The 114,737-nt window shown below is 37.1% G+C and overlaps 14 protein-coding genes across 16 annotated transcripts in view; 6 read left to right on the top strand and 8 right to left on the bottom strand.

Moving 5' to 3' along the window:
- The window catches only part of LOC128612048 (uncharacterized), a 3,706-nt gene extending 382 nt beyond the window's left edge, over positions 1–3,324 (bottom strand). The window contains exons 1-3 of the mRNA XM_053631952.1: positions 3,282–3,324; positions 2,794–3,141; positions 1,102–1,455 (exon numbers count right to left, since the gene is read on the bottom strand). Of these exons, the coding sequence (XP_053487927.1) occupies positions 1,102–1,455; positions 2,794–3,141; positions 3,282–3,324 (745 nt within the window). The remainder of the gene's footprint in view (positions 1–1,101; positions 1,456–2,793; positions 3,142–3,281) is intronic.
- Positions 3,325–6,954: 3,630 nt separating this feature from the next.
- On the bottom strand, positions 6,955–11,920 carry LOC128611977 (immunoglobulin superfamily member 2-like). Its single transcript, XM_053631874.1, has 6 exons — positions 10,276–11,920; positions 9,393–9,734; positions 8,781–9,116; positions 8,359–8,478; positions 7,341–7,384; positions 6,955–7,222 (listed from the first exon to the last, which is right to left on the bottom strand). Exons 1-6 carry the CDS (start codon positions 10,346–10,348, stop codon positions 7,091–7,093), a joined length of 1,047 nt encoding a protein of 348 aa, XP_053487849.1. The 5' UTR covers positions 10,349–11,920; the 3' UTR covers positions 6,955–7,090.
- An 11,361-nt stretch (positions 11,921–23,281) lies between these two features.
- On the top strand, positions 23,282–26,533 carry LOC128612047 (uncharacterized). Its single transcript, XM_053631950.1, has 5 exons — positions 23,282–23,612; positions 24,289–24,624; positions 25,565–25,678; positions 26,013–26,056; positions 26,169–26,533. The coding sequence occupies exons 1-5, from the start codon at positions 23,282–23,284 to the stop codon at positions 26,298–26,300; spliced, it is 957 nt and encodes a 318-aa protein (XP_053487925.1). The 3' UTR covers positions 26,301–26,533.
- A 1,604-nt stretch (positions 26,534–28,137) lies between these two features.
- On the top strand, positions 28,138–33,699 carry LOC128611978 (immunoglobulin kappa light chain-like). Its single transcript, XM_053631875.1, has 6 exons — positions 28,138–29,300; positions 29,727–30,065; positions 31,222–31,557; positions 31,689–31,808; positions 32,281–32,324; positions 32,418–33,699. The coding sequence occupies exons 1-6, from the start codon at positions 29,255–29,257 to the stop codon at positions 32,544–32,546; spliced, it is 1,014 nt and encodes a 337-aa protein (XP_053487850.1). The 5' UTR covers positions 28,138–29,254; the 3' UTR covers positions 32,547–33,699.
- A 1,841-nt stretch (positions 33,700–35,540) lies between these two features.
- LOC128612046 (uncharacterized) lies at positions 35,541–38,421 on the top strand. Its single transcript, XM_053631949.1, has 5 exons — positions 35,541–35,593; positions 36,120–36,470; positions 37,307–37,642; positions 37,841–37,971; positions 38,290–38,421. The coding sequence occupies exons 1-5, from the start codon at positions 35,548–35,550 to the stop codon at positions 38,419–38,421; spliced, it is 996 nt and encodes a 331-aa protein (XP_053487924.1). The 5' UTR covers positions 35,541–35,547.
- A 3,716-nt stretch (positions 38,422–42,137) lies between these two features.
- LOC128611976 (uncharacterized) lies at positions 42,138–45,214 on the top strand. The gene is made up of 6 exons (XM_053631873.1): positions 42,138–42,233; positions 42,811–43,158; positions 43,913–44,248; positions 44,462–44,578; positions 44,771–44,802; positions 44,903–45,214. The coding sequence occupies exons 1-6, from the start codon at positions 42,146–42,148 to the stop codon at positions 45,032–45,034; spliced, it is 1,053 nt and encodes a 350-aa protein (XP_053487848.1). The 5' UTR covers positions 42,138–42,145; the 3' UTR covers positions 45,035–45,214.
- A 5,383-nt stretch (positions 45,215–50,597) lies between these two features.
- On the top strand, positions 50,598–53,928 carry LOC128612045 (uncharacterized). Its single transcript, XM_053631948.1, has 6 exons — positions 50,598–50,756; positions 51,342–51,689; positions 52,444–52,788; positions 52,919–53,035; positions 53,322–53,371; positions 53,647–53,928. Exons 1-6 carry the CDS (start codon positions 50,669–50,671, stop codon positions 53,779–53,781), a joined length of 1,083 nt encoding a protein of 360 aa, XP_053487923.1. The 5' UTR covers positions 50,598–50,668; the 3' UTR covers positions 53,782–53,928.
- A 1,480-nt stretch (positions 53,929–55,408) lies between these two features.
- On the top strand, positions 55,409–61,131 carry LOC128611975 (uncharacterized). Of its 2 annotated transcripts, XM_053631872.1 has the most exons (6): positions 55,409–55,622; positions 55,741–56,088; positions 58,775–59,128; positions 59,377–59,493; positions 60,232–60,275; positions 60,356–61,131. In XM_053631872.1, the coding sequence occupies exons 1-6, from the start codon at positions 55,556–55,558 to the stop codon at positions 60,479–60,481; spliced, it is 1,056 nt and encodes a 351-aa protein (XP_053487847.1). In that variant the 5' UTR covers positions 55,409–55,555; the 3' UTR covers positions 60,482–61,131. The 2 variants fall into 2 exon arrangements, with proteins under 2 accessions (XP_053487847.1, XP_053487846.1); XM_053631871.1 differs by having other exon boundaries at positions 55,409–56,088.
- Positions 61,132–63,667: 2,536 nt separating this feature from the next.
- LOC128611979 (uncharacterized) lies at positions 63,668–66,291 on the bottom strand. The gene is made up of 6 exons (XM_053631877.1): positions 65,959–66,291; positions 64,876–65,239; positions 64,597–64,713; positions 64,387–64,476; positions 64,268–64,302; positions 63,668–63,965 (listed from the first exon to the last, which is right to left on the bottom strand). Exons 1-6 carry the CDS (start codon positions 66,037–66,039, stop codon positions 63,849–63,851), a joined length of 804 nt encoding a protein of 267 aa, XP_053487852.1. The 5' UTR covers positions 66,040–66,291; the 3' UTR covers positions 63,668–63,848.
- A 1,513-nt stretch (positions 66,292–67,804) lies between these two features.
- On the bottom strand, positions 67,805–73,278 carry LOC128612043 (uncharacterized). The gene is made up of 7 exons (XM_053631947.1): positions 72,808–73,278; positions 72,174–72,554; positions 71,866–71,985; positions 71,646–71,732; positions 71,527–71,564; positions 71,122–71,226; positions 67,805–67,903 (listed from the first exon to the last, which is right to left on the bottom strand). Exons 1-7 carry the CDS (start codon positions 72,860–72,862, stop codon positions 67,805–67,807), a joined length of 885 nt encoding a protein of 294 aa, XP_053487922.1. The 5' UTR covers positions 72,863–73,278.
- Positions 73,279–90,959: 17,681 nt separating this feature from the next.
- On the bottom strand, positions 90,960–93,330 carry LOC128611980 (uncharacterized). Of its 2 annotated transcripts, XM_053631879.1 has the most exons (3): positions 93,133–93,330; positions 92,556–92,891; positions 90,960–92,064 (listed from the first exon to the last, which is right to left on the bottom strand). In XM_053631879.1, the coding sequence occupies exons 1-3, from the start codon at positions 93,320–93,322 to the stop codon at positions 91,925–91,927; spliced, it is 666 nt and encodes a 221-aa protein (XP_053487854.1). In that variant the 5' UTR covers positions 93,323–93,330; the 3' UTR covers positions 90,960–91,924. The 2 variants fall into 2 exon arrangements, with proteins under 2 accessions (XP_053487854.1, XP_053487853.1); XM_053631878.1 differs by having other exon boundaries at positions 91,924–92,891.
- Positions 93,331–95,621: 2,291 nt separating this feature from the next.
- Positions 95,622–99,823, bottom strand: LOC128612042 (uncharacterized). Its single transcript, XM_053631946.1, has 6 exons — positions 99,787–99,823; positions 98,806–99,153; positions 97,417–97,752; positions 97,224–97,337; positions 96,208–96,248; positions 95,622–96,096 (listed from the first exon to the last, which is right to left on the bottom strand). Exons 1-6 carry the CDS (start codon positions 99,821–99,823, stop codon positions 95,965–95,967), a joined length of 1,008 nt encoding a protein of 335 aa, XP_053487921.1. The 3' UTR covers positions 95,622–95,964.
- A 1,931-nt stretch (positions 99,824–101,754) lies between these two features.
- On the bottom strand, positions 101,755–105,144 carry LOC128611824 (uncharacterized). The gene is made up of 3 exons (XM_053631634.1): positions 105,102–105,144; positions 104,642–104,980; positions 101,755–102,283 (listed from the first exon to the last, which is right to left on the bottom strand). Exons 1-3 carry the CDS (start codon positions 105,142–105,144, stop codon positions 101,817–101,819), a joined length of 849 nt encoding a protein of 282 aa, XP_053487609.1. The 3' UTR covers positions 101,755–101,816.
- A 5,961-nt stretch (positions 105,145–111,105) lies between these two features.
- Positions 111,106–113,212, bottom strand: LOC128612041 (signal-regulatory protein beta-2-like). The gene is made up of 3 exons (XM_053631945.1): positions 113,209–113,212; positions 112,481–112,906; positions 111,106–111,464 (listed from the first exon to the last, which is right to left on the bottom strand). Exons 1-3 carry the CDS (start codon positions 113,210–113,212, stop codon positions 111,106–111,108), a joined length of 789 nt encoding a protein of 262 aa, XP_053487920.1.
- Between the last annotated feature and the right edge of the window lie 1,525 nt (positions 113,213–114,737).

Genomic DNA, 114,737 nt, shown 5'->3' with positions numbered 1-114,737 from the left:
ATGCTGTTGTTCTATTATTTCATATGGTACACTACATTATATTATAATTCCCTTATGTCATACCCTATGTAGGGAGCATAGAGCACAGTATATAGTGAAAGACAAACATATAGTATATACTGTAAGATGCATACATTGAAAATGAAAACAAAGTCAATATTTGGTGTGACAAAAAAATTAAAATAATAATAGTAGTCTCTGGTACAAAAAGTGGTCTCTAACATAATATGCTGCTTTCTTTAATGACATACAAACATTTTTCTGTAATATTTAATTTTGTGCTAGACAACTAATGTTGAGAACTCTAGCATGTTTTTGTACTGATTCCATAATGTAGAAGTCATCAAATAATCTAAAAATCTATAACAGAGTTTGTACTAAACAAAATAGGGTACCTAAAACTTTTGCACAGAACTGTATATATACTGTATGTACTGTATATATTGTATTGTGCAAAAGTCTTAGCTACCGTATTTGTTGTTTTTTTTATTTTATGATGTCTACATTATCGAGTCAGTACAAAAACATTTTTGATTTCTTTTTATTGGTTTTCCATCACAAAATTAAAAGATATTTCTGCAAAAATAAGAAGCGAGTGAGACAATCAAAGTCTCCAGAAGAACCGTGTCTGGTTCTGCAACACGCTCAATAACACTTACAGCTCATTTCCTTATAAACCTGCACTAATTCTACCTGAGACTAGTTTTTTTGTTGTTGTTGTTTTTTTTTTTTTTTTTTAAAGCAAAGGGTCGTCACACCAAATATTCACTTTGTTCTATTTATTTCAGTTTATTTCTTTTTATAGTATTTATATATATATATATATATATATATATATATATATATATATATATATATATATATATATATATATATATATATATATATTAGCAAAGCAAAATTGTTGCAGACTCACCTCTGGATTGTTCACAGTTCTTCATTTTACAGATTATAAATGCTTCAGCGAAGATCACAAACACACACACTGTCACCACTACTGCGAGGTAGATCACTTCAGGACCTAAAGAACCACTGAACATGTTAACATTTTGTTGACATTTAAAAAAAAAAATCCAGTTAATATTCACACTTTTTTTTTACCATATTCTGGAAACTTCTCCAACTGTACTCGTGTCCCGTTCCCAAAAATGATCTTCCCACACACGGCCACAGCGCAGTAGTAAGTTCCAGTATCATTGAGGCTGAGGATGTTCTTGGAGAAGTTGTACACACAGGTGTGTGTAGAAGAGCCGCTCTCACACTGATGGCTGCTGTTGTGATGAGTGTAAATGATTTGAGGATGGGATTGTGGTGGAGCAGCTCTGAACCAGAGCACTTGGAGTTCTGCTGATCTGCTCTCAGAGAGAACCGAGCACTGCAGAGTCACTGACGCTCCTGCAGGAACCGAGTCCGACACGCCGCTCTGGAACACTGACACTTTTACATCTCCATCACCTGTTCAGTGGAATATACACAGTGGAAGATCTTGGCTGTTTTCATGTAAGTTTACCAGTTAACAGTTTTATTGTCTGTGATCAATTTGAGAAAATGATAAATAAGTATCATGTTCTCAAACCGAAAAGACAAAAATACAATAAGAATCATGGCTATATGATTGCTTTTATGCTTAAAAAAAAAAAAAAACTCGATGTGGTATCAGCCCTCTGTTCCACTGTCTATCCAAACAACATTTTAAAACCTCCATAATGCTGATGCATCTAATATTAATCGTTTTGGGATTTATTAAATCAAGACAGTAAAATGCTGTGAAAAGAATTTATTTATTATCCTCTATTGCGCACATACAGTATCTGTGGTGGCCTACGAAACCCTTCACATGGTGGCACATGAACTGAATTAAAGTTATTTTCTTATTGCCCTTTGTTAGTCTTTAGTCTTTTTTTGTAAATGAAACATAGGTAGAATTCACAAAAGGTTTTAGACCAAAGATTAAAAAAAAACTACTGGTTCTCACACAGTGTGATCAACTGTAGTTACTGTATGTGTTTATTGTTGTACATGTTGGACCTCTTAGAACATCTACAGTGAAGGATATTTACATTTTTATTGATAAATCTAAAACTGTAACTATATTTGTATATTTGTAAAGCTGTCCATTGTTAAAGGCTCTATATAATCCATCCATCCATCCATCCATCCATCCTCTACCGCTTACTCCTTTTCAGGGTCACGGGGAACCTGGAGCCTATCCCAGGAAGCATCGGGCACTAGGAAAGGTTACACCCTGGACAGGGTGCCAGTCCATCACAGGGCACAATCACATACACACTCACACACCCATTCATACACTACGGACAATTTAGACACGCCAATCAGCCTGCCATGCATGTCTTTGGACTGGGGGAGGAAACCGGAGTACCCGGAGGAAACCCCAGCAGCACGGGGAGAACATGCAAACTCAGCACACACACACACATGGCCCCGGCGGGAATCGAACCCCGTGCTAACCACTAAGCAACCGTGCGGGCTCTATATAAATAAAATATAATTAAATTTAATTGATTTTATTTTCAATATGACCACAAATTGGTTCAGTTTACACTGCCAAGATTTTGTGTGTGTGTGTGTGTGTGTGTGTGTGTGTGTGTGTGTGTGTTTTATTACAAATTAATCACCATTATTACCAAAGAATGAAACAAAATGTTACAGAATAACAATCAAATAAAAATCCCTAAACCCTTCTGGAATGTATTAACTTATTATTTAAAACATCAATTAAATATAGCATTTTCAAAAAGTTTTGACTGGCAGGGTTTTAATTAAGTTAATTACCTGTTACAACCAAGAAAGTTCCACTGGATAATGTAACATCGTCCATGAAACATTTTTCACAGTAGTAAAGTCCTCCATGTTCTTTTTTTATATGTGGAATTGTCAGAGAAATGCTGTTATCATTCACCTCCATTATAAATCCTGATGTGTTGAACATGGGGGACATTTTGACATCGTTAAATGCTACTCTGTCTCCCACTTTTTGAGGCATTTCTCCAAATATTTGTTTGTACCAAAACACACTTTCAGATATTCGGATATTTCCAAAGGGGCATTTAAGAGTAACACGTTCTCCAGACTTCACTGAGAGAAATGATGGTCTGGAAAAATCCACAGATTGTGATGGAGCTAGAAAATAAATACAATTTGAGCATTGAAATAATAATAATAATAATAATAATAATAATAATAATAGAATAAATAATACGAATTACATTAACTATATATAATCTAATAATCTGTTTTATTAAAAACCCTTTTAAACTTACTTATTATGTTCAGCGATAAGACAAGTATCCACAGTGGTGTCATCTTCAGAAATGAAATAACACTCAGGTCGAGCTGCTGAAAGGTGGGCAGATGCCAATGCATCAAGTGTTTTGTTCTTGAGACTCTCATCTTATTGGCTGCTTAAGTCATGAGTTAAATTTCCGTTTCTATTTTTGTACCACAGTTTAGTTCACCGGAAGTCTGAGGTCAAACAGAGCAACATAAAACTATGAAAATTGTTAAGTATTTGTTTGATGTTTCTTTTAAATGTAAACTTACCTATGTGTGTCCAATGAGGTGTAATTAAATTAACAAAAAAATTAGAAACGTTTTAAGTTTGAAGGTCAGAGATTAACGTTTATGTTTACAGAGCCACACAGAGCACTCGAGTAATTGAGATTTCAGATGTAGCATGTGTCTATTTTTTTAGACCTAGACAAAAATTGTAAAATTTTAGAATTATTCCTCATCTTTTTCACTGGCTCTTTTTACGTGTGTATGCGAAAAACGTATATTTTTTTTAAATGCCTCTAGCATTGGTTGGTTTATTGGTTTATCTTCGTGCAGGGGTGCCAAAATGTAATATGTACTGTACAGCTCCTGAATCCAACCTTCAAACCGTACAAACCTCCCTGCAAACAGAGAGTTCAGATAAGTGTAACTTTATACAGTAGTTCTATTTGGTTGCCATGCTCATGTGAGAGGTTTCAAGTCGTTTCAAATCTATTCAAAACTGCTATTCGTGGGAATTTTAATTTTTTTTTAAACTGAGGAATAAAACCTACATTTTCAAACATTTCCGTATACAGACAGGGCCTTAGCAAGGTTTTAGACATCTTTAGGTAAACCGACTGTTTTTACCGCTGCTTTTTTTTAAACTGGCTCCTTACCACCATGATCTCTGACCTTCAAGGAAAGGTTACAAAGTAAATAAAATCGTTTACACATCATTTTGGCAGCATATCTTTATAGTAGTATAAAGTTGAAATTAGTGGTAAAACCTTTATTTTTGTCTTTTTCAGAAACAACCACATATGATGAGTTTTCCCAGACTGACACTCAATTACACAGGGCCCTCCAGTAATATTGGCACCCTTGTTAAATATGAGCAAAGAAGGCAGTGAAAAATTGTATATTGTTTAAGCTTTTGATCTTTTATTCAAAAAAATGCTCTGCTCTTATGGATATCAAACAATTGCAGACACAACGCAGGTTTATCAAAAAATTATTTTGTTAAATATATGTTTGCAACTATTATTGGCACCCTTTTAGTTAGTACTTTGTGCTACCTTCCTTTGCCAAGATAACAGCTCTGAGTCTTCTCCTATAATGCCTGTTGAGGTTGGAGAATACATGGCGAGGGATCTGAGACCGTTCCTCCATACAGAAGCTCTCCAGATCCTTCACATTTCAAGGTCCACACTGGCGGACTCTCCTCTTCAGTTCACCTCACAGGTTTTCTATGGGGTTCAGGTCAGGGGACTGGGAGGGTCATGGCAGGACCTTGATTTTGTGGTCAGTAAACCATTTTCGTGTTGATTTTGATGTATGTTTTGGATCATTGTCCTGCTGGAAGATCCAGCCATGGCCCATTTGAAGCTTTCTGGCAGAGGCAGTCAGGATTTCATTTAATATCTGTTGATATTTGATAGTCCATGAAGCCATGTATCCTAACAAAATGTCCAGGTCCTCTGGCAGAAAAACAGCCGCAAAACATTAAAGATCCACCTCCATATTTAACCGTGGTCATGAGGTACTTTTCCATATGGCTACCTCTCTGTGTGCGCCAAGACCACCTCTGGTATTTATTACCAAAAAGCTCTATTTTGGTTTCATCTGACCATAGACCCCGATCCCATTTGAAGTTCCAGTAGTGTCTGGCAAACTAAAGACACTCAAGTTTGTTTTTGGATGAGAGTAGAGGCTTTTTTCTTGAAACCCTTCCAAACAACTTGTGGTGATGTAGTTTTGGAGACTTTCTGACCCCAAGACACAACTAACTTCTGCAGTTCTCCAGCTGTGATCACTGGAGATTTTTTGTCCACTCAAACCGTCCTCTTCACAGTGCGTTGAGATGATATAGACACACGTCCAATTCAAGATCGATTCATAACATTTCCAGTTGACTGGAACTTCTTAATTATTGCCCTGATGGTGGAAATGGGCATTTTCAATGCTTGTGCTAGTTTCTTATAGACACTTCCCATTTTGTGAAGCTCAACAACCTTTTGCTGCACATCACAGCTACAGTATATTCCTCGCTCTTACCCATTGTTATGAATGATTAAGGGAATTTGGCCTATGTGTTACCTCATATTTATACCCCTGTGAAACAGGAAGTCATGGTTGAACAATTTCCTGTTCCTAGTCACCCAGGTGTACTAAAAATAAAAAAAAAAAATCAATGGGAATATACTTCAAATATATTTTTCTCATATGAATTCATAAAGATGCAAATAATTGATGCACACCTATATTTAACAAAAATATTTTTTTTGGATAAACTTGTGTTGTGATTGCAATCTATGAGATTTGAGTTTGGCATCTATTAGAGCAGAGTATTTTTGTGAATTTTGAAACAAAATATCAAAACGTAAAACAATGAAGACAATTTTTCACAGCCTTCTTTGCTCATATTTACCAAAGGTGCCAACATTAATGGAGGCTAAGTCACAATCTGTACAGTACATATAACATACTTCTATGTTTCCTCTATCTTTACCTTTTTTTCAAAAGTTCATGCTTGTATACTGTATACTCCACTAGTGTGAATATAGCTTAATATTTATTCTAGCATGTACTATAATGTACAGTATAGTGTAGAGCAGCTGAGTGATTACACAACTGGTGTTCCAAATGACTATTTGTCCCACTGACACTACATTTACAAAAACGTATACATGTAACAGGAGATTAAAAGATATTTTAAACACAGGTAAAGTGTCCTTGACCAGAACATAAGTGCATGTTTTGGAAGTTGCATCATCCAAATAATGCAGATGATGTGAAGAAGGAAAGTCTTTCTTTCTTTTTTTTTTAATGATATTGATTTACCAGGTCACTTTGAAAATACAACTCTTTTACATTAAGGTATAGCTTGCAATTAAATTATGAATCAAATCATTAGAAAATCATTAGAGAGGCTTAACATTATCATACCATTATCATGGAGCTAGTTGTCGTGGAAATACCGGAGAAGGACTTGAGACTACAATTCCCATCAGCCATTGCACCATGTCACATGCCCAGGCTCACTTGAGTCACGTTTTTGGTTAATCGGCACCACTATATACGTCACGTTTGTCTTGCGTTTGTCTAATGTTGTCTCATTCCTTTGTTTCTGGTTTTCTCTGCCTGGTTTTCATAATTCATGTTTTATGTGTTTAATCCTTTATGTTGACACCAGTTAACCACTTTTCTGTACTTTTAGTGTTACTCTGTTAAGGGTGAAATTGTCTGCAATATTTTCTGCAAGGAAACGTGTTTTATATATATATATATATATATATATATATATATATATATATATATATATATATATATATATATATACATACATTAGACGTTTCCCTAACAATTACCACATATTACTTAATTTCCATCAGTGTGACCACAAACGTCTTGTCTTTTGATACTTAAAGTCGATGCAAGGACACAAAAAAAGTTGTAATTATTTACAAATCGCTGTAGTATATAATATATAAAACATTTCAGGATGTGCTGTTACAGAAAAATAATAAATTTCAGTAGAAACAGCACACCCGAGTTGTTTTATTCCTTATTCACTATCGCTTTTCATGATTAAAATCTAAGTTACAGAAAGACCTCGTACATCAGAATATATAACATCTTGAGGTTGTTGTTTCTTCACTCTTCCTCGTTTGGCTCTCCTCTCATTGAAATGTAAGGCAGCGTAATTCAGCTCCGCATTGTCACAGTCCTGTAGGAATTGATTGAAAATTTGAAATGACAGATAGTTAAATCAGTATACTTTTAGCAGAAAAACTAAGTGTTTATCCGTTTATAAAGTAATGTGCTCACAAATGCTGAATATTTACCTGATTGAGGGTCTTGTCTGTCACGGAAGCTTGTTTGAGTCTCACTGTAGAGAACAATATATAGTTTTATGAATAGAACAGAGGACATCTCTATAGTGAGACAAACTTTTTATCTATAGTCAGACTTATGTGTGTGTAGCATTTTGTTGAACAAATGATGTGTGAGGAGTCGTTTATATCACATTTTTGGAAGGAGTCTCCAGTGTTAGGAGTCCCCAGGTAAAGATGTAAGTTTAAGTTTTCTGAAATGTGAAAGTCTTGTTGTTGTGGTATAAGAGGAATAAAACACTTCAGGACATGATGAGTTGGTAACTCCACAGTAACTCCACTATATACCTGATCAGTATATCTAATAAACTGGAACTTGGTGCATATATTTCCAGTTTGTTGGAAGCAGTGATCTGATAGCTAATAAACAAGGCATTTGTTGTATATAAAAGAAATATAGTCAAAAGTATGTGAACACCTAACCATCACACCCATATGTGATTATACCCCAAAAAGTTTGAAGCACTCAATTATATAGAATGTCTTTGCATGTTGTAGCATTATAATTTCCCTTTACTGTAACTGAGGGGTTCAAATCTGTTTCATAATCACAATCAAACTGTACATAAAGCCGGCACAATGAAGACATGGTTTGTCGAGGTTGGAGTGGAAGAACTTGAATGTTCTGCACTGAGCCCTGAACTCAACCCCACTGAACACCACTCGGATGGACTGGAATCTTCTTACTTGACATCAGTGCCTGACCTCACTAATGTTCTTGTACCTGAATGAGCACAATCCCCAACAGCCAAGCTCCAAAATCTTGTGGAAAACCTTCCAAGAACTTATTATAACAGCAAAAGGAGGACCAACTCAGTGTTAATGCCCATGGCTTTAAAATGGGCACATATGGGTGTAATTATCAGCTGTCCACATAATTTCAGCCCTAGTTAGTGTAATATTAAAGTACTTACAGTATATTTATATTTATAATATCATAACTTTAATAATATCCATAATTCAGACTTACCCCTGCGTTGTTCACAGTGTCTCCTTCCACAGGTTATGAGAAAGATCAAAGCAAAGATCACGATCACACACAGTCCCAACGCTACAGTGAGGTAGATCTCTACAGGATCCACAGATCTCTCTGTCACACAGTAAATATCACAATATCAATACTGCTACAACATGCAAACTTAAAAGAAGCTGTGACAATCTTAGCAATTATGTAAGCAGATATATATAAAAAATGTTTTAAAAAACAGAAAATAATTGAAAATAAGAGATCTGATATGTGTATGTTGTAAAAATAAATAAATAAATAAATAAATAAATAAATAAATAATCTTTGTAATTAGACACCATTGTGCCAGAATTTATTGGACATAATAGACATAAATTACTTAAAATAACTACTATATCCTCTGGTTTATGGATAAAACCACTTACCCAACTGTACTCGTGTCCCGTTCCCAAAAATGATTTTCCCGCACACGGCCACAGCGCAGTAGTAAGTTCCAGTATCACTGAGGCTGAGGATGTTCTTGGAGAAGTTGTACACACAGGTGTGTGTAGAAGAGCCGCTCTCACACTGATGGCTGCTGTCATGATGAGTGTAAATGATTTGAGGATGGGATTGTGGTGGAGCAGCTCTGAACCAGAGCACTTGGAGTTCTGCTGATCTGCTCTCAGAGAGAACCGAGCACTGCAGAGTCACTGACGCTCCTGCAGGAACCGAGTCCGACACGCCGCTCTGGAACACTGACACTTTTACATCTCCATCACCTGTTCAGTGGAATATACACAGTGTGAATTTGTTTCTTTTTATACTTAGAATTTTATACTACATATAGAATATGTAGTCTAGAAAGTACACGCTGTCAAATATAGCATTTTATAGCACATTTGAATTTTAAATGTTAATTGGTCAGAATGTGTTGATTCATTTTCTATAACAGCAGATCTGACAGTAGTTCTAGCTTTAGTGAAAATTACATATACAGTATATTATATTAATGTGCAACATAAAAATTCTCACCTAGCGCAAAACAAAATTCTTACCTTTCACTGATAAAAATGTTCCATTTCCAAACCTTGTTAAAAATTGTCTATAGGCACAGTAATACACGGCTTCATCTGATGGTTCCACGTTAGAAATCACCAAATGGCAGCTTGTTTTTTCTTTCTCGATGCTGAATCTAGGTGACTTGAACTCATCCTCATAATTAGTTTCATGTTGAACTGTGACCATTACACAAGGCTCGTGTCCGACTTTTTGTTTGTACCAAATGATGGCTCCAGACTTATCCTCTCCCAGTCTAAAGCAGTGCAGAGTCACGTTCTTACCAACACCAGCAGTGATCATTGGGTTCGGCTGACTGACATCGTTTGTCTGTGCAGAATCTAATATCAAGAGTTAAAGACAAAATGTACCACAACATTATTGTTCCAGTAATTTATATTAGACTGGAATAATATTGTGACTAACATGAGATAATATTAGCATTAAATCTTACTGACATTAGCATGCTAAATGTAATTTTTAGTGTATCCAGGGGCTAAAGGTCACACAGAAGATGTGTAAAATGTGTTTAGTGCAAATATCTTTGATATCATTTTAGATCTTAGAGAAAACATTCAGAAAAATAAAGCTATTTTAACTATTTTGTGTGTTTCACCAGTGTTAAAAAATACTTACTAATAATCTCAGAATTTGGATTCTGTCAATTTGATCGTTACATTAAATTTTGCAGTGTAGGTCTTTTTCATCTATAAATCTAGATTTTACAGTGGTACTTTAGAGTTTTGCTAGCTAGATTCCCAAAATTTCTAATAAAATGGCTGTTCAAACCAGATACAACCTTATAATATCATGTCTGTGTGAGTAATCCGTATTACAGCAAAATCCTTATGATTCAAAACATAATGAATCATCCACACTTACCGATTTTATTAAAAAGCATCACTGTAATCCACATCGGCATCATCATCACCAGTCTGAGGTCTGTGTATAACATGTCTCCTCTTGCCACAAACTCCTCTTGGCCAAACTGAGAACATCGCACCTTGTGCTAAAGATTTATGACATGAAACACTGACATCACAGACATCCAGTGTTTTTTTTTTTCTTACATAGAGTCTAGACTAGAAAACTAACAGTAGGAAACAGACCGTGGCCCCTCCTCACATGTTTGAACATTTTCCTTCAAATAGGAACTTGAACTTCTTCAGAAATGACATTAAAAAAAAGGGCCTATGAAATGAGATGTAAAACCACCTTTCTACACCTTTGTTTTCACGTCAGGTTATTGAGCAACCCAATGCTCATCCTTTTTATTTATTTTTTAACTCCTTTTGACCAATATTCAAGCAAATCTGCTGTTGTTGTTGTTGTTGTTTCAGATTAATGCACCTAATAAACTGTTAAGTCATTTAATTGAGTTATATAAAGACAAGTTGAATACGATAATAAAATAATTTAATAAAATAATATGTAAATGAACAATTCTATTGACTAAACTGACATGGTTAAGATCGCATTTTTATACTTTATAAAGACTTCAGAAGGTGATTTTGCAATTTGCAAAAAAAAAGTTATTGATCATTAATTAAAGAAAAACCAGAATATAGAGCAGGAGATAAAAAAATAAATAAAACAGGGAAAGTATGGCAAATATGTAAAAAAAAAAAAAAAAAAAAGATTAAAAAAAAACATTCTTCCTTTTGTAAGCCAATTTAGACACTTTTAAAAGTGTCTGCTGAAATAAATGTAAATGAAATATATTGATTATAAAGGGACGTCATATCTGTACATGGCTAGATAATTAATGAACTATATACAGTGCACTCGTGCAGGATGTCTTATATATTTTCAGTTGCAGGTACAATTCACTGCGTAATTAAACATTAAACGTTATTGACCTAGAGGTCAACCTGAGGCCCATAAGCTTCTGCACTCATCAAGATCCTACTGCTGCCATTCTGCCACGCTCAAGCTCATGCTCCATCCTACACTCCTAGAAAAAAGGTTTAAATATAAAATCCTTAAAGGGTTCTACAGTAGATGGCCAAAAGTATTTGGACATCTGACCATCAAACCTATTTGTATTTCTTTAACATCCGATTCCAAGACCATGGGCATTCAGCCACGAGAGAGACTGTGGACTGATGTGGGTCTAGTGTGTAATCAGCATTAAAATTCACACCAGAGTCTTAATGGTCCCCCAAAGTTGGTGGCTGGGCAGGGGGGTCTTGGGCCCAAAAAAAAAAAAATTCACACCAGAGGTGTTTGATGGGCTTTGTGCAGACCAATAGAGTTCACCAACCTTGGCCTTTTTGACCTCTCTTTGTGCACAGGGGCATTGTGACATTGTCATGCTGGAGCAGGTTTGGTCTCCTTAGTTCCAGTGAAGGGAAATTATAATGCTACAGCATACAAAGACATTCTAGACACTTCTAGCTTTGTGGCAGCAGTTTGGGTAAGAGCTACATATGAAATGGATGTGATGGTCAGCTATCCACATACATGATCATCACATATGCATGTGCTTGTTGAACATCACTTTCTAGATTTATTCCCCTTTGCTGTTATAATAACCTCCACTCTTCTGGGAAGTTTTTCTTCTAGATTTTGGAGTGTGGCTTGTGATCATTCAGGTATCAGAGCATTAGTGAGATCAGGCACTGATGCTGGGTGAGGAGGGCTGGGGTGCAGTCAGCATTCCAGTTCATCCCAAAGGTGTTCAGTGGGGTTGAGGTCAGGGTTCTGTGCAGGACACTCCAGTTCTTCCACTCTAACCATGGCAAACCATGGAGTGTTCATGGAGCGTTGTGCACTGGGGATTTGTCATGCTGGAACAAGTTTGTGCCTTTTAGTCCCAATGAAGAGGAATTGTAGTTCTACAGCGTACAAAGATACTATACAATTGTGTGCTTACAACTTTGTGGCAACAGTTTTGTTGAAGAACCACATATGGGTTTGATGGTCAGGTGTCCACATCCTTTTGACCATATGGCATAAATGTATGACTGAGTATTTTCCTATCAGTAAGAGTTCCTAGTAGAACACCTTTTATGAAGAGAAGAACCATTACTATGCTAAAGAACCCTTGGAAACCCCTTAAACTTCAAGCCTCTACAAGCTCATTCTTCATTGACTGATTGCTATGACCAGTAACCAAAGAATTAGAAATATTCCTAATTTTCTGACGTATGGTCATGAATATATGTAAGATGTTTAATCCGTGTCGATATGGGTGGAGGTTTATGTAGGGCGTAATGCGGCTCCTCCTTTACCACTGTGTGACACTAACCAATCACATTCTCTCTCTCTCTCTCTCTCTCTCTCTCTCTCTCTCTCTCTCTCTCTCTTCTCCACCCCTATCTAAGCTATACTATGATCTTGAAGATTCAAATCTGAGATATAAAAATGGCGGGTTATAAAATACAACACGTGCCGGTTTTCTGGAAATGAGTTTTAATGAATCATGAATCATAGAAAGGAAATAAAAAGAATTATTTGCTCAAGTGAATGTGACTGTGTTTCATACACAAATATATTACTATCTGTTTTTCTCTACAGGTAAAATACATGCATGCATACAGCTTTTATTACAATTATTAGCAAACTGGTCTTTATTTCCGTATGTAAAATAAGTGTGTGTGTGTGTGTGTGTGTGTGTGTGTGTGTGTGTGTGTGTGTGTAAGTGAGCGGTTAAGGTGTGTGTGTGTGTGTGGTTTTGTAGCTCTGTTTGTCTCTTTGCCCCTTCACACACTGCAGCTCTGAGAGTTTCATCTCTGCAGGCCGCTCTGACCACCGAGTCGCTTTTCTCAGAAACACCATCAGTTTCTCACCTCTCAAACTTTCCACAGGATGTGTGGCTATATTTGTTTCTCTCAGGCCACACCATTGTTGTTTTTTTCTTTTTCAGACACGATGCAAAATTAGAAACATCTCTAGACTTCATATAGATGTGTAATATTATAACACCTCTCATTTAAATCCCCAGATTTCACCCTGCACTTTAATCTGATCTAAACACACAACAGCATGTTCGCTTATTGTATTGTGTAACCCGTCAGATATAATGTTATTTACACAGTCAGTTACTCAGCTTTAGATCATCCTGATGATGTTCATGAGATCACTGTGGTATATTTACACATTATGTAGCTGTGTGTGGTGTGTGTGTGGGTGTGGGTGTGTGTGTGTGTGGGGGAGGGGGATGGTGTACAGTATATGAACCAAATTTTATTGTTAAGAAAGGTACAGTATTTCTAATGAGCAACAGTAGAAGTAATTGTCCATTCATTCTGTGCACTTACACCACAGCTCTTGTGAATTCTCAGAAGGTGTTGATTAGTAGATGTGTTTTCTATAACAGCAGCTCTGACATTATCATGTCTATAGTAACAACTTATACAGGGACTTTTATGACCAGATGCTCCACACAAACGGATTTAAAAGTGATGGGTAATCATTGTATGTGTGTGTGTGTGTGTGTGTGTGTGTGTGTGTTGGGCCGAGATCCAGCAGCAGCTCAACAGCCTGAACAGAACTTCCTGAGAAGAGGCTTGTGGGTGGAGCTTCTTATAATCCACCAGATCAAAAAACACAGAGCACAAAGGTCATTCTTCATCTGTCACGATCTCATCACACATCTGTAGGTGGCATTTCTCAGGAACACTTGTCATTGTGACCTCTTCTTTATTTATGTTTTGCAATAAATGGTTAATGGGAGAACTGGGATGATGTTAAAGTTGGAAATTTGCTGTGGTATAAGAAGAATTAAAAACTTTGGGATGTACACTTCAGTGTGGTAACATTAACTCGTCTGTGTGTGTGTGTGTGTGTGTGTGTGTGTGTGTGTGAGTAGATTGTGGAAGGCAATAATGTTTGTTTAGTTTTTGATGATTTGATTGGTCCTCTCTGCAGTATAAAGCACTCTGCTCGGGTAAACAGGAAGGTACATCGAGTGAAAACCACACTGAATGTTCCACACTGCTCTCAGCTTTAACTTTCCAGACCAGACCTGTGCGTGCATTCTGCATCTGCTGAGGAGCCGTGATGGTTAACAAGCTTCTTATATGACCAAGAGCGAAAAGTCCCCCATGTGCCTTGACGTGTATACAGCCAAGGTTATTGGATAGGGGAAAATAATGATCTTTACCATTTTTATACAAAAAATATATCTACATAAATTCGAAAAAATATATAATAAAAATAAATTCCAAAAATAAAAATGAAACATTGGTTTACGTATTCTACACCAAGACCATGATCCAAAACAAGGCAAAATAAACAGTAAAGAATATGTAAAAAAAAAAAAAAAAAAAAAAAAAAAAAAAAAAATGAGGATAAGAAAGATGTTATTAAAGGCAAAAGGTGGACATATCAGATATTAGAGAATATTTACGTGTATCACATTCTAAAAAGGGAAATATTTAGAATTTTGGGGGGAAGTGGGGGGGTTCACTTGTTTTACCCCCCCCCCCCCCAAATTTAGTCACCTGCCAATTCCCACCCACCTTCCAGCAGCCATAATCAGTCGTAGTGCTGAGAGCCAGTGTTAACATTAAATACACCGCTGATGTCCAACATGTCTGTTCATGTGTAAGTGAAAAACTGGAGATGAAGGTTCTCAACCCCTTCACCGTGTCGGGCCGAGCTCCAGCAGCAGCTCAACACAACCTGCCCTGAACTTCCTGAGAAGAGGCTTGTGGGCGGAGCTACTTATAATCCACCAAAAAACCACCGGGCATGAAGATCATTCTTCATCTGTCCTGATCGCATCAAACATTTGCAGGTGCAGTTCCTGAGGAACCCATTTCCTTATGTCCTCTATCTTTTCTTTATTTATGTTTTGCAAAAAATGATTAATAGGAGAACTGGACTGATGTTGACATTGGAAATTTGCTGTGGTATAAGAGGAATAAAACACTATGGGACATGCTGTCATAGGAAAATAATCAACTTCAGGGTGGTAACAGTAACTCTGCTTTAACTCTGTGTTCCGTACTGAGCTGTATTTCTTCTTGTCTTAAACTTCTTTCCACATTGTTATCTATATGTACAGAGCACATGTGTTGTCTTGTACTGTAGTCCTGGCATGACAGTTCATCTTAATGAAACACTGAAAATGCAGTTTCTTATGCAAATAAAAATGAACTTGTCTTGACATGACTTTTTTTTAATCCTGTTATGAGGTAACATATTTTTTAAAGATTTGTATTCTTCTTCAGTTATCTTCTTTTACTCTAACTCTTCAGTTCTCACATTCTTTAATAACCCTTTGCATGTCAGAGTTTTACTCTATGAGACGTGTCATACCAAACTGGCTCCATCTAGTGACACTATTTGTTTTCTGTTAGTTGTTATGTTTTACAGCCAGAGACCACTTTCAGTATTGATAAACTGCAGGGTGGCATTACTGCTGCATCTGCCGCTACTGCTGTGACCTGAAATTGTTCTCTTCTTGCAATTTAAAAACATCTAAGGCATTTATGTCATTCTGGGCCTTTTCTCCCACTTTGTCCAAGTTTAGACTGGTTTGAAGATGATTTAAGCAATTTGTTGAAGATTGGACCACATTTGGAGGAGGCGATACAGCTTCACCTCTGTTGGCCGGCTTCGCTGTCAGATTTGTAGGCCCATTACGGGCAGGCCATTCAGAGTATTCAACACTGTTTTGATAAAATTTTGTGAGGCTTACTCAGAAAATGACATGTGCCAAATTTGGTGATGATGGGACAAAATTTGTAGTAGGAATGGCTGGGAAAAAACAGTTTTTGACTAAATTCAAGACGGTGGAAAATCTAATTAGGTAGAAATTGACATCATATAGTGTGTGTTGAACTCATCCAGACCGCGGGATGAGTGTATATTTAAATCATCATTCATTTATGTAAACATCTGTTTGTTAGCAGTTGTAGGAGGTTGTGAGTTTAAATCAAATGTAACTTAATCCAACTTTAAATCCAAGTGATTGCCTTGTCCGAGAAGGATACATGCCGTGCTGCCTTCAAATCTCACCATTTCTCTGGAGCATGGAAATGTCACCCAGAAGGCCAAGAATACATAAGATTCTGTCTTATAATTGTAAAACACTGCGTGACTTTATTTATTTATTTATTTATTTATTTGACATTTTTAGTACCTTTAAATTAATATCTGTTATTCATTAAGTTATTTACTCATTCACTTAATTAATGATCAGAAATTTTACTGAGGTGCATAAACACTGTATTTGAGGCTGACTGATGTTCTGTGGTTAATGTTGCTATGGTAACCAAGGTGTATTGTGTCACAAGAGTTTCAACACCACGGACAGCGACAAACTTTCACTACTGATTGGGCTTCTCTCTGATCTCTCTCATTTCTCCTTTCAATCTCTCTCACACATTTTACACTTTGTCCCCCAATGTCACTATAAACACCAACTACTACTGAGTATCAGTGTGTAGCACCACACATTAATATTCAAATATTTTAGGATCAAGAACTAATAGACAAAATGTAACAGCTCAGATTTAGCAGAAAAAATATATCATCTGATCATTTAAAACAAAGGTCAAGAAATGAAGTGAATAAAATATCTTTGGGGGGAAAAAATGCAAAATCCTGACTCAGCTGTAAAGCAGTCCAAGTAGTGTAAAGGCTGTGTGACAAACCGCACACTACATAGTGTGTATGTTTGGGTCACTCTGACTGTTTTCTGTTGTTGAGTTTCCACAACTCACACACACAATTTGTATACAAACATGATATCATGGGTCATTTTGACCAGTATACGTTCATGTACAAAGAGAGCTGCACAAAACCCAAAATAAACATGTATCTGATATAAATTGATCTTTTCACTGATGCCATTGTTTTGACTGGGTCTTAGTGCACCTGCTCAGGGGGTAAAAAGTGTTTTCACCAAGTTTCTTTCTTCAATAACAGACTTTCAGACACAGGTGCTCGACAATCAGCACCAAAAGACTTACAGTCTAACAATTCAGAGCTCCGCGTTTGGATAGTAAACTCAAAGAAGAGGTTTTAAAACTTCAGATGAAGAGAATACAGGGGATAAGTCTACCACCGCCTCCCTATTAAAGGTGGAAATGATGGGACACAGCAACCATCCTCAGCAGGACCATTAAAATCTAAAGACGGTAATGTCGAATGGTATCCTTGTATTGGTAACGGTCTTCCCTGTATAAACGAGTCTCATCAGAATGTCTGTTTTTTATTTTTTTTTTTTTAATGTTAAATAATGTGCATCAAATGTTCTTGTATTACTTCTTTTGACATAATGGATGTAGTTTTGTTTTTTTTTTTTTTTTGTTTTCTTAACGAAACACAAGGGTTACATTAGAGACTGGAAACGCTGAACACACTTCACAGTAGGTCAAAGTTGGTGGGTGTCATTTGTGGTCGGACTTTCCTTAAGAGCTATTGTTAGTCTTCCTGTATAAGCACAGGAATGTGTCAAAGAGTATGTAATAATGGATGTAATAATACACATTAATGTGAACCTACATAAAAGTGGCATTAATTCAATAGATCAAGTCTTTCTCAAACTAATGACTGTTTGACATTTAAGTGCTGAGCGCACCAGTTCACTTTAAACAAGGCACATAAAACAAATATTGCGTCACTAGATGGAGCCAGTGCGGTGTGACAGGACTCATAGTATAAAGGTTGTAAAACGTTAAAGAGTGAGAACTGAAGACTTAGTATGAAAAAAAGAAAAGAAGAAGAAGAAGAATGGGAAATGGTCTGCACTTATATAGCGCTTTTTTTAACCTTAGCGGTTCCAAAGCACTTCACACTGGTTCTCATTCACACACACACGCTCACATACCAATGGTAGTAGAGCTGCCATGCAAGGCGCTTATAATTGGGAGCAACTTAGGGTTCAGTGTCTTTCCCAAGGACACTTTGGCATGTGGAGTCATGTGGAGTCATTTGGAGTCATGTGCAGTCATGTGGAGTCATGTGGAGTCATTTTTGCCGGGAATCGAACTGTCAACCCTACGATTAGTGGACAACCCACTAAAGAAAAAACCTCAATGGTGTGGCCTGAGACAAACAAAAAAGAAGAATATAGCACTTACAAAAATCTTTCATATAAAAAATATATATATTTTACCCATATTTTTAGTGTATTTTACCCACATAAACCTCATGTTGAGGGAGATAAATTAGGGGACTGTTTTGGGTTACTCTGGGTTTGGTCTGTGGTTACAGGGCAGTGCTGTGGCTAAGTCAGGTGAGCTGAACTGTCATAGCTTCAGGACTACAGTACAAGACAATACATGTGTTCCTGTACATATAGAAAACATTGTGAAAACAGTGTGACGAGTTTAAGACAAGAAGAACTACAGCTTAATACAGTACACAGTCATTAAGCAGAGTTACTCTGACTACCCTGTAGTTGATTATTTTCCTGTAACAGCATGTACCAAGGTATTTTATTCCTCTTATAACCAAGCAAATGTCCAACATTAACAAAGTTAATGGTAGTCCAGTTCTCCTATTAACAGTTATTGCAAAACACAAATAAGCAAGAGATGGAAGTCACAAGGACAGATGTTGTTGAGAAATTAGTTTATGACTGAGCAGCTTATGAGAGAAAAAAGTGAAAAGTCTTTGATCTGGTGGATTTTAAGAAGCTCCGCCCCCAAGCCTCTTCTCAGGAAGTTCAGTGCAAATTGTGTTGAGCTGCTGCTGGAGCTCGGCCTGTCATGCAGAATGGGTGAGGACTGTTAGTGTCTGGTTTTAACTTACCCATGAATAGGCACGTTGGGCATCAGGAGTGTGTTTAATATTAACACCACCTTTCAGCACGACAACTGATTATGGCTGCTGTGAATCCAGTGTTTGGATTCTGTCTTGGACACTGTTGTAGTATTTTTTGCTGTTTATTGCTTATATATATATATATATATATATATATATATATATATATATACATTTGCACTCCCCTGTATACACAAGCTGCCATCCGTGTGATTTTTCTATCACCTCACTGCAGCTTTTCACAGCTCTTGGTCTCATAAGAAGCTTGTTAACCATCACGGCTCCTCAGCAGATGCAGAATGCACGCACAGGTCTGGCCTGGAAAGTTAAAGCTGAGAGTGGTGTGGAACATTCAGTGTGGTTTTAACTCACTGTACCTTCCTGTTTACGCGAGCAGAGCGCTTTATACTGCAGAGCAAACCAATATATAAACAAACTTTATTGCCTAATTGCAGCCTTTATAAACTTCATGTCTCTTAATAAATGCTAAATAAACTCCTCCTTACAGTAAACATTGTTATATTTTAATCTGTTTACGTCCAGCATTCACCATGCAAGTCCTTGTGTAAGTTGTTAATATTGAAATTATAACATATTAGAACATGCGCATTAAGGTAAACCTAAATCAAGAGTTCAACAGCACTGTGGAATACACATACAACTAAACAATGTGTATATAGACAAGCTGAAGTACAAACTTTTAATGAGCACCATTAGGAGGATCTAAATCTGAGTAACTGACTGTGTACATAACATTATATCTGACGGGTTACACAATAAGCGAACACGCTGTTGTGTGTTTAGAGCAGATTAAAGTGCAGGGTGAAATCTGGGGATTTAAATGAGAGGTGTTATAATATTACACATCTATATGAAGTCTAGAGATGTTTCTAATTTTACATCGTGTCTGAAAAAGAAAAAAACAACAATGGTGTGGCCTGAGAGAAATAAATATAGCCACACATCCTGTGGAAAGTTTGAGAGGTGAGAAACTGATGGTGTTTCTGAGAAAAGCGACTCGGCGGTCAGAGCGGCCTGCAGAGATGAAACTCTCAGAGCTGCAGTGTGTGAAGGGGCAAAGAGATAAACAAAGCTGCAAAACCACACACACCCCTTAGCCGCTCACTTACACACACACACACACACACACACACACACACACACTCACACACACACACACACTCACTCACACACACACACACACACACACACACACTTGAATACACACCCTACATACTGAAATAAAGACCAGTTTGCTAATAATCTTATGAAAGCAAATGTAAAATATTCTGTGTTCCATGCAGTATTATATGTATATTTAACCTGCATGCATTTAGATTAATTAGCCTAATTTTATTCAGGTAAACATTAAGAAATAATATATTTATTTGTGTGAAAAAATCACAAGCGACTTCTTTTTTGTTGTTGTTGGTAATTTCCCTTCTGCAAACATGATTCAGTAAAGCTCATTTCAAGAAATGCTTGAAACCTGCATCACATTTGCTGTATCTCATGACACATCATTGTAATATTATTGTCTTTGATATAATGGTGTTAGTTAGACGAGGTCGAAGAGAGCATGAGAGAGAGATAGAGAGAGAGAGAGAGAGAGAGAGAGAGAGAGAGAGAGAGAGAGAATATGAATGTGATTGGTTAGCGTCACACAGTGGTGAAGGAGGAGCCGCATTAAGGCCTGAATAAAACTCCTCCCATATCGACACAGACATCTTACATATATTCATGATCATAATTCAGAAAAAGAGTAAATTGATTTTCATAAAGATTAAATCTTTCATGTTTACCTTAATTATATATTCATATTATGATTATTTAAATATATTTTAATGTAGGTTACAGGAAATACATACTTAGTGTAACTCTTAATATATAGATAATAATCATTATATAACTTATTATGAAAAATGTATTTTTGTTCTGTAATCTGTAACTATCTTTACTGCTGTTGGGCTTATATTATCAAATACATTATTAGCAAATACAGTTTCTTAAATTAAATTAAATTATCCTTGGATATCTTAAACCCTAAATCCCTGAAGGGGTTCATTATCTTCATCAATGCGCCACTGATCTTCATAATGTTATAATCCAACTGTGCTTCTTCATAAAATCCACTAATAACTATTTATTCTTACTGATATTTTGTAAAAGGTCTTATCCTGCCACCACTGCACTTCATCCGTAGCTAACTTCATCTTCATTTGGGCCTGCACTGGGTATCATTGTTTATTTTGTATATCAAGTTCCAGTTAATATGAAATACGAGTCCATGTTTAGTGATAAGAACATTAGTACACTAGATATCACTGGAATCATTGTAGTGTTGGAGAAGGAGAGAGGCCGGTCATAGTCATCAACCACTCAAGGAAGAGGGAGCTTGTATGGGGATTGTAGTTAAAGGGTTCTTCATTGTGAATATTAATGGCTCGTCCTAATCTTCCTTAAAATAGTTTCTAATGGGAAGTCTTTCTAACAGAAAAAAAAAAAAAAAAAAAAAAAAACACTCAGCTGTATATTTCTACAATATATGGCATATATAATATAGCAGTAATAGGGTCTTGATGGGTACAGAAGATTATGGGCTTCAGGTTGAGTTCAAGGTCATATACAATATTGCCAAAAGTATGTGGACACTTGACCATCACATCCATACTGTATGTGGGCCTTCTTCAAAGTATTACCACAAAGTTGGAAGCACACAGTTGTATAGAATGTCTTTGTATGCTATACTAAAAGACCCAAACATGTTCTAGTATGATAATGTTCCTGTGTACAAAGCAAGCTCCATGAAGACATGGTGTGTGAAGGTTGGAGTGGAACTCAAGTGTCCTTCACAGAGCCCTGACCTCAACCCCACTGAACACCTTTGAGATGAACTGGAATACAGACTGCACCTCAGACCTCCTCACACGACATCAGTGCCTGACCTCACTAATGTGGAAATGTTGTGACCAGGTTTTAAGCTGCTTATTCTAATCATTTTAACTGAATTAATTAGGGGCGGTGATGGCTTGGCGGTTAAGGCTTTGGGTTACTGATTGGAAGTTCGGGGGTTCAAGCCCCAGCGCTGCCAAGCTGATACTGTTGGCCCATGAGCAAGGCCCTAAACCCTCTCTGCTCCAGGGGAGCTGTATCATGGCTGACCCTGCACTCTGACCTCAACGTCCTGACATGCTGGAATATACGGAAAAATGAATTTCACTGTGTTGCAATGTACAGTATATGTGTTCAATAACGACTCATTATTATCATTAATTGTTTTACTTTTATATATTTCTATTTTGTAATTAAATATGCATGTTACCAACTGCAAACTATTTGTTCAACTATTATTCACTGTTACTAAAATAGTTTTTCAAAGTATAAAATACTTATAGATCTAACCATAATATTAATTTTAATCACTTAGCATCATTCAGTGTGATCATGAATACAATATCATTGTCAATATCCTGTATCATTGTACAGTCAGAAAAACAAAGTATGATAGAACTTGTATTACAAAAGTTCAGTTGAAATTTTATAGTATTATTGATGGAATTGCCAGTTTATGGGTGGAATGATCTAAAGAAAACAGTTTACGAAACAGATTTGCTTGCATATGGCCACAAGGTTAAAAAAACAAAAAACAAAAATCATTTGCTCAATAACTTCACATGAAGAAAAAAATCAAAAAGAGGCTGTGCACATAATTTCCTCCTTTTTGATTTGCTGTCATTTTGAAGGGTTTTAATTCCAAGAATAGTTCAGAAAGGTGTGAGGAGGGGCCTCAGTCAGGTACCTACTGCTAGATTACTAGTCTAGATCTTATGTGAAAAATTATCTGTGATGTCAGAATTTTCCATGATAAATCTTCACCTCAAAGTGTGATGTGATCAGTTCAGTTCCACCATCTGTCAGTGTAGCAAGAGGAGACATGTTATACACAGACCTCAGACTGAAGATGATGACAATGATGTGGATTACAGCGGTGCTTTTTAATCAATTTGGTAAGTATACATGGTTTTGATAGTTTCTAATCATATGCATGATATTCTCAAATCTTTGATAAATCTAAGTGCACTTAGGACACTAATGACAATCTCTGTGTATTATTGATAGAACAGACATGTTTGTTCTCCAACTCTTAACAGCAGATTCTACACAGATGAACAGCATCAATCATCCGAACACAATAATCACTGCTGATGTCGGTGATAACGTGACTCTGCACTGCTTTAGACTGCGAGAGGAAAATACCGATTCTATTATCTGGTACAAACAAAAGGTCGGACACAAGCCTTGTGTAATAGTTGCAGTTCAACATGAAACCTATTACGAAAATGAGTTCAAGCCACCAAAATTCAGCATCGAGAAAGAAAAAAGAAACGGCCATTTAAAAATTGTTAATGTGGAACCCTCGGATGAAGCCGTGTATTACTGTGGATATATAAATTTCTTAACGAGGTTTACAAATGGAACATTTTTATCAGTGAAAGGTAAGAATTTTAAAGTAAACAGCTAGCTTTATTAACTGTAATAATTGACAGTGTTCTACCTACAGTATATAGAGTATTTTGCTGTTATAAAAAATTATTGCATTGGTGCATTCAGATGTTCAATCAAAGAATGCGTTTGATACAACTGATGTGCCCTGTCATAAAATTTTGACTCAAATATAATTAAAAAGAATGAAATTTAGTCAACTCTTTTCCTTGTTTCATAAGGTTCTGAATGTTACATTGTGAGAAATTATATGTTGATAAGTTCTCTATTTGTAAGACTTATTTGAGCTTTTTTTTTTATATATGTTTATCATTTTTATGGCTTATAAACATTATGTATTAAAAGGCTATTAAGTGGTGTAACAGAAAAGCGTTCCCCCTATCATTGGGATCGTGTGTTCATGATATGCTTGTTCTCACCCTCCCTCGCTGGCAGGTGTTTGACAGGGAAAAGATGGAGTAGTTACCAAATTGCAAGAAAAATGTTCTTATCGGTGCCATAGATTGGAATGCTGTGGTCGGTTCCTCCCAGAGAGTCAATGACACTTTTAATTTAATTTGCCAACGATATTACCAAGAAACTACAAAATCCTGTGTATTTCATGTATTATAAAGGTTTCTATAAGGTTATGTATAAAAAGAATCACACTGTCTATATTACACTGAACAGGTAAACCAGATTTAAGCGTCTCAGTGTTCCAGAGCAGCGTGTCAGACTCGGTTCCTGCAGGAGCGTCAGTGACTCTGCAGTGCTCGGTTCTCTCTGAGAGCAGATCAGCAGAACTCCAAGTGCTCTGGTTCAGAGCTGCTCCACCACAATCCCATCCTCAAATCATTTACACTCATCACAACAGCAGCCATCAGTGTGAGAGCGGCTCTTCTACACACACCTGTGTGTACAACTTCTCCAAGAACATCCTCAGCCTCAGTGATACTGGAACTTATTACTGCGCTGTGGCCGTGTGTGGGAAGATCATTTTTGGGAACGGGACACGAGTACAACTGGGTAAGAATAGGATGTTTTATTGATAAACCAGAGTATGTATTCATTATTTTCTTTATTAGTATATTTGTATCCTTGTATCCCAAAATATTTATATTTTTCACTAATCATTATTCTTACTCATTTTCAATCATCTTAAATATTAGTTGCTTTAGTGTAGAATAAATCACTGATCCATTATTTGAGCTAATGAGAGTGTGAAATAGGTTCATGGTCAGAGATGTATGATGGATGTGGCCGTAAAATTCCCAGATCTTGAATCAAGAGCAAAATTAAACTAAACTAAAGAAAATTGCCAGAAAATTGCCCTTTAAATAAAGGAAAACGCTGCTACCAAACAGTATTCAGTCTCTCCAGGATTTTGAGATTTTGCCATCGCAGAAATTAATGCAAAATCAAGCAAACTCCACAATATTCAGAGGAGTTTGCAATTGAAAAAAAAAATGAATACTGCAGATGTAACGTCTGTACAACGGCCATTCAGCCAAAGCCCTCTTCGATTCACGTGCGTCAAGCATGAGTACAGCTAAAAGGGTTTATCATTTACCAACAAACATCACTGAGAAAGAGCGTTCAAAACAATTTTGTGCGATTACAATTTCACCAATTCAAAAATGTAAAAAATTACAAAAAAGCTCTGCAAGTTGCATCACAAATCGCAAAGCCACAGAAAATCCAAGAATTTTTGGCCACAACAATTTAAAAAAAAAAATCAGCAAAATCCTGTATGGACAAAGAATTTATAAATTGTACCTTAGGAACATATTTTCCTTGGGACAAACATTTAATCGAAAATATATGTGTAATGTCTAATTTCTCAGCAGTTGCTAGTTGTAAATGGTTCCAACATTGATAAGATTGGAAATTGTGTGTGTGTTGTTTTGTTTTGTTTTGTTGTTTTTCTACATGTTGGATTAATATTGTGATATTTACTGTGTGACAGAGAGATCTGTGGATCCTGTAGTGATCTGCCTCGCTGTAGCTTTGGGAGTGTGTGTGGTCGTGATCTTTGCTCAAGCCAAAAGCTGTAAAGAAAGAAACTGTGGACAACGCAGCGGTAAGTCTGCAATAAGGTTATTATTAACGCAATAAACAGGGTATTTCCATTATATACCACTTTATTAGTTACCTCTATATCCAACACATTGACAATACGCAACAAGTTTATTAGAAATACCGATCTGGTACCCTACAAACTGATATAGATTCAATCACAACCATTTTTAATCTGTTTCTGTGGCCTGTCTGTGTAAACTGGTACTACAGAAACAATTATGTGGTTAAAGATGTAGTTAGACAAAATTAATCAGCACCTTCAGACAATAGGAAGTGAATAGAGCTGCTCTGTGAGTCAATCATTCAATTAAAAACTGCATTTTCTTTCTCTACAGTGAGACTCAAACGAGGTTCTGTGACAGACAAGACCTTCAGTCAGGTAAACATCAAGAATATGTGAATACATTACGTTATCATTGGACAAGTAGTTAGTTTTAAAGGTTTGTACTTGAAATCTAATAATTCTATATTCTAATAATTTCATATCCCAGGACTGTGACAGTGTGGAGCTGAATTACGCTGCCTTACATTTCAATGAGAGGAGAGCCAAAAGAGGAAGAGTGAAGAAACAACAACCTCAAGATGTTATATATTCTGATGTGCGAGGTTTTTCTGTAACTTAAATTTGATCTCTAATCTGATTCAGTGTCATTAGTTCTGTTATCAGTTTTCATTTGTACTGTAGATGTGTTTTTATTAATGATTGTTCAGGTTGAATTTAAACTGAAAGCTGAATTGTCTAGAAGTCTCAAAATCGCTGGAACACTGATACACTGGTTCTGTCAAGGAGTGACGTGAGAAAGCAGATTAATACATTGTTAAGTGTGTGACAAAATAAAAAATCAGAAAATTACCCCCCCCCATATCCTGGTAATATGAATATTAGTATCACAATATAAGAAACAGACTATATGCCTGTTGAACATCACATTTTTAAACCCTGGGGATTAATATGTAGTTAGTTCCCCTTTGCTGCAGTAGGGGTCTATAAATTCTCCTCTAGATTTTGGATCGTGGCTGTGGGGATTTGTGTTCATTCAGCTACAAGAAGATTAGTGAGGTCAGGCACTGATTTTAAGTGAGAAGACCTGAGGCGCTTTCGGTGTTAAAGTTCATCCCAAAGTGTTCCGTGGGGTTGAGGTCAGGGCTCTGTGAAGGACACTTGAGTTCTTCCACTCCAAACTTGGCACACCATGTCTTCATACAATTTCTTTACAATTGTGTGCTTCCAATTTTGTGGCATATTGGTGTGATGGTCAGATGTCTACATGCTTTTGGCCATATATATGTATGACCATGAGGTCAACCTGAAGCACATACGGTTCCACACCCGGGGGGGGGGGGGGGCTAAATTTTAGGGGGCCCTAAATTCAAAGATATCTACTTTTTTTTTTAATGGATTTCTATGAAAAAGCATTTGCCCTGATTTCTTCTGTTTTTGTATATTTGTCACACTTAATTGTTTCACCCCTTCAAGCTAAATTTAAAATTAGACAAAGATAACTGGAACATTCAACACCATTTGGCCTTGTGTGAAAAAGTAATTATTCCCTAGCTTATGGTTCAGTTAGATTAGCACACCCAGGCTTGATTAGTGCCAACCCTGTTGGATCTAAACATCAACCTTTCCAGCAATGAGAAGTAGCACACCATGCTGCGATCAGAAGAAATCCTGGAAGAGATTAGAAAGTTGGTTATTGATATATTTCAGTTTGGAAAGGGTTAAAAAAAAAACATTTCTAAGGCTCTGGGACTCCAGTGTATCAAAATATGAGCCATTATTTCCAAATGTAGGGCACACGGTGGCTCAGTGGTTAGCACGTTCGCCTGTGCGGAGTTTGCATGTTCTCCCCGTGCTACGGGGGTTTCTTCCAGGTACTCCGGTTTCCTCCCCCAGTCCAAAGACATGCTGATGGTAGGCTGGTAGGCATGTCAAAAGTGTCCATAGTTTATAAATGGGTGTGAGTGTCCAGGGTGTATGTGCCCTGCCTTGTGCCTGATGCTCCCTGGGATAGGCTCCAGGTTCCCCACGACCCTGTAGGATAAACGGTGTAGAAAATGTATAGATGGATCTCCAAATGAAGAAAACTTAGAACAGTGGTGCATCTTCCCAGTTGTCATACTGTAAGTCTACCAAAATTCATCCAACAGCGTATTGATGGCTCATCCAAGTGGTCACAAAAGAACCCAGATGAAGATCTAAGGAACTTTAGGCCTCACTCACCTCAGTAGGACATCATTCATAATTTTACCATTACAAAGAGACTGGGCAAAAATGGTACTGATTGGAGAGTTGCAAGGGGAAAACAACTGCTAACCAAAATTAACATAAAGGCTCATTTCACATTTGTCCAAGAATACATCATTGACCTGCAAGCCTTTAGGGCTAATGTTCTGATGAGTCAATAGTAGAGCATTTTAGATGACATGTACGCTGTTAAATCTGGCAGAAACAATAAAAGCATCATGCCAACAGTCAAACATGGTGGTGGAAGTGTGATGGTGCAGGGAGCCTTTTCTGATTCAGGGTCAATGGTGAGGTGTCATAATTGACAGAACAATGAATTCAGTGCTTTACCAGAAAATCCTGAAGGACAATGTCCAGTCATCAGTCCGTGATCAGAAGTTTAAGAGCAACTGGGTTATGCAGTAAGACAACAATCTGGAGCTCAAGAGCAGGTCCACATCTGAATGGCCCTGAACAAAATGAAGGTTTTGGAGTGGCCTAGTCAAAATCTTGACTTAAACCTCAATTAGATTCTCTGGCATCATCTTAAACTATTGAAAGCCCTCCCATGTGGCAGAATTAAAGCAATACAGTAAAGAAGGTTGGGCCAAAACACCTCCACAATTATGTGAAAGACTGATCTCCAGTTATTGGAAGCATTTCGTTGCAGTTGTTGCTGCTAAATGTGACACAAAAAATTATTAAGATGTGGGGAGAGGGGTGCGCAGTTAGTTCTTCACATGTGATATCGGTGGTGTATAACCTTTTTCCTTCAATAAATGAAATGATCTTTAAAAATGTTTTTTTTTTTGTTTGTTTGTTTTCCTCATGTTTTCCTTGCTTTATGCGTCATTTTCTATGATGACCTGAAACTATTTAGTGTAATAAATGTGCGAGCGCAGATAAGATTTTATAATATTATTCAGCGAATTTCCAGTTTATTAAGTTCAACGATCTAAAAAAACTTAAAACCACAACCATCTCGGTACATATTTCTTGCTAGAAAATAATAGATCTGCTTAAAACCTGCTTTTAAATACTGTTTAGCATTAGCATCTTATATAAAAATAGATATTTTCTCAAGAGACTGAAAGAAATCAAAGAGTTGTGCACGTCATTTCCGCCTTTTGGTGTTTAATAGAATTTAGTTGTTGTTTTTTTACTTTCTAAAGGTTCAGGAACGTGTGAGGAGGAGGGACAGTGTCAGTTATCTACTCTTGCTAGCTTTCTAGTCTAGACTGTGTGTGGAACATTCTGTGATGTCAGAGTTACCCGTCATAAATCTTTGCCACGAAGTGAGATGTGCTCAATTTGATCATCTGACAGTGCAACACAGACCTCTGACTGAAGATGATGACACTGGTGTGGATTACAGTGATTATGTTTAATAAAATTGGTAAGTGTGGATGCTTTTCTAGGTTTCAGATCTTATGCACGTTGCTGTAATAAGGATTCTGACATGAATACCTATATATATCATTGTGTAGGTTGCAAAAATGTGTTTGGAAATGTCTAAGGTTTTATAGTATTATGCACCGAAGTGCCGGTTTATTTGGTTATTATTTCTTGCTAGAAAAAAAATCAGACTTGCTTGAAAGCTAGTTGTAAACACTGTTGAGATGTCTTCCTAAATATTGGTATATATATATATATATATATATATATATATATATATATATATATATATATATATATATATATATATATATATATTTGGAGCTAAACATATTTTTATTACCCCATTGACAATCGCGGTGTATTATAGGTCAAATAAAGTTTTGGTACATTTGTTCATGTTTCATTCTTTAACACTTGATATTAGATTATGCAGAGACAAATGATGTCAATCAACCAAATCCAATAATCACCGCTAATGTTGGTGATAACGTGACTCTACACTGCTTTCGAATGCGACTGGACTCTGGAGCTATCGTTTGGTACAAGCAAAAAGTAGGACACAAGCCTCGTGTAATGGTCACAGTTCAGCACAGACCCAGTTACGAAGATGAGTTCAAGTCACCAAGATTCAGCATCGAGAATGAAAAGACAAGCTGCCATTTAAAAATTTCTCATGTGGAACCATCAGATGAAGCCATGTATTACTGTGGATTTATATTATTTTCAACATCATTTGGAAAAGGAACATTTTTATCAGTGAAAGGTAAGAATTTTACATGTACACAGCTAGTTTAATTCATTTAAATAATTGTCATTGTCATTTAAATAAATGCTAAATTCATGATCAATTAATGGAATCATTAATTAGCGTTTTCATACATTTCAAATATCAAAATGCTTCAGATTATTGCTGATGTGTTGATGCTACTGAAACCAAATAGTTTAAAAAATAAATAAATTTGAAACCAAATGTACATAGTCGGCTCTTGTCCTCTGGGTTCTATGTAATTAAATGTTGCACTACTTGAGAAATTTTATATATGTTGATGCATTCTCCATTTGTGTGAGTTTGAATTTACAAGCTCCTTATAGGAAGCTTTAGTATATCACCAATTATATGGTTATAAAATTTTCTTCTCCTTATTCTTCTTCTTGTTCTTCTACAAATAATTATTAATATAGAGCAACGGAAATATTACTACAGTGAACATAATAGAATGCACACGTTAATATAAATCTGTCATTTGAAGCTGCGCAACTGTCAGGGCTGCTGTTACACACTAAATAACCAAAAGTATTCAGACACCTGGCTATCACACCAATATGTGGCTCTTCCCCAAACTATTGGCGCAAAGTTGGAAGTACACATTTGTATAGAATGTCTTTGTATACTGTAGCATTACAGTTTCTCTTCATTGGAGCTAAGAAGACCAAACCTGTGCACAATGAAAGCTCCATGAAGACATTGTGTGCCAAGGTTGGGGTAGAAGAACTCAAGTGTGCTGCACAGAGCCCTGATCTCAACCGCACTGAACACCTTTATGATGAACTAGAACACCGACTGAAGCCCAGGCCTCCTCGTCCAACATCAGTGCCTGACCTTACTAATGCTCTTGTGGTTGAATGATCACAAATCCCCACAGCCACGCTCCAAAATCTAGTACAAAACCTTCCCAGAAGAGTATTGCAGCATATGGGCACTAACTCCATATGAAGATGGGTGTTTTTATGTGATGGGTGTCATTTTGTATAATATCATAATATATTATAATTGTAAAGATATTTGTAAAAATACTGTATAATATGCTATAATTGACACCATGTTCTTTCTGGACTGCAAAATGTATATATTATAAATTATTTCCCAAATATGAAAGAAACCAACTAAGATCTTCCACTGTGTATATTCCACTGAACAGGTGATGGAGATGTAAAATTGTCAGTGTTCCAGAGCGGCATGTCGGACTCGGTTCCTGCAGGAGCGTCAGTGACTCTTCAGTGCTCGGTTCTCTCTGAGAGCAGATCAGCAGAACTCCAAGTGCTCTGGTTCAGAGCTGCTCCACCACAATCCCATCCTCAAATCATTTACACTCATCACAACAGCAGCCATCAGTGTGAGAGCGGCTCTTCTACACACACCTGTGTGTACAACTTCTCCAAGAACATCCTCAGCCTCAATGATACTGGAACTTACTACTGCGCTGTGTCCGTGTGTGGGAAGATCATTTTTGGGAATGGGTCACAAATACAGTTGGGTAAGAAGTATAATGCTTTACTCTCAAATCATTATTCTTGCTAATTTAAATGACCTAAAGAAATAAATTGATTTATCATAGAAGTAAACACTGAGCCTATATTTAATATTGTGATATTTACTGTGTGACAGAGAGATCTGTGGATCCTGTAGTGATCTACCTCGCTGTAGCTTTGGGAGTGTGTGTGGTCGTGATCTTTGCTTTGACCTTTCTCATAACCTGTGAATGGAGAAACTGTGAACAAACCAGTGGTAAGTCTGCATTATGTCTTTTAATAGAGTTATTATATTGTTTTAATGCCATGGTAATATTATATAATTTCTGCTGTTATATACAATGAGTCACCAGTTAATTAGTTATTAGATCACTTCCACTCCACTTCCACTTCCACTCAAAAATAGCTATATATATATATATATATATATATATATATATATATATATATATATATATATATATATATATATATATTAAATACACCGATCTGGTATGAAGCAGTGTTACTGTTACCTTCACAAAATTTGTTATTTTCCAATATACTCGTGACCTGAACTGCTTTATTCCTCTTATACTACAGCAATTTGGCAATTATATTTTTCATTTATTAAATAAAAATTTATTTTTTTTTCATTGTTGTTTTCATGAAGTGGAACATTCTTGAAATAAGTTAGTTCTTGTTATTTATAGGCGCTGTAAAGAGTTGTTGTATTTTCTTTTGTACAGTGAGAATAAAACAAGGTTCAGTGACAGACAATACCCTTAATCAGGTAAATATTCAGCATATGTTGAGTACATGACATTATAAATGGACAAGCAATTAGTTAATTCAATTCTAATCATTTCAGAATTCATTCCTACAGGACTGTGACAATGAGCTGAATTACGCTGCCTTACATTTCAATGAGAGGAGAGCCAAACGAGGAAGAGTGAAGAAACAACAACCTCAAGACGTTATATATTCTGATGTGCGAGGTCGTTCTATAACGTAGATTTGATCTCTAATCTGATTGAGTGTCATTAGTTCTGTTATCAGGTTTCATTTTCAGTGTAGATATGTTTTTATTCATGATTGTTCAGACTGAATTTAAACTAAAAGCTGGACGATCTAGAAGTCTCAACATCCCAATGAATAAAATGAGAACGCAGTTTTAGACATTGTTAAGCGTGTGGAAATGTTTTTTAAAAACGTATAACATTACCCTGCCTTTCATGCTATGTTATGAATATTTGTATTAAAATTGTAGAAATCTGTGCATCCATCGTAAGGCTAGTCAATTCTAAAGTCTTAAAACATCCTTGTAGTTTTATTTTCTTTTTTTGCTTTTGTATTGCCTGGCTTAAAAACAGTGAACGCCACTCGTGGTCACCTCAGACTCAGGGTGAGAAGGTTGGTGAGCTTATATTTTTGACCACGCCACCACATGATATTAAAAGGCAAAGACAAAACAGAAAGCACAACCAAAACTTGGCAGCTTTTTAGTGGCTTTGTCTGGATTCACACATGTCACACATACTGTATTGAGTCAGCTCACTGGGGGATATACAGAGAGAGAAAACAGCTTGATAATATGCATTCTCAGATCAGCGACTGGTGTGCCACATTCATTTACTGACTCCCTCAAACTCCTACTGTTGATCCCTGCTGAGCCACGCCCCTTCCATTACATACTGTAAACGGAAAGAATCTGCCATAGTATGTAAGGAATAAAATACTTGTTGCTGTGATGTTAAATTAAAATAATCAATGATGTAGTAGTGTGTTGCAGCCTGACACAAAGTAGCATTATTGTTACCACCCTGACATTGATTTTTTTTTTCCTATCACAGCATGTCCTGAAGTGTTTACTTTCTTGTATACCACAGCAATTTGTCAAACATTACAGTTATTTAATTGTACAAAATACTTTAGCCATTTAAAGGTAAGACATTTAGGGTCACACATATAAAAAATGAAGTAATATTTGGTAAAGGTAAAGGATTCTCTGCATTCTCTAACTGCAAATACACAAAATGTGGTTAACTAGCATCCGTGATAATTGCACGAAGACTTTCAAGACATTTGGATGATTTAGCTAAAATATATTTTTTTTATCAATAATTTACTTCCGTTCTTTAATTTACGTAAGAAGGTTGTACTTTCAAAGTGACCTTGTCAGTCAAAATCATAACACCACTCTAAACAAAATCATTTAAAAAGAACAAGAATGAAAGACTTTTTCTTTTCCCCTTGATCAGTAAGATATTTGGATGACGCAACTTCCTGTCAAAAAATTTTCCGAATATTTCATCGGGGTGAACGTGTTTAGGTAATAACGTTGAGTGAATATTGTGGGAGATACAAAATGTACACAATTTATAATAGATGACTCATGGGAAACGATATTTCAGGCATTCACGCATTAATGCAGAAATAATACAATTTCTTAAGTATGTCGATGGTTATATTTAAGAGAGAAATAGAGAGAGACCAGACAGCAATAAGATTAGAGACCTGGAGAGTGAGCAGTGCACACACCATACAGTATTAACTTTATTTAACATTATTTTAAAATCATATTTAAACGTAGATGTGCAGTAAAGTAGCTGATATTTTAGCTATGTCTGAGTGTGTTTGCGGTTATGAAATAAAACCTATAATATTCTCATAGACTAATAATAAATGCCAACAGATTAGACCATAGAGAGGAGAGGAAAGAAGAGAACAGGAACAAAAATAATAAAAGACAAGAAAGGGGAGGACTGTGGAAGTGAAGATAAAGGTAAGACAGACAGATGGCTTATCACATATATATAGAGAGATTTGCATATACTATACATAGATACAGTATATAGGATACTACTGTTTCCCCAAATTTCATATATATTTGTGATGATGGTCTGGGAAAACCCATCAGATTTTTCAGTGTCTAAAAAACTATTAAAAAGTCAGGTTTTGCATCCATTTGTTCCTCCTATAAGTTTGTGGACGCTTGACCATAACATCCATATGTGGTTCTTCTTCAAACCGTTGCCAAAATGTTTGAAGTACACAATTGTATAGAATGCTTTTGTATGCTGTAGGATGACAATTTCCCTTCACAGAACCCAAGCGGTCCCTGTTCCATCATGACAGTGCCTCTGTGCACAAAGCGAGCTCCATGAAGACATTGAGTGTTAAGGTTGGAGTGGAAGAACTCGAGCGACCTGCACAGACACTTGACCTCAACACCACTGAACACTTTTGGGATAAACTAGAATGCCGACTGCACCCCAGACCTCCTCAACCAAAATCAGTACCTGACCTCACTAATGCTCTTATGTCTGAAGGGAAAAATCCTCACAGTCAAGCTCCATAATCTAGTGGAAAGCCTTCTCAGAAGAAGTGAGGTTGTTATAAGAGCAAAGGGGCGAATTCATCTGGAATGGGATGTTCAACAAGCACATATGGGTGTGATGGTGAGGTGTCCACATACTTTTGGCCATATAGTGTAGTTTGACACCTCAATTTTCAGATACTGCAAACACATATATTTTATTTACTTTTTAATGTTTCTTTGGAGTTCTGCAATGATGTTACATGTTGGTTCATGTAGGTAACTAACAGAGTGGTAAAAACAATCTACAAAAAGGCCCTATTTGTAGACATGTATTTTTGAAAATGTAGTTTTAACCCTTCAGCTTAAAAATAAAATACCCACAAACAGCGTATATACAAACAGGAAGCACATTTGTTACACAAACCTATAGTTTTCAGAACTATATATAGCAAAAAAAAAAAAAAAATCCCAGGCTAACCATACACACATTTAGTGATAGTGCGTGTACTGTGTTTTTGTTTATCAACAATAATTTCTTTTTGGGGGGCAAAGCTCTTGGACTCCTCATACAGAGGTTTGAGGTCAGGGGGCTGAGCCTCCAAATGTCAAACTCTCAGAAACGCCCCTCATGCTCAGTTTGACTATAAGACAGTTTGTTGAAAGGACATGCTCATGCACAGAGCTGGGGTTTAAGATGCTGATGCTGATGTGGATTACAGTGGTGATTTTTAGTCATACAGGTGAGTGATCATGGGTTTGTACATCATTTATATTGAAAAAAAAAACCCCAAAAAAAACACCACAGCACTACTGCTTAAATAATCTGAAAAATTTACTTACATGGTTAGTCTAGGTGTGTGTGTGTGTGTGTATATATATATATATATATATATATATATATATATATATATATATATATACATATAGTATTCCCTCATTTATAAGTCACTTTGGATAAAAGTGCACTGAGTGCAGATCTTTTTTCTTGTTAATATATACACCAATTGTATATGTTTTCTTAAGAATTAGAATCCAATCATTTACATTATTGCCATTATTATTGACACGGCAGGCATAGGTACATTTCTATTCAGTTACTTAAATTTTGAATGCAATATTTACTCAACTATCTGATTCCAGTCTAAATAAAATAGTTCTAGAGGCTAAATGTATAGCCAGAGAAGCCATACAGCATTTTAATGATATAATTAAAAGTTTTGTGGTATTTCTGCATGACATTTTTTGTTCTGTGATGCCTAACATTAGATTCTGCCCAAATGAACATCGTCAATCAGCCAAACCCAGTGATCACTGCAGCTTCTGGAGATAACGTGACTCTACATTGCCTTCGAATGAAAGATGGAACCACTGAAGCCATCACTTGGTACAAACAAGCATTAGGACACGAGCCTCGTGCAATGGTCACAGTTTATAAACTAGCACAGAAGCACATTTTTGAAGATCAGTTCAACTCGCCGAGGTTTTCTGTGGAGAATTTAAAAGAAAGCTGCAACTTGAAAATTACTAACGTGGAACCATCAGATGAAGCCGTGTATTACTGTGGATTAAAAAAGCTTATAATAGTGTTTGGAAAAGGAACTTTTTTATCAGTAAGAGGTAAGAATTTGTGTTTCATTCTCTCTTAATAATGCGCATTTTTTATTTAGTAATGTTATGATTTTCATCTTAAATAAGTTAATGTGTTCTAAATTTCCTCATTGTCTTACATGCATTGTCTTTACTTAAAATGCATTATTATATTAGCATTAATTTAAAAAAAAAAAAAAACAAACAAACTAACTAACATTTCACATATTCTACACGTATTAAATATGTTTTTCCTATTTTTAATCTGGTCATGTTGTGCAAGCGGTCTCTCTTTTTTATATTGCTATAAATAATGAATTTTAATCATACTAACAATTTTAAAAAGCAATGCAATTGTTAAATACGTCAATAACCATCTAAAATGTCAAAAATGCGAAAAATATAATAAAATTAGAATCATTAAAATAATCTAAACATAATTTAAAAGTGAAGCAAATAACAAAAGCCAGTTAAAAGTCTGAAACGTGTATTTTTGAACTCTTGTTTGTTGTTGTTGTTGTTGTTGTTGTTGTTGTTGTTGTTGTTGTTTTAATCATACATTGATAGATGATATAGATATGATAGATGATAGATCCTGAGATCTATCATTAATATGTTCCAGATCTTTGGTGGATAAAAACCTAAGATCTGGAACACAACCCCAGTGCTTTTAAGCTTTCTATGTGGAGTATGAATAAGGATATCATTAGATGATCTTAAGTTTATCAAGTATTCAGAGATGTATGAAGGTACTGTTGCATTATGAAATTTAATGTTTATGTTTAACTGACTGCATGTGATTTATAAACTACATACTGCTATAAAACGAGACAAAGATCTTCCACTGTGTATATTCCACTGAACAGGTGATGGAGATGTAAAAGTGTCAGTGTTCCAGAGCGGCGTGTCGGACTCGGTTCCTGCAGGAGCGTCAGTGACTCTGCAGTGCTCGGTTCTCTCTGAGAGCAGATCAGCAGAATTCCAAGTGCTCTGGTTCAGAGCTGCTCCACCACAATCCCATCCTCAAATCATTTACACTCATCACAACAGCAGCCGTCAGTGTGAGAGCGGCTCTTCTACACACCCCTGTGTGTACAACTTCTCCAAGAACATCCTCAGCCTCAATGATACTGGAACTTACTACTGCGCTGTGGCCGTGTGTGGGAAGATCATTTTTGGGAACGGGACACGAGTACAATTGAGTAGGAGAACATTTACTCAAAGATTTAATGAAGGATATGATGTTACTTTAGTTCTATGTTCTTATCGCTATGTTTCTAAGTATTTATAACACTGCTATGATCATATTGTTATTATTTTCTAATATATCGGCATGAAATTGTGTGATATACTGTATAAAGTACATCTTCAGCATTATAATTATTATTTTTGTGCTACAGAAGAATCTGTGGATCCTGTAGTGATCTTCCTCGCTGTAGCTTTGGGAGTGTGTGTGATTGTGATCTCTGTTCAAGTTGTTTTATTCTGTAAATGGAGGAACCGTGAACAACACACACGTAAGTGTTCAATAGCATTGCAAAATCATTTCAAAATATATTTGGTGTTGAATGAACACATTGGGTTTTCTAGAATTATATTATAATATGATACGGTCAGATCTCTTCACGTGATGAGACCAGCTCTCTGTAAAAGGAAATAAATGATAAACGATGTTAAATGTTCTAAATGAAGTAAATGTTAAATGATTTTTCACCAGAGAGACAAAGCACTGGACAAACAAACACTCAGGTACTGGAAATGACTCAGAATTATAATCATAATATTTATTTCCCTTATTTTGTATTTTTAGTTTTATGATTTATTTCTAATTTCATATTCATTCCCACAGGACCGTGACTCTGTGGAGCTGAATTATGCTGCCTTACATTTTAATGAAAAGAAAAGCAAAGGAGGAAGAAAAAGCAGAGAACGACCTCAAGACAGCGTGTACTCTGAAGTCAGATCTCTCGCCACGACTTAAATTATACGTCTTCAATCGTTTATTTTGTTTACTAGAATTTTATTTGTTTTCGAGTCTGATCAGGAATAAAGTTTCTACTGGTGGTCTGCTCATCTCATTTTTATCTCAAACACTGACATCAAACAAGCTGTGATATTAACTGTTACTAATTAAGAAAGGAGTGATGAAATGACAAAAAAATAGGACTGAAGATTGAACATCAGAATGGGATGCTTAAGCAAAAAAGCTGTGCTCTCAAGAAAGTGCTCTAGTTTTGTTTCTACACTGTAAAACCGGATAAGTTCATTTAACTCAAAAAATTTGAGGAAACTAATTAGTTGATAAATTAATTTCTTTAAGCCAAATACACGTAAATATAAGAAGTTTGAGTTCAATTGTTGTTATATCTAAGTGTATTTGGCTTAAAGAAATTGATTTATCAACTTAAAAATGTTGAGGTAATTAGTTTCCTCGAATGTTTTGAGATTAAGGAAATTATCCGGTTTTACAATGTATGCTTTCATAATAAAATATATTACATGAGCTATGTTCATGCGTGAAACTACGAAACTCTCCAACTATGCATGAGATAAATGAGCACTATGAAAGGGCACGGAGTTCACACATCAGTGTGTTCTCTTAAAGAGTTTTTCTTTTGACTTTGTGCTTTTTATAGATTTCTGCTCTGATGCAATGTACAGTACGCGATAGTGGTTTTTCTTTTGTACCATTTCCTGTTGTGTACGTTTACATTTTCTCTTTGTGATCAGACTGGTCACTCCCTCTGACATGCGCTTAGGTTTTATCTGAAACCTGTCTCTAATGCAGATCACCACATATGACTTCCTCAATATACAGTTTGCTCTGATCTATCCCGCTTGGGATAAGGGCTCATTCACCTAGGGCGGTCGCCTCCGCAAAGGCTTTGTCCAATGGGGTATCCTTACAGGATGTGTGTGCTGCTGCAGGGTGGTCTACACCACACACATTCATTCCTTATTACAGCCTGGATATTCATTCCACCCGGGGCTCGAGTGTCTTGCAGTAACCCTCGGGCTTGGGTCTTTTTGAACAGGCCGTACCCTCGGTATGATGGAGTGGGTATTCTCATTCCCATAGTGTTATGCTAAACGCAACGTCGAAGTTCCCTTTGAAAGGGAACATCTGGGTTACGCATGAAACCCTGTTCCTTGAGAAGGGAATGAGACATTGCGTAGCTTTGTCATACCAGGGCAGGCCTGTGAATTGTGTCTTCGCTTCAGATAATAGAGGCTGATGGTGTGGTTCACAGGTGCCATATTTATATCACGTAACGTGCTTAATTGCCACGTCACCGGATCATGGCAGGTCTATAAAGGCATAATTTTACACAAGCTTCAGATGCCGGTCGCACGCGAGAGGCACTCCCCATAGTATTATACTAAACGCAAAGTCTCGTTCCCTTCTCAGGGAACAGGGTTACCTGCGTAACCCAGACGTTCTCTTAAAGAGTTTTTCTTTTGACTTTGTGCTTTTTATAGATTTCTGCTCTGATGCAATGTACAGTATGTGATAGTGGTTTTTCTTTTGTACCATTTCCTGTTGTGTACGTTTACATTTTCGCTTTGTGGTCAGACTGGTCACTCCCTCTGACATACAGATCACTACATATGACTTCCTCAATATACAGTTTGCTCTGATCTATCCCGCTTCAGCATGTTCAACACAGTAAGGGTGTAACACAATAACACTATCTGTGTTTGTATCTGTATGTGCTTAGTGCTCCAAATATCTAAATCTGTATTCGGATTTAAGCATAGTTGGTATAGCCTGGACAGAAAGGGTGTGTACATATAAATATGAACAAAAAAAATTATGTTTAAAAATCAAAACTGATCAGAAAAAGTATTGTATTTGGACAATTTATTTTTAAAAAAATACAAGTGAAAGTTATTTAACAATCAGTGCAATTAATTAATTATGTTTTTTTATTCATTATAATTTTAGAATCTCATGCAAATTGTCAGTATAAAATACATAGGCTATCAGTTGGGAAGATTTCACGCAACAAATAGCAATCAAGGTGATGATGAAGGATCTTATTAAAGTTTTCCCTGTTCATGGAACCACAAGTAATTTTCCCAGACAGGTGCACCATGCCAGATCAGATAATAATACAGAAGGTAAGAGAGAAGCCAGCAGTCATTTGAAAAGAGTTGCAGGACAACCTGAAAGCAGCAATTACAACAGTTACATAGAGAACAATAAGCACTCGAACTTACACTTAGCTCCTCTGCTAAAAAAAAATAAATAAATAAAAATTAATTAATTAAATAAATAAATAAAAAACATTCACAGAGATGCACATCTGAAAGCATTTAGACACTTCTGAACTTTTTGGAACAATATAGCCTACTCTGATCAGAAAATATATTTAGAAAATATGATAACTACATAAAACACAAATAGAGCTCTTTGGTAACATTTCAACTTGTCAAGTTTGGAGAACATCACGATATGGAGCTGCTTCTCTGCAACTGGTACTAGGAGCGATGTACTGGGACATGTTAGACAAACTGAATTGTGGCAGATGGTGAAAGTTTCAACAAGACAACGTCAAACATACAGCCAAAATAACTCACGAAGGCCCTGAATGGCCTAGCCAGTCTCCTGACTTGAATACCATTAAAAAAGCTTTAAAATTGTGAGTTTATCAGTGGGATCCTCATTACCTTGGAGAATTGAAGACAACCTGCCAGGAGGAATGGACCAAAACTGAACCACAATGCTGCAAAATGCTAATTACATCTCACAGGCAGATGTCTCCAGGCTGCAACTGCCAACAACAGCTTTGTAACAAAATATTATCCATCCATACACTTTCCATACTGCTTATCCTACACAGGGTCATGAGGGAGCCTGGGGCCTATCCCAGGGGATTCGGTGCATGAGGCGGGGGACACCCTGGATGGGGTGCCAACCAATCGCAAGGTACAATCGCACACACATTTACACACAACAAACAATTTGGACATGCTACTCAGTCTATAATGCATGTCTTTGGACTTTGGGAGGAAACCAGAGTACCCGGAGGAAATCCTGAAGCACAGGGAGAACATGCAAACACCATGCACACAGGGCAGAAGCAGGAATCCACAACCTTGGAGGTGCGAGGCAACCATGCTAACTGCTAAGCCACAGTGGCAGTGGCAGTATTATAGCATCGTACTGCATAACTACTGTAACACTAATATTGTATTGTATTTAATAAATCTGTTGTATGTAATATGATATTATAATAATATAATGAACTGATTCGATTTTGGAATTGATTCAAACCGAGCCAAGGTCATAGCAAGGTCAAATGTCAGAATAGTTTTTCTTAAGTAGATTCCTTCCTGCATACTTTTCAGGCATACAAATTAGTAACTAGAAGAACTAGACCAGTTGACATCAAGTTCCAGGTGTTTTTGTTTTGTTTTAATTCCTGTATAATAGAGCTAACATTAATATACTGTCTATTAACCAGCACCTATGACGACAAAAAAATCTACGATCCAGTTAGCACAATTAGCTAGCTACTTTAGAAAAGCTACAGTATTGTACAACAGTGTGACATAAGTGATAATGTTGACTTTATGAAGGACACCTAGTGCCATTTTCATTACAGTGACTTATGGGAGGAGAAACTCACAGGAAGTTTGTGATGTCAGAACCTCACATCATAAAACTTTGACTTGAATTGAGATGTGCTCAGTTGGACCTTATGACAGCTTATCAAGAGGAAATGCAGCACACAGACCTCAAGATGATAATGGTCATGTGGATTAAAGTGGTGCTGTTTAATACATTTGGTAAGTGCAAATGTTTTGTAATATTTTCTGTTTTCTAATCATGTACAGAATTTCATACTAAGGATGAAAAACAAGTAAACAAATACAGAGAAAGTCCGGAAAGTCAGGAACCAATGAGAATAAAACTGGGTATAATTAATTTTGTATTTATTATTTACAACATATGCGTTACATGTTCATCCTTATGCTCTGCCCATTTTCTCAGCTGTTGTATTGTGTTTTTTGAGGATTTTGCTGAACATATTGGGCTCAACATATTTGCTTGACATATTCCTATTGGTTCCTGACTGACTTTTCAGACACTCTGTAGAATTACTAACAACATTTCAATGACTTACATGTCTAGTTCAAATCATCTGGAGATTTATATCATTTTATCTTCAACCGTTGTATTCTTATACAGTTGGGATTTTGAATCTTTTTTTTTTTTTTTTTTTTTAATGTATAGCCAAAGAAACCATACATAAATTCCCTTTCTACTTGATGCTTTGAACAAAATATTCATGAATTAATTAATCAATTAACTTATTTATTTGTTTGTTTGTTTGTTTGTTTGTTTGTTTGTTCCTCTCAATAGATCCTGCACAAACAAACAGCGTCCATCAGCCGAACCCGGTGATCACTGCTACTGCTGGTGATAACGTGACTCTACAGTGCTTTCTGCTGGGAGAACAAAATACTGAACCCATCGTCTGGTACAAGCAAGCAGGAGGACACGAACCTTCTTTAGTGGCTGTGGTACAGAAAGCACAGGATCCCATTTACAAAGATGAATTCAATCCTCCAAGGTTCAGAATCGAGAAAGGAAGCAAGAACTGTCATTTGAGAATAATCAACGTGAACCCATCAGATGAGGCCATGTATTATTGTGGCTTAATTCCATTTTACACAGTATTTGCAAAAGGAACATTTTTATCAGTGAAAGGTAAGCATTTATGATTTAAAAATATTTAGAATTATAATTAAATTTGCGGTCCATACATATTCCTTAACCTTTTAATTTTGAAAAATGTAGCAATATGTAAATGAAATAATTGTTTGTAATTATTCTTATAAAGAAGTGCTAATGTAATTATGTACGATTAGTTAAATTTGTGTGTAAGGTGTGTGATATGCAGTGTACAATAATTTAGGAACCACGTTGTGCAATTTGCAGCACATCTTTTGGCAGTGGATTAGTTTATTAATAATTTTACACTATTATACACTATTATGGCAGAATTTGTTTGCCGGGTCGCTAACAGTTGCCAAAAAAAAAAAAAGAAACGTATGTATGTGTTAAGCCTCATTTTGATCTTAACTGAATCATTTCGCTATTATTTTATTTTACTGCTGCTGTTATAGAAAATTATTATCAACAGCTTCTGATCATATAATATTCTATATAAGACGTTATAAGTGTTTCAAACTAAAGGTAGTTATCTGGTACAAGCATAAAACAAATTGAAGATCTTAGCTAACACTTTACTTAAACCCTACATCATAAATCTGGTATAATAATGTCTTAAACATGTCTTGCCATGTGCTTTTTATGACTGAGTTAGCAGAGCATCAAGCATTGTTACGAAGATCAGGACATATCCCATAATTTATGAAGGTAATTTTAAAGGTCTTATATCACTGGCCTGTAGGGTTTATGTCAAGCCTCAGTCTTCCACTGTGTATATTCCACTGAACAGGTGATGGAGATGTAAAATTGTCAGTGTTCCAGAGCGGCATGTCGGACTCGGTTCCTGCAGGAGCGTCAGTGACTCTGCAGTGCTCGGTTCTCTCTGAGAGCAGATCAGCAGAACTCCAAGTGCTCTGGTTCAGAGCTGCTCCACCACAATCCCATCCTCAAATCATTTACACTCATCACAACAGCAGCCATCAGTGTGAGAGCGGCTCTTCTACACACACCTGTGTGTACAGCTTCTCCAAGAACATCCTCAGCCTCAATGATACTGGAACTTACTACTGTGCTGTGGCCGTGTGTGGGAAGATCATTTTTGGGAACGGGACACGAGTACAATTGAGTAGGAGAACATTTACTCAAAGATTTAATGAAGGATATGATGTTACTTTAGTTCTATGTTCTTATCGCTATGCTTGTAGATATTTATAATACTGCTATGATCATATTGTTATTATTTTCTAATATATCTGCATGAAATTGTGTGATATACTGTATAAAGTATATCTTCATCATTATTCTTATTATTATTATCATTATTATTTTTGTGCTACAGAAGAATCTGTGGATCCTGTAGTGATCTTCCTCGCTGTAGCTTTGGGAGTGTGTGTGATTGTGATCTCTGTTCAAGTTGTTTTATTCTGTAAATGGAGGAACCGTGAACAACACACACGTAAGTGTTCAATAGCATTGCAAAATCATTTCAAAATATATTTGGCGTTGAATGAACACATTGGGTTTTCTAGAATTATATTATACGGTCAGATCTCTTCACGTGATGAGACCAGCACTCTGTAAAAGGAAATAAATGATAAACGATGTTAAATGTTCTAAATGAAGTAAATGTTAAATGATTTTTCACCAGAGAGACAAAGCGCTGGACAAACAAACACTCAGGTACTGAAAATGACTCAGAATTATAATCATCATGATTATTTCCCTTATTTTGTATTTTTATTTTTATGATTTATTTCTAATTTCATATTCATTCCCACAGGACCGTGACTCTGTGGAGCTGAATTATGCTGCCTTACATTTTAATGAAAAGAAAAGCAAAGGAGGAAGAAAAAGCAGAGAACGACCTCAAGACAGCGTGTATTCTGAAGTCAGATCTCTCGCCATGACTTAAATTATACGTCTTCAATTGTTTATTTTGTTCACTAGAATTTTATTTGTTTTCGAGTCTGATCAGGAATAAAGTTTCTACTGGTGGTCTGCTCATCTCATTTTAATCTCAAACACTGACATCAAACAAGCTGTGATATTAACTGTTACTAATTAAGAAAGGAGTGATGAAATGACAAAAAAAATAGGACTGAAGATTGAACATCAGAATGGGATGTTTAAGCAAAAAAGCTGTGCTCTCAAGAAAGTGCTCTAATTTTGTTTCTACACTGTAAAACCGGATAAGTTCATTTAACTCAAAAAAGTCGAGGACACTGATTAGTTGATAAAGGGATTTCTTTAAGCCAAATACACTTAAATATAACAAGTTTGAGTTCAATCGTTGTTATATCTAAGTGTATTTGGCTTAAAGAAATTGATTTATCAACTTAAAATGTTGAGGTAATTAGTTTCCTCAATTTTTTTTTTTCTAAATGAAATTATCCGGTTTTACAGTGTATGCTTTCATAATAAAATATATTACATGAGCTATGTTCATGCGTGAAACTACGAAACTCTCCAACTATGCATGAGATAAATGAGCACTATGAAAGGGCACGGAGTTCACACATCAGTGTGTTCCCTTTCAAAGGGAACTTAGACGTTGCGTTTAGCATAACACTATGGGAAGTGCCTCTCACGCACGACCGGTAACTGAAGTTTGTGTAAAATCATGCCTATTTATAGGCCTGCCATGATCAGGTGACGTGGCAATTAAGCGTGTCGCGTGATATAAATATGGCACCTGTGAACCCCGCCGTCCGCCTTTATTATCTTCAGCGAAAGACTGCATGTCAGTTGGTTGTGTAAAGAAACAAAAATACGCTTCATTTCCTCGCTATCTTTTCTCAAAATCTCAGAACTTTTCTATCCCTTTAAAAAAATAGAGAAGAAAAAAATAGGAATGAGCAAGAGGGAGAAATATGAGTGAGAGATTTCAGGGTGTGTTACGGCTTGCTCCTGTTTCATCACGGGGAATAGTGCACACTTTCTGGGTGAAGTGTCTAGGGGTGTCGCATGCAATGGAAACTACTGCCAAATGTGTCTCCATGGGTTCTGTCTACCGTAGAAAAGGGTTACCGGGTCCAGTTTATAGCTCAACCCCCCCGGTTCAGAGGTGTGCTCACCACAGTGGTCAGCACAGACCCGAGCCCGACGTTAGCGCAGGAAGTAAGATCCCTCTTCTACAAAGGGGCCATAGAACATGTACCCTGTTCCCTGAGGGAGGGAGGTTTTTACAGACATTATTTCCTGGTCCGCAAAAAATAGGAGTATGCGGCCAATTTTAGATCTGCGTCATCTGAACTGTACTCTTCGGACATACAGGTTCAAGATGCTGACGCCCAAACTTATTGTTCCACAGATTCAGTTTGAGGACTGCTTTGTGACGATAGATCTAAAAGGTGCATGTTTCCACATAGAAATATTGCTAGCTTTATCCCCTCGCACCTTCACAAAGTGCATGTATGTCACTGGCTCCATTGTCACTCCAGGGCATCCGTGTACTAAACTACCGAGACAACTGGTTGATTCTAGCACGATCCAGAGAACTGGCGGTTCAACATCAAGATGTTGTTCTCGCCCACATGAAGAGCTTGGGGCTCAGGTTGAACCTCAGAAAAGTATGCTTTCTCCTGTGCAGTGGACAACTTTTCTAGAGGTTATAAGGATTCTACTACGATGAGGGCATTTCTATCCCCAACATGCGTAGGGTCAATCCTATCAACACTGAGCAAGATAAAGCTGGATCTTGGGAAACTATTGATGCTTATGGGCCTATTGCACAGGAGACCATTCAGTGGTGGCTGATAAGTTGGGGGTTTTGTCCAAGGACGGAAGGACGAGGGTGAAACCTCTGAGAATTATCAGTGTCATGTGGGGATGCCTATGTGCTCTGAGAATTTCAGTGTCCCCAGTTTCTAGACTTGGGTCACACTCTAGGGGTGTCTCCTTAGCGCAAGACGGTAATGACAGACACCTCCCTCACTGGCTGGAACGCGGTCTTAGACAGCTGTCCAGCTCGTGGTCTCTGGTGCGGCCCTCATCTGGAGCGGCATATAAATTGCCTAGAAATGTGGGCCATGTTTCTAGCACTGAAATTCCTTCTTCCTCAATTGAGAGGTCACCATGTGTTTACAGACAACACACCGGTGGTCTCATATATTGACCACCAGGGAGGATTATGTCCGTGCCCCCTGTTCAGGCAGGCACCACTAATTCTTCTCTGGGCAGAAGGAAAGTTTGTCAGTGAGTGCAATGTACATTCTGGGAATATGGAGGCAGACATCCTGTTGAGGCAGGGGCTGAGGCCCAGGAATTGGTGGCTCCATCCACAAGTGGTGGAGTCCATATGGTGAGGTTTTTAGCAAAGCAGGACTGCTGTGTTCGCCTCCGAGGAGACAACACATGGCTCGCTGTGGTTCGCCCTCACTCCTCCCACACAATTAGGGCTGGACGCCATGGTGCACATGTGGCCGAGGTCACATCTGTACAGTTTTCCCCCCATCGCTCTGCTCCCACAAGTTCTAGCGGGAGTTCGCCAAAACAGTCTATGTCTGCTGCTAGTAGCACCTTATTGGCCAGCTCGAATATGGTTCTCAGAGATAATATCCCTGCCAGATGGCACTCCTTGGGAGATTCCTATCCACAGGGATCCACTGTAGACCCAGTGAACTGCGCAATATCTACAGTCCTGGTATTCTTACAAGAACATTTCTCAGCAGGGTGGGCTCCTTCTACAATCAGGGTTTACGTAGTCGCCATTTCGACCAACCATGTCCCTGTTAATGGAGCCTCTGTGGGGCAACTTCCTCTAAGTTCGAGGTTTATGCATGGTGTCAGGTGACTGAGGCCCATTTGCGGGCCGCGCATACTTTCCTGGGGCCTTTCTGTGGTCCTAGAAGGTCTGTCAGGTGCCCCATTTGAGCCCTTAGTGTGGATCTATTGTCTCAAGCCGGAGAGCTGATTTATCACCCTCGGCCAGAACTATGGAAACTGTTTACCTGGCCCCTGAGGGACACAAGCTCATAGATTCTAGTCTCACAACTGAGGTTGTAGAGACCATGTTAAATGCTAGAGCACCATCCACAAGGAAATTGTATGCACTCAAGTGGCAGCTTTTTGTCCTGTGGTGTGAGGAACGTCAGCTAGACCCAGTGAACTGCGCAATAGCTACAGTCCTGGAGTTCTTACAAGAACGTTTCTCAATGGGGTGGGCTCCTTTTACAATCAGGGTCTATGTGGCTGCCATTTCGGCCAGCCATGCCCCTGTTGATGGAGCCTCTGTGGGGCAACATCCTCTAACTTCGAGGTTCATGCGTGGTGTAAGGCAGCTGAGGCCCATCTGCAGGCCACGCATACCTTCCTGGGACCTTTCTGTGGTCCTGGAAGGTCTGTCAAGGCCCCATTTGAGCCATTAGAGTCAGCCTCTGAGAAGCTTCTGACACTAAAGGTAGCTCTTCTGCTGGCCTTGATATCTCTCAAGCGAGCAGGAGATCTACAAGCTCTCTCTGTTGCCCCTTCCTGCCTTGAATTTGACCCTGGATTATCCAAGGCCTTCCTGTATCCTATGCCGGATTATATTCCTAAAGTGCCTACATCGGCTGCCCACCGTGTGGTGTTGCAGGCTTTCTGCCGTCCTCCATTCCCCACACCGGAACAAGAGAGAATGCACTTACTGTGTCCAGTAAAGGCTCCCTGTACTTACGTCCACCGGCCAGTGGCGTAAGTTGGAGCAGCTGCTGGTCTGCTTTGGCAGCGACAGTAGAGGTGATGCTGTGTCAAAGCAGCGCATCTCTAATTGGATAGTGGAAGCAATCTCTATTGCTTATGAGGCGCGCGGTCTCGCTATGCCTCTGGGCATAAGGGCTCATTCCACTAGGGCGGTCGCCTCCGCGAAGGCTTTGTCCAAAGTGGTACCCTTACAGAATGTGTGTGCTGCTGCAGGGTGGTCTATGCCACACACATTCATTCCTTATTACAGCCTGGATATTCATTCCACCCTGGGCTCAAGTGTCTTGCAGTGACCCTCGGGCTTGGGTCTTTTTGAACAGGCCGTACCCTCGGTATGATGGAGTGGGTATTCTCGTTCCCATAGTGTTATGCTAAACGCAACGTCGAAGTTCCCTTTGAAAGGGAACATCTGGGTTACGCATGTAACCCTGTTCCTTGAGAAGGGAACGAGACATTGCGTAGCTTTGTCATACCAGGGCAGGCCTGTGAATTGTGTCTTCGCTTCAGATAATAGAGGCTGATGGCGTGGTTCACAGGTGCCATATTTATATCACGTAACGTGCTTAATTGCCACGTCATCGGATCATGGCAGGTCTATAAAGGCATGATTTTACACAAGCTTCAGATAGTGGTTTTTCTTTTGTACCATTTCCTGTTGTGTACGTTTACATTTTCTCTTTGTGGTCAGACCGGTCACTTCCTCTGACATGAGCTTAGGTTTTATCTGAAACCTGTCTCTAATGCAGATCACCACATATGACTTCCTCAATATACAGTTTGCTCTGATCTATCCCGCTTCGGCATGTTCAACACAGTAAGGGTGTAACACAATAACACTATCTGTGTTTGTATCTGTATGTGCTTAATGCTCCAAATACCTAAATATGTATTCGGATTTAAGCATAGTTGGTATAACCTGCACAGAAAGGGTGTGTACGTATAAATATGAACAAAAAAAGTATGTTTAAAAATCAAAACTGATCAGAAAAAGTATTGTATTTGGACAATTTATTTAAAAAAAAAAAATACAAGTGAAAGTTATTTAACAATCAGTGCAATTAATTAATTATGTTTTTTTATTCATTATAATTTTAGAATCTCATGCAAATTGTCAGTATAAAATACACAGGCTATTAGTTGGGAAGATTTCACGCAACAAGTAGCAATCAAGGTGATGATGAAGGATCTTACTAAAGTTTTCCCTGTTCATGGAACCACAAGTAATTTTCCCAGACAGGTGCACCATGCCAGATCAGATAATAATACGGAAGGTAAGAGAGAAGCCACCAGTCATTTGAAAAGAGTTGCAGGACAACCTGAAAGCAGCAATTACAACAGTTACATAGAGAACAATAAGTGCTCCTATGCTAAAAATAAATAAATAAATAAATAAATAAATAAATAAATAAATAAATAATAAAAAACGATGCACAGAGTTGCACATCTAAAAGCATTTAGACACTTCAGAAATTTTTGGAACAATATAGCCTACTCTGATCAGAAAATATATTTAGAAAATATGATAACTACATAAAACACAAATAGAGCTCTTTGGTAACATTTCAGCTTGTCAAGTTTGGAGAGTTTCCTGTATAATAGAGTTACCATTAATATGCTGTCTATTAACCAGCACCTATGACGACTAAAAAATCTAAGATCCAGTTAGCACAGTTAGCTAGCTACTTTAGAAAAGCTACAGTATTGTACAACAGTGTGACATAAGTGATAATGTTGACTTTATGAAGGACACCTAGTGCCATTTTCATTACAGTGACTTATGGGAGGAGAAACTCACAGGAAGTTTGTGATGTCAGAACCTCACATCATAAAACTTTGACTTGAATTGAGATGTGCTCAGTTGGACGCTATGAAAGCTTATCAAGAGGAAATGCAGCACACAGACCTCAAGATGATAATGGTCATGTGGATTAATGTGGTGCTGTTTAATAAATTTGGTAAGTGCAAATGTTTTGTAATATTTTCTGTTTTCTAATCATGTACAGAATTTCATACTAAGCATGAAAAACAAGTAACCAAATACAGAGAAAGTCCGGAAAGTCAGATACCAATGCGAATAAAACTGCATATAATTAATTTTGTATTTATTATTTACAACATATGCGTTGCATGTTCATCCTTACGCTCTGCCCATTTTCACAGCTGCTGTATTGTGTTTTTTGAGGATTTTGCTTAACATTTTGGGCTCAACATATTTGCTTGACATATTCCTATTGGTTCCTGACTGACTTTTCAGACACTCTGTAGAATTACTAACAACATTTCAATGACTTACATGTCTAGTTCAAATCATCTGGAGATTTCTATCATTTTATCTTCAACCATTGAATTCTTATACAGTTGGGATTTTGAATCTTTTTTTAATGTATAGCCAAAGAAACCATACAGAAATTCCCTTTGTACTTGATTAAGAAAGTAAAAATATTTGTATACCATTTTGTACAATATATTCATAAATGAATTCATCAGTTAACTTATTTATTTGTTTGTTTGTTTGTTTGTTTGTTCATTCCTCTCATTAGTTCCTGCACAAACAAACAGTGTCCATCAGGCGAACCCGGTGATCACTGCTACTGCTGGTGATAACGTGACTCTACAGTGCTTTCTGCTGGGAGAACAAAATACTGAACCCATCGTCTGGTACAAGCAAGCAGGAGGACACGAACCTTCTTTAGTGGCTGTGGTACAGAAAGCACAGGATCCCATTTACAAAGATGAAGTCAATTCTCCAAGGTTCAGAATCGAGAAAGGAAGCAAGAACTGTCATTTGAAGATAATCAACGTGAACCCATCAGATGAGGCCATGTATTACTGTGGCTTGATTACATTTTACACAGTATTTGCAAAAGGAACATTTTTATCAGTGAAAGGTAAGCATTTATGATTTAAAAATATTTAGAATTATAATTAAATTGCGGTCCATACGTATTCCTTAACCTCTGAATTTTGAAAAATGTAGCAATATGTAAATGAAATAATTGTTTGTAATTATTGTTATAAAGAAGTGCTAATGTAATTATGTACGATTAGTTAAATCTGTGTGTAAGGTGTGTGATATGCAGTGTACAATAATTTAGGAACCACGTTGTGCAATTTGCAGCACATCTTTTGGCAGTGGATTAGTTTATTAATAATTTTACACTATTATACACTATTATGGCAGAATTTGTTTGCCGGGTCGCTAACAGTTGCCAGAAAAAAAAAGAGAGCGACGTATGTATGTGTTAAGCCTCATTTTGATCTTAACTGAATCATTTCGCTATTATTTTATTTTACTGCTGCTGTTATAGAAAATTATTATCAACAGCTTCTGATCATATAATATTCTATATAAGACGGTATAAGTGTTTCAAACTAAAGGTAGTTATCTGGTACAAGCATAAAACAAATTGAAGATCTTAGCTAACACTTTACTTAAACCCTACATCATAAGTCTGGTATAATAATGTCTTAAACATGTCTTGCCATGTGCTTTTTATGACTGAGTTAGCAGAGCATCAAGCATTATTACGGAGATCATGACATATCCCATAAACTGTAAGGGTAATTTAAAGGTCTTATATCACTGGCCTGTAGGGTTTATGTCAAGCTTCAGTCTTCCACTGTGTATATTGCACTGAACAGGTGATGGAGATGTAAAAGTGTCAGTGTCCCAGAGCGGCGTGTCGGACTTGGTTCCTGCAGGAGCGTCAGTGACTCTGCAGTGCTCGGTTCTCTCTGAGAGCAGATCAGCAGAACTCCAAGTGCTCTGGTTCAGAGCTGCTCCACCACAATCCCATCCTCAAATCATTTACACTCATCACAACAGCAGCCATCAGTGTGAGAGCGGCTCTTCTATACACACCTGTGTGTACAGCTTCTCCAAGAACATCCTCAGCCTCAATGATACTGGAACTTACTACTGCGCTGTGGCCATGTGTGGGAAGATCATTTTTGGGAACGGGACACGAGTACAACTGGAGAACTTTGGTTGGTGAACAATTTGTGGATATTACTAGGGTTACCTTTTATAGGTACAGAAAACGAAAAAAAAATCATATATTATGACATGTTCATATGCAGAAGTAACCTGAAGTTTTTGTTTGTTTGTTTTCCAAAGAAACATCCTTTAATCCTGCCGTGATCTGTCTGGGAACAGCTTTATTAATATGCGGGATTCTGATCTCTGTTCAAGCTGTTTTACTCTGTAAAATGAAAAACTGCCAACAATTCAGAGGTAAGTGTTTAATATAACAGTGTAAATTTATCTTCAGTAGTGCATAAAAATGGCGACTGGGAAACCTGTGCCAACATGAGCAGACAAAAAAACAACATCCTACATTAAAAAAAAAGTTATTTACAATTCAGATTCAGTTAACATAATTTTTAGATTTGGTTTGTCTAAAAGTCCAAATCATGTTAAAAAACAATAAGGAAAATGTTAGCAGTGTCAGATCTTAGCGCATAATGTCTTTATAGAAGAAAATCTTCATTACACATTCTCTTTTTTTTTTTTCTTCCAGAGAGATTTCAGCATGGTTCTGCGATAAACACTGAGACGACGAACACTCAGGTACTTCTTTCCTTCTGCAGGAGATGACTCAGGATTATATTCATAATTCCAATTCCAATTTAAATTCAGTATAAAATCAGACACGTGTAAATAGATCTGTTTAAACCTTATACTTAATTTGTTACTTATTGTAGCTTCAGTAATTTCATAATAATGTGCATTACCATCATTCATTTGAATTGATCTCCTAGTCTTGAAAAGTGCCATGTAAATAAATATCTATGTATTTATTTACATTTTATTATTTAGTTCTGATTTTATGTTCATTTCCACAGGACCATGATGCTGTAGAACTGAATTACGCTGCCTTACATTTTAATGAAAGGAAAACTAAAAGAGTGAGAGAACATCGAGGTCGACCTCAAGACAGCGTGTACTCTGAAGTGAAATCTTCCAGCATTACTCACTAATTATACTTTAATATTATTCTTTTACTGAAATTGTTAGTCAACAACATCTTTTTGTTCATCACTCCAGTACAGATCTGATCTGGAGGCTTGTGTTGGCTCAAGCCCTTACCAAGAAACTTTTATTTATTTATTATATCGTACCAAATTGACACTCATTATTTGTAGCTTTGATTGCTTGTAATAAAACCTTTACAATTTTCTCAAGACTGTCCTGTCACATGTGTCTGAACACATTTATTTTCTATAATAATCATCTTAGTGCGACAATTATTGTGTTAAATCTGTGTTTAAGGTGAAGAAATGTCACACTGGTGCCAAGCAGGATCTTAGAAAAGTGTTACATCAGACATTTTTCTTGTCCATGCTCTTCTGTTTGCTTTATATCTCGAGTAAATCTTGCACGTATGGGTGTTTTCTTTGCATCTGTAAGTGGGAGGAGTCTGTGGTTTAATCATGAGAAGAAGGAAGTCTTAAGTAAACTACTTTCCGCTTTCAGACTAGACCCAAGCACAACATGCAAAAAAAAAAGAAACCACAAGAAGCTGTACAAGTCTACTATACAAGTCCACGTACAGTCAGAGCTGCTGTCATAGAAAATTAATCAACACCTTCTGACCATTCAAAAATAATTATTACTATTTAACAATGAAAATGATATGAAAAGCATTTAAATTGTATTTTAAATATGTCTTGAATGTATAAGATAAGGACTAGTGTCCATTCTATGGTGTCCTACCACTCTGGATTCACTGCAACCCTGACCAGGACAGAGCACTTACTGATGAATGAATGAATATACTGTACATTTTTCAGATCTAATATACACCATATGGTCAAAGGTATGTGGACAACAGACCATCACACCAAGATGTGGTTCTTTTAGAATGTCTTTGTATGCTTTAGCATTAAAATTTCCCTTCACAGGAACTAAGAGGCCCAAACCTTTTCAACCATGATAATACCCCTGTGCACAAATCGAGCTCCATGAAGACATGGTGTGTTAAGGTTGGAGTGGAAGAACTCGAGGGTCCTGCACAGAACCCTGACCCCAACCCCATTGAACACCTTTGGGATGAACTGGAACGCCGACTGCACCCCAGACGTCCTCGCCCAACATCAGTGCCTGACCTCACTAATGCTCTTGTACCTGAATGATCACAAATCCCCACAGCCATGTTCCAAACTCTAGTGGAAAGCCGTCTAGAAGAGTAGTGGAGGCTTTTATAACAGCAAAGGATGGAGCAGGTCCATGTTAATGCTCATGGTTTTGGAATGGGATATTCAAGGACAGATTGAGATGTGATGCTCATGTTTTCACAAACTTAAGTTGAACTGAAGTGAAGTGAAATTGTAACAATTCAAAATGGATGTTTTTAAACTGATTTCTTTGTATTTTAAGCTTTCTTTAAACTTTTCTACATTATAATTTACCCCAATTTACTTCCATATATATAATTTTATTTGAACAATCTAAATATATATATATTAAAAAATCTCATTTTAAGCACATATCTTTATTTCCAGTTAAAGACAAAAGACAAAGGTTCTGAATAAAGTATCAATACTTCTACCTGAACAGGTTTTGTAGGGTTTTTTTGTGCTTTTTTTCCACCACAGACTTCTGGTGGTCAAACTGTGTTCCAAAAATAGAAACATGCAGATGGAAAGGAAATATAAAGAGAACTTGTGACTTGTAACTCAGCCAATCAGATGGAAGTTTCCAGTACAAAATACTTGTTGCTTCCGTCATTTGTTTTCTTTCTAACAGCTCTACATGAGTACCATTGAGGTTCTGAAGATGGCTCCGATCTGGACAATTATTTTATTTCTCAGCAGAATATGTATGTTTTAAGGACATTGTATTTAAAAAGTCTACAGATATGATTGTTACTCCGAATGAAATTTTATTCACTGTTTATTTCTCTTGTTTTATTATATATAATTTTATTTATTTTCTAGCTCCAGCTCTATCTGTGGATTTTTCCAGGCCATCATTCCTCTCAGTGAAGTCTGGAGAACATGTTACTCTTAAATGCCCATTTGGAGACATTCGTATGGCTGAAAGTGTGGTCTGGTACAAACTTGTATTTGGAGAGATGCCGCAAAAAGTGGGAGAAATATTAGCATATAAGGATGTTAAAATTTGGCCGGAGTTCAAGACTTCAGGATTTATAATGTTGGTGACTGATAACGGCATTTCTCTAACAATTCCACACATAAAAAAAGATGATGGAGGACTTTACTACTGTGAAAAATGTAACTTGGATGATGTTTCATTATCCAATGGAACATTCTTGGCTGTAACAGGTAAATAACTAAATCAAGTTTGTGTATATGTATATTTAACCCATTTATGCTTATTTTACAATTTTTTCTTCGCATCACAAAGAAATCAAATCAACACATCACATCACAAATCAAACTCAGTCAAAAAATTTGTAGCTACAGCAATATTCTTGTTATATATATGATTGTACTTCAAGTTCTTTGATCCAAATAGCTATTTTGTGAATTGTACATAAGTTTATTTACCAGAAAGAAATTGTGAATATTAGTGTATGTTAGTGGAGAAAATAAGAACCTTTATAGAATTCTATTGTCTTGTTTCAGCAATCTGGAATGATTTAATATTAATTAAAATTAGCTTTAAAATGTTGGATAGCCAGACTTGGTATAAAGTGGCCTGATAACAAATTTAGGGTTGGGAAAAAAAAAAAAAAGGATTCTGCGACAAATTATTATTGAACTTTAGGTAGAAAAGTTTATTTAAATTTAATGAGTAAATATCTTTTACATGCCTTAAATTAATAATAATAATAATAATAATAATAATTTATGTATAGTGGAGAGCTTTAGTGTCATGTTGACCAAATTTATTAACTCCGTTGCCCCCTTAAAAACAAAAACTGTCTCTGAGATAGTTAAAGCTGCCCCTTGGAGAAATAGTACCTCCACTGTCAGACTAAAAAGAGACTGCAGAAGAGCAGAAAAGCAATGGAAGCACACAAAGCTTTTATCTATAAAAACAACTCGGAAAATATTTAATAATGAAATGATGTCTGCAAGAAAATCTTACTTTTCAGGTTTAATTAACAGCCACAAAGACAACCCCAGATTCCTCTTCTCCACCATAGATAGATTGCTGCTAAACCCCTCACCTGAAATATCATCAGACCTTTTCACAACTGAAAAGTGCAATGAGTTTGCAGACTTCTTCAGCGATAAAATTACTATCATAAGGCAAAACATCGTCAGCACTTGTCTTGCTGGTACATTTTCTAACTCTGCACCTATTGTTGTTAAATGTAATCTATCTTCTTTCTCAGTGGTCAGCCCTAACATGCTTGGCCTGGTTAAAACAGTATGAATTCTTCTAGCTGCTCTCTCGACCAGCAAAAAGAATAGCATATAGAAGAATGGCTCTCTGGACCCATTACCCACCAGCTTTCTTAAGTTGGTTTTAAATTCATTATTACCAGACATCCTGCGCATTATTAACCTGTCCCTCCACCAAGGAATGTTTCTGCACACCTTTAAGACAGCTATTGTTAGGCCTCTGTGTTAGGCCATTAGTGTAATTGATCTCCTTCCCATCAGTATGCAGATGACACACAACTCTATCTCTTGCACCAGATGCCCACAAGTCGATTAGCACACTTGTACTCTGCATAGAGACCATAAACTTGTGGATGTCACAGAACTTTCTGCAGCTAAATAAAGATAAGACAGAGGTACTTATTATCGGAAATGATGCACAGATAAAGTAAATTAAGCCATATCTAGACTCCTCGTCTCTCAAGGCTAATGACTGCGTTAAGAATTTACAGATCGTGTTTGTCATGATCCGTTAAAAAACATATTAGCAATGTTTGTTAAACAGCATATTATCACCTTTGTAACATTTCTAAAGTAGGTGGTATTCTCTCCCCCAGAGAAAGCGAGAAACTCAAACATGCATTTGTTACATCAAGACTCGACCACTGCAATAGTGTTTTGGTCGGCTTACCAAAGAGCTCCAATAAACACTTACAAAGAGTTCAGAATGCAGTACTTAGATCAGGTCACTGGCTACCTGTGTCTTACAGAATTGATTTTAAAATACTGTTATTAATTTTCAAATGTCTTCATGGTGGTGCTCCTACATACCTTTGCAATATGATCACTAAATATACTCCGGCTACATCACTTGGGTCATCGAACAGCAACCTGCTGGTTTTACCCAAAACACGGCTGAAAGTGGCGAGTCGGCCTTTAGTCACTACGGGCCTAAACTGTGGAGCTCTCTCCCTGACCTACAGTAACCTACAGTATGTGCAGTTGATTCAATTAGCACTTTTAAAAAGTATCTTAATGCACATTTGTTCACTGGGGCCTTTCCTGAAACCAGATCATTTTCCATACTTGATTTTATTTGTATTCTTTTATTTATTTTATTTTATTTCTTACTATTGATTTTATTTTCCTGTATCTACTGTATATCCTCTGTAAAGCACTTTGTAAACATTGTTTTAAAAAGTGCTATATAAATACAGCTTCACACATTTACTTACTTATAAAGTACTTTTTAATTCATCTGAAATAGCTGTAGTGTGAAGTAACAAACAGAAGTTAAGAAACAAATAGTAATCAAAAAATAAACCAATCAAAGACAAAATTAAAAAATAATAAAATAAATAATAGCATTTACAGAAAGAAAAATAATAATAATATAAAATATTAGCAATATATAATAAAATAATATATAATAAAAAGATTGTGTGTAAATGTAAATGTCATAATTAAAACCACATAAAAGTAATGTAAAAAAAAACACTTATTTATTATTTAGGTTTATTTAACCTTATTTATTGTAATAAAATAGGAGGAACCTGTTATTTATAATCACAATGCTACACCTGGCATTCGTTCTGAAGTCAAATTTTAGGTATTGGTACAAACGCTAACTAGTACAAGTTTATAAAGACTATTACACTATGTGTATTACACTGAACAGGTGATGGAGATGTAAAAGTCTCAGTGTTCCAGAGCGGCGTGTCGGACTCGGTTCCTGCAGGAGCGTCAGTGACTCTGCAGTGCTCGGTTCTCTCTGAGAGCAGATCAGCAGAACTCCAAGTGCTCTGGTTCAGAGCTGCTCCACCACAATCCCATCCTCAAATCATTTACACTCATCACAACAGCAGCCATCAGTGTGAGAGCGGCTCTTCTACACACACCTGTGTGTACAACTTCTCCAAGAACATCCTCAGCCTCAATGATACTGGAACTTACTACTGCGCTGTGGCCGTGTGTGGGAAGATCATTTTTGGGAACGGGACACGAGTACAGTTGGAGAACGTTTCAGATTTGGGTTGGTAAAGTGCCTGAATATTATTTGGATTTCAACAAAAACAAATTTGTCAATTGTAATTGTTCTCTTTTGTTATGTATTTGTTAAAAAACAATAAAAAATAAAAAGTTAAAATGATCAATGGTTGTAAAAATTTAAAGCATTGCTCAGAATGTTATTTTTATGTCTACATTAATAGCTGTTAGATTATTCGCACTGTATATATTCATTATTATGTAATAATAATGTTATTAATAATGTCCCTTCAGTAAGATCTTTAGGTCCTGAAGTGATCTACCTCGCAGTAGTGGTGGCAGTGTGTGTGGTTGTGATCTTCACTCAAGTGTTTATAATCTGTAAAATGAGAAGCCGTGAACAATCCAGAGGTGAGTCTGCAACATACAGAAGTGCAAACAATATTGCTAATTATATTAATTCTTACATATTGCTTCTATGTACTGTATATTTGGCTTCATATACTGTATGTTCCCTAGATAGGGTATAACATAAATTAATTATAATATCATGTAATGGGGTTGGAGATGAATGCAAATGAAGTTAAAAGCTTTATTCAAAGAGTGGCAGGCAGACAAATCCAAACAATGGGCAAAAAACAAGCGAGGGGTCATGTGATCAGCCAACGGGCATAAACAGGGCATAGACGAGAATCAGAAACATGAGGACAAGACAGGATAACAACCATGAAACACAGAAGAAAGATCAAGGCTTGGTACGAGTCTGGTGGGAAACATAGAAACACGCAATACTTTGCAATGAACAAAGACACACAAGGGGTTTAAATACTAAACGTAACCAAAGAGGATAACACAAAAAAAGCTGAGACGTTAGGAAATAACCAATAACACAACATTGGCAGAAAGAGGACAGAAACCAAAACAAAACACAAGTGTAAACACAAACAAACACAGTCAATGACAACCCGGAAGTGCATGCTATCTGACTCTGAATACATAAATGTTATGAAACTTCCTCAAATATTCACACAGTCGTGAGACCCACATAAAAGATTATGACTTAGTAAAGATCTACCGAGAAGAACACTGTGACTAAAAATGTGACCAAACACAAAAAATGTATGTGTTAATATATTTTTCTCTCTACAGCGAGACCTCAACAGTATTCTGCCGTAGAGAAAACAGCCAATCAGGTAAATAATCTTAAATTGTGCCTACATGCTTTTATTCTTAAAAACACTTCTAGATTTCACTTTTATGTTCACTCCTACAGGGCCGTGATGCAGCGGAGCTGAGTTATGCTGCTTTACATTTCAATAAGAAGAACACCAAAAGAGTGACAAGAAAGAGAGAAAAACCTGAAGACTGTGTTTATACTGAAGTCTCGTCTGCTACCTAGATAATACTTCTAATTTAATTTGTTTAATTTATTAATGAGGTTTACTTTTCAGGAGGAAAATTTATTATGTCTCTTTGGTCAGCGTTCTCATGTCTTGTGATGGTTAATCATGATATTGATTAAAGATGTGAGGGTAAAAATCTAAAATAATTATCAAAAAATCAAACTGTGTCGTTTTTTCTGTGTAATCCTGTGAGTAAAGTTCAGCACATCCACCAAAAATTCTCTTCATGTCTTGTCAATACTAAAACTATGCAGATTGTTATAAAGACCTAAAATCTAAGTTGAGCTAAACTGATTTTCAGACGATTATGCAAAACAGTCAGTAATGGTAAATGGTCTGCACTTATATAGTGCTTTTTTAACCGTAGCGGTTCCAAAGTGCTTTACACTGGTCCTCGTTCACTCATTCACACACACGCTCACACACCAATGGTAGCAGAGCTAACTTGCCATTGGGAGCAACTTGGGGTTTAGTGTCTTGCCCAAAGACATTTCGGCATGTGGAGTCACGTGGGCCGGGAATCGAACCGCCAACCCTACAATTAGTGGACAACCCACTCTACCACCTGAACCACAACTGCCCAGTAACTGTACACCTACAAAGTGAACTATAATGAGCTTTTATTGGTCACATATACAGTAGAGCACAGCGAAATTGTTTTCTTCGCATACCTCAGCATGTCAGTAAACTGGGGTCAGAGCGCAGGTCAGCCATGATAAGGCGCCCCTGGAGCAGAGAGGGTAAGGGCCTTGCTCAAGGGCCCAACAGTGAACAGGCTTGAATCCCCGACCTTCCGATCAGTAACCCAGAGCCTTAACCGCCAAGCCACTACTGCCCCTGACAACTACAGTATGCAGTAGGTGGACCTGATAAAATGGCCAGTGAAAGCAGATGATAATGATTGTGTACATACATTTACATTTATGGCATTTGCTTATCCAGAGCGACTTACATTAATCTCATTTATACGACTGAGCAGTTAAGGATTAAGGGCCTTGCCCAAGGGCCCAACAGTGATAGTTTAGCAGTGCTGGTGCTTGAACTCCTTTTGATCAGTAACCCAGAGCCTTTAACCACTGAGATACCACTGCCCACATGAGGGTGAACATGTGGTATAGGGACAATATTCTCATTTCCTGGTCTTGTGGCTAAGTACTGTTTGTATAAAACAAATCAATGTTTTAGTTTTGCATATATATTTTGGATGTCTTTATATTCTAAGTATTTATATACACCGATCAGCCATAACATTAAAATCACTGAGAGGTGAAGTGAATAACATTGATTATCTCATTACAGTGACATCTGTCAAGGGGTGGGATATATTTATTAGGCAGCAAGTGAAATGTCCGTTCTTGAAGTTGATGTGTTGGAAGCAGGAAAAATGGGCAAGTGTAAGGATCTGAGCGACTTTGACAAGGGCTAAATTGCGATGGCTAGATGACTGGGTCAGAGCATCTCCAAAATGGCAGGTCTTGTGGTGTGTTCCCAGTATGCACTGGTTAATACCTACCAAAAGTGGTCCAAGGAAGGACAACTGGTGAACTGGCGACAAGGTCATGTCCAAGGCTGATTGATGTGCATGGTGAGTAAAGGCTAGCCAATCCGGTCTGGTCCCACAGAAGAGCTACTGTAGCAACTGCTGGCTATGATTGAAAGATGTCAGAACACACAATGCATTGCAGCTTGCTGCATATGGGGCTTCATAGCCACAGACCAGTCAGACTGCACATGCTGACCCCTGTCCACTGCCTACACTGGACATGAGCATCAGAACTGGACCATGGATGGTCTGATGAATCACATTTTCTTTTACGACATGTTGACGGCCTGGTGTACGTCCCTAACCTGGGGAAAATGGCACCAGGATGCACTATGGAAAGAAAGCAGTAGCTCAAGGTGTTGACTCGGCCTCCAAACTACCCAGATCTCGATCCGATAGAGCATCTATAGAATGTCTTGGACAAACAAGTCCGATCCATGGAAGCCCCACCTTGCAGCTTACAGGACTTTCAGGATTTGCTGTTAAGATACCACAGCACACCTTCAGAGGTCTTGTGGAGTCCATGCCTCATTGCGTCAGAGCTGTTTTGTTAGATACAAGATGTACCTACAAAATATTAATCAGGTGGTTTTAATGTTATGGATGATTTTGAGAAAACTGTATGAACAATTTTGGTTAAACTTCAAAAAATTTACATATAGAATTTACATAGGAAAACACAGATAAACTTGAAAAGACTACTCTGAATCACTCTAACGAAACACTTACAGCACACACCATACTATATTTGTGTTACAGTTACAACTAACACTAACACTAACAGTGTCAACAGTCTCACAGTAAACACCACCACATATGTCATCTCACGTTTAACAAAGCACTCGTGTACGCGAGTTGTATTACAGTCTGCGAGTGGAAAGTAATTTTTTTTATGTCTACATACAAAAAATGTCAAATTTGAAGAACATTTGTTGTTTTATTTTTCCTTATTGATTGCTAGTAGTGGGTAAACTTTAACAACATGTAGAAAAAACACATATTCAAAAATATATATCCATCTATCAATGTTCTACTGCTTACTCCTTTTCCAGGGTCACAGGGAGCCTGAGGCCTATCCCAGGGAGCATCGGGCACAAGACGGGGTACACCCTGGACAGTGTGCCAGTCCATCGCAGGGCACAATCACATACACACTCATTCATACACTACAGACAATTTGGACATACATCAGCCTACCATGCATGTCTTTGGACTCAGGGAGGAAACCGGAGTACCCGGAGGAAACATGCAAACTCCACACACACGGCCCCGGCGGGACTCGAATCCCCGACCCTGGAGGTGTGAGGCGAACGTGCTAACCACTAAGCCACCATGCGATATTTAAGAACATTTTTCTGTTGTTGTACAAACAGGACACTGGATATAAATTTTAATAATCTACTTAAAAAATTATTTAAATTTGAAATGTATGATGACAGTCTATTAGATACCGCAGCTCTGTAACTTAGAGTTAATCTAAGATGTGCTTCTTTCCATCCATCTACAGAAACAGACATATGAATACAAAATGTTCCAGACAATTTTATCTGCAGTAACTTATAACTAAAGCATTGCTGTAAAAGTAGCACATTTATGCATTTATTTTATCAATCTTTAACATTTTTTTAAACTTAATTATAGTACATTAATGAAGGTCAACACAGGTGAAGTGAAAAAGTCTTCTTTTTTTTTTAATCACAATGATGTTCATTGTTAATTGAGGTTAAATATTGCACACTTAAAAAAAAACATGACGTGCTTTAAACATGTGTAGAAGTAAAAAATCATTGATTATTAATGTTAGATACAAACATACAGTTTTATTTCACATCAGAGTACACACAATCCTCCGATAAACCAGTTTTTCTTTTTTCAGCTTTGGCTTTCCTGTTGGCGAATTGCAAAGCTGCGTAGTTCAGTGTTTCAGCATCAGACTCCTGAAAATTAAATTAAATTAAATTAAATTAAAATTTATGCAAAGCTGAGTATATCGACTGTATGAATTGCATGAAAACGACTATATGTAGCAGTATATTATTTAACATCATATTAATAATATACAGTAGACGTGAACAGTGACCAGAAGGGAGACTCATGCATGACTGAAGTAAACTTTGTCATATCTACCCAAAAAAAAAAGCTGAATTACTCATACAGTATAATATATATATATATATATATATATATATATATATATATATATATTTTTTTTTTTTTTTTTTTTTTTTTACACACGTACCCTCATTCCTGGAGAATCCTCCATAGAAGCGTTCACTATTAATACAGAAACATACTCACTCAGTCATTTTAAGAATTGTGGAATAAAGGTAATTATTATCTGATCACAAAAGCACTTACTTTTATCATGTTTTCTTCTCCTCAGTATGAAATAAATGAGACAGAAAATCAGAAGTGCGCAGAAACCCAAAGCCGTTCCCAAACCGAGCACTGTCGAGTAGAGATCTGATCATATCTGATTCTGTGAATTCACTATATTATTTTTACATTAGTACAATTGATGTTCTAGGTGAATTGTACTTTATGAATTAATTATGAATTACATCTTACCTGTTTTCTCGTGTGTGTTCATGTTAGTGCTGTTTCCATGCAGTGTTGGTTCACACACCACTGAATTATCACACAGAGCTGGTTTAGATGTTTCTGATGCAATAGTAACATGATCACCTATAAACATTTATCATAATTCACTCACTAAATGTAAAGTCTGAATGTCATTGTTGTTAAAGTGACCTAACACACTTAACATTTCACTACTTCACATCCTAACCGTAATAAAAAGCCAAACATTACTGCATTTAACCAGATTAAATTGATTAGAACTCCTACCTTTAATTTTTAAATAAGTCCCATCTGCAAACACGCGTGCACAGTAGTACGTGGCTTCATCAGACATCGTGGTGTTTGAAATGGTCATATTGAAGCAGTTTCCATGTTTTTTTATTCGGAAACGAGGATTTTGGAATTCACTGTAAAATGTTTCTCCAGCAGTTTTAAAGAATCTGACTATAATCTGAGGCTGTTTTTTGTTTTGTTGCTTAAACCAGATAATTTCTTCGTCTACTGTTCTGAAAAGACAGCATTGCAGAGTGGCCGAGTTGCCGATATCCACACTGAGCTTTTTATCGGACTGATAAACACCTGGCTCTGGGGATTGTGCAGTAACCCAGAGTCTACCAGACTGGCCTAAATATGGGAAAAAAAATGCATTCATTAGGTAAAGAATGCAATTCAGATATTATTATTATTATTATTATTATTATTATTATTATTATTATTATTATTATTATACATAAAGAATTCTTTAAAAAACACTTTAAAGCTGAGGTTCTCAAACTTTTTGCACCCAGGCACCCCTTTAACTTTAAAATAAATCACACAGACCCCCTCAGCAGAGATTTATTTTTAATTAACCTAATCCAGTTATTCAAATACTGTATAAGGCTCATTATTTACATATGTACAATAATATTTTGGCTATGTATTGAAGCTATAGTACTTTTTATTCCTATGGTTAGGAAACATTAATGGAAACATTGGGTCCAAGTTGATATTATTAGACCAACTTGTTTTGATTTTTTTGAGTTTTGGTTGATCCAAAATCAAATTTAAGTGAGGAGTCAAACAGGTTAATAACTATACGAATACGTATAATACATTTCTTAATGTTGGGTTGTGATTTCCACCACTTTAACCAATAAATAAATAAATACATACATGCATACATACATACATACACAGCACACTTTGAAAACCACTGCCTTAAAGGAATAATATTGGAGTTACTAATACATACAGAGTAATAGGCTCCATAGATTTTTCAAAAACTTTTCATTAGAAATGTTTAAATAAAAAATACCTCACAAGATGCAAATAAATGAAACATAATAACAACTGTACATATTACTTACACATGGTGCTGATGATCAGTACTAAATTCCAGGAACCAGTCATTTTTAATTTCTTAGAAATTTTACAGTGTTTGTATCTCATTTAAGAAGAGAATATGAATGCGTTTGAAGCACAGTTCGAATTTATATTTATACCCTATAGGCGGTCTTTACTAACCACGCCCCAGAATTTGACACTAGCCCTAAAAAAAAAATATGATGTATCAAGCAAGCATATCATATTCTCATCCACCTACATCTCCCCCACATTTTTCTGTATCTGTGCTTTGGTGTTACACAGAGATATCAAAAATGATAGAATGGAAAATGTGGTTTACTTGAATTGCTATGTGAGCCAACACCCACATCTCATTGTAACGGCTATTTTAATCTGAGTAAAATCTTGCCTAAATACTAATGGCTATCTGGGCCAAAGAAGGTTGTATAGCATTTGAATTTCAGCATTTGACAGGGGCTATTTTTATCGTAGGACCCTACAGTAGAGTTCAAAATACAGTGGAGCGAGATGAAGCTTAGTTCACCAATAAAAGACATGAGATATTTTCCATCCATTTTATCTCATTTATCCTACAAAGGGTTGCAGGGGAGTCTGGAGTCAATCTCACCACAGGGCTCAATCGCACACACACTCATACACCAAGGATAATTAATATACACCAATCAGCCTACAACTCATGTATTTGGACTGGGGGAGGAAACCAGAGTACCCGAGGGAAGCCCCTGAGGCACTGGGAGAACATGCAAACTCCGCACACACAGGGAGGAGGTGGGAATGGAACCCCAACCTTGGAGGTGCAACGAAAACATGCTAACCACTAAGCCCCCATGCACCCCTCCCCCCACCAGAGATATTTTTAAAACAATAAAAGCTGATGTTTGAGGAATAGTTCTGAAATACTGATAATTCATCCATCCATTCATCTTATATACTGCTTATCCTTCCTTCAGGGTCACGGGAACCTGGAGCCTATTCCAGGGAGCATGGGGCACAAGGCAGGGTACACCGTGGATAAGGTGCCAATCCATCGCAAGGCACAATACTGATCATTTTTATTTTATTTTATTTTATTAGACATTGATTATTATTTTGCAATGACTTATATGAGAAATATTATGCATTAATATTAAGTAATTATTAATACAGTCAAGAACACAGTTCTCTCCTATCTTAATTTATGTTCTCTCTTCTCCAAGAGGTTGCAGGTGTCACTGTAGGGGTCACTGTTTTTAACCTGAAAATTGCTCATTTGTTTATAATCAGTATTGAATGCCATGCTTCGTCATTTCTAAACTGTCCTATGTTGTATTTATTACATTTATAGCTTTACTTGTAATAAGAACCCCCATTTAGTCAAACCTGCTAAAACTAGGCCAACACAATACAAACTACGGGGCACTATGTTAATTAAAGATAGAAAGCCATCAGGTTGATCTTCCCCACTCCATCACAACCATCCATCCACTGCTGGAAACCCATCACAGGCCAGGTTTTATGATAACAGCAGTGGTTAGTACCCCTGGTAACATTATACGGGCATGAGGTGTGGGTATTCTGGGCATATTCATCCCAAAGGAAAAACCAATCCTTAGATGAGCTCTAGCATATCTGCAGAGACGTCACACACATTCTATGTTTGGTCTCTCCAACTGCCCATTTGTACTCTAGACTCAATGGCTTGGGTGTGAGTCTGATAATGACGCACAGATGCATCATAAAGGCCCTCCAGACTTGTGAATTGAACTGGGTACCTGTATCCAAGACAATGTCCTATGGAAGACCAACCTGACAGAATATGTGGTGGAACAGAGCCTCATCAGTATGATCTACCACTACCAGAATGATGGTGTTACCTTCTAACTATCAGTGATCCAATGAATCCAATGAGACTCGAGCCCAGGGCCATTGGAGTACTGGAAGGGGCTCCAAAGTCACTGCTGGTAGATATCTGGAGGAGATATCTTAAACAGGATGAGAAATCTTTGCACATCAGAGTGGAGACTGGGCCACCAGCAGCCGTCATCTAATAACTGTTCAGTTCCAGTGAGTAACAGCAGCCTGTGGCTATGGATACATATGGTCAAGTGATAAGCTAGGGTATACACCATCATAGATGTTGTGACACTTGGACTGGTGTCATCTGCTACTGCTTCAGAGATCTCTTGAGGATTAGAGCAACCAATGTGGTTAATGTCTATAATAGGTGGTGGTGGTGATCTACAGGTGCTTGATTATGGTCTCATGACAGAGTGTGTGCATTTCTGCTCTCAGTGCAAGGCCTTTAGAAATGAGTGATTGAGAATGGAATAATGAACAGGGTCCACCTATACCTGATGCATGGGTTATGATGATCCATGTAGATAACTAAGAGGTGGAGGGCCCCGAAAAGCCAGTGACACCTTTCCTTGAGGACCAGCATAATTGCAAGGAGCTCTCAGTTGCCCACGTCATAATGGGGTGTAGCTTAACCAGAGACCCTCGTCTCTGTGAGTACATAGCTCCTACTCATATATCCAAAATGAAGGGCAGAGATGAACAAAAACAGGTGTTCAGTTATACACCTGAATGCAGTCCCAGGGTCAGTCATGCAACATGTATAGTAACTTCATCTCAGCTCTTTAAGAGGCCATGCTACACCACCGGCAGCCAGCAGAAGGCAGCAGTGCTCACACAGTGAGAGCACACATTCCAGAGAGCTCATTTACCCAGAATCCTCCACGCTGATTAACTTGGATTGCATGCACCTGACAGGCAGGATATTTAAGGCCGGCATATGATGGCACTGTTTGTTGCACCTTTGTAGAGTGGTGACGTATGGTAAAACAGGACTTTGTTTGGGCATGAGCTAAGAAGAGCTAGAAATAACAATCAAAATGGGAAGAAACTGAGGAGAGGGGAAATGATTAAAGAAAGAAGGGATAAGTGAGAATTGCAGATAAGCCAGAATTGGAAAGATGCAAAAACTAAAAGATAAACAAAAAATATTTCTGGTCATGTATAAAGTGAAAACTACTCTCCTTGAAGAGTTCCAAGTTTTGGAAGAGTATTCCCCTTTTGATCCTATATTTGATCCTATATATTTGATTAATAAAGATTTCTTTGTTTGAGAGCACCATTTAGGCATCTCCTTTGTCTGGGTTTTCCTGCCTTTTTCTGACATTGATTTATAAACTCGGCAAAAAAAAAAAGAAGCGTCCCTTTTTCAGGAGACGGTATTTGAAAGATAACTTTGTAAAATCCAATTAAGCTTTTTGAGATCTTTATTGGAAAGGGGTTAAATGACATTTTTCCTGCTTGTTCAGTGAACCATAAATGATTATTGCACATTCACCTGTGGAACAGTCCTTAAGACACGAACAGTTTACAGGCGGGAGGTGATTAAGGTCACAGTTAGAATAACTTGGGACAGAAGAAAACATTAGAAGAAAGATGTCTAGGGTTCCTGCTCACCTGTGTGAACATGCCATAGACCTGCTGCAGGGAGGCATGAGGACTGCAGATGTGTTCAGAGCAATAAACTGCAATGTCTGTAATGTAAGGCGCCTAAAACAGTGCTACAGGGAGACAGGAAGGACATCTGATCGTCCTCACGGTGGAAAATTACATGTAACCGTGCCCCCCCCCCCCCCCCCCCCCCCCCCCATCCTGGACGTGATCAAGCACTTGTAAATGCCCTGGTGGAAGAGTGAGAGAATACAGTCCATGAGGATGAGATGTACTGTAGTACTTAACACAGCTGGAGAACACCAGATACTGACTGTTCCTTCTGATATCGACCTCCACTTTATTCAGGGACTCACTATTCCATTTCTGTTCTCAGTTGTTGAATGTTTTTATGTTAATACAAATATTTACACACGTTAAGGAATTTGCTGGAAATAAAAGCTGTTGTCGGAGAGGAAATTTCTCTTTTTTTTTGCTGAGTTTAGGTGTGCCTGCCCCATCTGTAGCCTTTCCACCTAGTGGCACTGTTACAGCACATGCCATGAACCACAGAGATCCATGGTTGTAGCCCTGCTTGGGGCACTAATCACTCTTACGCTCTTCCTGCAACCTTATTATTCACTTTTATATAACCAATTTCCCTTTTCACTCATTTGCATGGTTTCTCACTCTGCAATTGGGTCCACAATGAACCATCCTGTTACATGTTTGGTTAGCTGATGTTAAATAAGTTGTGTTATCATGTCTCCCTAATTAACTCTGAGGATCAGGTCTCTTTGGGCAGCTAGCAAGTTCAAACCTTCTGCAACAAAGACAGACTTTTCTTTGCAATCTTCTGACACCTTAGATGGATTTAGTGTTTATAAAAACCTCTTGTTTTCATTTTTGCTTGACATGCTTAAATGTGAGGTGATGGTACACTGTAACCTAAAGTTGAAGCACTATGAGAAGGAAAAACACTTCTAAACATGATGGCAAAATGGCCCTGTGTACACTAAGCTTATTGTGTAGGGTGAAAACTTTTATTTGATTATCTACGTAACATATGGCTGTATCTGATGACGAACAGTGTTAATAATTTCACAGTCCAATATAAAAATGTCTGATGTATAATTTACTTATAGCAAGAAAGCAAAAATTACTATGTATTTATTTATTTATTTATTGCCTCTAATTGCGAAAGCAGAAATGACATTTAATACTCCTCACTGTATTCTCTGGTTTCTCATTCATACCAGTAAACCTGCCTGACTTTCTAAAATAAGCCATTTACATGACTCAAGCCATGACATGGATGAATCGAACAGTCCCCGCCCCTAGTTAATCCATCCATCCATCTTCTACCGCTTACTCCTTTTCAGGGTCACGGGGGAACCTGGAGCTTATCCCAGGGAGCATCAGGCACAAGGTGGGGTACACCCTAGACAGGGTGCCAGTCCCCTTGTTAATTTCAATGTCGAAGTTTTTGACGTACATTTAAAACCCTAACCCACACCCTTTAAAAAAAAAAAAAAACACTAATAATGGACCATTACTTTTTTTCATTGTTAGTCATTTTGTTTAAACAGAAATGAGAAATTTTCTGAATAAAATTTAAGACCATGTTTGTGAATTTTTTTTTTTTTTTTTTAATCAAATAAGAAAAACTTAAACTATTCATTTTAATGCTTTTGTAGTTGTGGCATTATCTCATGATGAATAATGCTGAATGTTTAATTTTACATCAGAGTACACACATTCATCTGAGCCAGTTTTTCTTTTCTCAGCTTTGGCGTTCCTCTTGGGGAATTGCAAAGCGGCGTAATTCTCTGTTTCAGCATCAGATTCCTGAAAAGAACAGAAATGCGAAAACATCAGTCCGGTTTAAACTGATAACCATACAGAACGGGTAACTGCACGACAGAATAAGTGCAGCATTCAAATAAAAGCTTGAGATTTTTGTGTGCATCAAACTGACTGTATAGATTATTTTATAGAATTTACTTCACATATAAGGGAAATCAGGAGTAAGCCTAACTAGTGGAATGTACTGAAAAACAGGATTATCCGTACAGTGAATAATTCACATGTCACTTACTTAATGCAGCCTAAAGGACAAAGCATTTACTTATCTGAACACACACACACCTGCCCCTTTCTTGGAGAACTTTCTATAGAAGTGTCCACTATTAATATGAGGAAGAAAAAAAACATATTAGTCATTTTGATAATGGTCTTAAGTTAATTATCTGAGGAATAGCACTTACTTTTATCACATTTTCTTCTCAGTATGCAACAAGTAAGACAGAAATTCAGAAGTACACACAAGCCCAAAGCCGTTCCCAAAGCGAACACTGTCAGATACAAATAAATATAAAACATTATTTCATATAACTCCATTTTTTACTGAACATAATGAAACTAGAATTAGTGCAGATGATTTTCTGGGCAAATTATGATTTAGAAGTTAAGTAGAAGAAATCTTACCTGTTTTCTCGTGTGTGCTACTGTTAGTGTTGTTTCCATGTAGTGTGATATTTTTGAAGTACTCTGAATTATCACACAGAACTGGTTTAGATGTTTCTGATGCAATAGTAACATGATCACCTATGAAGATATCACCTAATGAACATTTTTATCATGAATCGCTTACATTCTGTTGTTTAAGAAAACACAGTTAGCTTTTCACTACTTCGTTATTATTTGTCTTCCAGGTTGAACATGTTAATGGTAATAAGGGGAAAAAATTACTACATTTAAACCTGTAGATTAATCAATTTTAGTGGAAATCCTACTTTTAATTTTTAAATAAGTTCCATCTGCAAACACAGGGTTGGGTCTCGTCAGTGCACAGTAGTACATGGCTTCATCAGACTGAATGATGTCTAAAATGATCATATTGAAGCAGTTTGAAGATCTTTCTATTTGGAAACGAGACTGCTGGAATCCATTGTAAAATGTTTCTTTAGCATCTTTATATACCGTGACTATACCCTGAGGTTTTTCTCTGTTTGGTTGCTTAAACCAGTCTATTATTTGGATTTGTTCTCCAGAAACACAACACTGCAGAGTAGCCGAGTCTCCGATATTCACACTGAGCTCTTTATCAGGCTGACGAACTGGTGCCTCTGTGAGGGATTGTGCAGTAACCCAGCATCTACCAGGTTGGACTGTATCTTTAAAAAAATAAATAAATAAATGTGTTAATTGGGTAATGAATACAATTTAGATATTACTATGCACAGAGTTGTTAAATACAACCTTTAAAAAAAAAAATTTAAAGTTAAAGCTACTTCTATATTAAGCTCTCAAATAAGTGCTTTAAGTTAAAGGCTATATATATTTTATTAAAACTGTCTGGTAATTAGAAATCATTCCATATTCGCAATAACCAAGATGAAAAATGATGGGATTGCTCATATTACTTACACACGGTCATGAAGATCAAAATTAAAATCCAGAAAGTGCTCATTTTTTTTTTCATTTCTTGGAGATTCCAGAGTGTTTTTGTATCTCATTTAACAACAGTATATGAATGTGCTTGAACCATGGTTTGAATTTATACTTGTACTATAGGCGGTCTCTACTGACCACGGCCCCTAATGAGATGGGATTGGCTGTAATACTTCACAAAAAGACATGAAATACTAGCACGTGGTATTCTGATGTATCTTTCACCTATCTCACCTTTTTTTTGTTCCATTTGGTGGTGTTTTGGTGTTGCACAGAGATGAGATCATGACATGAAAGATTTTATGACAGAATGGAAAATGTGGTTTTATGTCTACACTCAGGTGTGCCTACACTAACATCTCTTTGTTCATTTTAACTTCCTTGTTCATTCAACTGGCCCAGAGAGTAATGGTCATCTGGGCCAACGGTGCATGTCATACATTGACATTTCATCATTGTGCCTTTAATACACTAGGCCTGACAGTAGTGTTCAAACTACAGGGGATAATGATCATGTATTTCAGTTTATTAAGGATATATCAATCATTTTATTATTAATGCATGCAGCAAATTTGTATCAAATGCTTATACTTTATATACACTGTATTTTTATATATAGCAGTTCTGATAATTAGTGTCTGCATTTGTACATACATTACATAGCATACATATGTACATACACAATATCCCTAAAGCATTGCCTCTTATTTTTAGTATGACAGTCATCACATGAAACTCAGTACATCAGTCATGTGATTTGTGAGCTAAACACTGGGGTCAAAAATAAATGTGTAAATACATGAGTATTATAGTTTATTACTGTAAGTACTGTGATAGTCACTGCATTGTAATAAAGTAAACTTGTATATGTTATTTTAACTTTTTTATTTCAAAGTTTGTACTTCTCTCATACTGACTGAGATTAAGCTAATTAACCACAGGAGAAGAAAAAATCATAAAATTCATAGCTCTTTTTCCCCCCAATATAGTTCTAGAGATGTCCATATCAATATTATCGGACTTTCCCATGTTGGAAAACTCAGTTACAGCTTTATCTCTGACTCTTACACACACTGACACTGGACACTGCTTCCATAAATGTAAAATAAAATCCGGAAGGTCTATCTTTTTAATTTTTGAGCGCATGAAATTGAATGCATCCCAAAAGTCCACCTTAAACAGTGCAGTTGAACTCACTGAAGTTATAAAGTCACGGCCTGCTCTGTAACCTGAAACTGAGCAGTTATTTAATGGGCTGATCTTCTATTATAAAGTCAATAAGTGAAGTGTGAATGTCAAAACATATAGTAAAGGTCAAACACACACAGGACTGTATAATTATCATTAAATTACAGTACATTGCAATAAAGTAAACGTTCTTGTACAATTTAACTAAATCCTTTGCACACCTAGATTTCTCTATCGGAGATGGACGCTGCCCCCTAGTGGTTAAAACTATTCTATATTGAAATATTAATTTGTGTGACTAGTTGATTGGTAGAAACTGTAGAAGGTTGTGAGTTTAAATGTAATTAAACTTAATCCAACTTTCAGAACTCTGATCTGGTGAACTGAACTATGGGATCGCTTTGACCGAGTAGCATACATGCTCTGCTGCCTTCAAATCTCATCATTTCTCAGGAGCGTGCAAATGTCACCCACAAAAGCTGTTGAAGTAAGATTCTGCCTTCTGGTTGGACTCTAAAAACATCAGCATGTAGTCTAAAGACTGTGTCCCAATCCACTTACTAAATAGTGTTGTAAAATAGTATACCCTGTATAGTAACATGGATTTTGCATACTATTTACTGTGCTGGTTTGTGGTTTGGAACGGAGCAGAAGTAAGTATTGATTACATAAAACAAAAAGAAGCATTGCTTTATATTATATAAATCATATTAAGTCAGTGATCATGGACTAATCCCTATATATCATTGTTTTAATGTGCTTTAATTATATGCATGTAATTATATGAAGGTTGACGTTAAAGCTGCAGTACCAAATCAACAATTTGGTCAATTCTTTAGGTTAAAAATGAAGAAAAATCAATTATTGAGCAAGGTCATAAAAAAAAAAAGCAGTGTTCAAGTGTCGCCTTACCTTACCCCGATTAGCAATGGCAAGCTTATTTGAGCTGTCAGGTCAAATTTTCCGGGAAATGTCAGTTTGACATCTTGTCTTTCTGTGGTAACCTCACGTCCGTAAACAGAAGGAAGGCCCGGCTACTACAGTTTATCACGTATGTGGGTGCTGACGATGGTGGAGTGTTTGTAGCTTGTTCTTACAGCAGTTGCTTAGAATTTAAAGTTGTCATCTAGAAGGCTGATTTTAAACACAATCATCGTTGACCTCTGGGGAATTAGCTGTTGTCAAAATCAAGACGCCTCAAACTGCGGAGAGCCTGCAATCAAAAAGGGAACGTGACAGAGCCTGCGCTAAAATGAGAAATATCAGCATGGTATTGAGAGGTGGCGAAAACTCTGAGGTCGGAAGGGATTGAAGACTAACACTTTTATTTCTGCTGAACAGGTAAGACATTTCAGTGGCTCAATAGGTAGCTAGCTAACATTAGCGCACTTGTTAGCTTGATCCAGCTACGTATTGAGTTTCCTAATGTTGTTTTATTGTTTTGTTGTGCTATGGTCTATGGTCAGTGTGGTAAGTTGCACTTCTTTTCTGCTAGCTATGAGAGAGAGAGTGATAGACCTCTACTTCAAAAAAAAAACCCCAGCATATCTACTGCCACCTTGTGTCAAGTATTAGAGCTAATATACAACTCATACGTATACCTCAAACCATCAGATTCATCCACACAGAGGAGCTGTGCCGAAGTACAACCCACATAAATAAATAAATAAATAAATAAATAAATAAATAACTCTGCAAGCAATTTTATGTTTCAAACAGAGATGGCGAGAGAGAGGCAAAGGTTCAGTACTGCAGCTTTAAAATGACTCCTGACATGTATTAATGTATTAATATTGTATGAGGTTTACTTTCAGTTACTTGACATGTTGGAGAGGAACATAAACACAGAAAATGTTAGTATTACAGGATGCAAAAGGAATTGTTTTTAGGTGTATTTTTCTGGCACCATGGACAGCCACAAAATCCTGACCAGTAAATTAAATATGTCGTATAAAGGCATTCTGACTTTCAATTTAGTGTACAGGAATGTAGTTTGGAAACTTCAAAATGCAAACATTAATCAAAATAAAATATGAACCGCTGTCCTTCATAAGCATCCTGTATTATTAATGTTGTAGTATCTAAATCACCTATCTATGACCTTGGATGTAGAGAATAATTCACAAAAAGAAAACACAAGGCACACTGAACTTTTAATGAGCATTAAACAACTTCATAGAATTGTGTATATATTTTTATTTATTAAACATTGAAATCTCTTTTCTTCTTCAAGAAGCTCTCCAGTCAGGACCATGAGCTGACACCGTGAAAACAGATCGAACAGTATACCAAATACAGAAAAAAAAACAAAGAACAAGGAAACAGCTCTTTTCCCAGCAGTGTCCAGGGCAGGAAATGTCTCATCTCTTAACTATCTACAGTGCAGCAAATTTAGCATCTGGAAAAGATTCTGTAAGGTCATAAAGGTCAATTCTGGAAACAGACCACAGGACAACCTTCCTTCTACCTCAGATGATCTCCATATCCACTCCAGAAAGCAATGATGTGGCTCAAAAGTAATTGGACAATTGACTCCTATGCAGTTTCATGGCCAGGCATGGCCTGTTTCCTCATTATTTCATGCCATATTAAGGAGATTAAAGGTCTGGAGTTTATTCCATGTGTTGACTTTGCATTTACTAGATGGTCCTGGGAACTCTCAATATGCAGTCCAAAGAGATGTCGATTCAGTTGAAGGAGGCCATCATTAGGCTGAAAAAACAAAACAGACCTTTCAGAGAGATGGCAGAAACTTTAGGAGTCGCCAAATCAATTATTTGGTACATCCTTAAAAAGAAGGAATACACTGGTGAGCACAGCAACACCAAAAGCCCTGCAAGACCATGGAAGACAACTACAGTGATTGAATACAGAATTTTTTTTGTTGAAGAAAAACCCCTTCACAGCATCTAGCCAGGTCAAGAACACTCTAGAGGATGAATGTGTACCCTTCTTTTTAAGTCTACAGTTAAGACACACCTTCATGAATGTACAGTATCTCACAAGTGAGTACACCCCTCACATTTTTGGAAATATTTGATGATATCTTTTCATGTGACAACACTGAAGAAATGACACTTTGCTACAATGTAAAGTAGTGAGTGTACAGCTTGTGTAACAGTGTAAATTTGCTGTCCCCTCAAAATAACTCAACACACAGCCATTAATGTCTAAACCGCTGGCAACAAAAGTGAGTACACCCCTAAGTGAAAACGTCCAAATTGGGCCCAATTAGCCATTTTCCCTCCCCGGTGTCATGTGACTGGTTAGTGTTACAAGGTCTCAGGTGTGAATGGGGAGCAGGTGTGTTAAAATTGGTGTCATCGCTCTCACACTCCCTCATACTGGTCACTGGAAGTTCAACATGGCACCTCATGGCAAAGAACTCTCTGAGGATCTGAAAAAAAGAATTGTTGCTCTACATAAAGATGGCCTAGGCTATAAGAAGATTGCCAAGACCCTGACACTGAGCTGCAGCACGGTGGCCAAGACCATACAGCGGTTTAACAGGACAGGTTCCACTCAAAACAGGCCTCGCCATGGTCGACCAAAGAAGTTGAGTGTACATGCTCAGCGTCATGTCCAGAGGTTGTCTTTGGGAAATAGACGTATGAGTGCTGCCAGCATTGCTGCGGAGGTTGAAGGGGTGGGGGGTCAGCCTGTCAGTGCTCAGACCATATGCCGCACACTGCATCAAATTGGTCTGCATGGCGGTCATCCCAGAAGGAAGCCTCTTCTAAAGATGATGTGCAAAAAAGCCCGCAAACAGTTTGCTGAAGGCAAGCAGACTAAGGACATGGATTACTGGAACCATGTCCTGTGGTCTGATGAGACCAAGATAAACTTATTTGGTTCAGATGGTGTCAAGCGTGTGTGGCGGCAACCAGGTGAGAAGTACAAAGACAAGTGTGTCTTGCCTACAGTCAAGCATGGTGGTGGGAGTGTCATGGTCTGGGGCAGCATGAGTGCTGCCGGCACTGGGGAGCTACAGTTCATTGAGGGAACCATGAATGCCAACATGTACTGTGACATACTGAAGCAGAGCATGATCAGTATGCAGTATTCCAGCATGATGACACCCCAAACACACCTCCAAGACGACCACTGCCTTGCTAAAGAAGCTGAGGGTGAAGGTGATGGACTGGCCAAGCATGTCTCCAGACCTAAACCCTATTGAGCATCTGTGGGGCATCCTCAAACGGAAGGTGGAGGAGCATGAGGTCTCTAACATCCACCAGCTCCGTGATGTTATCATGGAGGAGTGGAAGAGGACTCCAGTGGAGTGGAAGAGGACTCCAGCAACCTGTGAAGCTCTGGTGAACTCCATGCCCAAGAGGGTTAAGGCGGTGCTGGAAAATAATGGTGGCCACACAAAATATTGACACTTTTTGGGCCCAATTTGTACATTTTCACTTAGGGGTGTGCTCACTTATGTTGAAGCGGTTTAGACATTAATGGCTGTGTGTTGTTATTTTGAGGGGACAGCAAATTTACACTGTTACACAAGCTGTACACTCACTACTTTATACTGTAGCAAAGTGTCATTTCTTCAGTGTTGTCACATGAAAAGATATAATCAAATATTTACAAAAATGTGAGGGGTGTACTCACTTTTGTGAGATACTGTATATGGAGTAATTTCACATGGGCTGCATCCGAAATCAGGTACTGTGTCAGTATGTACTGAATTCCATGCAGTACTTACTGCACTGCCCTTGAAACAGTATGCACTAATCAGTATGTGTGTCGTATGAATACAATCCCGGACATACTACATCCACCATGTTCTCATTTTCATGTGACCTTCAATGTCATCATGAACAGAATTTTAAAGGGACCACCAGATTAAAACAACCATGCTAACGGCAAAATGCACATCAGGAAAGTTAACTGAATTAGTAATGTAAAGTGGGCGGGGTTAACAGGCGGAGGTAAATTCACACCAGTCCCGTTGCATTATGGGATTTTTGACTCGCGTAGTGTCCATCAGTTGCACACTGCAAAGTACGCGATTTTGGACACAGACATAGACTCAATCACTCTGCAGTAACACTGAACACAGCGTTTCTTCTGATCCAGTGAACAAACAGTGTGTTGCAAAAGACAGAATGTGATTAACACTTAAATGGTTAAAATCAACAGTTACATCATCCTGACTATAAAGGCACTGAATGAGAACAAAATCATTGTTCATTATATAAAATTGTGACATGTACAAACAGAGAAAAGGGTCAATAGATTAATAAATGATTGATTATGATGAAGTGAAATGAGGGAATTATAAACTCAGCATTAACCTAAATGTAGGGTTTAGATGTGTAGCAGTCAGTGATGGAAGGAAGAGTCTTCTCTCTCTCACACACACACACACACACACACACACACACGCACACACACACTTTTTCTAGAGGATATAGAACCATAGAATATTGTAATGCACAGGTATGATGGTGATAAATCATTTGTACATATATTATAGCAGATAATATAATTACAGTTAAAATGATTGGCTTTAGTATTTTTGAGTATCAGTTTTGTTTTAATTATAGAGGCTACAGATGCAGAATGCACATCAGTTGGTTAAAACTGTTGTTGGCTGTCAGTTGTGGTCAGTCTTTACATGAGCTATTGTTAGTCTTCCTGTATAAGTGTGGCAAGTACGTGTCAGAGGGTATTTGTGGAAAAAATGTGTGACTGCAAAGAACAGGATGTTGTAATATATGTCAAACCTAAGTGTTTAACGTTCAGTAAACCAGTTCATGCCATGCCAAGATCTACTGTTAAACAATCAGCATTATCTATTCATTGAACAAAAACTTTCATGAAACTCAGGGTACACATTAAGTGTTCAGGAGGGGTGTACTCTAAAGCATTAAAAATGTGTAACAGAGAAAGTAAAACGCATACACAAATCTGACATTTTGCAAAACATTTTCATTTATACATGGAAGATATTCTAAAATATTGTTTATACCTATATACACTATGGCCAAAAGTTTGTGGACACACCCAGATGTGACCTCAATGCCAGTGAACACCCCAGGCCTCTTTGCCTGACATGAGTGCCTGATCTTACTAAAGCTCTTGTGGCTAAATGGACAAATCCTCACTCCTTACAGCCACACTCCAAAATCTAGTGGAAAGTCTTCAAGAAGAGTGGAGTTTATTATAACCGCAAAGGGAGGGGGGTGTATTTTGCATGTATACGCACTACTGGTCAAAAGTTTAGACACACTCATTCTTTTTTTATTTGTTTCCCACATTTTATAATGTAGTTATAATGTTTTTTAATAATAATGTCATCAAAACTCTGGAGTAACACAAGTGGAACTATGGGAATTATGTTGTGATAAAAAATCCAAAATAAATCGAAATAATTGAGTTTAGTTTTAATGTCATCAAAACTAGACGCCCTTTTTGTCTAGAATTTCCAGAAATGTATTCTTTGCATTTTCTCGACCGATTTCTTGAGGAATTTCCCCGAGATGTTTTTAAAACAGTATTAAAGGAGTTCACACCGACGCTGGACTCTTATCGACTGCTTAAAATATATATATATATATATATATATATATATATATATATATATACACAGTACTAACATACAGTTAAACGCACAGCTTCATTATTAGTAGATATATGCTGTAGTTCACACATGCACAGTCGCTCTCTCACGCTCTCTCTCTCTCGCTCTTGACAACATAAAAATTATTTGTATCTTCTCAGTCAGATTTTGCACTGCAAATGTTTATTAATTTATTTCTTTAATGTATAATTAATCATTGCATACTGAGTTAAAAGATCATATTATAAATTCATGCATTTAAATTAATATTTAAATAGATTGCCTATTATACTTAATATAAGAAGAAGAAGAATGTAATAAAAAGTAATGTATGGTATATGTATCAAATTGAATTAAAAGTATAATTCACTAAACATTTAAAAAAGTGTCTTGTTCACATGCACCCTTTGCACGGAGTGTGAGTGTATCAATGGGTGTGTTTGTGCTGTGGTTACAGCTATATTTATCAGACGCACAACATGTATACCATGGAACACTTCTTTTCTTCTCCTCCACTGGTCAGCTACAACTGTGAGTACCATTTTAATCACACAGTCAGGAGTTAAATTATTTTATTATTCTAGTGATCTCATATTTACAGATCATTTGTAATAACTGTTATTACAGATGTTACACACGGTCAGTGATCGCTGCAGGTGATTTGCATCTCTGTGCGTGCAGTTCCCTCTAGAACTCTAGAAAAGGAAGAATTTTTTTTTTTTTAAATTTCCTGTTCATTGATGATGATGATGATGATGATAGGAGTCAAAGGGAACCTCTGTATCTGTGTGACAAATAACAAACAAAAAAAAATCAAAACATAAAATCGTTTTGTGAAAAATGGTTAGTGAAATGTAGAAATAAAGAACATTTGAAAATATTTTGGCAGGGATACGAATAAATCGGAGAATAATGCAACTTTTTTTTTTTTTTACAGCTTTTGTAAACTCTTAATATTCATTTATACAAAAATGTATAAATTCTACAATTAAATTTTCCATGTCATTAATCTAAAATATAATTACTACATTTCTTACAGAGTTGTATTTATTCATTTGGGACAGACAACACTTAAAAGAATGGGCAACACGACCTGCTCCTCTGACATCCACAATCTCATCATCGCCTGTCTTACTCTAGCTTTATTAATGTCCATTATCTTTAATATCTACGCGTTTTGTATGAAGACACACAGAGACGTTGGTCAGCGTTGTTACAGTACGTATTTCCTGCTATGTGTTTTTTTTGTTTGTTTGTTTTTTTGTGTGTTTGTTTTTTGGTCAATGGAATTATGGTTTAGATTATCTTTATTTTCAATCAGAATGTTGATTATTTTCCAATAACAGAATCCCTTAAAGAGTTTTTATTCCTTTTATACCACAGAAACTTGCCAACGATTACATTTCAATTCATTACCGAATGACACAAATCTGTATTATATATTTATATTGTTTATATTGAAATGTCAACACTGTAAAACTGGATAAGTTAATTTAACTCAAAAAAATTGCGGAAACTAATTACCCCAAAATTAAGATGATTAATCGATTACTTTAAGCCAAATACACTTAAATATAACAAATTTAACTCCATTAACTCTAAGTGCACGTTTGCCTCACACCGCCAGGGTTGTGGGTTCGATTCCCACGGCTCTGTGTGTGTGGAGTTTGCATGTTCTCCCCGTGCTGCGGGGGTTTCCTCCGGGTACTCCGGTTTCCTCCCCCAGTCCAAAGACATGCATGGTAGGCTGATTGGCGTGTCCAAAGTGTCCGTAGTGTATGAATGGGTGTGTGAGTGTGTATGTGATTGTGTCCTGCGATGGACTGGCACCCCGCCTTGTGCCCGATGCTCCCTGGGATAGGCTCCAGGTTCCCCGTGACCCTGAAAAGGAGTAAGCGGTAGAAGATGGATGGATGGATGGATGGATGGATGGATGGATGGTTTCCTCAAATTTTGAGTTAAATGAACTTGACAGTGAAGAAGACATTAATATAAATGTGTGACTTACAGTCGCACTACTGTAAGAGGTTCTGTTATAGGAAATTAATTGGTAAAAAGACGTATGGTGTCCGCACACTCAATTTACAGCTACAGACAACTTTTTTATTGAACGCGCATTGTTCCGACCATCAGGTCTTCATCAGGCACCATACCCGTGTGGAATAAAATACAACTCTTTATAGAAACGAGTAATCACCTTAATTACCTTAAAACATGTTATAATTAATTCAAATCATGTGACGCACACAAAAAAAGTAATACAATAAACATAACAATCCACATAAGGGTAAACTCTGCAAGACTATGATATTAAATATTACACTCTCTTACTCGTAAACTGTAATAAATTATAAATTTATATATGTGTGTGTGTGTGTGTGTGTGTGTGTGTGTGTGTGTGTGTATAGATAGATAGATATAGATTATCGAGAGAGAGAGAGAGAGAGAGAGAGAGAATATATAGATAATGAATTTTTCAAGTAGGTTACTTTATGAACCTTGCATTGCTGCTCTTATCAAACAGCCCTTCGACTCGACTTTGGTACAAATGAACGATCGATTCCATCTACTGATGTTTCACCCACTACCACACAGTGTAGTGTTATTCTTTAACTGTATTTTTTATTTTATTTTTTTCTGTTGCTCATTTTCCATTTAAAAATAAGTCGACTTTTATCCCATCGAGTAATAGAAATTCGTCCTTAGACACTTATTGTAGACTTGTGGAATTTGATGTAAAAATAAGTAAATAAATAAATATAAAATACTTAAGAACCAGAGACAATATAAAGTCTACAATAATTTGTCAAAAATGGAGAGGGGTGCTTTTACTTGATATTATAGTAAAGATAGTACTGTGGTTGTGCGACATTCTTAAACAACTGGAGGATCATGTCTTTTATGAATGCTTACCTGCTCATACTACTAAAACTCAAAACGTGTATTAATTCTAAGTTACTGTTACATTTTGAAAACGGGGAATTTAGTAAAAATGAGTACGAATTTTAAAGTAGATTTTCCAGCTATTGTGTAGACGTTGCCTAAAGTTCATAAAGGCCTTAATACTCCTTTGAATGGTCGACTCATAGTGAGTGGTATTGGCAGTCTCACTGGGAATATTTCTTCCTATGTGGATTTTTTTATTATTATTATTATTAAACCATTTGTATCTACTTTGCCATCTTATGAAAGAGATTCCATGGATTTTATTGAATTATTATATGGTGTTGACTTACCTATTGATGATGTCCTTCTCGCTACTTTTGATGTTCAGAGTCTATACACGAACATCCCTCATACTGATTGGTTTACTGGCTTTAGAATATTTTTTTAAAACAAAGATCAATTGATGTGAAATCTAGCATGGCATGTTTATTGGACTTGGCAAGTATTGTCCTGACTAATTTTATTTTTCATTTTCAGAAAGATTTTTACTTACAAGAGAAAGGAACTGCAATTATGCCTGCTTGTATACAGGAGTTTTGAAAATTATTTCATTTTAAACAGGTTAAACCCCCCCAGATTTTACTTTATAAATGGTACATTGATGATATTTTATGATCATTAGCTTTGTTGATGTTATAGTATATGCTTGTGATAGGAAGCTTCATACCGATTTGTATCGCAAACCAGTGGATCGCAATACTGTTTTAAGAGGCGATAGTTTCCATCCGAGATCTTCGATTAAGAGTTTGCCTGTTAGTAAGTTTAAGCGAGTGCGTACAATTTGCAGCGCAGATGAATCTTACTCTCGACAATCTACTGATTAAACTAAAAGATTCTTGAATCGGGGTTCCCGTAAAGATTGGATCGAAAATGCTAAAGAAATTTGATGATATACCTCAGATACAGTGTTTACGAGCTATTGTGAATAAAAAGCAACTTTTCAGCACTCCTATTTGCACTAAGTATTCAGCATTGGGTGCGGCGTTCCTTAAAGTATTAAATAGGCATTGGTATATAATTTCTAGTGATCCTAAATTATCAGGAACTTTTAAAGAAGGTCCCAAATTGTTTTTTAAATGTCGAACAATCTTCGTGACTTGCTTGTTAAATCTGAATTTCCTTCTCGTGCAGTTAAACTAGACATCCCGACTGGATTGTAAGATACACTGGTTGTAAGATTTTGATGCGTGGTACTATTACCTGTTCCTCTACTCATGTGACCTATCGATCACGCATATGTTGGAAAAACGTCTAGACCATTGCGTACACGCATTAAAGAACATCTCAGGACCGGATCTACTGTATACGCAGCTCTATAGCGTCACATTTCAGACAAGCATAAGGTCAGTGTTTTGTAATATATAGGTACAGAGAAGGTAAAAAAATCCTTAAGAGGAGGTGATTATGAGAGGAAACTGTTACAAAGGGAGTGTTTTTGGATTTATACTTCATACTACCTGATGAAGACCTGACAGTCGAAACGTTGCGCTTTCAATAAGAAGTTGTTTGGAGCTGTAAATCCATAGTGGGGACACCACGCTTCTTTTTTCCATATTGTTATTTTTGTCGTCCTGCACCTGAACCCAATTTAGGGTGTGTTAGATGTGCACATCTGTTTTTGTTTTGTTTTTTTGTATTTTTGATTCCTCATAGAAAATGAACACCTTCTGCATGTTGTTTTCTGTCTGAGCTCTGACTCCACCTCCATTTTGTTTCAATCTTTGATCCAGATTTCTCGACTTGTCGTGACACTCACCAAACCACAGAGCAGGATGGAGAAACAGAAGAGCAGGTTAGGACGTCAGTTCTCATTTATTTCTGACGGTCTCTCGGTTTGACGAACTTGTCAACACCAAAAGTAGGCTATGTTTATCAGTAAGAGTGTGTTCATTCAAGAGTGAGTCCAGTGACGGTAAAAGAATAATTCTGCTCTAGATGCTATCCAGGCCCACTGTGTTTTATTTGTTTGGTTTGTTTGGTTGTTGTAACAGCTTTGTTAAATTCTAGATTCTGATCAGGAGGTGTTGATTAAGTAAGGAGTAACACACAAGAGACTGTGCTATTACACGAAATTACAGCATTATAATTATTATTATTGTGGTCTGTGTGGTCTAATGCCCCAGTATAGTGACGTGGACACTATGCTGTAAAAACGGCACCGTCTTTCGGATGAGACGTTAAACTGAAGTCCTGACTCTCTGTGGTCGTTAAAAATTTAGGACACTTCTCGTAAATGGGTAGGGGTATAACCTCGAAATTCCCCCATTGACCCTTCTCTATCATGGCCCCCTAATAATCCCCATCTCTGAATTGGCTACATCACTCTCTCCTCTCCACTAATAGCTGGTGTGTGGTGTATGTTCTGGCGCACTATGGCTGCCATCGCATGATCCACATGGATGCTACACTCTGGCAGCGGTTGAGGAGACACCCCCGCCCCCGCCCCCCATACTATGTAAAGTGCTTTGAGTGTCTAAAAAAAGTTCTATATAAATGTAAGGTATTATTATTATTATTAATATTAATATTATTATTATTATTATTATTATTATTATTATTATTAAAATTGCTTAAATAATATTGTTCACAGTACAGCTAGGCTCAAACATGTTCAAGCCAACCAGGACAGCCAGAAATCTTGGCGTGATTTTCGATGACCACTTGAAATGATCTTGTGATCTTGCAGATCTCACTTCCATAACTACACATTCCTGTAGGTTCTTTCTGTATAACATCAAGAAAATCAGACCCTATCTAACTGAGCATGCCACACAGCTACTAGTCCAGGCTCTTGTGCTCTCAAAACTGGACTACTGCAACTCTCTACTCTCGGGCCTTGCAGCCAGCTCCATCAAACCCCTTCAGATGATTCAAAATGCAGCAGCACGCCTCGTCTTCAACCACCCCAAATGAACCCATGTCACACCCCTCTTCATCTCCCTCCACTGGCTTCCTGTATCCGCCCGTATCAAATTCAAGGCCTTGATGCTCACGTACAAGACCTTGTCTGGAACAGCACCGATCTACCTCAACACTCTCCTTGAGGTATTTGTTACCTCTCACAACCTGCGATCAGTTAAGGACCGATGCCTGGTATAGTCCCTACACGGCGAGGCCTGAGGTCCATTTCCAGAACCTTTGCACTGACTCTCCCTCAGTGGTGGAATGAAATTCAACTTCAATCTAGACAGCAGAATCTGTCGCTATCTTCAAAAAGCTTCTAAAAACTGACCTCTTCCGTGAGCACTTAACTACCCCCCCACCCCCACCCCCAATTTAAAAAAAAAATCTGCACTTAACGCTGGCTCTTAAACGTCTACTCTGTGCACGTTCCTCCTCTAGCACTCAAGATCTTTTACGGTAGCATGGTAGTATTGTTCTCTGCTTGATATATCGCTTTGCTCGTATTTCTTCACTTGTAAGTTGCTTTGGATAAAAGCGTCTGATAAATGAATAAATGTAAATGTACAATGACTGCGTATCTATAATACAATGCAAAAATCGTTCATCCCTTTTGAGATTATCAGTGAAGATATTTTGTAAATGACAAAAGACACAAGTCTCATTCAGTTGGTAAATAAATAATTGGATGTGTTTCATTCCAGATCAAAGTTGGAGATGATGTGCAGTACGCTGCGGTGAATTTCTCAAGAGAAAAAACAAAAACAAAGACCACCGAGACCGAGAATAAAGAAATTCTTTACTCCAGTGTGGCAAACTTCGGCTTGGAGTGATGCTCTCCTCTCTCTATCCTCTTTAAACGTACAGTGAATATCACATTTTATTTACAAGAAGAAATATTTAACAGTTATCTTAACTGATTTTGCCATATTTATTATAGAACAGTAAACATGTAGGGGAAGTGTAGCGGTTAAGGCTCTGGGTTATTGATCAGAAGGTCGGGGGTTCAAGCCCCAGAACTGCCAAGCTGCCACTGTTGGGCCCTTGAGCAAGGCCCTTAACCCTCTCTGCTCCAGGGGCAGTGTATCATGGCTGACTCTGCACTTTACCCCAGCTTCCTGACAGGCCGGGGTAAGCAAAGAAAACAATTTCACTGTGCTCTACTGTATATGTGTCCAATAAAGACTCATTATCATTATGTAACATAATGTGTAAGGTTTATTTAAAAGTTTCAGTTTTGAGATTTTTTTTTGGAAATCGTAGTTAAATGTATAATATTTATGTGATATATGTATAAACTGTAGATCTGCCTTTATATTATAAAACCTTGTTGTGAATGATGCGATTGCAGTGACGACACATTTGTCATTTTATTCAACACCCAATTTATTTACTTAAAACTTACTAAAATCTTATGAACTTAAACCAGATGCCAAATGTATTTTAGATATTTTGTTCAGTAGTTTTGCATTTTGGGGAAAGAAACATTATGAGAAATACTTCACTGCGATCTATGTGCAAATATTGTTCATTGCTGTGCATAAACAATGTAGTGTATATATGTGTCAAATTTTATTATCAAATTCTGGATTTTTTTCCGTTTTGTTTTGTCATTTTGAAGTAATTACTCTTATGCACACATTAAAGCTTTTAACACTTTTAATGCTTCGTAGAATTTTTTTTTATATATACTTAAATCTTGTCATTAGAAACTTGTTTAAATTAGTTGTGATGAGAAACGTAATATTTTTATGTGAACCATTCGACCACACATTCCATTTTTTATTGTACTGTATTCAGCTACAGTATGTTCCATGCGCCGCCTGGTGGTTATTGTGTGAAGCACAACAAATTAATTTAAATTCTTAGAACCATACCTGCAGGATACCGTGTGTTCACACGTGACGAATCGCGTGAAACCACGTGAAATTATGTGCATTCTTCAAGGTCACATCTGTAGTCAGTCTGCTCAGCTTTGCTGTGTAATATCAGTTAAAGCATAATACAATTCTTTTTTTTTTTCTTTTCCACCCAGAAATCTGATGTAGAAACTCTCAATTATGCAGCTTTGCGATTCTCCAAAAGGAAAGCCAAAGCTGAAAAAAGGAAACGCGGTTCATCAGATGAGTGTGTGTTCTCCTGTGTGAAGTAAACTAACACTGTAATATGAAACAGTAATGATCCGGAACACATGGTACTATAAGCTAAACTGCCGGGCCACAGCTTTTACTTCTGTACGCATGTTTAAAGCACTTCCTGGACTTCTTCTTTTTTTCGCCATCATGCCCCTTCATGTTCCTTTCTAACTTCATTCGTCTTCAGTAAGTGCTTTATTTTTGGTCAGTGGATCCAGGGTCTATCCTGGGAACACTGGGCATGCAGGTTGGAATACATCCTAGATGGGATGCCAGTCTATCGCAGAGCACCATGTACGTTTGCACATGCGCACACATTTAGACACTCATTCACACCTAGGGACAATTTAAAGTGGCTAATGAAAAGTAGTATAGCAGTATATAATACCAAGTACTGTATATACATGTCTTTGGGAGGTGGGAGGAACCGAGAGGAACACCACACGGACACGGGGAGAACAAGTTAAACTCCACACAGACAGTAACCCAAGCTCAGGATTGAACCAGGATTCCTGGAGCTGTGAGACTGCAAAACACATCATAATTATTTAGCTTTTCTATAGTTCATCACCAATCGCTGGCTCTTAAATTTTCAGAAGAAAAGTGTATAGATTTACTGCAAACCCAGTGGAAATACCAGAACAAATATTAGATTATAGAACTGAACTCCACGTCATTATCAGTCAAACTAATGGGGTTTTTTTTAAAGACATTTATTAAAGACATTCAAAAATATAAAAAAAGAGAACATTTTCAAGTCAAAACACACTATAAAAGATCAAAGAAAATCGGTATATAACTCTGCATTTAAAATTCTTATGACATTTTGGTGATTTTTTTTGTACTTCCAGGTTTCCCTGGTTTGGTTGGATGAATGAATATATCAGACACTTCAGGTAATGTACATTGGTAGGCTGTTTTTTGATGGGTTTGCTTTTTTTTTTTTTAACTCTTACAGCTGTGTGATAATCCCACTGTAGGTCAGATTATATACAGATTCTTTCCACCTCAACATCACATTATCTGTTGTCCAGACAGGATTAGAGTTATGTCTCTCATAAATGTCAGTCATGATACTGGCGGGTTTAGTGTCATTGTACTGCCAAAGACCCAGATATCTACTCCATCCCGAACCTTCAGGAGAGATGTTACCATAGCTCTGTGGCACATGCATAAGATCTTCCACATACTTCCAGCAAATTTTAAAAATCGAGGAATTAGCAGGAACTAGAGAACTGAGTCAGGGGCCGATTACATGACAATATTCTCAACTAAAAACGGAAAACTTTTCATGCAGTTTGGCTGTTCGTTTACATGACAACGGCGTTTTGGGGCCTGAAAACGCAAACTTTTGAAAGCGGGTTTCAAAGTGCAAGTTTTTAAAAATGATACTGTAAGAAATTACAGACTTCCTCTCAGCAGATTCCACCCTGAACTGTGTTAGGATAAACTTATTCCCCAAAAAGGAAGAATTATCAAAGGGATAATTTATCTCAGTCATAGGAATATGTGTATAATACCACCTAAAGTGACATTCACAGAATTTTAGCATGGGAGCGGCAGTGGGACATCAAGAACCATCCCTGAACAAAGAGCTACGTGACCGTAATTATCATTCAGAAAGACACCTGTCTCGATAAACCCTACCACATCACCATCTGGGGTCACACCTGTAACAACATCTGTACTGTGAGAATGGAAAGCGATCACATCAAATGCTATCCTTAAAAAAAAACCTGGGTGTGCACGGTGGCTTGGTGGTTAGCACGTTTGCCTCAAACCTCCAGGGTCAGGGGTTCGATTCCTACCGTGGCCCTGTGTGTGCAGAGTATGCAAGTTCTCCCTGTGCTGCTGGGGTTTCCTCCAGGTACTTCAAAATCTTATCATTCTCTTTATAATTGTCTGTTTTGGAGTAACTCTGTATCCTTTTATTGCTAATAAACATATAGAAAGCAGACAGACTGCCGATTTTGTTCCATTTTGGTACAATGATGGTTAATTATTAGTATTTAAAGATGCAATATTTAGATTTTTTTTTCTTCTCAGTATTTAAAAATTAACGAGCTTTGTTAACAGAATTCTGACCTGGAGCACAAGATAAGCTTAAAGATGGGGTTGAAGACAGAAAAATCCCTTTCCACAATGAAAAAAAAACTTTACGCGCATTTCATGCACATTACATTACATTACATTACATTAGGGACGTCTCAGCATTTATTAACCAGGAAAAATAAGCCGAATCTATGCTTGACAAGCGTGAGTTTTCACAATTCCTTATGACAATGAATCATTTTCAAAGTCTAACTATCGAGATTGTAAGTAACTGGAGACAGAACCTTTGTTCTTCTCCACTTAGATCATAAACCATTGAAATCGTTTGAGAAATCTAAACGTATTATGTATTTTTATCCAGAAAAACCACAGCTTTCCCTGTTTACTTGTATTTGTTTATAGCGCAGCCTTGCCGGGATCAATATGCCGTTCACGTTGACGTAAATGCTTATGTGTGCAGGTGCATAGTGTTTCTTTACAAAGTGGCATCGCCAACTACTGGCCTGGCATGCATAATACAGCGTTTTTAGTTGTTTTCGTGGATCCAGGTGAACGTTGTCGTCAGTACGTGAAACTTTTTTTTTAAAGACGCAAAGGGAAAAACTTTTACATTTTTAGCACATCGTCATGTAAACGCCCCCTCAGTCAGTGACCGTGAAACGTCTCACTTCAGAGTACACAGTGTCTTGAGGTTGTTCGCTCTTCCTCCTCCCGCTTTTGGCTTTCTTCTTATTGAAATGCAAAGCAGCGTAATTCAACTCCACATTACAGCTCTGTGGGAATGAACGTGAAAGATTTTCTACTTTGTTAATACGTAAGGAATCGGCACCTTCTATACAGTAGTTGGAAAATACTTTAGAACATGTTGTTAAAGGAAAACAATCAACTCCTTTAGGCTGGTAACAGTAACTCTGCTTCATCACACCACCCCATCATTGATTATTTTCCTATAGCAGCATGACTGAGTGTTCAGTGCATATGTACAGTGTAAGATGTCAGATGTACCTGATCAGTTGCGTTTTCTTTCTCAGGACCTTCACGAAGTGCAAAAAAAAAGCAAAACACATTGATTACAATTCATTATTGATCGGTTATACAGGTTAAATCACTAAACTGTAAAGTTTTATTGTCTTTCTTTTTAAACATGTATTGTATACACAGTGCTGTTGAATGAGGAATATAAGTAGAGTCTTTGAATTTTCCTGAATATTTTCAAGACGCGCATCTAATATTTTAGATTTGGAAATTTTTATTAATATTTGCTTAAAAAAATTTTTTGGCCAAATTTTAAACATTTTATACAACCTTAATGAACATATAAATACTTACCACTGTGGTATTTATAATGTGTCCTTTTACAAATGAAAATGGCTTGAGCAGTGATCAGAATCCCACACACTCCCAGAGATGTTGACAGAATGATCAGGAAAGGATTCGCAGACTTTGCTGTGTGATGATTAAAAAAAAAAAAAAAGAAAGAAAGAAAGAAAGAAAGAAAGAAAAAGTACACGCGTGTATGAATTATCCGTTAATCTAAGACATTTTCATTTATAAAAGAAATCAAGTAAATGTAGAAAAGTATCTAATTTAGAAATGTTTATATTGATCTTCAATTTAAGACACAGTTAAACAGAATTAAATAAATATAGCTTTACTATTAGACAATGTCTGAATAAAAATTATATTTCTGTAGAAATGTTGATTGGAGAAAACTATAAATACTGTAAATGAAATGCAGATTATGTCATATCTCCCCATTTTAATCACTGTTTTATCATTTAAAGCATTTAAAGTTTATTGTTTAAAGCTAATTAATAACATGGACAGTTGTAAAGCAGAACAGAGAAAAATCTGTGGAATATGACATGTTTGGTCATATTTGACATGATATGATATGTGAAAGTCCCTTAAGATTCCCTTCAGCAGGTGTAACTTACCCAAATGTACTCGTGTCCCATTCCCAAAAATGATCTTCCCACACATGGCCACAGCGCAGTAGTAAGTTCCAGTATCATTGAGGCTGAGGATGTTCTTGGGGAAGTTGTACACACAGGTGTGTGTAGAAGAGCCGCTCTCACACTGATGGCTGCTGTTGTGATGAGTGTAAATGATTTGAGGATGGGATTGTGGTGGAGCAGCTCTGAACCAGAGCACTTGGAGTTCTGCTAATCTGCTCTCAGAGAGGACCGAGCACTGCAGAGTCACTGACGCTCCTGCAGGAACCGAGTCCGACACGCCGCTCTGGACCACCGAGACGTCCAGATGTGCTTTATCTGTTTATAATAATAGAAACACTTTAAATTTGCTAATGCAGAAGATTTGTAATATTCTGGGACTAGTTAACTACAACTATAAATACAGTCGGTTCATGAACATTGCTGTATTGATTAATATTAGAAAATGTAATGTGTCTAAAGTAACAATATATTATAACAATATTTTTAAAACAATGAGGTAAATTTCATAGAAATAAAAAATAAAAAAATCAGAGTATATTGATAAAGTAGGTGTTACCTCTTACAGATAAAAATATTCCACTAGAAAACTCAACAACATTCACTCGAGCCATTCCACAGAAGTACATCGCTTCATCATCTTTAGTAACATGTAGAATATTCAGAGAAATTATATTTTCAGTTATGTCTAGTTGAAACACAGTCTTTTTGAATGGTGGTAAAATTATTTTAGTCAACATTCCGATCATCCCGATCGCCTGAGGAATCCCTCCTAGTTTTTGCTTATACCAAAGTATAAGATTATTTCTGGACTTTTCTCCAAGTGTGCACTGAAGACTCACAGCGTGACCGAGATCAGCAGAGACAAGTGAGACCGTTTCATCAAAATCCACAGATTGTGCTGAATCTATAAAAAAAGAGTTCAATCTAAAGTAATTATATAAGAAGTAAATGAAGAATATTCATGTAAGTATGCTTGATTTTGAGTCAAAATCTGTTTAAAGAAATTTTAAAAACAAAGAATATTATGCATATACGATTAGATTATATATATTTGTGTGTGTGTGTGTGTGTGTGTGTATATATAAATAATGTGTGTGTATATATATGAGTAATTTAATTTTAAATAATCAAAGCACAAATCAGTGAAGAAAATGTTAAGATGTTACAACAAGAAAAATAAAAAACAATAAAGCAGGTGTTCATTACAACCTTAATATACCTTAATTACAACCTTAATAATTAATTAATTACTAAAAAAGGAAACAAATGTGTAACAGTGAAAAGAAATGTCAGATTAAATGCGTGTATGAAACTTGTGTGTGTATATATTACTTACACGTTTTGTAGAGCACGAAAATGAGAATCCAGACTAGAGCCATGCTCACGACTAAAACAGCCAATGAAAGTTCAAATGTTCTAATGCCAAAGGCACTAAACACCTTTAGCTCAAACTCCTTTTATCCTCACTGGCTGTCACGTCACAGCTTCATGTAAAATTTCCACTGACACGCTGTATAACCTTTAACCACCAGAAGTCAGAGGTACAAACAGGAAGAAAAAAAAACAACCCAGATGGATGTTTACCTTAGAGGTGTAGAATTTAGGTTTACACACACCATTAATTTTACAGATTGTAATTTTACTTAATCTGTTCATACTGAATTTTGATTATGAATTTGGAACATTTTGAACATTTTATAAACATTGTTATTGCTGTGAGAGATGAACTGGAAGTTAATCAGGCCAAGATGTTCATTCGATAGTCTAATGTGTTCGTTCATTTAGTAGAATATGGTGATGAATATGTAGATTATCATAAGTCCTGTTGCAGATTTTTTTTTTTTTTTTTGCGTGAATTTACACGTAAACCTTTTGCTTTCATCCTCAATGACATTCATTTATTTATTTATTTATTTATTTATTTATTTATTTATTTATATGAAAATATGTTCCAATTTGCCAAACATTGTATTAAAGAATGATAAAACAGCGCATAGATGAAGCAGTGAGTTAAATTACATTACTGATAATATAATCTATTTGCGAATGTTAGATGGTTGTGTTAGCTTGGACGGTTCGCTGAACCAACACTCACAGTGATTAGTTTACTTTGTCATTCTGTTCGATTAGCTTCTTTAGATCAGTTTATAAACGCTTAGTCATAGACCATAGTGCTAAAGTGAACAAAAAAAAAACTCCTTAGAATGAACATCTGCCCTCTGAACTCTTGACCTCTCAGATACCATCAACTTTTCAGGATTAAAAAAAAAGCCAAGATGACTGAAATTTAACACACTGAATGAGTTGCATGAACTATTATTCATAGACTCAACCATTGTTGTGTTTTTGCTGCTGCATGTAGCCTAAAATCCCAGAATTGTGAAGATAACCAATTAGTGTTTGAAAAATCTTGGTCTTTATGGATAAGAGCTATAAGTAGCAGAATCTAGTATATGTATATAGAAATACAGATTATGTACAACATGATTTTCTTCAACCTTAGAAGGCAGTGTGATGATTGGAATACTTGAATAATACCAACGATTTTTTTTTTTTTACTTTAATTTTTAAATATTGTCTACTCCTTTTATCTTGTTATCTTTTTTACATTGCAGGTCCAAAGCTATGTGTTTTAGCTAGCTAGCTGCACCATGTTGAATGCTATGACTCAGCATATGAGCCTGACATGCCAGCATTTGTTACCAAATAATCATATGACAAACATATGAGACCAAACAATTTGAGTAGTTTCTGGGTAAAGGGTAGATCTGTGTGTGAGATGCTAGAGGCTTTCATCTCAACCTCTCCATTCTCATACTTCAGAAAGATCTCCATCTGCCCTCAGCCTCAAACCACAGGATGCTTCTACTTATAGCCACAAAGCAGATAACACAACATGCAAGGTTTACAGGGGCTTTACCAACAATGAATGATTTACCGTTATACTAGTATTAATGAAACAGCATGAAAGACAAGCAATCATTCAGGACCAAACTACAGAGAAGAAAAAATAAAATTTTAGATCATTTCTGATGTTAGTTTTCTGAGATAGCCGTGAAACCAGCATGGTTGTGCAAAAGATGAAAGTTTTAACTTGCAGGATGTTCATTTTATTGTATGCTTATTGTTAATACATTTTTTTTTTACTCATCACCCATAGCCAACACTTCATTACTTACACTTAATCTCTAACATCACATCACTCTCTGAGAGAAGCAGCATTTCCCAGAAAGTAATCGGGCAACTTTCAGTAATTTGCTTTGAACATTTCCTGCTAAATCAACATGAAAATATTGACCACACTCATCCATGATACACTTTACCTCTGAGAAAAGTATCAAACAGAAAACATCTGAGAAGATATGAGCTGAGATCTTAAATATATGATCTATGTAGCTGATGACTTTATCACTTCAGAATACACACAATCTTGAGGTTGAGCTTTCTTCTTTCTCGGCCTTTTTGTTTTTCTCTGATTGAAATGTAAGGCAGCGTAATTGAGATCCGCTGCATCATCACTCTGTAGGAGCACAGAGCATAAAGTTTCAGTAAAACAGTGGTTCAGTAATTCAGTAGTTTTTAAATAGTAACAGTAGCCTATGTACACGATATAAGATTTAAGATTAGTTACCTTATTGGGAATATTTTCTATGACAAAATCTTGAAGTCTTACTGTAGAGGAAAGAAAATAGATGAACAGAAATGTTACACGGACGCTCGCATGCTAGAGTCGTATTTCCCTGAAGTTCATGCCTGGTTTCCAACTAAAGCTAAGCAGGATTGAGCCTGGCCAGTACCTGGAAGGGAGACCTACTGGGGAAAACTAAGGTTTCTGCTGGATGTGGTATTAGTGAGGCCAGCAGGGGGCGATCACCCTGGGGTCTGTGTGGGGCTTAATGCCCCGGTATAGTGACGGGGACACTATACTGTAAAAACAGCACCGTCTTTCGGATGAGATGTTAAACCGAGGTCCTGACTCTCTGTGGTCATTAAAAATCCCAGGACACTTATGGTAAAAGATTAGGGGTATAACCACGGTGTCCTGGAGAAATTCCCCTTTGGTCCTTCTCTATCATGGCCCCCTAATAATCCCCATCTCTGAATTAGCTACATCACTCTCTCCTCTCCACTAATACTGTAGCTGGTGTGTGGTGCGAGTTCTGGAGCACTATGGCTGCCGTCGCATCATCCAGGTGGATGCTACACACTAGTGGTGGTTGAGGAGATCCCCTCCAAATAATGTAAAGCACTTCGAGTGCCTAGAAAAGTGTTATATAAATGTAACGGTAAAAGATATAAAATTTTTCAGGTGAATAATCCACAAGTGGTTTTTAGACACGTGTGTTACAGTCAGTTTCACACATTTGTCACATGTACAGTAGCTTTTCAAATGTAGTCAATTTGTTTTTATTGTCACGGTCTGATTAACATGGTGAAATGTATTTTACATTACATATATGAAAATCAATCATGTGGAAATAATGTATGTGAAATGTATGTTTTATTATTTAAGGTAGTGCCTCAGGTAAAAGTCTTCCTTTATTTAATAAAAAAAATGTATAGATATAGCCAGATGAAATAATACATATTACTGTTTAATAATTGTATATATTATCAAATTAACTTCATCCTTAATTGTAGACTTACCACTGCATAGTTTAGAGTTTCTCCTTTTGTAGTTGAACACGACTTGAACAAAGATCACAACCACACACACTCCCAAAGCTACTGCAAGGCAGATCAGTACTGGATCTACTGACTCTGTCATGGGACAAAAATATAATTTAGTAAGACCAATGAGAGGGTAAAACCTAACATTGGTGAGTGAATGTGTTCTTACCCAACTGTACTCGTGTCCCGTTCCCAAAAATGATCTTCCCACACACGGCGACAGCACAGTAGTAAGTTCCAGTATCACTGAGGCTGAGGATGTTCTTGGAGAAGTTGTACACACAGGTGTGTGTAGAAGAGCCGCTCTCACACTGATGGCTGCTGTTGTGATGAGTGTAAATGATTTGAGGATGGGAATGTGGTGGAGCAGCTCTGAACCAGAGCACTTGGAGTTCTGCTGATCTGCTCTCAGAGAGAACCGAGCACTGCAGAGTCACTGACGCTCCTGCAGGAACTGAGTCCGACACGCCGCTCTGGAACACTGACATTTTTACATCTCCATCATCTGTTCAGTGTGATATGGACAGTGTAAGGATGAAAACACTTGAGAATGTGCTTTTATAGGAAAGTATTCAACGATGGGTGGTGTTATAGCGGGGTTACTGTTATGACGCTTAAGTTGATTCTTTTTCTACAACAGCATGTCTTCCAGTGTTTATTCCTCGTATAACACAGCAATTTGCCAATGATAAAAAAAAAAATTGGTTTATTAAATTTCATGCTTTTTATCTACTTATAGATATCTTTAATGTTGTTGAACGAAATAGTTCCTGTTATCACTTGCATTATTGCAGCTATAAACAGTTTTTATCTCTCCGAATTAATGACAAAAAAGGAGCTCGTCATGTCACCTGAAGACTTTTCCTTTATTAAAACACTTAGTTATTCACTGTAAAACTGGATAAGTTCATTTAACTCAAAAAATTTGAGGAAACTCATTACCTCAAAATTTTTAAGTTGATAAATCAATTTCTTTAAGCCAAATACACTTAAATATCACAAGTTTGAGTGAAAATTTTGTTATATTTAAGTGTTTTTGGCTTAAAGAAATTGATTTATCAACTTAAAAATTTTGAGGTAATGAGTTTCCTCAAATTTTTTGAGTTAAATGAACTTATCCGGTTTTACAGTGTAGCTTTATTTCTGAGTGTTACAAATTGTCAAATAACATTTTCTCCTTACAGAAAACTATACCATGTAAGTAGTTATACACATTTTTACAAATTCATCTGGTTGCATGGAGTGTCCACCATACCATTTGTAAGTTGTTAATGTAGAAACTATTATGTATTAAAATGAGAGCATTGACATAAAACAACTGCAACTATTGTCTGTATAGAAAATTAATCAATACTTTCTGACCAATCAGAATTAAGAATTCAACAGTGCAGTGGAATACATACTGTAAATATACATATCTGCTGTGTATAGTCATTAACTCAGACCTAGCGTTCTTCAAGAAACGGCTATTCGTTGCAAAATAATAATAAATCACTTTTCAGCATAAACCTATTGTAATTATGTGCATATCTTTGTACAGCTTTGATTGGATAATTACCTGTTACAGCCAAGAATGTTCCATTGAAAAAATGTACATTCTCCCAGTTAGACAGTCCACAGAAGTAAAGTCCTTCGTCATCTTTTTTTGCATGTGTTATCGTCATAGAAATCCCATTATTAATTCTCTCCACTTTCACTCCTGAGCTGTTGAACTGAGGTGAAATTTTTGCATCCAGGTGTGAAAGCCTTTTCCAGAGTTTCTGAGGAATCTCCCCAGATCTTTGTCTGTACCAAACAATATGATCTGATCTGCTGCTGTCCAGAAATGTGCAGTTAAGAGTAACACGTTCTCCAGACTTCACAGAGACAAGTGATGGTTTGTAAAAATTCACAGCTTGGGCTGGAGCTAGAAAATAAGTTGAAGCTAGATGTAATGAGACATGCGACGATAACAACTCTATGAGGTTGTTTTTTTGTTTGTTTGTTTGTTTTTTTAACAAAAGTTTGTGAGACTTACATATCCTGTAGAGAGATAAAAGAAGAATCAAGGCTGGAGACATCTTAATAGACAACATGATGCTTGAAGTGAGCTCTCCGACAAAAGCACAAGTATATTGTGTTGAAGTCATTCACCTCATTGGCTGCTACAGATCATGAGTTCACTTTAAATTTCCATCCCGCCCTCATGTTCAGAGGTTTGTAACACAGTTTGTCCACCAGAAGTCAGTACAAAATAGAAATCCATTTTAGAAGTGTTTTGATTTCAGAGTATGAGCGTTACATTTGCAACCTTATGACAAATCAAATATGACTGAGATGGGATTAAAATACAGCTAGTATGGAACGCTTAAAGAGAGGGTGTATACTAAAAGTAAAATATATATTTTATATGACCTAGAATTAGAAATTGTGCTCTCTCTCTCTCTCTCTCTCTCTCTCTCTCTCTCTCTCTCTATATATATATATATATATATATATATATATATATATATATATATATATATATATATGCAAACTATTCTTATTTACAGTGGATAACCTTGCTCCTGAGCAGATTTGATCAGCGTTTTAGCCATCATCCTATATCCATGAGTAGGTTAATACCACAAGTCATGCCATTATTTCATTCAATACATTATTAAATTGAAATGGCTACGTAAATACATCGCACTGATTCCCTCCTTTTAAAATGACGATAATGGGTGTTTTAGGCCAGTCATTATTATTATTATTATTATTATTATTATTATTATTATTATTATTATTATTATCCACCCGTTTGGACAAAACATTGACTTTCATGTTAATACTGATTGAGTAGCACAACTACTATAATATACATTTTATCATTGCTAATATGCTAAGAAGGTACGTTAACGTTATTGAAATGATTTTTGAACAACGTACCAAGCTAACGCTAACTGCTGTTAGCTAGCCAGCATTAACTCCATATCTATCTGAATTGATTGAGATTCTTCTCGTGACTTGTAGCCATTCTCAGATATGTATAGTTCATTCGTTAATCATTGTCACGTCATTAATGTGCCTTACTGATTACTTTGACCTTTAAGACCTGGAATTCAAAATGAAATATGTTTCATAAAATATGAAAATATGTTCAGTTTAGACAGGGCAGTAAAGCCAGTGCCAGTCTAAAGCAGTCTAATCTAGTTTAAACCAGTGCCTGGTTTAGATATTACTTAATAGACAATCACTAGTTTGTTAGCATAAATGGAAATTCTTCAGAACCAGAAAACCTGCCGTATGGTGTCCCACAAGGCTCTGTTTTAGGCTCCTTTTTGTTCACACTTTATATACAGCTCTTTAGATATTCACGATTAAGTTTAGATTAAGCATAAATTAATAGAAACAACAATAAAATTTCACATTATTAGCCATTATGTGCAATAAAAGATTGCTGCAACCCCTCTGGTTTGTCTTTTGATACTTCCATGAATAACATCTCTAAAATGATGTCATATGCAACTACACCATGACACGGAGACTCTAGCACATGCTTTATAACCTCTACATTGAACTATTACAACATGCTTATGGAAAGCTACATCTTGACCAGAGTTTATATAATCTGAGATTTATCAGATGTTGCATAGTAAAAACAACAAAAGAGTTATACACTCTCATAATTAAACAGACCACACCACTTGTTTGACTTTATAACTGTACATAGGTTTAAAAATTACCTTCAGTCGTCATTATTCTATTATAGCAGCATCATTCATAATGATGAGTTTTCTAGTTTATAATTGCTACTCAATGTTTTCTTCAAAACTTTCAAGCAAGTCAGGCCTGTAACATATGAAGCCTAGGATTATGCTTTCTCACCACTTGAGAGAATAGAGTGTATATGACAATGTTTAAGCCAAATCAATGTAAAAAGATTGATTGAGCAGACAATTATAATGAGAGTGCTAACAGTAATCTAAGTAACAGGAGTGTGTATCACTTCAGAATAAACAGTATCTTGAGGTTGTCTTTTTTTGGCTCTTCCACTTTTAGTTTTCCTCTCACTGAACTTTAGGGCAGCATAATTCATCTCCACGGCATCACGGGCCTGCAGGAACGGATATGAGGAATTGATCACAAATAAGACAATTAGCATACATTTTTGTAGCTATGTGTATACACAGTACCTGATTAGCTACCTGATTGTGTGTTTTCACTTTCAGAGCACCTTGTGGTAGTTTTTCTGTAGAAGAAAGAATAGCGTTTATGATTGGATCTGTGCTAAGGTACTTGCATTTGCACTCATTTTTATACATTAGTTAATACACAGCACAAAGCCACAGAATTAAAGAGTTTGTCCCAAATTGATTTAATCAGTGGGATTATGTTTTATCATTTAAACTGTATGTGTTAAGGTGAATTTATTACAAAGAGATCAATTTTTTAATTTTTACTCCACAAACTAATAAAGACTTACTCATGTTTTGTTTTTTACAGCTGAAAATCACTTGAGCAAAAATCACCACCACACACACTGCCAACGCTACAGCAAGGGAGATCACTACAGAATCAGATCCCTCTGTAGAAAAATATATAAATGTATCATAATAATGAATAAGTGCACACTGAAGAATCATGGTAATATTCTAAATATTTACAACTAAAGCCAAGTAAACAGATACAAACTACAATTAAATACCTACTGAAACACTGGTTATTGAATTTGTTCGCATCCAGTTGTACTCGTGTCCCATTCCCAAAAATGATCTTCCCACACACGGCCACAGCGCAGTAGTAAGTTCCAGTATCATTGAGGCTGAGGATGTTCTTGGAGAAGTTGTACACACAGGTGTGTGTAGAAGAGCCGCTCTCACACTGATGGCTGCTGTTGTGATGAGTGTAAATGATTTGAGGATGGGATTGTGGTGGAGCAGCTCTGAACCAGAGCACTTGGAGTTCTGCTGATCTGCTCTCAGAGAGAACCGAGCACTGCAGAGTCACTGACGCTCCTGCAGGAACCGAGTCCGACACGCCACTCTGGAACACTGACACTTTTACGTCTCCATTACCTGTTCAGTGTAATATATAAAATGTGGAGATCTTATTGTCTTTAACTCATTACAATTTTATATTCAGTGCTGTGTGTATGTGTGTGTGTGTGTGTGTGTGTGTGTGTGTGTGTGTGTGTATATATATTATATAATCTCAAATTTGAGCTTCTTGTCATCCCAGCCTGTCCCTCAATCAACCACACCCTCACTTTACAGCTCGGCTCAACCACACTCAAGCCAACCAGGACAGCCAGGAACCTTGGGGTGATTCTTGACGACAGTTTGGTCTGTGAAGGTCACATCTCAACAACTGCACGGTCCTGTAGGTTAATCCTGTACAACATCAAGAAAATCAGACCCTATCTCACCGAACAGGCCACACAACTACAACTCCAGGCTCTTGTTATATCAGAACTGGACTACTGCAGCACACTACTCTCAGGCCTTCCAGCCAGCAAAATCAAACTCCTTCAGATGATTCAGAATGCAGAAGCGCGCCTCATCTTCAACCAGCCCAAAAGAACCCATGTCACACCCCTCTTCATCTCCCTCCACTGGCTTCCTGTAGCAGCCCGGGTCAAATTCAAGGCCTTGATGCTCACATACAAGACCTTGTCTGGAACAGCACCGCCCTACCTCAACACTCTCCTGAAGGCTTAGGTTCCCTCATGCAATCTGCGATCGGTTAACGACCGACGATTAGTAGTACCTACTCAGTGTGACTCAAGGTCCCTTTCAAGAATCTTCAAAATAACTGTTCCTCAGTGGTGGAATGATCTTCCAACCTCAATCCGGACCTCAGAATGTGTCACTATTTTCAAAAAACAGCTAAAGACCCACGTCTTCTGTGAGCACTTAACTAACCCCTAAATTTTTTTTTTTTTTAAGTTTCTCTGGCTCTTACAGCTCTACTCTGTGCACTTTGCTTCTTCTAGAACTCAATTAATAGATCCTGTATGGTAGCACTACTTGTATTGTTCTCTGCTTGATATCACTTTGCTTGTATTTTATTATTTGTTAGTGGCTTTGGATAAAAGTGTACACACACACACACACACACACACACACACACACACACACATATATATATATATATATATATATATATATATATATATATATATATATATATATATATATATAAATAATCCAAAAGTATTGGAACAGCAAGGCCAATTCTATTGTGTTTTATACGATCAAAAGATTAATATGTGACAACAGATCAGAATTTTGGCTTTCCTTTCCTCCTATTTACATCTAGATGTTTTAAACATAGAACATGGCACCTTTTGTTGAACCCACCCATTTTTTCCAAGTGATCAAAAATATTGAAACATGTGACAGATAGGTGTTTCTTGCTGCCCAGGTGTGCTCTGTTAAATTGATTGTTTAAAGAATGAATAGTTCTGAATGTCTACTCTTGGTTTGAGATCTAAGCTTTGTCTGCATTTCTTCTTAAAAACAATAAAACAACATGAAGATCAGAGAGCTGTCTATGGGAGAAAAGCAAGCCATTTTGAAGCTACAGAAATGAGGAAAATCTATCAGAGCCATCACACAAGCATTGGGCATAGCCAGTACAACTATTTTGAATTGCCAATACAACAACGGACTTCATCAGGGGGGAAAAGTGGAAGGTTTTAGACTGCCGAAGTCAATCAATATACATTAACCCATTTGAGCATGCATTTCACCTCCTAAAGAGGAGACTGAAGGGAGAAACGCCCCGACAAACACCAACTGAAAGAAGCTACAGTAATAGCTTGGAAAAGCAACACAAAAGAAAAATGCAACAGTTTGTTGCAAATGTCAGTCACAGAATCCTAAAATAAATTAAGATAAAGTAATAATGAAATGAGGAAAAGAAGGCATTGCAGCTTAATTTAAAAAAATAATCATTTATATATAATTGCGTGTGTGTGTGTGTGTGTGTATTTATGAATTGACAATTTTGATATTTGTTTGTGTGTGTGTGTGTGTGTATATATATATATATATATATATATATATATATATATATATATATATATATATATATATATATATAGCTAAAAAAAATTCAAATTACAACAAATATAAAACTAGACAGTAAAAAGAGATGTTTTACGCCATTATTTTTAACTGAAGATGCTTCACAATTTTGATACTAAATTAAATTTTTGCACCATTAGTGAAAGAAATGTCATGTACACTGCAACCTATCCACAGCCATGCTTTCAATAGCAGCCTACAAATCATTAAATGATGATGAGAAAACTTGGTAAAGCTCATAATTCATGTTTCAACCTCCTGGCTGGCTCTCTATACTGGATCACATTTGTAAATGCAGCCTGTATATAAATGTATATTGTATCTGTGTATGTGTAAGTGATTTACCTGTCACAGCTATGAATGTTCCATTGGAAAATGTAAATTTGCCCCAGGTATATATTCCACAGAAATACAATCCTTCATCAGTTTTTTTTGTTTGCAGAATTGTTAAAGAAATGCCATTCATAATCTCCTCTACTTTAAATCCTGAGCTGATCCCAGGCTCGGTGTTTATATACACTCTCATTTTTCTCACTTCCCGAGGCATATCTCCAAATTGCTGCTTGTACCAAACTATAAGTTCTTTACTGTATTTATCGTGAAATGTGCAGTTTAGAGTAACACGTTCTCCAGGCTTCACAGAGACAAATGATGGATGGGTACAATCCTCAGCTTGGGCTGGAACTAGAAAAGAATTTCAAATCAGATCCAATGCAACAAAGGAAACGTGGATGAAATTGTAGACAGGTGAATACAGTATCTATATAACATTTTAAATCTATAAATAAAAACACTTAAAACTTACATATTATGTTGAGAGATGAAACAAGAATCCAGAGTGGAGCCATCTTCAAAAATGACATGATACGTGGGTCGAGGTGTTTGAAAGAATTTAGAAATCAAACCACTGAGAACTTTCTACTGGAGGCTTTCATCTCATTGCCTACTACAAATCACATGATCACTTTAAAATTTCCATTCCACCTACATGTGTGTTTGTAGCTCACTTTGGCCAGCAGAAGTCAGTGGTGAATAGTGCACAAACAAACTTATTCATTCACATAGTTGTTTAATACTTTTACATTGAACTTATCTATTCTGTATTTTCTATTATTTGACTTGTGCGACTTGGTAAGCATAATAAAAAGGGTTTTATTTAAGTTACTAAAACGGAAATTAGCTGAGTAGTTCATTGGACAAAAATAAGTCTATAGTTTATATTTTAACAGTTCACTGACACAGTTCTGTCTCAGATTAATATATAAATTAAACCAATTGCTTGGGTTCCTGTCTTGGTAATGTCTAAATCACTGTTTAATTCTTTAGTGTTAAATCATAGCTTACTAATTTGTACAACTGACTCAGTAAGGTACCGTCACACAGCACGTTTTATTGTTTTTGAAGTGTTAAGTATTAACTCTGGTGGGGGGGGGGGGGTTTAACTGCCCATTAAATATTTCATTTTATACATAGTTGGTTAATAAAACACATTCAGTGGCTCTGATTATACGCATGTCAATTAACATTGTTTTGCTCAGTACTCTTTCCCTAACGATGTTCATAAAAGGTCAATAAACTCAGTATAACCAGATTTAACCTCCTGAAATGTCAAACGCATTCTTTAGGGTTTTTTTCATCACATTGTATTGTGATGTAATTGTATTGGCTACCAGCTGCTATAATGAGAAGCAGTATTAACCAATCAGGACCTTGCATCTTCCTGCTTCTGTACGACAAATCTACTCTCTTTCTCTAGTTTGTCCATCAAAGTCGATGAGGACCACACAGTATCATCAGTTTAAGTGGGAGTGGATTCGGAGATGGCTGATTAGTCCAATCTGAGCCCAGAATTGACGGTTGCAGTGAGGACAGAAGATCAGACTGCCTACCTGGTGAAGAGGAGATACTTGCGAAGAAGGCGTTTCTCTGCCACATAACACAATCACTTTTGTTCGTAGGCTGTTGCACCATCATGAACTCATCTGCGCCACCCCAAGCGATCATCGGCTATGCTTTCTCAGTTTTCAGGATCTATGTTACAGTTCTTGAGAGAGGCCTAGAGGGTATCTTTGAATCTCTTCTTTTGATTCCCACGAGATCGCTTGCCTTTGATGTAGTTCGCCATAAAACATCATCTTTGGTAATCATTCGTCGGACATGCGAACAACATGGCCAGCCCACCTGAGTTGTGCTTTGCAAAGCATGGTGTGGATGCTTGTCATCTTAGACTGTAGAAGGACATCGGTGTCTGGGACTTTGTCCTGCCATCTTATCTTCAACAGTTTCCACAGACAATTCAGGTGGAAGTGGTTCAGCTTTTTCACATGGCGACTGTAGACAGTCCAGGTCACACAATCATATAGGAGAGTGGGCAGGACAACCGCTGAATAGACTTTCAGTTTGGTCTCAGTCTTGATGCCCCTTCAATTCCAAACACTAGATTGAAACCTTCCAAAAGCTGCACTGGCTCTGGCAAGTCTAGTGTTCACTTCCTCATCGATATTGGCTGTCTTTGATAGGGTGCTGCCAAGGTATGTAAACCTGTCAACATTGTTAAGCTTCTGGCCATTGACAGTGATGGGTGGCTCAGTGTAGTCACAGCCAGGCGTGGGCTGATACAGAAGCTCGTTTGTTTTTGGCAGAGATCGTGAGGCCAAAGTTCATGCATGCTGCGGAGAATAGATTCATGCAGCGTTGCATGGCTGCTTGCGTTCCTGAGTTGAGGGCGCATTCGTCAGCAAATAGGAACTCAGGAATGGACCTTGGTTTTGGTTCGAAACCTCCTCAGATTGAATAGCCTTCCATCAAAACGGTTGTGCAGGTCCATCCCGACATTATTGTCTGTGAAGGCATCAATCAGCACGGCAGAAAACATAAGCCTGAAGAGGCTGGGAGCCAACCTCGATTCACACCATTTGTATCTGCGAATGGCTCTGAGTAATTGCCAAGATCTTGGACCCATGCTGTCAAGCATGCCATCATGGAATTGCTTCACCATTTCATTATACGTATCTGGGCATCCAAATTTGGCCATAATCTTCCAGAGGCCCTAATGGCTCACAGAGTCAAATGCCTTAGTTTGATCCACAAACAGAGTGTAGAGACTGGACATTCTGTTCTTGACATTTTTCATGTAGTTGTCTGGCGGCAGTACCTCGTTCCTTCCTGAAGCCACACTGACCTCCGGCAACAGGCCCTGGTCAAGATGCTGTGTGAGTCTGCTGAGAAGTATTCTAATGAGGACCTTTCCTGCAACACATAGCAAAATTCCTCTGTGGTTGTCACAAGATTGGTGAGTTCCTACGCTTGTATAGATGAATAATGGACGCATCTTTGAAGTCTTGGGGGATGCGTTTCTGCTTCCACATCTCGCAGAACATCTCAGTAAGCCTCTTAATTAACTTAGGTCCACCAGATTTGTATATTTGGGACCATGATGCCTTGTGGACGTCTGGGGAGCTGAATCCTGAGGTTCATCTTTGAGACGAGCATTCTGTAGTCCGTCCAGCAGTCTGTACCACACATGGCCTTAGTCACATGGACATCCTGTCTGTCTTTCCTGCGGACTAATATGTAACCGATCTGATGCCAGTGCTTTGAGTGGGGGTGCATCCAAGTTGTTCTGTTGCGTTTGGGCAGGCAGAAAACGGTTTTAGTTATCAGAAGATCGTTTGCTGCACATATCCTCAAGAGCAGCTGTCCATTGCTGTTACAGCTACTGATGCCATGTCTGCCGGTCACTCCTTTCCACGCCACACAATCAGTGCCAATTCTGGCGTTAAAATTGTCTAAGAGGATCAACTTGTCTGACTTTGGTATTATAGCAATCAGCTCTTCGAGGTCTTGGTACAATTTGTCCTTGATGTCTTCTGGGTTTTTCATTGTTGGTGTGTAAGCGCTAATGAGTGTGGCTTGCTTTTTCCCAGACAAGGGTAAATTCAACATCGGTCGGTCACTGATACCTCTGGGTACGTTGGATAGCTTTTTTACCAGCTTTGTCTGCCCAGAAAAAACAACTCCCGAATTGCGGCGTTCGTCTGTTCTTCACCCGCTCCAGAAGAAGGTGTAGCCTGATCCAACTTCAGTCAGCTGTCCTTCCTCTGCCATTTGGGTCTCACTTAGGGCCGCTATATCGATCTTGTAGCGAGCAACCTCCTTCACAATTAAGGCAGTTCTCCTTTCAGGTCTGTCGGCATCTCTATGATCAATGAGAGTGCGTATGTTCCACGCTCCAAGAGTGAGAGGAATGTTACTGGGTTTTTTTCGGGTTTCGCCCGCATAAGTGGGATTCCCACTGGCTGAGCTGGTCAGGATTGGTGAAGCAGACTTTTTGTAGGGCACCTTTTCTAGCCCCTCCTCAGTCTACAGAGGTGAGCATCGCTATCCTAAAAGAGGACTGCTCAGTCGCTCAGGTGGCTTCCGAAAGGTTGACCAAAGGGGGACAGACTACTCCTGAGGGAGTACGACGTGTCTCCCCACCAGAGGGGCTACCCCTCCATGAACACCCCATACACCACTGTACGACAAATACTAGCCATGTAGCTGCCTTCTAAGCTCAGGGATATCGAAGCAACAGCAGAGGAAGTGTGGGTTCATGGGTGGGAGTGTAAATAGAGATGAAGGAAATCTGAGTAAAGTTCAATAATATTTTTAATAATAAATATGAGGGTCATTAGAGGAATTGATTGTAGCATGTAAAATTTTTGAAAGTTTACTAATAATAATGAATGGATGAATCTGAACAAATCATTCTGAAGTTACTCTGTAACTTGTACTATGTACTATGTATAGCTGTCCCCTGCATTTGATGAACTTGATGTAAGTCTGGGAAGGAGACATTCAGAAAACACACCGTAAGGGAATTCCGAGTATTACATCATGCCTCTGGGTTTCACCAACATTCATTTGTTCCAGGTCTGCATGGAGTTCACACTGGTTTCTGATGAAGACCTGCAGCTTGACCAGAAGCTGTAAACTGGTTTTGTATGATAGCTATGTCAAGGTAAACTTCTCAAATTTTAGGTTAAGGGGTTGGTCTACTGCCCAGAAGGTCATGAGTTCAAATCCCAGCTTGGCCAAGCTGCCATTGTTGGGCCTTTTAATAAGGCCCTTAACCTCAATTGATCAGATGTATGAATAAGATAAATGTAAGTCACTCTGGATAAGGTCTGCCAATACTAACAATTTTTATTTTTAGTACCATAAAAAAATTGTCTTTTTTTGTGAATTCTATTTGTGTTTTGTCTGACTGCTGCTTTAGCTGGAAAAAACTGATAGGTGGAGTTTTCCGCTGGCTCCTATTTCACCATAAGAAGGGGTTAAAAATCATAAATAGCACTGCAAAACCCTAAATGTTGGCATCTCTGTTAAAGGATTTGAAACAAGGTTGTTTAAATGAGGACTGTTCTTACCCTCTAACCAATCTTCTCACACTCAAACCACAAACTTCTTCCACTTACAGAAGGAAGAAGACAACAGCACACACAACGTGCACTCTTCATTTAATATTGATGAATGTATAACTTAAGTATAATAAAAATGCATTAAATACAGGTAACACTATGTTCTGGAAAACAAAGTGAATGGCCAAGAATTATTTGTGATACTCGGTACTGAAAATAAATCAAAGCTTTTCAATCAGGTGTTTCCTGATGAGCAGATCTTTTCCACATCACATAAAGTCTACATTACAGACAAATATACATGTGTAGAAGCAGTCATGAGATAATCATCATTTCATGAACACAGAATTAAATCATGTTTTCTCAAGTAACTAATGCGATTTGAGTTCACCAAGTGTTTAAATCAAAATTAGATTCAGCACAGACCACTACACAAACCTTATCCATGAGCAGAAAAACTAAAGTAGATTAAATTATTTAACAATTTCAGTGACGGAATAAAATAAAAGACTGTATGAATGTATTTTAAGTAACGCTGGAACATTTCACTTCAGCGTACACACTGTGTTGAGGGCGACCTCGATTTTCTCTCACTCTTTTAGTTGTCCTTTCATTAAAGTGTAAGGCAGCGTAATTCAGCTCCACAGAGTCACGGTCCTAAATTATTTAAAAAATATATATATCACTGATAATAAACATTAATGATGAAGTACATTAATACAGCAATCTAAAATGACTAATGAAGAATTATTTAATCATTAATAAAGATTAAAAAACTATGAAAAAACAAAGTTTTTTTGTGTATTATATTATAATTGGGTCGTTTTTTTGTGAAAAAGTGAAAAAGTACCTGAGTGTTCACCTTCTTAGTGTTTATCACAGCACTGTGCTGAAATCTCTCTGGGGAAAAATAAATGATAAGAGATTATGGAACAGATTTTCTTATCTGAAGAGCATGACTGATAATGCCTAAAGATCTACCAATGCTAACATTGTATTACAACATTAATGACTTTAGGACAACCCAATCTAATAATTCTAATAACTGAGTCTAACTGCTGGTCATTTTTATGCAAAACGTGTATTGAAAATGAATCTTATGAAACACGCACCTTTGCACTGTACACAGTTTTTCCTTTTACAGAGTAAAACAGCTTGAACAGAGATCACAACCCCACACATTACCAATGCTGTTCCCAGGCAGATCAATGCAGGATTAAAAGTTGCTTTGGGAGACATAAACATGATATTTCAAATAAAAATATAAAGAAATAAAGGCTTGATGCTTTGACAATTCTTTCATTCTTTCACATTAGCTGTGACGTCAACATAACATAACTATGTTCAGAAATAACAAATAGAGACGAATTAATAAATAAATAGATCAAATATTTTTGATGTTTTTCACTAACCAATTTCTGGTACATTCTCCAATTCTACTCGGGTTCCGTTCCCAAAAATGATCTTCCCACACACGGCCACAGCGCAGTAGTAAGTTCCAGTATCATTGAGGCTGAGGATGTTCTTGGAGAAGTTGTACACACAGGTGTGTGTAGAAGAGCCGCTCTCACACTGATGGCTGCTGTTGTGATGAGTGTAAATGATTTGAGGATGGGATTGTGGTGGAGCAGCTCTGAACCAGAGCACTTGGAGTACTGCTGATCTGCTCTCAGAGAGAACCGAGCACTGCAGAGTCACTGACGCTCCTGCAGGAACCGAGTCCGACACGCCGCTCTGGACCACTGACACTTTTACATCTCTGTCATCTGGTCAGGATAATATAGAAAGTTCATGAAAAGTTCAAGAAAATCGGTTCATGTTAAAATCAATGTGGAAATAATTCCTAATTAAATATTCTAAGTCAAATAACGTAACTTTCCAATCCACTTATTAAGGAGGAAACCCGAAAGCCCAGAGGAAACCCACATGGGCACGAGGTGAACTTGCAAAACTCCACACAGATATTAATCTGAGCTCAGGATCGAACTGGGAACTCTGGGGTTGTGAGGTGCCATCGCTAGTTACTGCACCACATCATTGATGTTCATTTGAGCATGAATTTATCTTTTAGCACGGTCACATTTTGACAAGATAAAAGGGATATTTTTTCCTTGAAACATATGTACTGTAAATGTTAAGCAGTAAAATATGACTCCAAATATTAACATCCAAAACATATGATACATAATTCTCAGTCTGTACAACAACTAAACTGGACCTAAATTCATTAATGTAATGTGTAGAAAAATGTACAATCTTTACACTGTTTAAACTGTGATTATATTTAATCATTAAAGTTTTTTTTTTTATTTATTTTTTTTTTTTAAGTTTGCCGGAAGCCCAGGTCCAAACATATTCTTTTATTTAATAAACAGAAATGGACTAAATCTAGTGTCCTAACCATGCCACTTATCCATGGGATTTTTGTTTAAGGTATACATATAGTACAATATTGATTAAATTTGGTAATATCAATTAAATTAAATCCAGAAAAGATGCAAAACAAAAGTTCTCAACAAAATATCAAATATAACCACAGTTTTTGGTATATTAGTCTTTTTCAACCACTTGGTATTCTTGATATGTAAGTGATGTTGCATTAAAAAGATGTATATGAGGCTGTCGTCAGACAGTTTGGCAGATTTAAAATGTTGTTTTTCAAAATACGGCTCAGTCAGAATCTAAGAACAGCTGTTGTAACAAATATAAAGTCACAAAAATGGCATAATTGGGTGACTGTCATATATATGCATGTATAAGCAGATTTGATTTAGTTAATTACCTGTTACAGCCAAGAGCATTCCTCTGGATAGTGACACATTATCCCAGCTAAATTCTACACAGTAGTAAAGACCTTGGTGTTCTTTCTTTACATGTGAAATTTTCAGGGAAAAGCTGTGATCAGTTGCCTCCATTTTAAATCCTGATGTCTTGAACTCTGGGCTGATTTTGACATCTGTATATGATGATCTTTCACCCACTTTTTTAGGCATCTCTCCAAATATTTGTTTGTACCAAATGACAATATTTAACACACCCTGACCCGCCACAAATGGGCAGTTAAGAGTAATATTTTCTCCCGCCTTCATAGGGATAAATGATGGTCCAGAAATATCCACAGCTTGGGCTGGAGTTAGAAAAGAATTCAAAATGAGATACAATGCATCAAGAAACAATGGGTGAAATTTTAAACTAATTGAAATCACAACTAAGAAGAGAACTCATTTTAATGAAAGCTATTAATAACTTACATATTAAACAAAGCGATAAGACAAGAATCCAGAGTACAGACATCTTCAGTGATGAAATGAGACTCATGCTGAGCAGATCACAGTAGCCAAATCACAAAAGCACTAGGTATTTTTTGCACTGGAGACTTTCATCTGATTGGCTGCTGCACTTCAAGCGTTCTCTATGTAAGGAGGCATTTCCTTTCTAGCTACAGGTTTCTATTTTGGTCACCAGGAGTCTATGTACCCTGTACAGTGCTATTACTTTCTATTGTTTTACCCATTTTACCTGCAGGCAACAAAAGAAATGTAACGAAATCAGAAAATCAATTTAGAACCATTGGAAAGGTTTAAATAAATGTCATTTACTTAAGTATAACTTTCAGACTCTTCTTTGTGACTTTACTGATTGCTGTTGATTAGGACCACACTTTTATACTTCAAAATATATGTATTTTTTTAAAGTGTAGGCCTATTGTAGTATGAGCCTTTAGTAGGTGAGTAGGTGAGGCCTCCTCACCCAACATCAGTACCTGAGCTCACTAATGCTCTTGAGGCTGAATGAACACACTCAAAAATTTAGTGGAAAGCCATTCCATAACAGTGGAGCTTATTATAACAGCATAGGGGAATAAATCTGGAATGGGATGTTCAACAAGCACATCTGGATGTGATAATCAGGTGTCTTTAAACTTCTGTCCATATATTGTACATTATAGTACAGTGAAATTATTTTCTTCACATATGCCAGGGTGGGATAGTTTATAAAAGGAAACATTCACAGAAAGCTGAAAACAGTGATTACTAACATCCTCTTGCAACAATAAAGCTGTTAAAACATGGCTCTGTTCTCCAGATTTGTTGTTTATGAAGCATGATTGCATTTTTTTTTTTATCTCATCTTCTTTGGGGTTCTTCTGTGTAATCATTTTATGTTTAACAGGGTTGTGGTAGGTCCATAGTCTGCCTCAGGAACACTGGATGTAGAGTGGGAATACACTCTGGACATGATGCCAGTCCATCACACAGCACCATGAACTAACACTTTCAAACACTCCTTCACTCCTAGGGACAATTTATCTTAGCCATGTTTTTGGGAGGGTGGAGGAAATGACAAAACCTGGAAGAAACCCACAAGGACAAAGGGAGAATGTGTGAAACACCATACAGACAGTAACTAGAGCTCAGGATCAAACCGCGGGATCTGGATCTGAAAGGTGATAATGCTACATGCTGCTCATGGGTTGCATTTATTTACTTCCATCCATTTTCCATACCTCTTATCTTACACAGGGTCACTGGGGAGCCTGGAGTATATATTTGTCTTATCACAGCAAACCAATGACTACATTTCTCATCCTGCACTGCGTCCTACAAATATGGCTGCCATGGACTGCAAATCCCAGAACACTCACTTTCAATCTAATCATGCACATCTGCATAAAATTCACAGCACTCACAACCACTGTATAAAGAGACTGTTTGAACACAATATTCCATTACATTTATGGTATTTGGCAGACACCCTTATCCAGAGCGACTTACATTTATCTCATTCATACATCTGAGGGTTAAGGGCCTTGCTCAAGGGTCCAACAGTGGCAGCTTGCCGTTTGAACTCATGACCTTCTGAGCAGTAGACCAACACCTTAACCGCTGAGCTACCACTACCATATCCCAGGGAACTCTGGGCACAAGATGGGGGACACTCTGGACATGATGCCAACCAATCATAGGGCACAATCGCACACACTATGTATAATTGGAAATGCCAGTCAGCCTACAATGCATGTCTTTGAACTGAGGAAA

The sequence above is a fragment of the Ictalurus furcatus genome, chromosome 8 (genome assembly GCF_023375685.1).
Source record: "Ictalurus furcatus strain D&B chromosome 8, Billie_1.0, whole genome shotgun sequence".
NCBI classification, from domain to species: domain Eukaryota; kingdom Metazoa; phylum Chordata; class Actinopteri; order Siluriformes; family Ictaluridae; genus Ictalurus; species Ictalurus furcatus.
Note: the sequence above shows the minus strand (reverse complement) of the source record. Positions and strands in the feature narration are given on the sequence as shown.

Coding starts and splice junctions, on each gene's coding strand:
- LOC128611977 (XM_053631874.1), bottom strand. CDS start 10,348: ATGTTATACACAGACCTCAGACTGGTGATGATGATGCCGATGTGGATT. Junction 9,735..10,275: donor GATGCTTTTTAATAAAATCG/GTAAGTGTGGAT, acceptor TCTTGATATTAG/ATTCTGCACAGACAAACGAT. Junction 8,479..8,780: donor CGGGACACGAGTACAGTTGG/GTAAGTGGTTTT, acceptor ACTGTGTGACAG/AGAGATCTGTGGATCCTGTA.
- LOC128612047 (XM_053631950.1), top strand. CDS start 23,282: ATGAACAGCATCAATCATCCGAACACAATAATCACTGCTGATGTCGGT. Junction 24,625..25,564: donor CGGGACACGAGTACAACTGG/GTAAGAATAGGA, acceptor ACTGTGTGACAG/AGAGATCTGTGGATCCTGTA. Junction 25,679..26,012: donor AAACTGTGGACAACGCAGCG/GTAAGTCTGCAA, acceptor CTTTCTCTACAG/TGAGACTCAAACGAGGTTCT.
- LOC128611978 (XM_053631875.1), top strand. CDS start 29,255: ATGATGACACTGGTGTGGATTACAGTGATTATGTTTAATAAAATTG. Junction 29,301..29,726: donor GATTATGTTTAATAAAATTG/GTAAGTGTGGAT, acceptor ACTTGATATTAG/ATTATGCAGAGACAAATGAT. Junction 30,066..31,221: donor AACATTTTTATCAGTGAAAG/GTAAGAATTTTA, acceptor TCCACTGAACAG/GTGATGGAGATGTAAAATTG.
- LOC128612046 (XM_053631949.1), top strand. CDS start 35,548: ATGCTGATGCTGATGTGGATTACAGTGGTGATTTTTAGTCATACAG. Junction 35,594..36,119: donor GGTGATTTTTAGTCATACAG/GTGAGTGATCAT, acceptor GCCTAACATTAG/ATTCTGCCCAAATGAACATC. Junction 37,972..38,289: donor ACACACGTAAGTGTTCAATA/GCATTGCAAAAT, acceptor TCATTCCCACAG/GACCGTGACTCTGTGGAGCT.
- LOC128611976 (XM_053631873.1), top strand. CDS start 42,146: ATGACAGCTTATCAAGAGGAAATGCAGCACACAGACCTCAAGATGATA. Junction 42,234..42,810: donor GGTGCTGTTTAATACATTTG/GTAAGTGCAAAT, acceptor TCCTCTCAATAG/ATCCTGCACAAACAAACAGC. Junction 44,579..44,770: donor GAACCGTGAACAACACACAC/GTAAGTGTTCAA, acceptor ATTTTTCACCAG/AGAGACAAAGCGCTGGACAA.
- LOC128612045 (XM_053631948.1), top strand. CDS start 50,669: ATGAAAGCTTATCAAGAGGAAATGCAGCACACAGACCTCAAGATGATA. Junction 51,690..52,443: donor AACATTTTTATCAGTGAAAG/GTAAGCATTTAT, acceptor TGCACTGAACAG/GTGATGGAGATGTAAAAGTG. Junction 53,372..53,646: donor CTGAGACGACGAACACTCAG/GTACTTCTTTCC, acceptor TCATTTCCACAG/GACCATGATGCTGTAGAACT.
- LOC128611975 (XM_053631871.1), top strand. CDS start 55,662: ATGATTGTTACTCCGAATGAAATTTTATTCACTGTTTATTTCTCTTGT. Junction 56,089..58,774: donor AACATTCTTGGCTGTAACAG/GTAAATAACTAA, acceptor TACACTGAACAG/GTGATGGAGATGTAAAAGTC. Junction 59,494..60,231: donor AAGCCGTGAACAATCCAGAG/GTGAGTCTGCAA, acceptor TTCTCTCTACAG/CGAGACCTCAACAGTATTCT.
- LOC128611979 (XM_053631877.1), bottom strand. CDS start 66,039: ATGAGATACAAACACTGTAAAATTTCTAAGAAATTAAAAATGACTGGT. Junction 64,714..64,875: donor GACTTATTTAAAAATTAAAG/GTAGGAGTTCTA, acceptor AAATGTTTATAG/GTGATCATGTTACTATTGCA. Junction 64,477..64,596: donor GAACACACACGAGAAAACAG/GTAAGATGTAAT, acceptor TCTACTCGACAG/TGCTCGGTTTGGGAACGGCT.
- LOC128612043 (XM_053631947.1), bottom strand. CDS start 72,862: ATGAAAAAAAAAATGAGCACTTTCTGGATTTTAATTTTGATCTTCATG. Junction 71,733..71,865: donor TAGCACACACGAGAAAACAG/GTAAGATTTCTT, acceptor TGTATCTGACAG/TGTTCGCTTTGGGAACGGCT. Junction 67,904..71,121: donor ATGAATGTGTGTACTCTGAT/GTAAAATTAAAC, acceptor TATCTCCTCCAG/ATATCTACCAGCAGTGACTT.
- LOC128611980 (XM_053631878.1), bottom strand. CDS start 93,322: ATGATCGGAATGTTGACTAAAATAATTTTACCACCATTCAAAAAGACT. Junction 92,892..93,132: donor AATATTTTTATCTGTAAGAG/GTAACACCTACT, acceptor TATTATAAACAG/ATAAAGCACATCTGGACGTC.
- LOC128612042 (XM_053631946.1), bottom strand. CDS start 99,823: ATGGCTAAAACGCTGATCAAATCTGCTCAGGAGCAAG. Junction 97,338..97,416: donor CGGGACACGAGTACAGTTGG/GTAAGAACACAT, acceptor GTCCCATGACAG/AGTCAGTAGATCCAGTACTG. Junction 96,249..97,223: donor AAACTCTAAACTATGCAGTG/GTAAGTCTACAA, acceptor TTTCCTCTACAG/TAAGACTTCAAGATTTTGTC.
- LOC128611824 (XM_053631634.1), bottom strand. CDS start 105,144: ATGGCTCCACTCTGGATTCTTGTTTCATCTCTCAACATAATAT. Junction 104,981..105,101: donor TTCATCTCTCAACATAATAT/GTAAGTTTTAAG, acceptor ATTCTTTTCTAG/TTCCAGCCCAAGCTGAGGAT. Junction 102,284..104,641: donor AACATTCATAGCTGTGACAG/GTAAATCACTTA, acceptor TACACTGAACAG/GTAATGGAGACGTAAAAGTG.
- LOC128612041 (XM_053631945.1), bottom strand. Junction 111,465..112,480: donor AATGCTCTTGGCTGTAACAG/GTAATTAACTAA, acceptor TATCCTGACCAG/ATGACAGAGATGTAAAAGTG.